Source organism: Enoplosus armatus, chromosome 9 (genome assembly GCF_043641665.1).
Source record: "Enoplosus armatus isolate fEnoArm2 chromosome 9, fEnoArm2.hap1, whole genome shotgun sequence".
NCBI classification, from domain to species: domain Eukaryota; kingdom Metazoa; phylum Chordata; class Actinopteri; order Centrarchiformes; family Enoplosidae; genus Enoplosus; species Enoplosus armatus.
This window is the reverse complement of record NC_092188.1, coordinates 20,035,763-20,179,941: the sequence shown is the minus strand read 5'-3', so window position 1 is coordinate 20,179,941 and position 144,179 is coordinate 20,035,763. Positions and strand designations below refer to the sequence as shown.

Here is a 144,179-nt window from a genome sequence, read left to right as displayed (position 1 = left end):
TATGGTTTTTCAGTAGAAATCACACATCAACTTCTAGTATCGTTACTGATTTCCTACATTTGGCAGAATTCCTTTCATTACTTGGCGGAGAGACTGACATGTAACAACAGCGGGACTTTGCATTTGGGTCCATGCCCTCAACCTGGAAAGTAGAGAGCGTTATCTCTGCCTCCTCTGTGGTGGATTTGCATCCCCCCCCAACTGTCAGGTCATGTCCATGCTGGAACTTTTTTCCAGCCACAAGAAGCTAAACGAGACTGAGAGTCTACAGCCGTGCTAGCAGCTCTATGAGGCTGTATTTGAACACAGTGGAGCTAACATCATCATGCTGACTCACTTGTTACAGTGACAATGGTGATATGCAAATGAATGAATTTGATTTAGCAGGTTTAATGTTAACATGTTAACCATCTCAGTTTAGTGTAATAGCATGTTAACATTTGCTTTTTGGCACTGAACACAAAGCACAGCTGAGGCTAATGGAAATGCAAGTTTGGCAGGAATTTGGTCATAAAGTGTATTACAATTTTGGCCTGATGAAAAGCGCTGTAAAAGTTGAGGGATCAAAATATTGAGATATTTTCCTCGGACTGACCGATGGGTCAACATTGCCATCGAGAGCCTTGCTGCTAGCGTTGCTAAAAGTTAAAGACTAAGAACAACATGTGTCACCTGAAACACACGACACAACTTTAAGAAACTTATATAGATATAAAGATATAAAATATGATGACGGTTAGACATGATCTACATCACTGCCAGTAAAATCAGTTGAACTTTAGCACTTTATTTTCCTTCTCCCACTGCAGTGAGCTGTTCTTTTGCTGGAAGCCACTCTGGCCACTACTACTACAAACACAAAGTGCTGAATTCACATTGAGGTCAGCCATACACAGACGTCAGTGCCAGGTGAAACGCTCATGGAAAATAGGCCGTTGGTAGAAAATCTGTGGATTTGGCGAGTGTGTATGTCTGTATACAGTTGCATGACATTTTAGGACATTTCCCTAACTACGGTGCAGCCAAATGGTGCCCTTTCAGAACCGAAGCTGCCTGTTATCCACCATACTGGAAAATCTCTGTAATGGAGATTTTCTGTTACTGCATTTCCGTTAAATACACTAACTGAAAGGAAGCAGCACATTAAACTCACGCAGGGTGGGTCTCTGTGTAGCACTTGTGTGGTCAGAAAATGCCTAGCTTTGTTTTTTTGGTCATTTTATTTTTATACTTTTTTGCGTTTTCATGTGTGTCAGCATCCTGCTGCCTGGGATAGATCAGCACTGACACACAGCTCAGGCCAGAGGTCACTCTGGGGCAGGGCTTGATAAGCGCGACTATGCTGGGATTCCTTTCGAGCCTTTTATGGGAGAGAGAGAGAGGCTCCGGAGGGATGCTCCCCCAATCTGTCGGCCTTCCTGTCAAATACTCAACAATTGTGCAGAACAGAAGCTGCTGAATCTCTGGTGTTTTATGACTGTTAGTGTGCGAGCCTGGGAACGTGAGAGAGACAGAGACAGAAAAGAAGTAAATAAAAGGAAGGAATAGAGAATGTTTGCAAGAGCGAGAAAGTGAGGTTGGAAGCAAAGGTGTGCACACAAGTGATGAATATGCAATGAGATACATGAAATGCAGAGACGCCATGTCACTAAACCTGATTTTATTCAATTTGAGTTCATATTAATAACTCCCAAGTGGAAATTTGGAATTTTGGAGACCTGAGGACTTTTCCTCAGGAGTTTCTGCTGATTGGAAGAGAATAATCAAATAAAGTAATACCTTTTGGTAATATTTTTATAGTCATCCCCGTGGGTAATATTAACATTCCACACACCAAGTTATTTGCTGAGATCTAGGAACAGCATAATGACTAAAAAGAAATCAAATGGGGCAAGAAACACGCGCTTGATGAGCAAACCTTAACTGAACTTGAGGAGGAAGGAAAGGCTAACAGTAAAATGATTACCTAAACTGTCTCTTGAAAACATAAACTTATATCCCGGGTCAACTTTGACCTACTGTGCTTGCTGTAGTTCGGCATACAGGGTTTTTTTCCTGTGCAATATTATTATTATTACCAATGTTTTGGCAAAGTGGTTTAGATAACACTGGGGAACACAATTTTTGTTGAGTTAGGTCTGACAGCTGTTTTTAACTAATCTTTGGGTGCGGAATCCAAAACTGATCTCAGTTTTTCTCTATCACGTCAAGTTTTTGAACTATAGGATCCCCGTTTTCTTAAAAAATATGAAAAATACTGTACTTAACAGATATGTGTGTGATAGTACTGACCTATTGGGAGCTGCACACACCTCTCACCGCACTGTCTCAATTGTGACTGCACAAACAAGTTGCCACGTAGCTGTAGATGAGTCCAATCGTAATCAGCTGGCAAGTCTTACTACAGCTAATCAGTGGAATTTTGCTTATCTGGAGGGTAAGCTGTGGAGAAAAAACTTGACGTGCTAGAAAAAAACTGACTGCAATTTTGGAATCAGCGTGCCAATTTTAGTTTTAATCAGCATAAAAATCTAACTCGACAGAATTTTTTTTTCAAATTGTTCCCCAGTGTAATCTGACCTGACGAAGCGTGACAGATACCTTGTAGGGCGAGACGCTGCATCAATTACACAATTTGGGAGCTTGAAAATTTCAGTGTGCTGACAGCCTTTCTTTTTCTTCTGCGTGCTGTTTTTTTGTCCTGTACCTGTATCCCGCTGGGGTTAAATGTGCACACTCTCCTCTGTCTTTGCTTTTAGTTCTTGCTACGTACAATATTTCTATAACAATAGAATATGATGGACAAAACTAAAACAACGTAGGCCCAAGTTGTGATAAACTGGACTACTAAAGCCAACCGTCGTCCTAACCAGCATGTTCCTGATATCACAACAGCTCAGAGGATTTCTTGGCATCGAAGCTCTGATTGAAGAACTATTTGCAGACTGATTTCAGACTGTTGTCTTTCTGTCAAGGATGTACAGAAAAGCAGTACACCCACGGTTAAACCCATTTAAACTCATGCTCCTGCCTGACTGCATGACATTGCTGAGTCAGACAGATGTGTGTCTGCTGTCTCACGGCGTAATGCTGCGCAGCAGTCCTGTAGCTGACGATGTACGCCACCGACTGCACCGATGATCCTATTTAATCTGACATCGTGTTTGCGTTTAAACCGGAAAAGAACTGCTTAACTAGCAGATTGAGTGGCAGCTGTCGGTTCATCATGCCGTCATGCATCACATCGGAGCACCAAACCTTTCAGGCTGCAGACTTGTGCCTCGAGCCTCACTGCTGCTCTTTTCACACAATCCAGGAGCCCTGTGGTATTTAAGCGTTGAGTGTTTCTCCCTGATTTTTACAAGGGCAGAAACACATGGCTTTGTGGCTTGAGAGGGGGAAAAAAAAGAGTGTGGAAAACACATTGTGTGGAAAATACTGAGGTTCTCACACCTGGGTTGTGTCTGACACAAAGACTCTCTGTGTCTCCGCTGCTTTGTACTGCAGGGCAGGGCTGGGACGCTTTATTAAGTCGAGTGCTGGTCCAGGACTGTAGCTTGAAGGCTCCAATGAGCTATGAAAAAGTTAACGGGGAAAACAAAAACATCCTGAAGTACTACAGCTTAACACACACATTCACTCACACACACACACATGCCGCAACATACTACTGTAGATGGAGAGGGCTTTAAAGCAGAGGCGTCACCACCTCCAAAGCTCGGAGAACATTCCTTCCCCCTCATTTCCCAACCCTCCCCTCTCAAATGATCTTTAAAACTGGACTGAGGTGCCTGAATGTGTGTGCATGAACACAGTTGTGTATGTGTTTGTGAGAGTAATTGGAGGGAGGGATGATGCGGGATTGTCAACCTAAAGGCAAAGAAATGCCTGTGTATTTCCCAAAATGTGGAACTATTCCTTTAATAGAGTCCATGCATACATTTTTTGTTGAGTCCTTGCTGTGATGTACACAGAAAGACGGTGCAGTGGAATGCCTTTAACCTAGTCACCACACAATGACAGGTGTTTGGCCTTTTCCTGAGACTGCCCCTGTAGTTTGGAATTAGGGACTGAAAAGGCATGTTTGATCCTAAACAAAAGCTGTTTTGACAACTTTTTGTGTTCAAATTGACCTTGAATGTAGTTCCGTTCCATGTCCTTATTTTGGAAACGGTGATGCAGAGTATGTACAGTATGCCAGTCACATTTTTTTAACAGGAGGCCCTGAATCCACCTTGCTGGCCAATTTTAATAGACGGTTTGAAATAAAAGCAGACAATTAAGGAGAAAAATCTGTGAAAGCTGACCGTGTGTGAGCTGTTTGACACACTCTCTCAGTAATTGAAGTACCATCTGTTCCACTGTGGCTCGAATTAATAGAAATCTCTGTCCACTGTGAAGGAGCGCTCTGTTGAGGGAAGACAAGAACGTTTTGATAACGGGAGTAATTTTATTCACATTGAATACTGTCCAGATTCTGGAAGCCGGGCAAGTGGAAACATTTCTGCTTCATTGCCAACGGGACTTAAATAGACTTGAGGGTTATTAAATTCAAAGTGAGTAATAATGGAAATACCCCTTCGCGCATGATCTGACGCGTGGTGATGTGTATTACCAGGTAATGATGTGTGTGCGCGAGAGTGACGGACCTATTTCTTAGCCGGCCCTGTCATTTCCTGACACTGAAAGGCAATGGGTTTATTGCTGGTCGGTGGTATTCAGGGCAACTGGTGCCGGCCGGTGTGACAGCCACCACACAGGCCAGGAATGTCACAGCAGGTCACCCCACACAGCTGACATCGGATTGGGAATGTGCCCCACGTGTGCACACGCAAACACACTGACATTCTACATAAAGCTTCTCACTACTCACACACACACCCTTGGGGACTACAGACATGCCATGAGGAATAACTTGTTACATTCTGCTCTGTTAGCAGATCACTTAATCTCTTCTGGTCTGAGGAGACTGAAGACGGGGGAGTAAAGCTTGTTAGCAGCTCCAAATACCTTTCCCAGACATATTCTCCTCGGCTTTGACAGAAGATGCGGTTAGTTAAAAACTACCCTAAATGGTGTGTGGCAGGCTCCACGGTTTCACCAAAAAGGGTTACACAAACTGTTACATAAAAGGCATGATTTGTTTCATAGATAAAGCAGCTTCCGAGATGACAGGCCGCTGTGAAACCAGGCAGGGCCTCTGGTGCGTTCGTGTGTCCATTGACCGCCGGGTCTCTGAGGGGTGTGCCTGTTCTCCCTCTTATCGACATCCCTGGAAAAAAAAACTATCTGTTGTTTGTTTTCTTATCTCAAAGTTCAAATCACAGCTAATTCTGGCCTTCCTGTAGCACTGCAGCTGCACTTTGACACAGTCGAACTCTGATGTGTCGGGATAATGCAGCATGGCCGGGCTCCAGTTTTCTCTCCTGCAACCTTTCATCTGGTCAAGGTTGTGTTTTGAAATGTTTGAAAAGTGCTTTTGCGTGGAGTGAAACCAGTGTGCAATATTTTACCCTTCTCTCAGTAAGTTGTTACAGCTGTTATCACTGTTAAGGCAGGACTAACACACCTGATGTGTAGCAGGACCGTAGAAGCTTACCATTGGGGGGGTTGGAATGCCATGACCTCGGTACACGTCATTCATCTTTGGCCTTTACGTTGATTCCGTGAATTCACAGCTAAAGGCCAGGACTGATGGTAATGCATATGATATGACAGGACATTTACTCACTCAGTTGACGTGTACTGTGCTGGGCAACGTTGCACCGCTGAACTACAATAATTGTAGTACAACTCTACAGTGTATCACATTTAGGCAAATGTTTTATGGGAAGACAAAAGAATATACACAGATGATTCAGACCAAATGAAGGGACAGCCCTACTACTGAGTCTAGGCCAAGGGACAATTGAAAGGGCCATCATTCTCCTCTAGTCTTGAGTCTAGACTAAGAGAAAGAAAGCCCTGAGGTCTGCTGTGTTGCTCTATAGCGACTAAAGGATCTGAAATGTAGTTAACTATTTTGTGGGAATTATAGTAGGAGGCAGTCGAGTGTTGGAATAGAGACGCATAGACACATTGGTGTCAATTTTGGGAAAGCTGAAAGGTCTCTGGAAGAATTGATGTCAATCTGTCAGACATGTGGGACAAGTCCCACCACCCATCCTGGGAGCTGAGCATAGCGGCCAGTAGCCAGAGTGGCGCCTCCGGCAGAAAATGCCCGTCACGCATATCCGAGACAGAAAAAGATGATGAGGCACCCAGAGAGTGTGGGAGAGAGGGAAGACAGGAAGTAGAGACACACAGAGCTGAAATGAAACCGATATTATAAGCAGATATTAAGAGGAAGAAAAAGCAGTGTATGAAGAAGTCTTCCTCTCACTTTGCCTGTACCAGGCATGCGGTTGATTTCACGCTCAGCAGCAGTTTGTTTAGATGGAGGGACTTGTGTAAGGTGAGATGGGAGGCCTGTTGTCACGGTGGGCCTCAGGACTCTGCTGGGGAGGTTTTATGTTTGGCCTCCAAAATTGTCTCCACCAATTCAATGACACAATACCTTGACACAGTATGAATCGTACTCATAATACATACAGCTTACAGAATGTATATACTGGAGTCAATTAATCAATTAGTGCATTGACAGAAAATGTATCTCCAACTATTTTGATGATCAATTAATCATTAAAATCTTTTTTTTTAAGCAAAATCCACTGGTTCCAGTCTGTCAAATGGGATTTTTTATCTGGTTTCCTTTGTCCTCTATGGTAGTAATTGTTTGGTCAATTAAAAGCCAAAAAGTGACGCCTTCAGAAGTTGTTGTCTGACAAACGTTATGATCATATATGACAAAGAAAAGCAGCAAATCTTCACACTTGAGAGCAAAAATGACACATACATAATGAATCGATCATCAAAATAGTTGGAGATTACAAGTCGTGTGAAGGTGTAAACCTGGGCTAATCGCGATGGGTCTTTTGAAAATCGAGGAAATAATAGTAGAATAATCGCTGTAGTATGTACCCTTTGGTTAAACTTGCATATTGTTACTCTGCCAATGTATCTGGTAATATTGCTTTTAAGTTTAAAGTTTTAAATAGTTAAAGATTTGATAAAAAGATATTGCTGTAAGAATTGAATTGAATTGAATGAGGAATGGAACACAATCACACATTGCTGTATTTATCCTCATGAGGCACCTCTCATTGGGGTCTCTTCCCAGAAACAGTATGACAAGTTTCAAGCTAATTGTGACATCTCCCCTGTTCCCTGCCAACAACAACAACAAAACAACAAAGCACCAGTGTCGTGCTCCACCAATAAACCTGGTTTGAATGGTGACGAGAGCCCACAGCAGTGTCACACTTTTCCATCCAGCTGTTGGATTTGTTTTACACACCCACCGCCCCCCCCCCACACACACCGCCCCCCCCCACACACCCACACACCCACACTCACACACACACACACACACACACACACACACACACACTCACTGCCAGCTCCATGTACTTTCCCTTAAGGCCCAGAGGGAGGCATCGCTTGGCAAAGACCGTGCTTCCAGCTTACAGGTCCCTGGAGGTTTCCCCCTCTCCCTGTAGAAGCACAGCAGGCTTACTGAGTAGCTGATGAAAGGAAGTGTATTCCATTTATTAAGTATGCATATTACTAAGTGTACCATCCATAATAGATGAATTTTCCTCTTATCAGCGTTTATCCATTCTGACATTTATCAGTACTTTTGAGAGTGCAGCTATTTAAATAAGACTTTATTAAGCATTCAGTTTTTGTATTATTGCTTATGATCTTTTTTCACTTCTATGTTCTAGTACCACGAGGATCATAATATTTTGTTTGCTGTCAACTCTTCTTACTTCTCTGTATGCCTGTTGAGCTTATTTGGGCTTTACAGGGTAAGCACAGCCCCTAGTGGATCATTGTCCTCATAACAACAGACCTGACAATCACAAAAAGCAGAGGAATGGACTTTTAAGGGAAACCTTAGAGGATAAAAAGCTTTGGACTGATTTCCCGGACATCAAGAATAGTAGCTGAAATGGATGATTATTATATTCCATTTCATAGCAGGTACCTGAGGTTAGTTTTGGGGATTCTAAGATCATCTTTTAATCAAAGTGTGGATTAGCTTCCTCTCTCACAGTAGCTGACGGGTGAGTCTAAATAAAGCTGAAATGACAGCATCTCTCCAGTGATGGTCTTGGTCCAGCTCCAACCTACTGATTCTGAGTTAAAGCTGATGAATCAGAGCGTGGGTGGGGGACCTTTTGCTCCCTGTCCACTGCAGAAAACTCTTAACTGGCACCCTCTCATTCTCCCCTCTTCAAATAGGATTTGACTTGGAGCAGAACAATCCAGTGTCCGCCTCTCTGTGGTCATTTATCCAAATCTCAAAACGGGAGGCTCTTTTATAGGGAGCGACCTCACACAACTTGAAGGCCCCCTTGGGACCTGGCCTTAGGTCTTCAGGGGTGGAGCACGGGAGGAAACTTGCAGGGGTCATTTGCCGTCTCAGTTCCCAGAATACCTCACCGGTCTTGCGTATATCAGTATGGTAGGAAAACCAACTCCCTGTCAAGGTTTTAACAGCTGCGTGATGTTTGCCTGTCAACATGGAGGCATTCTTTTTCAGCTTTGTATCCACACACAACAAATGGAACGGCAAAATCCAACAGAAAAATAATGATTTGATAAACGATGAGATGTTTTAAGTGAATTCAGTGCAAGCTGAAACAACAATGTAAACTCGGTTTGTCTAACAAAATGATAAATCATTACTCAAGCTGTGGATTCCCTGACTTCTCACTGATATGACTTCTCTGCCTCCAGTAATTCTTTCCCTTCCCAGTATACACCACACCCCTGATTGACAGGCCGTGATCTGTTGTATTCAGTCCATTGGCTTAACTATTTTATCACTGGCTGTCACAGAGGCGGTCTGTCTCGGTGGCGAGGCTGGTCTGCCGCTGACTGCTGCCCGCAGCTCTAAGCCGGTACATTGGGCCAGAGATTTGAGTGGCTGGGTGACCTCAGACAGAAGGAATGTTTTGTCTGGATGTCCACAGCAGGGCTACCAGTCTGATGCAGACAGAGCAGAGGGGCTGAGAGCCAGCAGCACAGTGAAACACTCCCGGGTGAAGAGTATCAAACCCAAGGGTCAGTTTAGTAGTTTTATGCGAAACAATAATACCTTACAAAGAAAGAAACGGACGAAATGGTACCTTTTGCAAATGTTGCATTGCTAGTTCCAAAACCTTTAGCAAGCCGTCCTTTTCCAGTTTGTCTCCTTTCACACACACTCTCTCCTGCTTTTGTTGCTAAGAAACACAAGTCATGCAAGCAGTTGTTTACAGGGATCAGCTGTGAATTTTCAACAGCACTGGTGGAGGGTAGCAAACAAGGCTAGTAAGCGTGTTACTATGGTAGCAACTACTATTTTATGTTTCAGCCATATATAACAGCTGTACCTGTGCTTGAAATATAATGCTTTCGCTTGTTTCATAAAGAAAAATACTGTTTCTATCTTGAACTCTTTAAGACAGAAACATGGCGACCGGCTAAGATCAAAGAAGAGAACATATGAGTATATACAAGAGAAGCACAAGTTTTACTGCTACATAGCACAAAATGACCTACGTGTCTACGTGACAACTGACAACACGTTTTTTAAAAGAATCAACATTGATCATTTTCATGCTCCATGATGTGAAGTCTTTAAATATTTGTTATTGCCAGTAATTAGAACCATTGTATGTTCTGTATGCCTTCATAAACTGTTTAAAACAGCAGAATAATGATTGTATGTATCAGGTGAACATGATTCCATTTTCGGTTAGTTGAACAGAAAGTTCATTTTTGACCCTTGGAAATGTTTGGGAAAAAAAGAAGAAAAATCGAATTCCCAAACTCAAGTTCTACTTAGTATATTTTCTGTGCAGCGCCTCATAATCTTCATAACCAACAACCACATTTGCTGTTTCTCAACAAAATGCATTGCAGAGACGACCTTTTTCTTGATAAATGTAGCTCGTGATGTCAAATAACTCTGAAAACCCCTCACACATGCTTAGCTCTGTTTTCTCTGACGCTGCTGAAAAAGGTAAGAAAGTGAAGGACAGGCAGGAGTCTAGCAGGAGGAGTAATCTAGCCGGCTTCCACTGTTGGTAAGAGGTTGAAGGGAGATTCCCATAGCAAGCCTTAACAAATAAACCTCAGCAATTTACAGGCTGCCCGGCTGCTAATAAACTCTTGTGTAGATTGGCAGGATCCTGCTATAAGTCTGCAGTGGACTTGCAGACTGCACAGAAGCAAATAACTCCAGCTCAGCCGGGGCTAGCATGACAAAAACCCTGCTCCTCATAACTCTCATTCCTCCCCAAGACCCAGTTATAAAACACTGTTAGTGGCTGAAGGATTCCCTGCAACCTTGGGCAGCTGAGGAGTTAGTGTTTGACATTGTAAGCTATGTTTGTTGCAGTTTGTAACCATATGACCATCTGCAGGCCTATGGTTTGTTTTACATTTCTGTAAAACATTTTAAAGGATAACAGAGGACAGCGTCTGCACAGTCCAAATGTCAAGCGCAGGGTAGAAGTGAATTAGGGGGTTAGGAAAAACATGTTGTATACCGAGCCATATGTCGCCATGTTAGAATGAGGTAGTAGACAATATTTCTCAATATCTTCTCAATATCTTCTTCATGCTTTTGACACATTATGTACTAAATCTGCAACACATACAGACAATCTGGAGAAATATGACCAGAATCTGCAACCAAACCCCCCTCTGGCTCTACATCAGACACAGCTTACTTACAGGTTTTTATTGCATCCAGCAATTCAGTCCCACTATTAGATTTCCATTCTCCTCCTCTAACCGAGGAATTTACTCCTGTAATTAGAGGCATTATCTGTGACTGATTATCCAGCTGCAGGCAATGTATTAATGCGCGTGATGTTGGCAAATCTGCTTCGGCACAACAGAATCAGTTAATTACTAAACAAATGAACATGAGTCATATCGGCAAGTAAAGCGCACAAACACACATATTGCTGATTTCCTGAGAGTCATTTTCCCCTCCCGGGTGACTCCGTGCTTAAAAGATAAAATTAGTTAAATGTCAGCGTTTCTGTGGTTCGTCTCAGCTGTTTTGTTGCTCTTCCTTGTTTAATTTTCAGTAGGATTGTGGACGAGTTTAGCCCTCGTTACTTCTTTCTTCCAAGAACGGCCGTGACGTCAAGTCCTGCTGGTCAGGCAGCTAAAGAAGCAATAGTTTTGGGTTGCTGTTTTAGCATTCAGGAGCATACAACGTGTGATCCTGCAGATGCATGCGGGACGACTGCGTTAAAACAGTCATCAGTTCATATGTCCATTTATCTTTGACATGATCATTTAGATTTTATTCATTGATCAAAATTGTAAGTAGTTTTCATAGGTTTTGCTTGATTTCAGTATTGTTTATTCTTCAGTTAATGTTCTTTGCATAGTTTTCGTTGATGAAATGAACACTGTGTCTACATAATGTGTGATTTAGCCATTTGGCAGAAGAAAAAACAACAAATTAATTCACAATGATCAGTCTACGTAGAAAGCATTTGTACCGTCTATTGTTAAAAACCAATTAGGTACAAACTCCCTTGGTTGTATTGTCTGGCCGTCCTTAATGGAACATGTCACAGTGACAATAGTCGGGCATGGAAAGAGAGAGACGGGCAGGGGTCCAGAGGGCTACTGATGTCGGCCAAAGCAAGCAGTCTCACGCTGAAACACACACAGCTGGGCCCATCCGTAAGCTTGCATGCCTCTGTGTGTGTGTGTGTGTGTGTGTGTGTGTGTCATTCTGTTGTGTAAGTCTGGTATTGAAACAAATTCTCAAGATGTATTCAGAGACGACAGCCACTTCAAAACACACTCTGAAAAACACACACACATGATTGAATTCTCCTTGACTGTGCAGAACAGCTAGACTTCCATTTCCCCTGCTGCCAAAAATGTGTCAGTGATTTCCTCCAGACGTCCTTTATTATGTACAAGAGGCCGTGCGAGAGCTGAATCAAATAATAGCTCGGCAACAAGGCCGCCTGCTGTCTGAAGCTGAGGCGGAGGGTAACCGATTATTAGGGGATGGATTGATTTTGCCATGATTTATTTATTTAGGTTTTCATTTGGTCCATGCTGATCCACTTCCTGTGGCTTTGACCGCAGCCTGTGCTACTGGGTACGAGCAGGGCTTCCCCTGCGATGATGGAGCTTCTCAGTACAGATGAAGTAGCTTATAGACTGAGGACAGTTTGGGATTTGTTCACATCAGGCGCAGATTGTTTGTTGACAGAGCCAAGTTTCTCATTGGAGTTTCATCAAAAGCAGCAGATTTTAGGAAATAATTAATGCTTTCAGTACATTGCGTTTGGGGTCTAGTAACCGCAGTAGATTTGTGTTTCAGCCATCAAGCCACAGATAAAATAATTTTGTCCCAGGGTGGTGATGTGGGGTTCTACATTTTCTCCTTGAGCACAATGAATTGGCAGATAACAGCTGGTTTGAACAGTATCACTTTTTGTTGTGGCTATGTCCCCCATGAGCCCTAACCTTAAGTTGAGGAAGCACATTGTTACCTGCAGTTACGAAATTGTGCAACCAGTTGTTATTCCCCTTGGTCCTGGATTGTATTACAATAGGCAAACAACAGCTATGTTTACATGGGTATGGTACTTTAGGGTTTTTATTAGCTCTTTATTGAACATGCATGTCTGAAATGCCTGAGGGGGTAACTTTTATATTAAAGCTGCTGCTTGTTTCCTCAGTTGTATTTGAAGATTTGTTTTCCCATTTCCCATTTTTTTACAAATCCAGTGGGTACAGTAACTAGTAAAAAAAACTGTCTTGAGGCCCTCTGCGAAGGTGGGTGTGCACTTTGGTACACAATGAAAAGTATAAATGCAGTTAATGCAGCTTTAAAGATGAATCTGCTAAATCATTTAAGCAGCTTCTTTCCTGATGAATATTGATGCATAAAATTTAAGTCGTGTTTTATTGAACATTTACAGTAATACTGTAACAAGATTGTATGTGCATTATATTGTAATTAATTTCCCTTTAATACTTTGATGTTTCTGTTCTCTGAATCCAAAATATTAATCTTACCATGATGTCACCCAAGGCTGTGGATTTCTCATGCAAATGTTGAATATGTTTTTCTGTGCTCATATCAGTTACTGTCACAGACAAACCCTTGTTGCTAACAGTAATGTGGTAAGATGCTCACAACCGGCAAATGTGTAATTAGCGCTAAGCTAGTTCGGTTAGGAATTAGAGAGAGAGAGAGAGTTGTTGTATCTCCCCATATGTTTGTGGTCTGTCTGTGTAAGCAGCACGCTCATCCTGGGAATTACTACAGGGATCTGGGTGTGGCGCTGGGATTCTGTTTCCCTGCATGAAAACACACACACACACACACACACACACACACACACACACACACAGAGAGACACTACATTATCTTTTACTCAATGAATTAACAGAACTTGCTTCCACCCTCAGCTTCCTATGTATCTGTATCCTCTACAGACTCCTTCCTAATGTCATCCTTATAGGGTGGAGTGATTGATAGGTAATCTACTCTATATCCTGATTGGCTGGTTTGTGGCCAAGCAGGTAGCTTGTTGGATTTGGTGATTGGCTGGGTAGTGACTGACTGAAAAGCCAGTTTTAGGAGAAAGAGGACATGGCGGAAGAAGGGGAGGGGACAAGGGAGGAGCCCTGCACTGTGCAGATGCCTACACACACACAACATGTTTGTATGTGTGTGTGTGTGAGACTGTAAGTGAGTGTGTGTGCACATGGTGTATCACAGGAACCAAAACAGAGCGGCGTCCCCAGTCAGCAGACCTGCAGTGGCAGAGAGTGCAGGAAAGACTGAAACTTCAGACACAGGATTCTGCTTAGACAGGGCGTCACTTCTGTCATCACTGCAGCTGAACAGGGAGGAGGCAAAACTATTGGAGCTTCATCATTTACAACATTCATTATCATCATTCTTCACAAGGAGGCCAAAAAGTGACTATGGACAAGGCAAGGTCTATCCAGAGTGAGATCACTTCTCTCAAAGGTATTTCCACGTTCTGATTTTCAGAATCATAGATTTGGGTGCTTGACTATGCGTGACATGAAATTAACAGGCCTAACAGCGAAGAATGAAGGGGACATTTTATTGTGTCTCTATAGGAAGGCAGACAGGGAGGGGTGTCCGACACGGGCATTGTTTGAAAACCAGCGGAAGCTCAGAATATCCCCCCAGCTCAGACGCTTTCAACTCAGCTTTCACAATGATATTTCGAAATGAAAAACGAAATCTAGGTGGATAGCGGCTGAGGATAAAAGTAGGGGATGAGCTCCTTTTGCTTGTGTTAGACTGGTGTGCTTGATTTCTGCCTACTACCACTGTGCTGTTGACACAGAAAAAGTGTGTCACCGTATCCCAGCCTGTGCAAACAGACAAATACTGAAGGAGTAAAGCATGCTGGCGTTTGAGTGATGTGACATACACTCAGACCTCACATTTGCAACTCAAAGCCACCATGCAAAATTTGAATATCCTCTTGCCTTACATGAAATTAAGCTTAATGGATATGCAGCTCTGCTATCACTCATCTTTATCTGTGTGTGTGTGTGTGTGTGTGTGTGTGTGTGTGTGTGTTAAAGGCAAGGAGATATGTAGCACAAGTTTTTTTGATTTTCACATAAAACCATGAATGGAAAGACTGACTGACAACAAAGATTTTTGTCAGGAAACATCGTTGTTTTTTGCATCCGTAGCCCTCATTTGTTTTTTTTTTTCTTGTTTCATTACTTTGCACGTCCCTATGGTTACGCCTTTTCAACATGTGACCTGTCAGGTTTTACATCTCGGAACAAGTTATGCGCACATGTTACTCCAGTTTCTGTTCTCTAACAGGAGAATGCTAAGAATTTGGTCTCTACTATAACTGTGAATGGCCTTTTGCTTTGTTGCACTGATGATGATGAGGAAGGTGATGACCAAAAAGAAAAGATGGAGTTGATAGTGACGGCAGTGTTAGTTGAGGTTGGTGTAACCTGTATGAGCTGATATAGGAGTATTGCTTGGCCTCCTTCAAACAAGCAGTCGTACTGTATGTGCATACATACCTTGATTACACAAGCAGACGAATGGGCAAAGCAATTGAAGTCATGTTTATTTGTGCGGAACACTATACAATGCATCAAAGCGCTTTGCAGCAACAGTTCCCAGGCCAGCCCAAGTTCCCTATGAAGACCCTTCTGTGGCATCTGAGGCCAAAGAAAAACAGAATCGAACTTCAGGAGAGGCAGTTTAAGCTGAAATTCTTACCTTCTTGGACAGCTGGGTGTGCAATAGGAGCTGTGGGTGGCAAACAACAATCAATAGGATTATGGCCTAAGCCCAACATTTGTGTAATAAATTCAATACCAGACTTCCAAATTAAGTCTCAAAATAGATCCAAAGCAAGAGGAAATGTGATCTGATGACGCCATGATGCCACTCCCCAGCTCCAAGGGGTGGGGGGTGGTGGTGGTGGTGATGGTGGAGGTTGCCAGGGTAAAATAATGGTGGAGGATTGAAGGTGGTCATATTGATCTCCTGTTGATAAATGAATGCCGTGCTGACTTAACACATAACACACAGACCCCATCCTTCACCCAACCACTTGTTTTTCCTAGGAAGTGTGCTCAGGCATGTTCTGTGATATTGAATCCCAGAATGAATTCACTCGAAGAAGCCAGACAGTATTTATGATGAAAACGTCAGAGAGATGTGCATTAAGCAAGCTTCTTGGGTCTCTGGTTCATCAGCGTCCCAGAATAAATCTTTATGTAATTACAGCTGTGTCACTGTCTGACACTTTCTTTCTGTAGACGGTGTGTGTGAGTCTTCACACAGTCGCACTAATAGGAAGCCGTTTATTGGATCTCACCACAGTGCAAAAGTTGGCCCTCGAGTGATTTCAGCAGAGAGCACCTCAGCGCGTGATGCTCATACATCAGGTCTTTTAATCTGCACTGTCAAGATACTGAACGTAGTGTGATATCGCTGTCGCTCTTCATGTACTGTATCATTAGATGATGCACAGAAGGAGGGAATGATTCCAGGGAGCTGCCAGATGCACAGTGTGTGTAACTAATGGGATCTCTCCGGTAGCCTCCCTCTCTCTGTGTCTCATCCTCGGATCGATTTCGGTCTCAGTTGCACTTCCTGAGGGGAGATATGTGTCCATATAAAATCCATGTGGACTTTCCGTGTTTTAACCTCATGACAGATATCAACCGACAGCCACTGTATGCATTAGGATGGGAGCTATAGCATCCTGTTGTCACCCTGCACCCGATCTATGGCAGATATGGTTTAACAGCAGGCTCATGTAGGAGGGAGGTGAAATTCATCTGTATTCGTCTTCCTTCTATCTGTTCTGCCATGGGCCTTGATCTATTATTTGTCTCTGAAAGGGTCTGATCTTGTAAGCATAGGTGATGAATTGAATTCCATAATACATGTGATTATGTAACCATTAAAGGTCAAGGTAAACTGAGTGCTTAAGGGCCCAGTTAGTTTGGAACAAACTGCTTGGGTCACAGAACTCTGATGATTTTCCTTCTTTGTCTTTCTTTTAGTTTCAGGGAATATATTTAAAGCACAATATAGTCTGGATGGCATCACTGTTTGTTGTAAATATATCCTTCATGACAGATTCAAGGAGTCTTACAACAGAGAACAAACGTGATACTCATTATACTCAATGTGTGACAAACAGCAACATATAGTTCAATTGTGAATAATAGGCATCATTATTTAAAACCTAAATACGGTATATTTACTGCCCATCAGTCCTTTGAGAAGTGCGACACAGTAAAGTGAGGAACAGGGTGAGGCCCTTACATGTGTGCGACCTCCCCTCCAGTATTGCCTGAAGGAAATAACTTTTATCATGCTGGAAATGTTCTTCGGATTGTAAATGTGTTTGTATTGCATTCCAGCATGTTTGGGAAGAAAACAACAAAAAGGATATTAAATCAGACTTCTGTTTGAACGTCTGAATAGCAGCCTGCTAAAACACTGCAAAGCTCACGACATTTGTTCTGAGATGAAGTATTTATTTTACTACGCTCCTGCTTCAGTGACAGACTGAACATCATATGGAGGGATTACAAAGAACCCCCCCCCCCCCACTTCCTTTATACGTTGTTAAAGGCAATATTATCTTTTCAGTATCTGTCATTCAGCATACTTACATACACACTAATCAGAGTTGGAGGGAATTCCCTGACCTGTTTGTAGGTATTCTGGGAGTTCAGACCCCTGCCTCCCTTCCTGTCTCCCTTCCCCTGTTTCTGCGCCACGGCCAAAGAATTTCAGCCACTGACCTGCCTGTCAGATAGTATCCCCATTTCTGACTTTCAGTGTTACACTTACGTAGACTTTGTTTCCTTCTGTCACGCTTTACTGCACCTCTGTTTCCTGACCAGAACAGTCTGTGGCAAAGGTGGCATTCTGTACTGTTTGTCATGTCTAAACAGAGGGTAGGTACAGCAGGGCAAGTAAGGCTCCCATGGTGTCATAGTGTGATGAGTAAGTGTCACTGGGAAGTTTTCCAGCCTTCCTCTGGTTGTTTACCTTAAACCTCTACGAGAGATTTGTCGCATCATTCTGAAATTGCTACAGATGTTTCTCTGCATTTCAGTACACAAGGTGTTATCAATGGTCTTTTAAGAGATGATTTTCCCATAATCACATGGTTGTTCCCTCAGCGTTTACAGGTCTGCGTGAACTTCCCTTTTGAAGTGGCCGTCCGTGCTGCCGTCATGGTGCATTCATGTGAGCGATGAGCAGTGCCAGTAACGAACTGGCTGCTCCCATTATCACCAGTTTGCTGATTACAGAGAACACTATTTGCATTCAGGACAGTTTCAGGCCTGTGTTTATTGTCAGACATGAGGAGGCGCCACAGCATGGGGGTGATGATGAATGTATGCTCATTTGACAGCAGAGTGAGAGGTGGTACGTCCTCTGTGTGTGTGTGTGTTTACCTTGCACTCTGGCACTTTATAGTGTCGTGACCAGTGAGCGTATATGTGGCAGGCAGACAAAGATGTGTACAGCATTAGTGTCAATGTCTGATGTGCGCACAGCGTCCTATGCTTACCTTCCATGTTTGTCATCTGAATGGTGAGAATTATACCCTTTGATTTTCTCACCCTGTAACCCTGTTGGAGAATAACCAACTAAAAAACGTACTGATCAAGAGATTTAGTAATATCTCAGACCACATGTAGAAGTATTGCTAAGCTCTCAAAACTAAGGCCACATTTAGGAGGAGAGGTCTTTTACCCTTTTGCCTTCTTGTGTGTCCAAAATAGTTGTACAGTTCAATTTGTCAGGAAAGGCTCTGCTCTTTGAGGAAGCTCTCAAAACATCTGAGGAGCAACAAGGATCCTGCTGGTAGAGCTAATCTAGATGGCCATGCTGTACACCTGTACAAATACGATTTGGACATTACTAGTCAGCTGGTAGTCAAGCAGCTATTGAAGCATAACTTCAGTTAACTTCAACACTTTGCTCCATATCATGAACTGTCGTTCAGCATTATATGTGCTGGCTGAACAGTGCCCTCCTCCTGTTGTGTGCTGTACAGCAATCTACTAAATCTGAACCGGTAACACAAAGCTGCAGGGTAGAGGACTGTAGATGCTGCCAGTTGGCTCACAAATGTTCTTGTACATTTACAGTAATTGTAAATGTTTCTGAATGACTGCAGTGATAATTAAATTATGGTACTGTAGATTACTAACTAGCTGTTAGAAGCTAGTTAGTTTTACAGCCAGTAGTCTCTCTAGTACTCTGTGAATGACTTAATTTCCAGATACTGCTGTGGAATCTGCTGTTTGACTCACTCTCTTTACTAGCTATTGTTTTCTTGTAAGTGCTGCTATATTGGATCCATGTCTCACTTCTTGGGTCTTGCTGATAGAACTGAAGAAACCGAGAGCACAAAGAAAGGACGGAAAAGTTGCAAGAGGCTTTTGAAGACTCAGGAAGTTGAAGCTGCTTCAATGGAGACTGTTGATATGACATCCAACTTGTTACTTACCCTGTCACTAATGTGCTGGTGGCAGAAGTGCTTTTACTAGGTAAAAGTAGCATTACCACAGTGTAGAAATGCTATTTTGCAAGTAAAAGTCTTGCATTCAAAATGTTACTTGAGTAAAAGTATAAAAAATATTAGCATCAAAGCATACTTAAAGTACCAAAAGTATAGCAGCTGGTAAAAGTGGGGTTCATTTGAAGTACTTTATATATACTGCTGGATAATTTAATCTATAACAATACGTGAATATCTATTTGTTTGTTATATTTTATATTAATAATCTGAATCTTCCAAGTAACTAGGAACTAAAGCTTTAAAATACATGTAGTGGATTTAAAATAAATGTAGTGGAGTAGAAGTATATAGTAGCCTAAAATGGAAATACTAAGTAAAGTACAAGTACTTCAAAGTGGTACCTCCTTTCCTCTTTATTAAGACTCCAGTGCCACACGGTAACTCATTTGTTAAAACACTTCCACCACCGCTCATTTGTGTTGAAATGGATATGTTTGCTTGTTCAGTATTATAGTAGCCTGGATAAAATCATTGTAGTCCAACTCGGCTGCAGCTCTAAAGGAAGACATGACGTTACTCCGACCACAAACATTTAGTCTTTGATCGGAGACACCCAGCTGCCAAAAATGCCAAAAAAGGCAACAAACTGACAGAAGCTGCCTGTCAGAGGAATGGAATGAGACCCAGGTTAATTAAAGCTCAGATGAGAATAAGATAAGAATTTTGGGAGGACAGTTCATGCTTTTCTACAGTTTGGCCAAGATTTACTGGTTTTGGCATGCACTGAAGGCAGCAGGCCCCTTGAACTTGAAGTGTGAAGATAAGCCATTATACAGGTCGGGTGTGTGCTTTCCTCCATTATGCATCTATGCCTGTGTTTGATTTGCCCACAGAGACTGAGGACCAAACAGCGGCTTCTTAAACTAGATAAATTGTGACAGGAAGTGACTCATGTCTGTCTATTTATTTGATTACTTTATCAAAAATGATGCCTGATCAACAAATGACGATGATGAAGTATGATAGGCCCCATTTCCGACAGCAAGCAAGTGACTCATATGTTAAGACTGGCAGCTCCCTACAATTTAACTCACTGATTATCAAATGCAAGAATGCAAAGTTGAATGTCCTTGTGAACAATCATCTGCTCATCCCTTGATAAGAAATATATCTTTTGAACTCTGATCATTTTGATTTTCAGTATATTGGATTGTTTGCCAGCTAAAAACTAACTCTGCGGCAACGGTGTGGGTCGCAATGATTCATAGCATTTACATATTAGCACTCATCCATTTTCTTCTCGCAGTTTTCTTGTACTAAATGATTTGCAACAGTCTGACTGAGAAGAGGAAAAACAATGTCAGTGTTCGCTTTATATGTAAATTCGAAGGACTTTTGCTCCTGGCTGGTAGCACCTTTGAGGATTTCAAGAGATTAAATATAAAGGCAACAAGTAGAGCCCGTTCCTCCCTTTGTGTTGCAATGATACAAAAAGGCATCAATTCATCGTCAGTGTATGATGCAGTTGAAGGGGTTAGAGTGTAATAATATTCAGCAGTGAATTTATAATAGGGCACATTTTTAACTATTCTAACTTACTTCCAACTTACTCTTGAGTGTTTCAATTTCCTTTTGACATGATTTAGCATTCATGCTCGCAAACAGTTGACCAACAGACACAGAGCAACATTAGCATTCATTCGAAGTCGTGTTTCTGGCTACTTGATGGGTCTGAGTCCAACATTCACTCTTCTTTACAGAAAGTTTGACCTAGTAGATATTTACAAGTCTTCAGTGGAAATACCACACTCAGAACAGGCACGGGAGTGAAGTCTGATTATTATCCAACTGCAGGTCAGTTGGCTTCTGTGTGGTCTGTTCTGTGTGGGCTGTTTTAGAAGAACACAGGACATAGGACAATGGGTTGTGTGACTCTAGTTATTGTTGACTTGTGGAATAGTTCTTCCATCCTTTCCTCCTATTTTTCCTTACAATCAACCACATGGGAATGCCATCAAATTCCTCGACTGTTTATTATGTGTCAGACTTTCTCTAGCATGTTGCAGCTGTGGCGCAACAGCACTGTGTCCTGAATCTCTCCCGTCAAGCAGTATACAATACATTCTGATGTATTATTATTCTCACTTCTGTAACCTGGCACATCAGCACCGTCTGCCACAGGCTCTCGCATCTGGTTTCACACCCTTGTCCACGATCCCTTAAGCAATTGGCACACAATTCAGGACATTCCTGTGACATAGCTACCCCTGCATCCCTGCTAAGAAATGCATCATGGGTAGTTTCCCCTCTCTGTTCAGCTATATTTGGTGATAGTGAGACCCAGGGGAAAGACCTTACAGTATAGTTAGGCTACAGTTCCACTGCTGTGATTTCACTTGGTGTCTCCCTCATCATCGTCAGCAGTCCTGCCTGAACTGTTCACTTCCTCATATTGACTGCTTTTGCTCAAGAGGTGAAACCTGTGCATGTGTCTGTTTGTGAGCTTGTAGCTTTTGGTCCTGAGTGGGGGATGTCATTAGAGTGGGTGGTGTGGATGATTGTTTTTATGAATTATGGTTTTCAAGCACAGAATCAGTGAGCCTACTGCTAGCTGAAGAAGCGCGATCCAAGCAAATAAAAATAAAACCAAAACAATGAGCCAAGTTGGGTGATAATTCTCTGTGGGTTTGTCACTATGAATGTTACCTATGAATGGGGACAGAGCGGGTTCCATTAATCCCAGGGTCGACACTTTGATACCCAGCTCCTCGTGTCTGTGAGTCAAAGTGTCCTTGAGCAAGACACTGAACCCCAAGTTGTTCCCTGGTCAGGACAGCTCTGCTGCCATCGGTGAAATATCCATGCATACAATATGCAAGATACAATGAAACAATAATAAGTAAACATCTCTATATATATATGACTGGCTGTTAAATCATCTGAGATGATGGCTTTTTATGCTGTAGGTGTGCTGCGCTGTTGATTTCCCTCAAGGAACAGGACTCAGCGTTTAACAAATGGACTTTTGGCTTCCAGAGGAGGATTAGTGGGCTGATCGGACTCGGAGACTCAGAGAAGACTTACAGAACAAAGAAAGGCGTCATCATCTTAGGACTAAACTTTCAAGTGCAGTTAATGAAGAACTACCACTTAAATAGCTGCTATTCGAATAGAGAGGGGGAAATGAGATACCTCACCTGATTGATATCCAAACAAACCTGCCTTCCCTCCTCTTTAATGGAGTAATTATTAGGAGTTTAAAGCCATGGTAGTCACTTGTTACTGAGGCTTTATCCTTTGCAGTTCTCTCCCCTGGGTCCGCTTGATATCTACAGGTTGGGTTAATGTGTGTGGTGCTATGCCGCAATTTAAGAATAAGTGTTAATCATTAACCCCGTGCACAGAACACATTCAGTTAAACGCCTGCATGACGAGACAGCTTTTAAACCACATCGCCATTTACTGTAGCTGCTATTTATACCACATGCAGGATATAATTCACTGTGCATGTTTAAGTGGCTGTAATGCCTCTACCTGCACCAGCTTTAACATGGCTAGCCTGATGGATTTTAGTAGACCTAGTTAGATGGCCTGATTGCCTACATATACTATATATAACTTTGACACTCTTTCACCTCACTGACACACACACACACACACCCTCTCTTTACAGTATATTTTACAACACATATACGCTTGTTCCTCTTTGACTGCAGAAGTGTTGGCACAAAGCCATGTCAGACTACAGTATGTGGCACCGGTCCAGTGCATTGCAATGCTGCAGCCCGTTGTGTCTGTAACACTCTATAATGCTGTTGTCTGTCTCTGTCTGATTGTCCCATAGTCTTTTTTTTTTTGTCTGCAGAGCAAGAGACTGTTGACACGCCATCAAGATACATTAGATGGTGAAAATGTCTTTTGCCCTACTCAAAGCTGCATAGAAACCTTCCATTTAGCGTCATAAATACCCTGATGTGACTGTAATTATTGAATCAGACATCTCATCTGTTATTCCAGCAGGAACTTGGAGTGCTTTTGCCAGATTTAATTTGATCCTTTCACTCATGTTCTTTGTTCCCTTTCAACTTTACACCCTTGTTTGCCTTTGTTGCTGCTCTGAAATTTTAGCTCTTTTTCAAACACTTCAGCTCTATACACACACTCACACATACACACTCAGAGGTATTATTATGGAGGGCGGCTCTGACCTGTGAAGGAGGAGGTGGAAGAGGAGGGGGGGGGGACTCCCATTCTGTTGATCTACACAGCGTGACGTGTTTGAAAGAGAGAGCGGAGAAAGAACATAGATAGTGAGAGAAAGTCAAAGATCCGGCGTGACACACTGAGATCAAAAAGGAGAGAGGGAGGTAGTTTGAAGGTTCCGCTTTTTTGGGGGCAAAGTTGCTGCAGTAAGTCTTGAAGTTCCAGAGTTCTTCTGTAAATGTTCAGCATGGAGTCCTTCTACTCGAGCAAAGGTAAGCCACGCTGCTGTGTATACTGTTAGTGAACAGAGCTGCAGCTGAATGGAGAGAAAGGAGACAGGTAACGAAGCCAGGAGGTAAAGTGATACAGGTGGAGAGCAGACGGAGAGAGAGTTTCTGGGCTGAGGGTGGGACTGCACATGGGTCAGACTATAAAGCAGAAGCAAACACATAACAGGTGTCTGTCTGAATGTAAGATTACCTGTAGGGTTGGACAATATGACAATGAAGGGACGCTTTCCCTTAAGTGTTTCTGGTATTGAACCAGGTAATGTTGCAAATGAGCTGGACTGCTTTACGTCAACATCGGATTAACAGGGTTTTTGCATCAGTGTGGTGCAGAATCTTGTTTTGTCAGGTATTTATATTACTGAATTAGCCTGAAAGTATACATTGTTTCTTGATTGAATTTCCAGAAAATGTACTCAAGTATATTTCGATTTACAGTATATCCATATCATAACATAGAATGACGCAAACTGGGATAGATTTTACACAGAAACAGAAATAAAAATACAATGCATATCATAATAATGAATAATTGTTGAGTAATTGTAAAAGTAATGTATTTAAATTATTATATATATTATTATTATTGATTTGCTGCTTGTCTCTGTTTTATACCATTAGAAATGGAATACCTTGGCGTTTTAGACTATTGATTGGACAAAACCAGAATGGCTCAGGGTCACTAGGTAATGCCGTGAGAGAAGCATGGAAATACCAAGGGTCTCCCATAATGAAGGCTGTAAGGCTGAAACCAGTTGGCATTTTGAACCAATATTCCTTTTCTCCAGTGTTTCTTCTCTGTCTTCTGTGTTTGTCACTGGATCAGTGTGTCATCCATATTTTGTAGCCTATTTGCTTTTCTTGTCTGTGCTTGCAGGGAACACAGGACAGCATGCTTTAACGCTGGTAATGATTGTTTGGAACATGGTGTAGGGGACTACAGGTTTAATGTCCTCATACCAATCCTCAAAACATATCATTTTCCTAGAATAGTCAGGGGCTTGTTTTGTTTTAAGGTGTATGAACACTTAACACACTTTTTTCACACACATAAGCATTATCAGAAGGCAGTTGATCACAGCTTTTGATAGAAATAATCAAATATGGCCATGACTACATTGCAACAGTCCTACTGATAAAAAACTGAACGAAGCACTTACGTACACGTAAGCACGTACAGTCCTACTATCACAGGTATTGTTAGACACACAGATACTGATGTGCTTGCATGGGGAACCCTGTAGAACTCTGTAGAACCCTGAAGACTGTATCGCTGAGAGTTGGGACCATGTAGGTTTTTGGGGTGCAACTGCCTCACATAGGGTGTTGGAGTATTACAGAAATGTAAAGTGGATAGCATTGAACATTATGTGATGTGATTCAGTATTTTGGGGTTGGTAGCATGAGCCACTATGGCTGAACAGAAGAAATGAGAGCATCAAGTACAGAAAATTCATCAACAAAACAATGTCATAATACTTAACTCACGGTTTGACACACTTATAAGCGACCTTCTGTAATTGCAGTGTTAAAACAGCACGGACATAACCACTTGATATTTCTATGCAATGAGAAGGGACAGCATTAACCTCTGATCTCATAAAGCTGCATCAAAGATGGATTAAATCTTTCGAGGTGTAACTCAGTAGTGAATGGATGCTGACTGTGGCCGTGGAGTCCAACAGAGATTTACCGTCTTCAGTAGTGGCTCCCTAATTTGCCAGTTTATGTCCCCGTTTCAGCAGCCTGAGCAGTAAATTACCCTCTGTGTGCTCTGCTGAGTGTGATGTGTCCGTGCTGCTGACTCTCAGTCCAGAGCCAACAGAGAGGGGATTTTTCTCTCACTCAAAGGCCTTTTGCTGTCACACTCTCTGGGATTACCGAGGGAAAAGTTCCCACTGAGCTTCCATCGGGCCACAGCACGATTCAAAGACCTCCCACAGAGTGAGATGAAGTAGTGCACTGTTGTGTCTCTGTCTGAGTGTTTGGCTGGTGGAGGTTTGTCTGTCTGGCCAGTGACCAGTGTTCTCAACAAAGCAGCAGAATGGAGAGAAAAAGCCAAGGGCAGATTTCTGGGGCTGTATTCACTGGTGGGAATGTGTGTTAGGTTGTTGTTGTTGGACAGGGGTAGATTGCAGTCTCCATCCCCTAGTGGGGAAGCAAAGAGTCTATTGCAGTGGAACCAAAACAGGAGCTATGGACCCCTGAGGGTCGCTATATAAAATCTCACTGTAATTGACCAAAAATGACAAACTGATTAGTCTTTATAATAACCCTGGTGATGTCATCAGGGTTATTTTTCCTGATGATGTTATCAGGATTATCTTGAGTTAGGCTTGGAACTTCAAACAAATATCTATTAGAAAACCTGAGTTCTTCATCTGGGGCATTGAGTTTGAAGGGAATAATTAACGCGGGAAGATTTCTTGAAAGACTCTACTGAGTTGCATCATAGGAACTGTAGGATACAGCTTTTCTGAAGCTCGACTCTTGGGACTAAAAGTCAGGATATCTTGGCCTCTCCTTCTTTGATTTTAACAATCGGTCTCTTGCAAGTCCTCCAGTGTTGTGCTAAATTGCTAGAGTTCCCCTATAACCACTTACTGGCTTTTGCTAGAGCTTTTAACCACCTCATCTCACAGTCTTCATCAGCAAATGGAGCTTGCTCAGTGAACAAACGAACTAATCAAACTCTATCCGCTGATGAAGACTATGAGATGTGGTTGAATGCATCAGAAAAGTGGACCTTATTTTAAGATGAATCTGTCAAGCTATTTTCGAGGACAAGACAAAACTTCTATGCTCTACTTGTCTTGTTTTATGCATATTAGTAGGTCATTCTTCCAGTTATGATAACATTGTAGTACCAAGTAAATTGCTGAGAACTAGAAACCTGGTGACGTCTCTAAACAAATGTCGAGTGGGGCAATAAACACAAGCAGTCAGACAGTCATACAGGATTTAATCAATTGCCCAAGTTAGCCAAACAAAACAAAGGCAGGCGGTAGAATTATTACCCAGACTGTTTGTAGTAAACATCCATAACAGTTTATAGACTGCAGTCCTGGTTCAACTTTGACCCACTGTACTTGCCATAGTTCAGTGCACTCAGGGTTTTCCTGTTCTCCTGTTTTATCGACATTGCGGGTGCATTTATTTTTGGTTTCATCTCTAAATAAAGTGGTTTGGATAATCTGGCTAAACTGTTGGTTTGTTCACAACCTCTCTGATCATCACATTTTCTGCCTCGTCAGATTTTAGAGTAGAGATGCCCCCATAATGGATAGAAATCACTGCCAAATCAAACAGTCAATCAAACAAAACTGTTTGTGTTTTAATCACTGGGATGGAATATTGCTACGGTGAGCCCATGGGTTGATGTAGACTGATTTGGGGAGGAGTAGTCAGCCTTTGAATTTCTACATGTGCTGCTTAGCGAAAGCGTCCTGTACCAGTCCCAGATTTACTCTAAAAATGAAAGTGGCCATAGAAAATATGTTAATTTCCATGAATGTCATTTTCCCTTTGACACTAGCTGGATGCCATTCCATGACAAATATATGGAGATAGCCTTTCTCTTAATAAAATAATGCTTCCATGGGCCATGATGTTGTCCTTGATACACATATTTTGAATATGTCACTATCCGGCAGCAGACTGTCCATCCAGGAAATGTGAACATGGGATGTTCCAGAGGAGAGTCTGACTGCTCTCTCAGGGTGCTTCCTCTCACATCCTGTTGTTCTGCATTGGATATGTATGTGACGAGTTCACAAGCTGAAAACGTGACGTGTGATTCTGTCAGCAGTTGTTATCACATGTCCGTTATTCATTAGAGCGACACCACTTTGTCTTTTCTGCAACAAATGGCAGGCAAGCATTTTCAAAAGGCAAGGGAACTTCTGAAACTTTGTTACCTAGAAATGATGTGACAAGATGTCAATATGCTAAATTTGGAGATACTGAAGAGCCATTGTTAGTGTCCAGCTTTCTCCTGGTTGAGGCCTCCCTCAGTGCTGTCTGTTTCTGTTTGTCACTTCCTGTGAGCCAGTTTCCTGCCATAAACACTGCTTCACAGAATTGAATGTTATCATATATACCATGCATCTAAGGTTTGTCATATTAATTAGAATGGGACTAGATGACTAGTCAATTAATCGATTAGTCGATCGACAGAAATTTAATCTGCAGCAATTGTGACTATTCATTGTTTAAGTCAGTTTCCAGCATCTCCAATGTGAAGAAATGGTGGTTTCCTAGTCTTCTATGATGGTGAATTCAACGAGTAATCGGAAGATATCACCGTGGGCTCTGGGAAACTGTGATCGAGATGTTCAGCATCTTCTCACTTTCTTTAGACCAAATGAATCGATAAGTCGAAAAAATAATTGGCTGGTTAATTGATAATGAAAATGATTGCTAGTTGCAACCCTACATTTCACCATGTATAACTGAAAATTATTTTATATTTTCACATAAAATGGGTCTAGTGTAGTTTTATGTATCTATATTTATACTGTATTTCTTTCGTGTTCTTATCTTTTATTGATTATTTTCTCCTATTGGTCATATGGTATATCTGCAATAAAGCAGTAAGGTAGTTGGATTCATGTTTATTGGGGTGTAAAGCCCTGAAAAGGAGACATAACCATTAAAAATGAGCAGCAGAATGTGAAGCATTTGTCGTTGCAGGACAAAAATAATGTACATCCATAAAAGCTTGAAACCTGCCCACTAAAAGATTATTATCCTCACCATAACCTAATCATTCACATGATGTAAAATATTCACCATAAACACTTCAGCAGTGACAGTCAGCTGTTGAAAACCATACCAGGTCCGTTTTTAGAGCGGGATACTTCCCGGATCACCGATGTCATAAGGCGATGATTTAACACAGTGTTGGTTACTCATAAGAAACAGTAGCAGGCCTGTTGGTAGGTAGCCGGTATTCGTATACAACTCACATACACAGGAAACTATATGGTGCTTATGTGGGGCATGTCCCACACAGTAGCAGGCGATGTGGGTGGTAAGTGTTGGGGGCAGAGTGGAATGACCCCAGTGGAAAGGACAGCTGTAAAATCTGAGCCTTTAATCCGAAATAGTCGCCTCACTGAGGAGGTTCGGGACAATTTTTAAGCTAACGGTTTTAGCCTGTTTTTCTGGAGCTTGAACATGTTGTTTGCTGTGTTGAACTTGTAGGTATTCTTTCTTATTGAGTATTGTTAGAAAATGTGTATCTCGGCGATGCTGTCATAAAGAAAAGCAAAGATAGCGACTAATAGAATTGAGTTAGATACCATATACCACACCAGGCGGTGAATACTCAGGACCAAGGCTACTTTTACACATGGAGCCAGCCTGTGCTTGATAAGTGATGACACTGAGAACTTTTATATTAATTATTTTATAGACCATATATGAGTATGGAAGATGTGGTGGCAAGGCTTTTGAAATGGTGACACCCCTCCCAGTAGCAATTCTCTGCCATTATGCTTAGCAACATCAGACCTGTTTTTGTTCTTTTTGTCCAGTAGATGGTGATATTAGCCAGTGAACTGCAGTGAACAGTTTTTTTGCCTGCTGGACGTGTTACTCACATCGAATGATTCTTTCTTTTGCTAAATTCTCTGTGCAACAGGATTTACAAGTTCAAGGTCTCTGAGATAAACGTAACCTGAAGGTTCAAGCATGATAATGAATTCGTAACTCAACTCTTTGTTGGGCGGCCATTAAAACCAGAGTGTTCCAGCATGTGGGGAAAAATGGCACCCATTTGACTCAAGTGTCAGAGGCCATAGTCATTCTTGCTGTGCTCTGCTAATGCAACACACTCGGAAGGCCAGTTTCTGCTGATTACAGTTGAACTGATGTGTCTCTAAGAGATGACCATCTTTATATTTTACCCAATGTTATGAGTGTTTTCTAATGTAGCTTATATTTGTATTCACCACAGCTCTGACTATACTAATACTTTGTCTCTCTGTCTGTTTTTCAGGTGAGTGCCCCCTCTTCTCTTGTGTCTGTTGTCGGAGGATGATCCAGAACACCTGAACCAATAAGTACTCTGATTAATAGTTTTGTTTATGATGACTGACACTTGTGGGGTTTGTTCCTGGGCTGACTCTATGATGCAGTTTTCTAATGTGTTTAGAAAACAGACGGATGGACTCACATCTGTGCTGATTAACAAACTCATACACTCACTTCGGAGCAGGTTTTATGCTGTCTTAAAAGACTCACAGTTCTCATGATTCAGTAGGGTTGGGTCAAGACCTGCTCTCACAGGCCATCATTTTCCTCTGAAGTACATCTGGAATGTTTTACTCCCAGTAAGATAAACCAGCGGAGTTGGCTGTAACACCTGGGTGTAGCCTGGCCCCCATAACAGAGCAGGTCACTTCACTGTTTTGCTTTAGGTGTAGTAGCAACTCATGGTGAGTCGCGGAAAGGATGACCAGGGGCTGGCCCGTTTGGTGAACGTATGGAAGTATCACTATGTCACCGAGACTCTGTTGAGGGTCTGCTTATGTCGATATCTGCTTTACAGTAAATGTTGAGTAAAAAAGGGGAGAAATAGCATCAAATGCTGAAATGAACGTGTGATTGAAGGGTGGGGTGGGGGCAAACAATGCTACTTCAGTTAATCTGGACTTTACTCATAAAACAAAAATGCCAAGAACGTGTGTGTGTGGGTGTGCTGTTGGCCAATGTCAATACAGTCTCTTAACTTGTGTTCCCGCACATCAGAACTTCTTACTGGAGGTGTTTGTACAAGCGGGATATCTCTCTGCTCTAGCTTTTTCGCATGAGCTCCAGTGCACACCAGTTCACATTTCATCACCTGAGGGTGAGTAATTACTCTTACTGGGGCCTGGTCACACCTCACATGGGTGCTCTGGCAGCCTTACAAAGCAAGGTAGATCATTAAAGGTGATCTAACTGGTTTGCTTCTCCCCTCAAAGGACATGCCGCAATTAAACTAATTTGATACTCTATTATATCTTATCCCCCTGCAGTACTCGTGCTTCAGGGAAATGTTCACTGGCAAGCTCCGGTTTTACCACAAGAGTGTACTGTTCATACACTATTTGGCTGTGCAACAGTATATATGTGCAGGCAACACAGCTTTTATCAGTGCATTCATTGATGGATTCTTTAAAAGCTCATAGTGTGGTTTTGTTTCCAAGACTGTACCATGAGAGGAGGTTGCAAAAACACAAGGCAATTCTCAGAGTCGCCAGGGGAGTAACCTGATAGGCTGTTGGCTGTAGTTACTCCGCTGTTTTGTCCCCACGTGAGCCACACGCCCTCAAGGACAAACTGTTAATACACTCTGACTTTTACTTCTGTGGGCTATCATATAGGAGTTCTTTTAGGCCTTTTTTTGTGCCAGTAGCAGTAAATGACTCCACTGTATTGTTCAGCGTTGGAGCAGCTCCTGCTCACTGGTTTTTATTACAGTTTGGAAAGGGAAGCTGCCCATTGTTTGGACTGTTATTCTCTCTTTGAGGCAGGGGTTTTAGTTGTAGGTGTCACAGTGGAAAACAGGATGTGGAGCCAATCCAGCCACGTTGATAACAACAAGCAAAATGCCATCTCCTGCAGCAGTGAGGACACTTGAATTGTGGGTGTGGGTTGTGACCCGGTCCATGAATAGCCTATGTTAAATAAGATTAGCTGAATAGTTTACATTTACAAATTGAAAACAAAAAGTCAAATCGAAACTCACTGGTGTGGCTTAGTGTAGGTGTTTATTGTTGCTTCCAGTGTATTGTACTTCCAACGTGCACCTTAGCAGTTAACACTTGATATTTTATTAATTCCTGAGCAGTGTGGCTCTGGGTGTGGTGCATTATTTCTCTTGGAGCCTTTCCAAATGTTCCTCACAGACAAAGCTATGTGAAAAAAACAGAACAATAACCTTATGGGTATAATTAGAACTTAATATAAGGGACCAATGTAATTCATTCTTATATCTCACTCCACCCACTGGGTGAAGCTCTGTACCTGCATAATAATAAAGGATCTATTGTTGTTAGAATCAGTATCATGCCTTATAAGTTATTTTTGTGACATTGGTGCTAGGCTGTGAGTTGCATGAAAGGACACGTTGGGTACATTTTGTAGTGTTTTTTTTATTCCCCTGTAATTATACTCAGACAACCAAAGCATTCCTGAAGTTCATGGAGTACACAAGTGTAAGAAAGAGCGAAGAAAAAACTTGCCCAGGGAATTGGTTCATCCAGACCAGACCGTGTGTGGAGGCTGACTGACTTCATACCTGTCTGTTATAATGCTGGGGTGGCTCTCTGTCCTCGCCTCTCAGTACTGGAATGACAGGATTTCAGGAAGTGTAAGCTTGCTTTTCTGCCTCAGATAAAAAAACACTCCACAAGGGTGCTTTGAGGCAGAGTCTCAGCAACATGAAATTGAAATGTCCCCTTGTCCTTTCCCGCCGTGGCCGTGGTAATTCTTTCCTACATGATGGAGTTACAAGAGCCCTCTTGTGGGTGGTTCAGCTCAGTGAAAGCACGTTAATGAAAGTTACAGAGATAATAATAATGGTGAGTCACCGCTGTCTGAAACTGGACTGAACGCTGTGGGAGAAAGGGCCTTTTCTTTCCTCAGCCAAACACACTAAGTAAGTTTACTGCAAGTCTTTCTTTTGTGAAAGGAGCAGCTCCTGCTCTGCTCTGAGGAAAGAAAGAATGCAACGGATTCATTCTCTCCAGATGGAGAGGTTTTGTGGGAGTTGAGGACAATAAATCACCTGTCTGTGTGTCTGTACGCATTTGTGGGAGCATATGTGTGTGTGTGAAGAGGCACCTGTATTGTGTTTGCCAGTATTTTTATTAGAGGCTGATCGTCAGGATGCCTAACTAAAAATAAAGCTCAGCCTCTTCAGGTTACAATGCAAATCCGCACATTGTGGCAGCCAGTCAGGAAGGCCAGAGTCCGGATCCTGTGTCAAGTTGTGTTGTTTGACAGCTGGTTGCCCGTGGCAGCAGCAGCAAGCCCACGTTTTCCCCAGTACCTCAACCGTGGACGGCACATGGTATTTGCCTAACCTGTGGGCTGCGTTGCTACGGCAGCAAAGCCCCGCAAGGCCACACCCATATGTGGTTAGCAGACTCTGACTCATGGTGCAAAAATTCAAATTACTTTTTATTCTTTTATTCTTAAAATGTGACTTTGTCATATTGTTTAGGACATGTTTTCATATTCTCTCGGATATTTCCTCTATTGCTGCTTTTTCATACAAACCAAGTTTAAAGAAGGAATGAATGAGCCTGCCCACTCATAGCATTAGTCGGTGTCTGTGTGTGGCGCAAACAGGCTGGTCCCTGTTGGCACTGCCAGACCTGGTGCTCCTGGTGCTCCGCCATTTTATACCCTCCTCACCAACCAGACTGGAGCTCCATTTTGTGCAGGTCAACTCTCATTTAAACATGATTGAAACTGGTACTTAAAGGATAGGTACACAATTTTTCAAGTTTGTCTTCATACAAGATTCACACATCTGTATGTACATTGAGGGAGGATTTTTGATCTCTGTAATAATTCCTGGCCATGAAAAAATTATTTTCAAGTGTGCAAAGATCATATGAGTCTGAGTTAGCCCAATGAAGTGAGTATCCAAAGTTACAGTTCCTCTTTTTGATTCCTGAAGAGTGCTTCCTTGCTGAGCCTTGGTGGAGCGATAGTGACACAAAGAGGGAATTTAGAACTAAAAAGAAAGTAACTTTGCGAGATACCCACTTGATTTGCCTAACTCAGACTGCCCCTCATTTGCTTCAGCTCAACTTGCTGCATGCATTTTTGCACAGGATGAGGACTGTGGATTCTGTCCCTCGTCTCAGTATGGACAGTAGGAATTATTCCCAGCAACTCTTTCAATGTACATATGGTCACGCAAGTATTGTGTTGAGAATGACTGTGAACCTATCCTTTAAGGCATTTGCGTGTGTGAACTAATGATTCTATTTTAAACCATCCTCACGTCATTATATTGTCATGTATGTCAAGACTCCTTTAGTCAAGGATCAAGGAAGGGGCCACAGTGTCATTCTGACAGGATTATATTTTGACAGGTTCAGTGCCCCACAAATTAGTCTGAACAAAGTGCTGCAGTGTCATGCCTGTTCAGTCCAGTCTTAACATTATCTCTTTGACGTACCCTTCAGGTTGCTGCACTTGTTGGCAACAAGCCAGAACTGATAAGAACTCAACTGGATTAGCCGTTGCCTGTGATCTCACAGCTCTTGAAATATGGTTACACCAGTTGCACATTGAAAAGAAACTTACATTGGAGCTCTACATTGTGGGACTGTTCACTTTTGACGCTTGAAGTCTCCAGTTAAAAGATTAACTCACTAGACTTACAAAAACCTTACACCTTTTAAAGGGACAAAGCTTTTCCTGTACTGTAAAATACAGTAGACCTAACTTACACCTCCAGTTTAATAATGTCTTCATTTACTGTTGCAATAATTCACAATAAATTAAACTGATGCAAAGTGACTGCAATGCAACAATTCATTTATTATTTTGAACTGTGATTTTAAATAGAGGAACAAAGGAATAATGAAGCTGAGTCATCGTCTCAGTCTGAAGCCGTGACTTCGGCTGGAGGGGCCAGAGCAGGTAGAGAAGAGGACACAGCAGGTCGTTCCACATCAGTGGCAGCCATTTTTGTTGTTTACAAAAATGCCTCAACATCACTTAAACCCATCCCATATGAGGTGAACGTTGTGATTGGCCCGATCTGAATCTGTCTGAACGGGAGGGGGGCCAGACGCATCTGACGAGAGCAAATAAAACTTGAGCTTGCAGATTTGTCTGGCTAATAAAGGTGTTGACTTATGTCCAAATGTATGGCCTATGGTCCTCAACAGTAGACTACTTTAGTAGTGTTCATTGCTGGAAGTCATTTTGATTTCTTGCATTGTTATCTTTATAAAATGGTCAGCTCATAGGACTTTGTATCATAATGCTAGTATTCTAAGTCCTTAAACCAAGGAATAAAAATGTAAGAGAGAAAGAGTTGTTGGGTTTCCTTTGGATGCCTTGGTGGTGCCTTTTGCAGACTGGCTCTTAGTTCTTTGTTTTCTGTCTTTTTATATCTAGTTTTATTGTCCTCCCCTTTTTCCTGTGTCCACCCTTCATCTTAGTCTCTGGGCCTGTACTTTGTGAAGTTTCTCGAACAAGGCGTCCAGTGTAGTATCACCCAGTTAGCTGTTGCTGGAATAAAGTGTGGGCGCCTTCAGATGTATGGGACATGGAGCAGGGTATCCGGGGCAGCAGAGAGGATGTGTCCAGCCTGGCAAGGCCCTCAGATTTATAGTGTAGATGTTCCTCTGCATTTATGGGCCAGAGATGAAAAGATTCCCTTGTTCTTTTCTCACAAACACCCTCCCTGCCCTGAATGTACCCCTCCACTCCCATTCCTTCTCTCTTTTAGACTCGTCTTGCATGCCATGTTGTTCCGCTGGACAGGCAGTGGGTCTCACAGGGGTGAAAAGAAGGAGTAGCAGTGTGGTTTTGACTGGGTGGTGAAAACAGAGAGAAGGTGTTTTTGTAGGAGCCACTGAGGCCTTTGTATGATATGTCAGATCAAAGCAGCATGGACAGGGGAGATCCCCTTGGAGATCGGTTCTGGCTCAGCCCGAAGAAAGGTAAGTGGCAAACCTAGACTGGTTATGATACAATACTGGAAAAAGAGGCAGGATGCAGTGATTGGTGGTAAGATGAAAGTTTATGTCATGAAAGAGGTGTGGCCACATACAGACACCAACTCATTTTTCACATTATGGAATCCGGATAGTTAAATAGGGAGTTGAGCGTGTCTTGGATCCGTCTTGTGTAACAATAGTTAAGCCTTTTCTAGCTCTTAAATGGTGTAATACATCTCTTGCATGCTGATTCTGATCCCTGGCTGTAGTTTAGCTGAGCTGGCATACAGCTCTCACAGGAGGAAGAATAAGAGAGTCGAGGGCTGGTTCAAATTTTCTGTCCAGATCTCACTGCTGGAACTTGTTTACAACACAAAGACTTTTTGTAGTCACTGGCTGTCTTGCAGAATTTACCACCAAAAGCTGATTTTTATTGCTCTAGTCAGAATGGCAAGAGCTATATTCTGCTTTTGTAACTGCAGGAGCAACATATATACAACTTTCTTAAAGTGCTGGATAATAAATGTAAAATGTTGGAGTAAAAATACTTTGGCATCCTCTGCATCAATCATCAGGAACATTACCCATTATTATCCATGGTCGATGCTGTTCCTAGTGCTACACATGGCGAATCTGTCACATTACTGCTGCTCCTGCTTACAGTCCGCCCTCGTTTACCCCCTCATGGGTGGGCTTCTGTCCAAGTCTGGGAGGCTGTAGGGGGCGTTGTAAGGTTGGACACTAAAGACCCCACCACTAACACATGACAGACAGCTTGTTGGAGAGAGAGAGAGTAAGACAAATGAAAGGAACTTGGCAGTCTTTTTGGGTGCTCCTGCTTATTTTTGGTCAGTAAGGAGGGCGAAGGGAGGCGTAATCTGTGACTTAATTTCTTTCCACTCTGGAAAAGGAGAAGTCTGTGTGATCCGTGACTCGTGGAGTTGAGAACACAAGCAAGGCCCGTCATTTTTACCTCAAGCACACATCAGTTTATAGATTTTCCATGTGCATTTATGTGTATACTGGTGAGACAAAAGCCAAGGGTTGGCTTTCCCCCTGCTTACACAGTAAGCTATTGTGACGTCAGTACAGTTTTATATTGCTTTCCCACAAAAATGACTCTGCTGAAATTTTCTTTCCCTTTAACACAGTAACACACACTTTATTTTATAAAACAAAGATGATCTTGCTCCACAGTTGCTTTTAACAAGCCTTATGTAACTCCCAAGATATTTATGGGGCAAGACAACTTTGGGTTTGCAAAGCAACAAGAACAGTTCTTATACTGTGGTGATTGATTTCAGAACATTACTTACATTACATTACTTCTATTGTTCTTGCCCCTCAGCTCTGAACAGAGCAAATATTTTCACTCCTCCTACCCCAAATTGCCCCCTTGTTTTGACCTCAGTTATCCAAGAACAGTTGATTATTTCTTTTTGCAGTGGTGTGAGGAATGCCAAAGACACCTCTCAGTCTCCTTTCTTGCTCACCAGCTCCTAACACACAGTGCTTCTTTGTCTGAAGCCATTCTGTGGTTTAACACACTTCTGTGGGTTTGTGTTTGGTAGGACAGTATATAGAGTTGTTTTTCTACTGGCTAGTCCCTCAAACTATCTCTAGTCCCTTTGGCTAGGCATGGGACACACAGTTCCCTTCAAGCCATCCCCATAACCCCACTAGATCATCCCAATTACACCCAGAATGGCCAGGGACCAGTCAGTGCCGGGGGTTAATCCTTGCAGCTTCATCCGTCTTGCATTTCAAAGGCTACGTTCTCTTCCTGTACAAGCACTAATTGACACCGTTGTTCATGCGGTCACATACAAATATCAGTCAAGGATGTCTTTGGGATTGTATGAGGGTGGCATGAAGGCCTCACATGCAGTCAGTCAGTATGTCACAATTGTCAAGTCAACAAGTCAAGTTTATATATAGCCCAAAACCACAACCTTGTCCCAGAGGGCTCTACAGTCTGTACAATATGCAGCACCCTATATCTTTAGGCCCTGGACAACTATACGTATGACATTATTATGTGAAAATATGAAAGAAATATGAAAAATCTTTTGGATTTGGCCTTTTTAAACTACACCCACATTTAAGAATCTGTGGTGTCACACTATTCCACTGATCAACAGGTGACAGTAACACGTCAAGATATGCCCAATAAAGGCAGAGAAGAAGAAGACTGCAAGCTTGCAGACATGGATGTAAACAATGTTGTATTTAGAATACTTAAAAACTCAACTTGTTGAAATTTTACTATTTCAGTTAAGATACATTTTCTAAAGGTGCTTTTCATATTTTGTTCAAGTATGACAAGTAAGTCGTCCGGTCTAACTATTGTCTTTACTCCTCTAGACCACAACCTGTAAATGATAGTGATGTCAGTGAAAATATATGCATAATTGTTTTTATGTTAAAAGCAAAGTAACAAAAAGTGAATCCTCCTTGAAACCTTTCTTCAAAGAAATATTTTTAAACTATTCATTTACTGTATGTTTTTTATTGCCAGTTAAATCTAATTAATCACTTTTCTAATTTGTTAAAGCATCAATTCATTAATCAATTAAAATGTACTACTGGGAAAGCCTATAATCACTGTGGTGACAACCCCTGCCTCCATATAAAGCTGCTTACAACCAATCACTAACTTTAGCAGATTCCTGGGTTGGGGGTGTTTGCGCTCTAACATATGTCAGCTCTGTCAGGGGGCACAGCTGTCCCCGACTGAGGGGTCACTCGCCTAACTATACTCGGCCAGGAGACAAACTCCTCAAACGAAAATGGGCTTATCGTCCAGATAAAAAAAGAGCCCTTGTGCATTGCAAACTGATTCGTCATGACTACAAAACTGCAAGTCATGATTTGGTGTACACTGAGGGCCACAGTTAGCTGTTGAAATCGCTTTCTGTGTCTGTTTTTTCCAACTCATATGCTTTCACAACAGGTGCCTTACTTTTTAATTTTTTTTCAGGGCAGCATCGTCGCATGTAGCGCTTTATGGTATTATGCAAGAATTAGCTCCACTTATTACTGCTCAGCTGGAAAGCTTCAGTGACAGATGACAGATACTTGTTGTGTTTGTCCCTGCTTCAAAACCTGCTGCTAAATCCAACCCCACTGTACATCTAAATGGCTTCATAGTAATGTATCAAGCTAACTTGTACATTAGAACACGTTCAGACATTTGTTCTTTCTTTTCAACATCACTCTAACTTCTTGTAATATAAGCACATGGGGACATTAGTGAGTAAGAAAGGCTCTGTTGACCTTTGCTTTCCCTGGAAGTGGCTGGAGTGGCTTGGATCTGATATCGGAATGGAGGACACGTGTGCAGGACCAATAGACCCCCGGAGCAGCAGGCCTTTACAGTGGGCCAGTCGCCAGCCACCATGACTTGGTGGTGACAAGTCTATTCTGGGACTTGTGGGGTCTGAAACATTGAAGCAGAAATGGACTCCTAACCAGGAAACTATTCAGATACTCATCCCCAAAGTCTTATTACTCCTTTCTCTACTTCAATCAATCACATCATGCTTCCATTTGCGGCTGTCTGCTGCTGCACTATCTGTTTATATGCTGAATAAAATTAGACGCCATTAGTTCTATAGTGAGTTTATGTCCCATTCCCCTCTGAGAATCTATTTTTGATCATGTATTAAGTTGCTAATGCCACCTACAAACCTGCTCACAGCTATTGTAACCACCAGGTCACTGTGAAAAGCAGCAGCAGCACACCATGCTCATAGCCAGGGTTTTTCAGGCCCGGTGATACAGTATTTCTCTTGAAGCAGGCATATTTAATATTTGGATGGCCAAAGAGACTGGGCCTCAAGCCAGAATAAGGGTCACTGTGGGAAGTTTGGAGGTTCACTGAACACTTTGTGCATAAACAGTGCATGAAATCACACTGATATGCTGCCCAGAGAGCACGGCACCATGCATGGTGATGCAGATTCCCCCAAATGAGATAGCTCTAGGCTTCAATTTTAACTTACTTTGAACACAAAGTTGACTGGTGTATCATTGGGGCTGATTTGTCTTGTTTTTCCTGCTGATACCTTATTATTATATCCCCTTTTACATTACCTATTAATTGCCAACTAGACATACAGCAGTGTGCCACAAAATACCAAATGGGTTGAGTAATAAAATGCTTCATGTGAAACTTAAATGCTCTTACTTAAACCCAAGCTTGCACATTCACACATGCACATAGACAGCCACCAGCATCACCTCTGTTGCAATATCAGGCAAACTGCAGCATGTCAATGATAAAACATTTCTTCGTAATACAGAGGAATGCCTTTTTTGTATAATGAACCTGAGAATTCCTTTGTTCCTCCACTGAAAACCCCTCCCAGCCTTCAGTCTGAATAAGTATCCTTCCCTGCGCCACTAAAGATAATATAATATGAAGGTTGTTTTAGAGCACACCTGGTATAGGTGGAGTACATACATGGCCTAGGGCATCACCTCCTAGTCTGACTAGATAGATGTCAAAAAAACTGTTGTGACAGGAATTGTTTTCAGTGCAGCATTAGTAAAGACATTAATGAGGCTCACTACTGTACTGCCAAAAACTCTGTCCGCTGTCACTGAATGACTTATTTAATGTAACATAGCTGCGCTCATTTTAATGTGTTCATATTTAATGTTTGTCTCCACATACTGTATCTAAGACTGTAATTTTGCCATCACCATTTTTTGATTTTCTTGATTGCTGTTGAAAGCTTGACGAGTGCTAATAGTTTCTTTCAGATCACAGTGTCTTTGCAAATAGTGGTCTGATAAATGACAGTGTAGTCCAGCTGTCCAGAGCGACAGATTTATGGCTTGCTGCTCCACTGCAGCCCTGAAAGCGGATATGTGGCTTACTCAGAACTGGCTCACTTCATTTGACTGTTGCCATGGCAAATAAAATGAAAACAGTTTCCCGCCAGTGTTTGGATGTGTAATAGTGTGTTGTGGTTTCATACAGCAGGGGCAAGGCATCATTTCATCGGCACTATAATTTCGCAACTAGATCACTTTGTTCCAGCACAGTACCGTCCACTTACTTTACTCTTCGGTATATCCTTTTCTTTTCAGTGGGATGAGGGAACATGTACTCTGCTCTATCCAACAATGGTCAGGTTTCCTTCCAGTTTGGTTTTCACTGGACACTGGCCATGAGAGGACACTCACTGACACAGACAGACGAATGGGAGACAGATGTACAGAAGAGAGAAGTGATCTAGGGAAAGAAATCTGATATCATGTTCGTGGGAGTGCTGAAAAGGTTAGCTATAATGTGCAGTCCTTTATATAGTTGTGCAAGACGGAATCTTGGTTCCCAGCTAAATCGAGGCATGAAGCCCCTAATGTTAGCGCTCTGAAGCAGCAGCACAACTTTAGGGTGCTTTACAGGCTGTTGCATCACTTTAATGGGCTCCAATGGGAAACACTGATTAGTCTATGTAGTTTCCTTCACTTGGTGACTTGGTGACCTTCCAAACAAACACAGGTGTCAATAGAATTTAACTTAATATTAGTTCTGTCAAAATTGGCATGGGTCGTATCAAACTACCAGTGTGTGAATTAAACTGCCACGACACTTTTTTCTTTTCATATCCTGTCCTGCAAAATCTTTGCAAAATGTCTATGTCTATTTAGGGACACCAAAATATATTACTGTTACTAGCTCTTGCTTTATACATTCAAAGGTCGTGTGACATGAGATCCAGAAACCACACCTTGTGTGTGGAGTAAAAGCTCCTCAGTGATACCTGATCGGGAAAAGTGTAAAACTTACACTTGATAACCTACACGGATACCCAGCAAGTCACTCCAAGGCAGGATAGATGTTTGCCAACTGGTCGACTCTCTTTCTTCTCCAATAATCTGTGTGTATGACACGCCAAAGGGTGTGTATCAGTCGTCGTGTGTGTTTAGAGGTGTGTGTGTGTGTGCGTGTGTGTGTGTGTGTGTATTCATTATATAGGAGGTGTGTGCTTTCGTGTGAGGGTGGGCGGCGCCTTAAAAGTCACAGAGCTACAGAACATGTGCTCAAACACACTTCATAGCTCCATTCATTCGACTTTGTTCTTTCTTTATTTCTATCAGTTTATTGCAGATGCTTTTTTTCTTTGCTTCCTACTTCCTGCTGTACTATTTACTTTAGTGAGAAATTTTTTCCATGCCATTTTTTCCCCCCTAAGAAATAGAGAGAGAAGGTAGGAGGAGCCAGACTGAGAAGTGTGCCTCACTCTCTCTCTCTCACACTCTCTCACACACACACTCCCTCTCTTCCATTCTGTCATTGCCATCTCGGCAGAACGGAGACTGTTCATTCCCAGCCACGCTGTATGTAGGGGGGGACAGCACGCTTTTGACTTTGTTTAAGTCAGATTTCACAGAGGAATATTCTTTTTCTTCGCAATATCCAAAGGATCAGCAAGAACAAGAGGACAATAAAGTAAGACAAAAGATTACAAGAATTTCTTCTCTCTTTTTTTATTGAATTGAGAATCACGTGACAGCCGGTTTTGCCACTGGATTCTTTCACAACAAGTCGTGAGATTGTCTTACTTATCTTCCTTTCATGTTGTTATTTTCAGTTTTATTTTGAGAGAGTATACTGACATAAAGCACAATGGTTGCTGGAATGCTGATGCCCCTGCGCGACCTGAGGGCCATCTATGAGGTTCTGTTTCGAGATGGTGTCATGGTGGCCAAGAAGGACAAGAGGCCTCAGACCAAGCACCCTGAGATAGAAGGTGTGAGCAACCTACAAGTAATTCGTGCCATGGGGTCTCTCAAGTCTAGGGGCTGTGTTAAGGAGACATTTGCCTGGAGACATTTCTACTGGTACCTGACCAATGAGGGCATTGTTTACCTGCGCGACTTCCTCCACCTGCCCCCTGAAATTGTTCCTGCCTCCCTGCAGAGGGTTAGGAAGCCAGCTGCGACCCTGGCCATTGCCCACCGGGCTGCACGGGTCCAATCTGTGGAAGGTCCTACATCTTATGTTCCTAAGCCAGGACGCAGGGGTGAAGCTGAGAGCCAAGAGTCTCTGGCCGAGCGTCAAGGCTACCGCCATAAGATGATGGATCCAGGAGAAAGAGAGAGATACTCTGATAGGACCCCCAGGTTTAGGGGTCGTCCGCTGGCTACAGAACCAGTCAGGCCAAAAGCATCTTGGGAAGTGGAGGACCACCCTCAGCCGCAGTTTAAGAAGGGGAACAATTTCAGAGGTGAAGCAGTCACAATGGAGGAGAGCAGGGTAAAAAGAGTCTCTCGTCAGCAGCCCGAAGTGAGCAGTGAGAAGTCAACATCATCACAGGAGAGAAGAGTGTCTGAAGTCGAAAAGGAGAAGGTGCCTATTGCTGTCCAGGTTCAGAAAACAGCTTTAAAACAGGATGTGTCACAGACCACTCTGACATCAGTGTCCTCCAAAGCAGCCCTACCATTAGCTGTGGCTGCTGTCGCTGAGGCTACAGGTGCTGCAACATCAAAGATTCCAGCTGAACCTTCTGCTCCCAAAACAAATAAGGAGAAGCTTAAGATCGCTGATGAAAAAGCTTCCATGAAGCTTTGTGAAAAGGTAACAAGCAATTCAGCTACAACAGCACTTCCTGGTAGAGAGAGCAAAGAGGAGAAGACAAAAAAGGGAATTGTGGATCCAATTAAATCTTCAGAGGTCAAGGCTACATCTGAAACGGCAGCTGATAGAGTAAAGCCCCAAGCGGTTATTACAATGGCTGCTGCTCAGGAAACCACCAGTCACCTTACTGCCACTGCCACTGTTGCCCCTGCCATCACAAAGCCTGTCAATAAGGATGTCAAGGAAGAGAAGACAACAACGGTGATTGTGGATCCAGTAAAATCTGCAGAGGTCAAGGCTAAATCTGAAATGGCAACTGATAAAGTGAAGGCCCAAGCAGTTATTGCAATGACTGCTGCTCAGGAAACCCCCAAACTCCTAACTGGCACTACCACTGCTACCACTGTCATCACAAAACCTGTCAATAAAGATGTCAAGGAAGAGAAGCTTGAGAGATCAAAGGTTAATGAGGAATCAATTAAACCTGCAGAAGTGAAGACCCCAGTTGAATCTAAAATAGATCATGAGAAGGCCAAGAAAACTGCCAAAGTAACTGCCACTCAGACCACCAAACCCCCAACTGACAGCACCACCAGCGAGCCGGTATTGTCCACTGATGCGGTAAAGGAGATCTCTAAAGTTAAAGTGACTCAGGAGCCCATTGGTGCTGAAGTGACTTCAATGAATCTCTCAGCAAAGCCCAAAACTGATGAACTGCCCCAGAAAACTGTGGCTGAGACCTCAATACTTGAAGTTAAAACTACCATTAGAACAACGACTCTCTCAGCACCTATGGCCAGCGCTGAAGATGCAAAACCTGTCAAGAGGAAAGCTACAGTAACAGAGATTATTAAAAAACAGGAGAAAACTGATGTAAAGGCGATTCCTTGTGTCAAAAATGATGAAAAAATTGTGCCAGACAAGGCCCTTAAAGTCTCAGCACAGGGCCCTGCATTAGAGCAAGACTCCTCTTCACCTCAGCTCAGTCAAAATGCTGCCACCATGGAGGTGGTTATGGAAACCAAACAAGTGGTTGAGGGAAGCTCCAAATCTAAAAGGAAGAAAAAGAAATCCCCAGGTGAGATACCCAAGAGTATCAATGACGAGGAACTACGTGATTCAAAGTTGGAGAGGGAAAAAAAATGTATTGACAAGCCTTCTGAGGTGTTGACTGAAAATACCCTCCAACCCACACCAGTGATTACCTCAGAGCCTTTGGCCGTGTGTACCAGCGTAAAGACTGAGGGGGCATCACCTGGAGAGGAAAATAAGACTCAGGCTGAAATAGATATTGATGGGGGGGGGATAAAGGAAGTCCCTCAACAAACTGATGAGAAGCCAATAATGGAAGTCCCTAAACAAACTGTGGACCAGACAATTTCTGAAGTAGCATCACTACCATTAGATCAGATCCCAGCAGTGCCCCCAGTGGAGCCTCCAGGTTACGCACCAGTCAAAGAGAAGGTTGAGGGAAGCAGTGTCGGCAAAACAACACAGGGACCATTATGCTCCAAGGACAAGTTAGACGTGAAATTGCCCCACATGGAGCCAGTGAAATCTGAGGAAATGATTGTCACTAAAGTGGAAAGAGTGACAGTGCAGAAAATAACTCAAGTGGAGCTCATACAAGCAAGCCCTAAACCTGAAGAGAAAAGCAACGCACCACTGTCAGAATCTCAGAAACCCACCGTTGAGAATAAATCCCCAATAAGCACAGGGAAAGCTGCAGAGGAATCTTCAAAGGGCAAGAAGAAAGGGAAAGCGAAGAAGCAGGCTCAGGCAACAGCATCAAACACCATAAACACAGAGCCTGTCATTTTGCCAGAAGCAGAAGCATCGCCGTCCACTAACATTACATCATTGCCCAAGGCCACAGTTAAAGACAGCCCTGTCACGGCCTCTGAACTGACAGAGGAGAGTGTTTCTCCAAAGATGACTCCTGAAAGAATGTGCAGTGAGGAAACCAGGCAGGCAGCAGCTGTGCTCTCTGAGGCCCCAGCAGACAAAGGGGAGGTGGAGCCAGCGCTGCTCTTTGCAGAAAAAATCAAGCGGGAGGTTCCGAAACCAAAAACATCCTCCACTGCGAGGGAAGCACACGCAGCCGGAGAATTAGCGTCAGCAGCACCAGCAGAGGCAGCTGTAGCTCAGGCACAGGCCAACCCCCTCAACAAGCGAGAGGAGCCTCCCAGAGTTGCACAACATTCAGCCAGTCAGGCAGCAGAGCGCAGCACAGAGAAAAAGCTCTCTGTTTCTGAGGCCTTAAAGCAGAAGGAAGAGAAGAAGAGGGACTTGGGCGAGGACACACCCTCTGCCACTGCCACACCCGCAGCTACCCAGCCTGTCCAGCCTCACCTAGGGGACACCTGTGAGTCCGTAAGCCCAGACACAGACGAGGCCGCCATGAAGAGGAAAATTGTAGTGGTTGAAGAGATAGTTGAGGTGAAGCAGGTTTGTAGTCCTCAGGAAAGTGGTGAGCAGTCACTTCCTCCACCTGTGCAACCTGAGGTGGAAGGAGAGGAACTGGACCTGGATGTTCTGGAAGCAATCGCCATAGAGCGGGCACTTTTGTCAGGGGGGGCGGGGGCCAGGGTGCATGGAGCTTCACCTGAGGAAGACTGGGACCACTCACTGGAAGAGCCGGAGGAGAAGACGTGGCCTAACTTCATTGAAGGTCTGTTGACATGTTTGCCAATTAACCTACTTCCTGCCTTGTCCTACTCTCTCTGTGCATGTGATGTAATTGCTCTCGCATCTAGGTTTCCACCTTTCTTTGAAGTGTGGGAGGTCTTAGGCAGGGTATTTGATGATGGCTCTATTGTTGCTCCTCCACATTGTCATGTACTTAAAGTATTTCATTCTCCAAAGAGCATTCCCAGACTGTCATCGTCTGCCTCTGACTTCTCTTCCAAAGTATTATTTAGGATGATTTGATTACAGTTTATGGCTTAAAGTTACATCTTACAGAGGCTAGCCTCTATTTTGTGAACTTTGACTAGAGGCAGTCTCTCTTTAGGAATACTTTCAGTGAGCTGGTGAGAGGAGTCCATTGAGATGTGGCTGTGATTTAATTATGTGTGTGTTAAAATAGATGAAGTATCAGTAACACTGACAGAGAACACCCTGTACAGTATTCAAGACACTGTCAGATTTCACACAGGCATTATGACAGGGACTCCTCCTCCACACATAATCACAGGTGAAAGTTATATTTAAGAATTATGTCTAAAACTATACTTCAGCATTAAGTACCAAGTAAATCTCACCTGTAATTTAAACTGTTTACATGCAGAGCACGTGGCTGTGGCAATTATCAATCCAATCAACAAATCAAGCCCCAAAATCACACTTTTTTTGGGTGGGGAATTCCAGTTCTATTTGGTAATAAATTGAGCTCTGCATATGTTTCAATGAAAACAGTAATCTCCAGAGCCATCTCTGAGTGTTTGCCAAATGAGATTATGCAGACCTGCAGTCATTCCAACAAGGTGGGGCTGTTTGCTGAGATTCAGCCTCGCCTGTTCCCTGTAGAGATAGTTGTCCGTGAGTTAAAGCCAGACTGACTAAGAGAGGGAGGTGTGGTGCTTTTGGGAGCATTTATCCTCTTTGCTCTAGTAAGACTGTGTTCTTGGCACTGTTTAATGTTCTGTGGTTGTTTTCTTGGTTCTCTTTTCAGCCAGTCTTGTATAGGAGATAAGCATGCCTCTTGCATGCCATTATGTAATGGTATGCGTAGGATATTGGAGTTATGTAGACAATGTGATAACAGAAGGGTATGCTGGCCTCCTTTGCTGGATCTGGAAAATAACAGAAAGTCCAGGAAAAGGTGCCCTTTGATGCTGTGGTGGGTTCTGCTGAAGTGAAACTCGCAGTGCTCATCTTAAATCATTCTGAAGCATGTTCATGTGACTAGTATTTAATAATATTGTGCCTAATATTTCATAACTTTCAAAAGTGAAATAATATGTTATTTTGACTATTGTGTGCATTTTTGTAAGAGGGTGTATAGCAAGGACTTCTCATGGGCGTTGTCTATGTGGGTGTGAGCAACGGACAAAGAGTCAGGAAGTTGGAATAGCTTGCTCACGGCTCTCTGGGTGTGTTTGTTTGGTTCCACACGTGACACCCGATCTGGATTCAATTAGCAGCCTGGTCGCTTTATTCAATCTGTGGTACTCATCAGGAAAATAAGTCCCTTTTTCATTTTGATAAAAACTCACATGCACAGTTAACAGCATATGCAACTCATCATAAACAGAACTTAATACTTTGCAGTGCACAGTGAACTCTGCTTAGCTCTGATAACTGGATTTGTGAACATTTACAAGGATCTCACTTTGACTTTTTAATTGTGGAGTTCTGTCTGTCTGTGTAACGCTATCGGATATGGACACAGCAGTGTCAGTCTGGCAGATGACCACACTGTCTGGTGACCCACTGCTGACATCTGCTGTCCATTAACAACCATTGACAATGGTGGTGTTTTGATGAAAGTCCAAGTAACGCATATTTCACATCATATACTGTAGTGCACAAACCTTGCTTTCTCTTTGGTTATCAAGCTTCACATTTGCTGGATTGTGCTCTGTTGCCAAAGCAGGTTCCTTTCACCTCAGATATGATGAATGGTGTTAGATAGTACAGTGGTTCACAGAGATAAAATTTTTAGTGCTGTGATCCTACTGAGTGTGGTATTCTTGGTATGATAGCTAATGAAATAGCTGTCAGCAGACTCAGTTACACCCCGGGATGTAGTTGCAGTTAGGTATGTCTACTTTTGTCCTCCTACCATTCTGTTTCTCTTTCATTGCATCAGTGGAAACCAGGAAGAAGGAAAGCATTTGAAAAACTGACTTACGCCACAAAAATGTTCATTTCAAAACAAGGGCTCCTTAAGCTGGTTTAGATTTCAAGGGAACATTGCGTGTGGCACTTTGGATTTCTGTTGAATGGAAGGTGCTTGAACAAAAGCTGCGCAGTGAGCACTTTGGTATGAAATGGACATTCTTGGGAGGCTGTTTAAAGTGTGCCCACACATGGCACCAGGGGCAATTAGACTAAATCACATCCCAGACATGTCAGTGAGGTCCTCCAGGTTTTCTACTCGGAAATCTTTCCCGATGCATACTTGTGTGATTGGTTAAATGAAGAGCTGCAGTGTGCTGCAGCTCTGTGTCTTTCATTATGGCGGCACATCATTTTGATGTCATGACTCACCCAGACCATTCTCAAATCTGAGAGCTCGAATTATGAGCCTGACCTTTTTTGAGCAGAGAAAGGGAAAAAAAATGGGGGACATAATGAATGTTCAATCTCATGCTATCTATCAATAGCCTGTGTTTGTGTGAGCTGGCAGCTGAAGTGGAATCTGCTGCTGCTGCTGCTGCTGACCACCAGCAGTGTTTTGCTCAAAACCAAGTCAATGACCTTAGCTGCTTTGCTGCCGTGCCTATCTTTTACTGCTGACTCCTCTTGTGGAATCATTTCTGATATTTTATTGGACTCATCATAAGCGTCAGAACATATCGGCCTACATTTCATAAATTCAGACACAAGCACACCAAGCAAACATTTTGACAATGAAGAGATGTTGATACAACTGTGCCAGTGCTGAAAATACAGTCAGAATGAAACCTGAGACTGTGACTGTAGTCCTCCAAAGCTGCTGTATCATTTCTGTAAAATTGTAAATTTAAATATAAAACGGGCAAAAGCAAATAATGAAAAGTGTGCACGAATGACGCAGTGTAATAAGCAAACAGAACATAATCCTCTCCGCATGATGTGTGATCTTTCAGCACATGCGTTTGAGTTACCACTTTGAACTACCGCACACACTGGCAAGCACAACATGCTTGATATCAGATTGAATAGCAGTCTGTTGCAACATAATGACTAGAGACTGGACAGTGACGCAGAATCAGAAATCTGTTTGTAGCAATATAACACTTAACTGACTGTAGGCCAAACCCTGGAAACAGAGAGATCGATAACATGTGGAATATATTGAGGGTTTGGCCAAGATGGTTATGCCGTTAGTCATTTCCCCGGGTACGTGTTGGGCCTTATTACAGGGGCTGACGAACTCATCTTGCAGTTTGGGAGTCTTCTGCTCATGTTCAGTATTCCGGGTGTTTTTAGCCAAGTGTTTAGTGACCCTCATGCTTTGACCCTTACTTTAAGCAGCGTTTTCTCAAGAGAGACCTCACCATCAGCTTAGTCAAGATTAATTGTTTAGCTGAGCGAGAGCAATGTTTACAAAATGGAGCCTCTGCGCTATATGGGGGTAAATCGAGACAAGAGGTATTCCCCTCTGGACAGAAGTTTAGAATACCTCTCGGCTATGTGTCCTAACATGAATGAGGCTGAGCCGCCTGTTAAGTTCAGGAGTTCGTGAAGGCACATGAGGATGTTCGTGGAGGAATTTCCTGCGATCCTCTGTAAAGCCCCTACACGGTTTCTCAGTATAGCTGCCTTCATTTCGCGCCGGGCCATCCATCTATAGTGTTTCATGATAGAAGACAATCCCAGCTCTACTCTCCAGACACTGGGTGGAATTGCTTTTAGCATTACGGGGAAATGGAACCAGTTGTCGACACTACAATTGACAAAGCCATATGCATATATTAGAAGCGACTATATTTAGAGAATGTTGTGTGCATTGTTGCGATCCCAAAAGCAACAGGGGATGAACATGAAGAGCTCGGGCCAAGCTAAACTATCTGTCCATCACCAAACTCTGTGTCTGATTTGGTAAATATCCCATCAGTCTTAGCTCTCAGTTTTCATATTTACTGGCTTTGTCGCTATTTCTGTCCACTTAATGTAACTGCCAGTGCTTTCTCCCATTATGATGCCAAATGTATCCAGTTTAACCCATCTCATTTACAGTGTAAATATCAGACATTGAGTAAACACAATTATAAGTGACGCATCATGAGGGGAACTGAACGCTGAAATGCACCAAAAATCACTTTGGTGCTGATTTTCTCACTTCTACTATTAGAGTTGTGTTTTCTACAACTGTATCACTTACCATCACATACTGTATTGTGTTTTTATCGTCACTTAGTAAACCATGTACTGTATGGCATCAATGCTTCTTGTGGTGTGATGAGTTTACTTTTCTATGTGCAGACAATATTATGTCCAAATGATGACTCCAGCATAATTTAATCATGTTGTGCCCCAGATGGCTCTCACATGAGATCTGTTTTCTGGCTGAGAGCTGTGATTTCATATCACAGAATAAACCTGCCATCATCAAAGAGAGGAGCAGGAATATATAGAGAGAGGGAGGGAGGGTCTGCTTGTGTTTGTAGGGGGTGTCTCTAGGGGGCGAGTGTAGCCAAGTGTCCCGCTAAAGCTCTTCCATCAGTTTCTAACTGTGACACTGTGTGATCATCTGGCTCTGGTGGATATTTATAACCCCCAGTCAGCTCCAGCCCTCTCCCCCTGACTATCCACCCCTCTGAGCCCCTCGCCCCTCGCCCCTGCCCCCTTCCCCAGGCTTGGCGTGTCGTCCCTCCTCCCCTGGCCACGGGAGAGCAGGCTGACGGATCCAAGCAGCAGGCACAGCCTGTCAAAATTCAACACAAGGGAGAAACAAGGCAGTTCCGAGCAAACAAACAGGAGCCTCTCCTGTCTTCTTCGTTCCCCGTCTGTCCAGCTCTCTTTTTCTTCGCCCTCGTCCTCCTCCTCTTAGATGAAGATCATACCTGGTAGGTCCACAGAGTGGGGTTGCTGTGGCGTGACTGTGTCTGTGTCTAACTGCGTCTGTCCGTCTGGCTGCTGACTGTCGGTGTGTTTTTGGCAAACGCGCCGTGTGAAGTCTTGTTGTGTTCCCGATCAGTGCACATACTCACAGGCAACACAGAGACACGCACGTTCACATTCAATGAAGAGCAACCTTCAGCTACTGCTGCACAGATTGTATTCCATTTTTAAACCTGTCCACAATGTGACTGACCTGACTTATGAGTGTGGTTGGCTGCCTTATATATTTTCCTTTATTTGATGGTATGTAGATAGAAGTGGGTGAGGGCAGGGGTTGAGGTGGGCAATGTCACCCCCCGGCCCCCCGCTCACCCTTTAGGAGGTGTCATTCCTGTCAATCTGACATCTGATGGATGTCAACAAGCACTTCATAGGGTGTGAGTGTATTTTATTCAAAACCTTCTGTCTGTGTGTTTGAGAGAGACAGCCGTGTGTGTCTGAATGAAATGTGTTTGTTGTTGTGTCAAAATAAAGATAGGGCTTTTAAAATGTGTAGTTTTTATTACCTTTTTATCTAGTTAAGTTTTTTCTGTAATACAAATTTACATTTGCTCCTTTGAGATATTCAATAGTAATACTTTATAAGGGTGTTTTAATAAATACCTCCTGAGTCCTTTCATTTTAGATAGATAGACTGTATCAAACAAAGAAAAGAAAGCTGGACTCACTTAAGGGAGTTAATGCCTGTCATTGCTTCATTGGGTTTGACCCTATTCCCTAGAAATTAGTTATCAGCCAAGGATGCAGATAGCAAGCCCCTCCGTCATGATAAGATGAAGTAGTTGATGCAGTAAGCCTGAATGAATCACAGAGGAGCAGTAACAACACCTGCTTTCCTCCTGCTAAATTGTGGCAATTAAATGCGTTAGACTTACAGTATAGAACCATTAGGATCAGTTGAGTCAGTTAGGCAAGTGTCTGAAAACAGCTGAACAACCAGGAGACGCACACCAGAAGAAGACTTTCAGTTATAGCTTCAGGGTGTGGAAAACAGCAGGAATTCCTGCTCAAGTCGTCCTTTTTTTAAAATGTCCCTGCCACACCCACACCGCCCCTCTCCCCGCTCACCCCCCTCCCTCCCAGTGAAGGCCCACCTGTCGCCACAGCCCCAGCACGTCCCCTCATCCCCTTCTATCTTATCTCTATCTATCTCAACAAATGTCTGCAAGCCCCCCAGGACCCGCTCTCCCCACCCTGGTGGTTTTGGGACACTTAGTCACCCTGATTATATTCTGGCGCTTGAGAAAACACAAGAGGCAAGGTAAGGGAGCTGCAGGTTGCAGGATATTGAAACAGTGGTTCTGTAAAGGTTAAAAAGTCTCAAAGTTGCTGGATGCTAGAGGAGTGTTTGCTCTATCTCTCCCTCTCTCCGTCTAACTGGTGTTAGACTCTCTAAATGCTGGTGCTAATACAGTGTGAAATTCTAGGTGGCAAAGGATATTATTGCATATGTATCAACTTGTGTTTCTTTATTATTCTAGATGCTTTGATCCGTACAGGTACTTTTACTAACCCTACTTGCTCACACACAGCTTCACGTGTGGTATGTTTACTCTGTGCATTAGTCACGTTCATGTGTAACCTTGAAACCTGTCAGCCGTTGTCCACTGTGCCACCAGGCCTTTCCGTGCCAGTTGCACAAAGTGTCTGTTCCTACTTGCAGCTGCAGAGGGATTAGCCCTTGTTAGGCTCAGACAGCGTGGGAGGCCTTCTATTTGGCTCTTGTTGCAGTGGCCCCCGAGTCTGGCATGTCACCAGTCCTGGCTCCCCCCGAGCTGAACTTAGCTGATTGCCTTTTTGTTGTACTGCAGAGCGGCTGATGAGTGCTGTTGTAACAATGCCTTACCCGGTCCCTCCCAAACCTGTCTAGTCAAGTTTGGTTATGGATCAAAGGTCTGTCTGTGTGTGTGTGGGTGTGGGTGTGTACGTGTGTTCTAGTCTCTCTTCAGTAAGATGAATCGCTTTAGTACACCTGCCAGGTTGGGGGCACTGCCAGTCCCCAAACTGGCTGCCAGCCTTTGAACCAACAGACAGCCTTTCCAAATGACATGAATCCAAATGCTTGTTCAATGGCAACACTTTGATGACTTTATCTTGGATTTACCGCCTAGACATATTCAATTTGTATGTGCAGAACACCCAACAGACTGTACCCTCTGATACTGCAGATAAACAATAAGCTGTTTGATCCTATGGCTTCACATTAGTCTCTGTTTGCTACAGAGTTTGGTGTATTACTCACCAGGTCTGCCTGTCGGTCGGTCCACTGCCTTGGTTTTGACTGAAATATCTCAACAGCTATTGGATGTATTGCCATGAAATCTTGAACAGACATTGATAGTCCTCAGAGGATGAAGCCTACTGACTTTGGTGATTTAATCAGCCTTAGCCGTGGTTAGTGCTAATCAGCAAATGCTGGCATGCTAACACAAACAGTTTGATGACGTTGATGTACGTTGTAATTTTTGGATTGCATCCACATGGTTAAAATGCCCTTATTGTAAGTCACTTTGAATAAAAGCGTCAGCTAAATAAATGTGTTGCTGAAGCATCAGCCTGTTAGCATTGCCATTGTGAGCATGTTGGAACGCTGACGTTAGAATTGATTTAAGTACAGTCTCACAAATCAAAAGAGCCGGGTGTCAGCTGGGTAGAGAAAATGTTAAATCTTATCTAATCTAAGATAGTTGTAATTGCAACGAAGCCGACTGTGGTAATGGGCTAAGTATGAGGAAATGTGGCTAGTTTATGTACATAGTTTATGTGTAACTCAGCTTCCATCTTCTATTGGGATATGGTGGAAACAAAAGCACAATTATTTTTGATGTAAATAGACATTTGGGAGTCTGTATGTTAATGGTGAAGGCAATAATATGTTCAGCACTGACAGAGGATGGGAAGATATTACTATAGATGCATTTTCATCTGGCTGAAATGAGACAAAGGCAACTTTTACAATCAAGGATACATTGTGCCATCTAATAATGTCAACACAATCTAACATTTTTCCTGAAATGTCAAAATTGAATTTCCTTCATATACTAAAGACACATCACTCTAATCTGTGATAGCTAATTGACATTATACATTCACTATTGTTTACTTGACCCTGACATTATAATGTTCTATGCCTGAGATAAAGAGTTCAATGCAGCTGCTGTCCCTGGTGATCTGTGATCTTCTATCTAGGCCTGCCATGGGGCTTTCTGGTCTTAGCTGTCCCCTTTTTTCACTGGCATCCATTCTGCATGATGACAGCTCTGCCCCGTATCCACTCTCTAGCTCCTCAGCTTGAGCTATCACCTATTACAGCAGTGAGTTGCTTCGGCTTCTAAGGTGCGCCACGCTGTGCCGTGCGTGCAGAGGTGGGAACACGGATATTAACACACTCCTCCGACCATGTTGGAATGAGGTCAGCTGAAAGGTCATGAGGAAGGGGGGGGGCGTGGCTGAGCTAGACTCTAAATACTCTGTGTCAAACACAAGAAGCATCGCTCAGCATTCTCTCGCCAAACTTTGACCTTTCATCTGTGTTTGTTTTCCCTTTCTCAGACTGCAATTGGCACGTCAACCCCCGGGGGCCCAGGAGGATATACCAAAGCAGATTTTCTTAAACTCAAACTCACACTTTTCAATTCAGGTTTTCCAACGACACCACATCTGACTTGACATTCATATTGAGTGAGGGACATTTAAGAGCTCTGGGTTTTTCCCAGGCTGTTAATGGGACGTTAAATTGCTTTGCATAAGAGGTTGGAATTGTCATAGGCGGTATTCTCAGGCATAACAGGTTGAACAGGTGACTCTTTTAGCTAAAGAGAGCTCACACGTCATCTCTTATCCAGGAGCCGAGAGTTTGGAATGTGTCAAGTCATTTTTTACAATGCTGGTAAAGTATAACATCCTCTTTGACATGCTAAGGCCCCAAGTGCCATTTAATCACATACAATGCCAAACAAATGCTCCTTTAGAGATGAATGTGAGGCACACACAGAGCTGTGTGGGCCCCGGTGGTTGAGTTCTGGCTCTGGCTTTGGCCTGGTTTATGGAAAAGCCAGCATTCTTCCTGGAAACAGCCACAACTCCTACTCTGGAGCAATCCAGCTACCGCTTACTGTACACCAGTGTGTGTGTGTGTGTGTGTGTGTGTGTGTGTGTGTGTGTTTTTTCCAGGACTCATGAGTGTATATAAAACAGCCTGGATGGCCTACACCACTGTGACTGCCACTGGTGAACCAGTGGGCATGAGTCATAACATAAACAGTGAACCTATGTCTCAGGGGCTCATGGAGATCCAAAAGGGATTTGGATACAGTTCTTAGGTCCTCTGGGAATAGTAAACGAACCCTGTTGAGACAGAAAGACACATGGCGCACATACGGAACAAGCAGCTCTGGGACCATGGAAACACATCCGGTCCTGTGCTGGGAGTTTACTTATACCCCTCGTGACCTCCATCAGGGATTTCTCAGCACTCCTTGGTCCATGTAGTACACAGTGACATCAGCATGTTTACCTATAGATGCTAATGTTCTTGTGCAAGTGCCACTTTTTGACTATGACCTTTGTACACAGTTATAGTAATTCAAGTTCTGCAGAAATCAGTTCTTAGTCAAACAAACAAAATGTGACTTCTGTGATGTCATTTTTCATGACTCATTTTTTTCTTTCAGACTGTGTCTCAGTCCAGTTTTCCTTTCTTTAGAGGGCCAGTCTGTCAGTTCTGTTCAGTTAGTGCCATCGCAAAACCAAAATACGGACTTAATACTAATACAGTATCGGTACAAAAATACACATATTTAGATTTAAAGCAATAATCTGATATCTTGAGAAATAAGCTTTCTACTTTCTTGCTGAGAGTTAAAGCAATAGAGATTGATATCGCTCTCATATCCGGTGGTTTTTATGCCACACTCTACCCATGGATAAAGGGATGTTTTTTTCAAAATGTATGTTTACTTTGGGTCAAAATGAGTGATGTTTGCTGTAAAAAGACTCCAAGCAGGTCATTGAAAAATGCTGCTCTGTGGGTGATTGTGGTCAGTGCAACATGTGAGGAGATCAGAAAGCATCCTGTATAGTCCTGGGTCAGAAGCCAGCGTCCTGTAAGAAGAGAACACAGCATATTTAGATCACCTTCCCTTTTAAATGTGACCTAGGAACAGCTCAGCTGTGCCCTGTTGTAAATTGTCACTTCCTAAAGTTGACTGGCGACACTAGGTGCGTGTATCAGCCTGCAGTGTAGACTGCTCCTTTGACCAGACATAAAATCATTGCTTGTTGAGCGTAACACAGTCAGGGTTTATTGTTTGTGGTTTTATTGCCTTCAAACCTATCGTTCCTCATGCAAGCTTTGGAGCTGAGAAGATGTTATGATTTTTAGATTGGGTCTAATAATCGTAATATCATAAGGCACTTGTCTCTGTTGCTTCAAGGCTGCATTAAAACTGCCAACAAGCAGTCACAAAAACAAACACACCCAGAGGCTCTCAAACACCTCCCCTTTATACAGCGTGTGCCAAAACTGACATCTAAACAGTGACTGGACAAATGTCGAATACAGGTGCAGTAGACAGATACATATATTATATCGGGGAAGTGAAGTTCTGAAGAAGAACCCATTTTTAGTTCATATAATACACTCTTGAGATTCCCCCCCAAAAAGAGAGTCTGGTTTAGATTGTATAATAGTTAGTTTTGAACATCACTGGATCACTGGAATGTTGTTGGTTAATCCACAGCCGGGCTGGAAAGAAATGTAACTGCTGAGAATAAATAAGAATTCATTTGTAACACTCTCACTGTGGATGGTTGGTCTAGGGACGTGATACAACCGTAACTGTATGTACAAACAACATGAGGCAAGATGAGGACATGAAAACAATGTTGAATTACTTGTCTGTTGTCTTTCGTATTGTCCATAAACGAGGGGGGCAGGGCCAAATATCCTGCTTTCATCTGTCAGAAAGTACTTCCTGTTTCTTTTTTAAGTCTCCTTACACCAGCTGGCAACGTGTGTGTGTGTCACCGGGGGGGTGGGGTGGGGAGGGCGGGTGGTCTTACGTCGAGGCCCATAATGCCTGCACTATGGAATTGTGAGCGAGGAAATTATCTGCATGAGATGAGCTCATATGGAGAGAGGATCAGATATTTGTACAGTAAGATGTGTTGTGCAGGTGAGTGGAGAGACCTGACATGCTGGGTGGAGAGGAGTTGGTTTGTTGATCTGTAGTGTTGTCAGCATGGTGAGACCACATGGTTGTTACTACCAGAGCCATGCACAGAGGGACTGAACTGAGGTTAAAAGTTTTTGGGTGAATCTACTTAACGGTATTCTAGTATTTCAGTAAATGTATTATAAAGTGAAGAGTTATTTTTTAGTTATGTCCCATTCACATATTTTATGTGATATAATAATAATAATAATAATAATAATAATAATAATAATGGTATTTCCTGTATTTAAATGCATTTATATTAACCTTATAACAGTATGGTGAAATTATTTATTCATAATTATTGTGGTCTCACAAAAGAATTAGAAACACTCGGTAAATCGCTGTATTATTAATGCACTGCTAGAAATAATCAAGCAAATAATCGATTCACACCCCGCTGTGGGTTTCACGATGGTGGTAACGGGCCGACAAAGGCAGTGAAGAAGAAGCAAGCAAGCAAACATGGTTGTAAACTATGAAGGATTTGAAATATTGGGCTTTGCACATGTTTTAATGAGGAAGGAAATGCGCTCAAGAATACAATCATTGCTTTTTGGTAAGAAAGAATGTGAACTTGTTCCTCTACAAGAAAACTCCACAGGGCCTCTTTAACCAGAGCACCCGGAGTAAACTCACGCCACCACAGTGTTGGCTAAAGGGTGGCTCTGAGAGCCCACCCCACCCCACATTCTGCTCCACGACAGACGGCGAATGAATGAATGGGTTAGATGGACAGAGGTGATGCTGGCTTCTCAGTGCACAAAGTTATAACAATGGGTTGAATTCAGTTTTCTGAATATGCACAGCTGTATAAAGTAAATCAAAAGGAATACTCTCTTTTGTCAGAAGTCATGTTTGAGGTGAAAATTAAAGCCACAGAACTTTGGAGCATTTTGTAATACAAAGAGATGCACAGAGATTTGCCTCCGGCTGCTGCTGCTGCCATAAATCCCACAACAAAATCAAACATAAGTCAAGTGTCTCACGCAATGCATACGTTATGACCCTCAACAAGCACCTTGGGGGAGGCACCATACCTAAGGGCAATGTCTTTCTAAAGTCAAGTTTCAAGGTGTGGAAACATGTCTGAAGATAATAAAACATATGTGTAGTGTCAAATAAAAGAAGTGCAGTCCTTTAGATTGGAAAAAGAAGTTATAGGTCTGTTGTTCAATGTATAGAAGACTGTAGTTTAAAGCAAAACCTCATAATATCGTCATGTTGTAAATAAGTAACTACAATACACATAAAGTGGTTGTTATGGTCTTCTCTTGGCAGCATTATCTTTATTATAGTGTCAGGTTTTATCACAGTCTAATCGAGTATGACTGATCATGCTAACCACATTATGTGATCTTACTTGAGTGATAGGACATCTTTTTTAAGCTATGATAGTATCAGTGGGATAGTCCTGTTTGTCTTTGGTTGATGGTTCTTTTTCTGAGGAACCTTTTTCCATTGCCCAGAGTGTTGTTTAAATTGTTTTAGTATTTAATCTATGTTTGGGCATATTTTTATTTTCAGTCATTGTAATATTCCCATTAAATCCCTGTAGAAAAGTTCTGCATTTTGATGTCAGATTTCCATAGCATGCTTACAGTTTTATTGGGGGAAAACTATTCATTTTCCTTTTTAGATTTCCTGTTTTATTCATTATATAAAAAAAATGTCAGTTCTTGTCTGGAAATCTTTTTTTCATAATCAGAAGTTTTATAGTTGCAGACTACTGGGGTAGAAGTTGGCCGCAGTTGTGCTCTGGCGCCATCTAGTGGTAACAAAAATATGTTGCCTTCTCTGCCAGTGGGAGAGAGCAGTGCATTGGGTGGAGGAGGATGGTGTTTCCCTTTCCACGTCAAGTCGGTCAGTTATGGGAGACTCCTCCGTCTCCGTGTCTAAAAATACAGCCATGAGTAAGAGTCAGTCACGGCTACCACTGCACATGGTTCTGTGTGTTTCTAGCTGTTGTCATAGAAATATCGCTCACCTTCCCCTTTTTCCACATTTACTTTGGTGTTTGGAAACTGTCATGGTTAAGATGGCATATGGAAATACCAAATGTCATAATAATGGATGAATAGAACACAAGGGAAACGGGGAACCTACAATATCTGCTCTCAGTTTAATAATAAGGGCTGATATTCCTGAAAGTATCTTATAACAGTCTGAGAAAATACATTTGTCTCTGTGCAGTTTGTCAGTTATAAAGGTTGGAAGCATTTTGTGTACTTTTATTAATTTGTTTCTTCTTTTTTTTTATGGTATTTAAAATAATAATCCACAACATTTCCTTAAAGAAAATTTATATTTTTTTGCAGTGCATTATCACTGATTAATTGATTCACACTATTTGGTTTAGAGCTGAAACATTTAGTTGATTAATTCATTAGAAAATTAATTTACAGCTATTATAGTTTAATCGTAACTTTTTCATAAATGCCAAACATTACCTTCTTGCAGCTTCTCAATTGTCAGGATGTGGTTTATTTTATATGAAAGTGAAGTGAATAAGGACCTTGTTTGCCATTTTCTTGCCACCCCACTAATACTGCCCTAATTATGTGCTTACTTGCACTTTATTTTGGCAGTTAATTTTGTTACAACTTCTGCTCTAACTCAAAGGGAAAACAATACACCATGGAGTTTACTCTGTTTAATTAGTCACTTGATTTACAGACCTTTGGCACATTAAGTTGACTTTTACATGGGTTGTTTTATGTCTACGTCTCAGTAACAGCACTTTCACAGAGGTAACATATTTCAGCGCTCTCACCTGCAGAGGGAGGCACATGATGTTTTAATCTTCGGTGCCATTGAAACTGCAGCTGTCTCAGCTATTTCTTCCATTGCCCCGTTGCATTTGAATCCACCAAATTAAACATTAGCAACTGACACAATCCCAGATGTGTGGCTTTCCACAGAGGCTTCCGAAGCTCAGCACTGAGCTATTTTAAAACTCAGCTGCCGAGGCTAATCCAGCGGCTTGTTGAGTCTGAGTTAAATCGGGTTCGCAGCTTCATCATTGGATCTAATTCTGACAACATTATCTAAAGTCTGCTGTCAGGTTGGAGGTCCTTGTGGATAATAACTGGCCAGAGCATCATGGCACAGTTATGACACCCCCTGTAGTTAGAATGAACGTTTAGAAACTCTTTTGTGTCATCTGGATGGGCATATATCTAAATAAATGATCTAAATTGAAAGCAGTAAAAGTATCCAAATGTCAAATATATGGTTATTTCCCTTTACACAACAGGATTATAATAATAAGTGTATCTTACCTGATTTATTAAACACAGTTAAAGGCTAATTTAACACAATTATATTTAATAACATAGCCTCAGCGCTCTCACTCTCTCATTAGCTTTACTTGACTGAAAAACAGGCCGCCCCTGACCGTGTGTTTCCAGGCAGGATGTGTTTTGTTTTTGGCTTTTCTTTCTGTGTTTTAGTTTTAACATTGACTTTTAAATGGAATCATCCATTTTGGTCATATTAAAAAAATAAAAAAATAAAGGCTTTAAAAATGTTGTGGTGTGTGCCACATGCCACAGTGTTTGAGTCATGAACTGATCATCGCAGCTTGATTAAGACTGCTTTTGATCTTTACAAATCCTTACCTACAAAAGGACAATCGAGTTGCCGAGGATCGCTCTCTGCATGGCATGGGGTTGTTTTCTTTTTTTTTTTGCTCAACTGGCTTTGTATACAAAGCAGAGTAAAAATACAATCTGGCGTGCGCTGTGACTCAAGTGGCTGCTGCCTTGCCCGGCCTCCTCTTCCTCCTCTTTACTGAACAACGCTGAGGCGAGGTGATAATCCAGGGTGTGTTGAGACTCCTGCTTTTATCAACATTCCTTTTCCTGTGGGGTGTGGTGGCCAGATATTGCAGTAAACGCTTACACTTTCACCTGAATTGACCATGGGTTAAAGCTGGTGAAAGGGAGGGATCAGAAAAACGGGAGCGGGAGGTAGAGAAGAGAGGTAACCTAACATGGGAGAGCTCTGCAGCTTTTTCATCCTCCACAATGAAAGGTCTTGTCTAACCTCCCTAACCCTAATCCCAGTTAAGAGTTTTCAAAAACCATAATGACCCATTCTTAGAATTCTTTTGTCCTCTAATGTGTTTTGCTTTGTTTGGGAATAGAGTCCCTGCTGCTTAAATACATGTTGTTCCAGCCCTAAATGGCTGCAAGCCCAACCATGTGTTTGTCAGTATCCCTTAGAGTCATGTACTTTATAAACAGATGTATGGGCAACATAGTGTCCTGCTCAGCTTCATGTAGATGTGGTTTTATTGAAACAGATTGATATTAAAGGATAGAGTTAATGCTCATTGATTGTAGCTTTTGTTTCTGCTGACTTCATATTCTCTGCCTATGAAAGAGCAGATGAATGTGTTCAACTGGATTTCTTCTGCTGTACCTTTCCTGCAGTAATAGCAATAAACCAGTTGTTGGAAACCCTGTCATAGGCAGGAATGATTGTGAAGGTAGTTCTACACATGGGATTTTAGCATCAAGCGATTACTTTAGTCATTTGCATGATATCTAAAAACATTTCTTTTTGGCAAGCAAACAAAAAAAATGGAGAAAGCAAAAGGGTTTGTGGGAAATGCGGTTTTCATAACCCCAAGCTCTGGTGTGGGAGAGAACCAACCCATGAAGTCAGTGGTCAGATTTGTTTGCGATAATTATACCAAACCATTTTCACAATGATACAGTATATGGTTTGGTAACAAGGCTCCAGCCACGCTAACGGCTCTGTAAGGCTGTGTTTAGGCACAGCAGTGGTTTTGAGCTAAATGCTAACGCAAGGATGCTAACCTGCTCACAATAGGAATGCTAACCTGCTGAGGTTTAGCAAGTATAATGTTGGCCATGTTCAGCACCTTAGTTTAGCATGTTAGCATGCTAACATTTGCTAGTTAGCAGTAAACAAAGGGAATGCCTTAATGTGCAGGTATTAAACAAAAGTATTGGACGAACTGAAGTCACCCAAACCCAACCTTGGCATCAGGTTGGGTTTTGAGTCCATTTTATCGAAGTCGGAATGTCTGCGGTGCAATGCAAGATCAGTGTGGGAAGAGGAAGACCAACTTCCCTGTCACTTCCATCATCAAAAAAAAGATCAAACCTCAAACTTGTCATTTAGAAAGAAAATACTTTCTCCTCTTATTTTCACCAGCTCTCTCTAGCTGTTCGTATAAAAAGCCCATATGCTCCATCTGGTTTTGATGAAGCCCGATGAGGGAGCAGAGTAATAAGCATGTTGAGACCGTAATGATACGTCTCCTTTTTGGTGGAAAGATCTCATGACTAAGATGTTCCACACTTTCTGCATCCTCGCCTGTTCCCATGTGGGTCCCCTGCTAGTGTTTCCCATGAGGTTTCGAAATCCAGCCCAAGTACTGTAGGTACATGTTCTACTGCCAGAGCGTCACCGAGTTCTCAGTTAACCACCTACTGTTGCTTCTGCATCTCAGACAACCTGGAAAACCATTAGTATTCTGTTCGATTTAATTACTGTCTATTCTATTCTGCTCTGCATATCATTAATGACAAACTTTTTAGATCTTATAGACCGTTTGCTGTTCTCATTCATTAAAGTTGATATTGATATATTACAACTACTTGAATCAAATTACTGCATGTGTATTTTCAGGCTGTGTGAATAAAAGCATTTTCCAATGAAATCCCGTCAGTCCTTCACAGCAAATTCTGTATTCGGTATGATTCCTTTCCTTTTTCCCTTTTAATTGCCTGCCCACATACCACTCCTTAATTCCTCAGCTTGCCTAGACATTGTATGGAACTACAAAGGTGTGTCTCCAAATTTGCTAACGTGGCTCGAAATGAGTCAACACACGGACACACACACACACACACACACACACACACACACACACACACACACAAACACACTTATACTTACACATTAAGTACCTTCGTGTTCATACAGGTCGCGTTCAATACCCAGCACTCTGGATGAAAAAAAGAAAAGTTTTTGATTCCTGACAAAATGATGTCAGTCAGGGTGGGGAAATGGGATACATACCCACCTTAGGGCTAGAGGGGCAGGATTTAGCAGAGGTAGGACCCACCCTGCCCTCCAGCTTAGCTGTCAGCACATGCTAGTGTTCGTGTAAATGAGCCCCAAACTATTTTGATAAACTCTGAATAACTACAGGACTCAGCTGGAGTGCTGGAAAGAAACTTTAAAGCAAGAATACATAACCTTTAAAATAAGACGAACACAATCTTCATTTTTAGAAAAGAAAAGTTAAATTTATAAGCAATAAAGTTGCTCAATTCAATACTCTCAGTGGTTTTGCTGCGACAGCCTCTTTTGGTCAGGTATGACTACCTTATGGGGGCTAACTTTAGCTAATATTAGCAAAGTTGACATAGATGTTGCTGTGTATCTGACATTAGCCAGTCACTTTACCGTCTTTTTCACTTGTGCTACTGTTCCGCTACATTTTAGCATTTGTCATTATTTAGTTATTGTAACTTGTTGCCACAAGTGCCTCTGTTTAGCAAAAGATACATAGGATTGCTTTAACTGCTTTAATTTGGCTGATCAAACTGCCAAAAATTCCTGTCATTTGGATTTAATGACTGATTGGACAGTCCAAAGTGCTTTTTTATTGCAGATGAATCTGTCATATAACTTTAAAAACAACAATAACAACTTTGTATCCAGGGTGTGATTCTAGAAATATGCTTAGAATTTTCCAATTAAGAAAACCCAGAGCAAAAATCTTGAACAATGTTCAAGTGATGGCTGTTTCATTACACTTTCTGTCCTAAACATTCTGTCAGCCTGCACCTCCTCTAGCAAAACCCTCTGGTTAACAGGAAGTGATGCATTTCATGTTCTCTAATTTGTTTGGACTAAATCCCACAGGGCAGGAAACGTGCAGTCAGGCTAAGAAACAACGGTGACTGTGACTAAACAGCCGAAGAGAGGAGCTCTGGCTGCAGCACCTAAAACTGCATCAACTTCATCAAGTAAAAGGCAAAACTTAGATACAGACCTGGCAGAAATCCAAACAGTGAAAAAGTATATTTTCAACACAGTCACAGTCATCAGTCAGTCTTTAAACGCACACACCATTCATACTCAAACACAGCTACATAAGCTGCTCTATTTCACAGTAAATCAGTGATCAGTTCAGGGTGTGGTCATTCATCACTGTCTGGAATCCATAGCAGCCCTTCCCAAAACTATCTCATCCCCCATGTCTTCTCCTTTTTTCTTCACAGTGAGTAACTCCTGACGTGATATGTCTGAGGAATGCTCTAAATAAGTAATGATTAACCATGAGATGAGTGTTTTATGAGCGTGTGACTGAGAAGACTGAAAACTTTTGACCTTTTTAGGCTCTTGTTGGACATCTTTTGTATATTGTTCATTAAAGTTCTATTTGGTGCAATATAGTCTATAAAGAAATGATCAGCAGAGACCTTTATGATTTTTTATGATCCCCAGTGACTCAGCTTGTGTGTGTCTTTTCTTGCGCAAACCAAGCGATTAGGTGAGAGTACATGCAGGTTACACCTCGCCCTTCTGCGCCTCTCCCTCTTCTTCAACCCGCCTCAGTGAAACACGGCACACTGCAAGAGGAAGGGGTGTGTTCAGGGCCCTGCCCACCATGTCCTCTACGCACACACACTATCGCCACTAAATACACACTTGCACATCACACACAAGGACGGGCCCAGACTTCATAGCCCACAGGCACCATTCGCTATGGAAGGAGGAAAGTGAGCGGGAGAAAAGGGAAAAGGGAGAGAGAGAAAAAAAACAAAAACATAAGGAGGAAAAAAGAAGGGCAGAGCCGAACTCAATAAGGGAGTGAGGAGGTTGAGAGGCAAGAAGGGGAGAGAAATCATAGGTTTGTGAAGTGCTGAGTGGATTGTGACCACGGGACTACATACTCTGGGACAAGCCGAAGGCCAGAGGGACAGATAGAAGCAAGAGAAGCAGAAGTTGCCATCAAGGGGAAAACCGCCAAGGATATTTCATCATTAGGATTAATTATTCTGCGTGCTGACAAACGGTGACAATGACCTCTCCGCAGCAGAGGTACAGGAATATCTCCTCTGGCAGCATGGGCAGAGAGAGGGTGCCCTCTGACGAGGGCTATTACCAGGGGATGCTGAAGGCTATGGACGGCAGGAAAGGTACCAGTATGGTGGCAGTTAATGGAAAATACCTTAATTGCAAGCGTTGACGTTGATCGATTTGTTCCCATAGTGTGAGAAGCCGCTGGGCGAGAACTAAATGTTTTTTCCAGGAAGAGGTGAGAGGAGTATGTGATTTCAATTTCAGCGTTGGACGATGTTCAGGTTCTAGGCTTTTCTGTCTGTAAGAGCTTGAACAGGTTTATGTGGTGAGGCTTGATTGCTTAGCGTGTTGTATAAAGCATCAGTAAGCTCATCTGTCAGACTCCAGAGGGAGTTGGTGGTGGCGTCTTCAGTGTGGTCACAGGCAAGTCTGAATGTCGTAACATAATCTGCAGCAGTATAACATTATATTTAAAATGACACACAGTTCTCCTGATTGGACTGTATTGTCCAGGGATTCTCCACATTGTGACTTAAAGGAGGATACTCCCCTTTTCTAATGCATCAGCAGCTTGCTCACTTCGTATTGGTCAGCAAAGCCCATTCACAACTTTTGTCGTGTAGCATGCATGTGTTTTGGGGTGAGTGAGTCAATGTAGCTACAGTCTGTTGCCTGCTGCCTTTAGTTGTACTGTAGCCAGGATGAATGATGTGTCACATTTTCAGCAGTTTCCTCTTTTTCCCCTGAAAGTCTTTAAACATGTAGCATTTTTACAGGTCTTCAAATGAAATCTTAAAGAAAATGATGCATAATACAATTGATTATTCAATAAATGCTCTGTTTTACAATGCAGCAATATACAGGAGTTGACTTCAACAACACACTTTGAATCTGCCATTGTCATTGTGTGTTTGCTTTTCTCTTGTGTCACACACACACACACAATGCTGACACCACCGTGAAGAACTGTTGACCAGTGGTGGACACAGTATTCAGATCTTTTACTTAAGTGAAAGTAACAATTAAACAATGTAAAAACACTCAAAAGTCCTGCATTCCAAATCTCACTCAGGTAAATAAGCATTATCCCCTAAATTAACCTAAAGTATCAAAAGTAAAAGTACTAAGGAAAATTACCTTGAGAATTTTATATTATTATTGATTATATTATTAGATTCATTTTACTAATGCATTAATGTGTACTGTAAGTATTTGGTTATTTTGGAGCTAATTTTAACTAGACTGTTAGATCATCGTATTTTACAAGTTAATCATGTCTGTCAGTCTCAGTCTGCAAAGTACTGAAGTTTGGACTATGAACTCCCACCTCACTGAAACCTGTTTGTGTCTGGTGACATCCGATACTTGACATTTGATAGTTCACTCAGCCCCTATCCACTCGCATACCCTTCACTTGTAAAGAGCAATGACTCCACAAAGAGTCGTGGTGGTTGAAACATTATTAGGTAACGTGGCGTGAACGGAATGCAGAGAACCAACAGGTCAAGGTGCAACTCCTCCGGGAAACAAGCTTTGTCTACGGCAACCTCTCATCACGCTTCCACTCTGGGTGAAATCTTGCCCTCTTGGCAGGAAGTAGAGCCACGGAGGTCACATAGTAAAGCTTAGTCCCCCATTGGTTTGAATGATAAATGGGGAGGTTAAAGGTCTATGGTGTCTGTATGAGGTTTCCATGGCAACATTAGTTCCACAACACATTTGCAGAAGTCGCTGCTGACACCCTAACATAACAAATGTAGCCTCTGGGCGTCTGTTTTGTTTTGGCACTGAATCACGGCCCTTTGCTTTTCATTGCTGGGTGTGTCACTACAGTTAGATCACTCCCTTAAAACTGATAAGACAGACATTCTGGCATTATGTGAATGGAATTAATTGCTGTTGTATGAGTCAGAAGAAAAAAACATGAGCCAAGACATTTCTAAACCCAAGCCGGTCGGTGCCTTCTGTTATCAAAGCACCACGATGGCATTCAAACTGCTCTGTGAACCACAACCTTTTTAGATCATGTGGGTTCCCATCAGAGAGCTGGAGACAGATGTATCCCTCCACTGTGTCCTTAATAAATGCTGCAGTGACACACCTTGTGTTTTTTGCCTGAACTAGGAACATAACGCTAAGTGGGTGTATGCAGGTTTGTAGTCTTAGTGGGTGTGTTCCTCGCCAGGATCGTGTTGTTTCTTGTTGGTAAAATTCTCTCTAATAGTTATGCCATGTCTTGCGGTAATCTCGCAGGGTGTCTTCACACTTCAAGAACATTTAGCCTTTAGATCCTTCTTTTTTGTTTGGAATGTTTCTGTCCAAGAGCACAGCTGCCAGCGGTGTCACAGACAGAGACGTGACCTTGCAAAAACATTGTTTGTTAGACAATAGGGGCGCATCTGCCGACAATGAGTATGCTCTGATGCGGTCTGACTCAGGCGCAGGCGTGCACAGTCAAGAGGCATTTTCCACCCACTGATAAATGTGTTTGTCCTGCAGAAATCCAGCAAGTCTGGTATCTTGGGGATTTCCTCTCCTTCCTCTTTGTTTACTGCTTTTATGAAAAAGAAACTGCTATATGTAGATACATCAATGATATGGTGTGATTTTCAACTTGTTTTTAAATGTCTAACTTTCCCTTTTCATACGTGTCTGATGTTTAACTGTGGTTTCTCTCTTTCGCAGATGAACGAGATCGAGTACAGAAAAAGACCTTCACAAAATGGGTCAACAAGCACCTGATGAAGGTAAGGGACTTTCTCATTGTACTGGAAAAACACATGAATGCTCACATTCCTGCTCATACATGCCTACATATAAATCTTCACATGAACAAGGTGCACTTGTGCCAAATAAATGGAACTTCATCAAAAAAAATCTTAAATATCACTTTCTCTGAACCTCTATGAACATGTGGTTGACTGCTTTCTTACATATCAAAGGGTAAAATTCCATGTTTGTGGTCCAGGCCTAAATAATACAAGTGGCAGACAGCAGATGTTCTCTCAGGGTTAGGGTTAGGGTTAGTGAGTCATTGTGCTGATTTGCCTTCAGCCACAGGCTGCTATTGTTGAGTGTTTAATAAATGTTACAACTCAGATGTTGAGAGATCATCGATCTTCACCATTGGAATGAAATCCATGTAATATAATTACAGGTGCTTGGTTCATATTTGTGGTGGCAAGAATTTGGATGTAGTGTTAATGTTTTACTACTACTGATGGGGATCATGTCTATATAAGGTAGTTGATGTTTGCAGGAGGTTTTATGAGATAAAGTTTAAAGTTTAAACACCTCTAACAGAATGTCATCCACTTCATACATGCAAGCTGCAGCAAAAGAATCAGATGACAACAGAGTCAGATGTCTGATTCCCAGAATGAAATGTTCTGTGATGGATTATTTTGAGTGACAGGCCATCATTATCTAAAATGTAATCCATCCCTCACCTGTACTTTGTAAGTGGCTCTGTGCCCCCCACACACACTCTCATAAACACACATTAGCTAGTGAGTTAACGTCTCTCACTCGGCCTCTAACATCACGCCGTGATAGGGAGGCTTACCAGAAGTCCAGTCTGTCAGCGGCCGAGAGACTGTGTAAACCATCCATCAGCACTCGTCCACTCTCACCTACCTCACTCTCTATTCTCAAAGTACGGCCTGAAAGCCCTCCAATGCATCACACATTCAGGGAGGTAAACAGGTCAGGATGGGGGTGAAGTCAAACAGGCTGTTCTCCTCCTCACTCCGGAGTTCCTCATTAGGAGTGAAAAATTAGCCCCCGTAACACAATACCCCTCCCACGGAGCAGTAAAAATATTCCTGCTTGCGCCACCTTTCTTCCAGGAAACTCCCATTAGCGGCAGTACATTTACAGCCTTATGACATTAAGTGCTTCCACATTATTTGAATGTTCACTCCACAGACACTGGGCCTTTCATTTTTTTTTTTTTTTAGAAATGGAACAAGAGGGGAAAAATAGCACAAAGAGAGTGTTTTCCTTTCCATGAATGTGCAGTGCTAACGTATTCTGCTACCACAGCATGAGAACATACTGTAGTTGCTCCCTCTTGTTTCTCTTAAGTGTTCGCTGTGAATTTTGGAGGGTGACTCACAGACATCTGGACTCACTTAGCTCCTTCTGAAAAGGCAAACTCTGGTCTCGGCCCAGAGCGCGCGGTGGTTAAGGCCAACGGTAGCGCATGTGCTGCACAGACTCCTGGGCCTGGGTGGCTACCTGCGTTCACGCCCGGCCGGAACTTAAAGGCATGCATTGATGCTTAGGACGTTTTATTGTTGTTGTCATTATATTGTATAAGAGTAACCCATGTAATACAAAAGCAGAAGAGTGGGTTTTTTTTCTCAAAAGTTTCACACCTTCACAGTCCCAGGTCGCAGTGGAAACTGCAGAGGAAAATTTCTTAATTACCCAAAAATCTACATTTTTATCAAAATCTGAACTCTGAAAATATTATCAAGTAACGAGAAAGAACATCACCTCCACCTATTGTCAGCTATTTCAAATCTCAAAAAAGGCACATGTTTGGTAGGGAAAGTGTTAACTCTGTGGCCGAATGTGCAAGACTGCTCCTCTAAGGTTAAACTGATGTTAAACTGTTTAATGGCTTAATGGTTGGTTTGACAGGAGCAGACTATAGGTTGGGCGCAGCCATGGAAAGCTGTAAAGGGACCATTGAGTGGTTTCCCCTGCTCAGTAAATCTTTTTTCTTCTGGAACGTCACACCAGCTGCAGAAAGCAGAAATCAGTTTCCTAGCAGATTCCTACACACTACATTAGATTAGATTAAAAACTGCAATTGTCGCAGATGGACTTCAGATTATACCTGGCTGTTCGTGAAAAGAATCACCTCGAGAGTTGGGGAAAAATTGCACGAGGCGACGTAAACACTTTGGGAAACCCGAGGCACGTCAAGGGTTTTGTTTCCACGGTCATAATGTGGAGGGACCAGGATGTGCTGCTGTCAGCCATGTGTGCTGATGATTTCCACCTTGAAAAGTTTACAAAGCAGCTCTTTTTTGACTCTGAGAGGGCAATTTGTAGAATAACACTCACCTTTCAACAGCAGAGCCTCAGAGACCGCAGCCTCTTCAGTACAAAGTAATTGAGGGGTGGCGATAGAGTGCACACAAAGGAGACAGACTACTGGATAATCACTAAATTCATCATTTGAGCAAAGGAAATAAACAATCATCCGTCATATGTTTGATTAGGATGTTAAAGGTTTTACATAAAACTCAAGAATACTGTAGGCTAGTACACTATGCAATTTTATCACTCTACACGACACACTGTCTCAAGACGTGTTCACATGTGTAGACAGTGAACCCTAGTGGCCGCAGTGTTACCTCCTCTGCACTCAGATCCACACTGTCAGGGTTGTCCTCGCTCTGCAGGCAGGTAGGAGCACATCTAAGGCTGAATAACTGTGTTGAAATTCTTGCCAACATAAATCAGACACTGTTGTAACTTGCACAGGAAATTAGCTTTCATTCCATTTTAGGGCCGAGGCCTCCTTCACACACATGACCAAACACTGAATTTTGACATAGAACGAGAAAAAGTTGTATCTTTCTGTCTCATATGCCATCGTGTTCATCATCAAAATTTCCATTTCATCCCAACCATTGCTCATGTTCAGTCATTTCTGCTCTCATCCTCTTCTCTCCGTTCTTTCCGTTTCTCCATCACTCATCCATCTGTTCTCATTCCCCCGTCTTTCATCCCTCTTCACCCAGCATTGGAGGGCCGAGGTAGGTACCAGCACGTTGGAGCAGGACTGTACTGAATGCAACTCTCTCCTCCTGCCCAATCTTCTGTTTTTCTGGCACCATCACTACCTCTCCCCTCACCTGTCTCACTTGCTCCACTTACAGCCTGGTTGCAATTATACCACACATCAGTTATATAACCAGTGAATGCAGCTTTGAGTGTTGATTATTAGTAATCATGATTCATGAAATATCTTTGTCGAGTTTGTCTTTTAGTTGATTTTATGCTCACCAGCACACCTTTTTTTTTTTACCTCACTGACCTGGTTTTTATGTTCATCTATCACTTGTCAGTGACAGCTGCCATTTGGCATTTGGAGTAGGAGTCAGGCTTGGCTGCTCTCGGCTATGCATTCCTGACCTGTGTAGAATTGTACTGGTGAAGAAGAACGCTCTGAGCACTGGAGAAAACGTATATATAACACAGCTGGGTAACAGTTTTAGAATCAGTATGAAATGCTTCTAAGATGTTTAAATTCGGTTCATTTTTGTCGTCATACTTGACACCTCATTAGGTGTCACCAGGGTTTGCAATTTTATTGCAAAGTTGCAAAAACTGCACCACGTCCTGTTGTCAGTAGTTTTAGTAAAGTTGTTTAGTAATGTCACATTGTGGCAACAGCTTTTGTAAAAGAACCAGTATGGTGATTGGATGCAAGACAATCTAAAATGGATTACTAATACTGAAGTGAGCTGACTTTGTGTTCTGCTTTAGCCAGTACTAAAACAAACGTACCAGCTGTTAGTCGTGTTGCAGATTTGCAGTTCTCCTCAATGAAGATGGACAGTTAGTGTAATTCATGGCACTTGCATCTTGAATCCTTGTGACATGTGCTTCCCCTTTCATCCCGGCAGACACAGCGTCATGTGACAGACCTGTATGAAGACCTTCGAGATGGACATAACCTGATCTCGCTGTTGGAGGTCCTCTCCGGGGAAACACTGGTGAGTATTGCCGCCATGTCTGATTTTTTTACCTCGGCGAGGAGCAACAAATACGCCAAAGCTCTGCATCTTTTCACCTCAACCGTCCTCCATCCTCCGAACCAAAACCTAATCCTGACTAATTACATGAAAGGTATTTATTTTAAATCAACCTGGAATATCATCCCGGTGGCAACAAATTATAACCAATCGCAGCCAAGTTGTCAGTCAAAGGCTTAACCTGAGCTGAACTCTGCTAAACAAAGACTTATTCACTGACTCTGGCAGCTCTTGGGTCTGCTCCCTTTCTCTCTATCTCAGCTATCTGACTAACCATCTTTTTTTTTTTGTTGTTGTTGGATTTTTACTTTATTTGAATGTGACTTCTCATGCACTCTTTCTATGACTGTAACTAAAATCTCAAGGCTTACACACCAGACTCATTTCACAGCCAGCGGCGGGGTGCTGGGTTTTACACCCGGGGGTTCAGATCTGCTGCTGTAGTTCATGGCTCCCTCCACCAGCTCCAGCTCTGCTCATCTTCTGAACGCCTCCATAGCCTTAACACATTAACTCCACTTTGGCCTGTGTGTGTGTGTGTGTGTGTGTGTGTGTGTGTGTGTGTGTGTGTGTGTGTGAACTATGCTCCTATCTGATCTACGGTTCCCTTTAACCTTCACCTCTGTGTGTGCTGATCTTTGCTGTCTGGCCTTCGCCTGCTCTCTTTGCACTGCTCTTGCTGGGGGCTAGCCGAGGGAGAGAGACGTGGTCAGGAGCGCTCGGTTGGTGAGTGGGTCGATAACTTTCAGTAGTTTTATTTTTTTAATTATTATTATCCATCCGCGCTTTCCCAGTGTTTTGGCTGTGCATGGTATTCAGACCGCCGTGGTGTTTTGTTGCCTTTTTCCTTTCTCTCATTGACAGGCTTGCTTTAAGCATGTAGCTGCAGGAGATAAACAAAAATACTCAGTCACCAATAGGTGCTGCTGACACTTGCAGGACCCATTGATGAACTATAGACAGCTTTTAGCGCAAGCAGTGCTTTGTTTTGCAAAGCAATATGAGCTTTCAAAAATATCAGTTTGTGTTTGTTTAGGAGCTTTTTTCTTTTTTTAATCATTATTTTCCAGCCATTATATTGTATATGTTAGCATTAAGCATTAATCAACTTTAAGCATTATGCAACATGAGCTAATCTCAGTGTGTTGTCTGATGACTTAAATAATACATATTTATATATACATAAATCAGCCAATGCAAATTTCGTGCTGTAATTAGTATTCTAAAGGGTTTATTATTCCTATCACATTCCCTTTTTTCCCATGTGTGGGATAATGGTGAACAGGACTGAGCCAAAGAAAACAGTCACATTTTGAAACATACAACAAGTATCTCCATGGGAATACTGTACATCAGAATGCTTAAGATATCCAAGATTCACCAGTTATTCCCACGTTTATTCTTTCCTTTAAATGTCTTTCCGTCTGATTTTCCTCCCTTTTTTTTTCTCCATTTTGTTTGAATGCTTTCTGTTCTCCTTTACCGTGAGTGTACCAAAAGGATCGTCTGTCATGTAGCTAAACACCTCTTTATCTCTTTTCTCTCCTTCTCAGCCCAGAGAGAAAGGACGCATGCGATTCCACAAACTGCAGAATGTACAGATAGCACTGGACTTCCTCAAACACCGGCAGGTATGGCACAGAAAAGGATTCCTTGAAAACCTGGAAAACTTGACCAAACCATGGCAATGCCTTGTCATTGTGTCTGTGTTTTCAGGTGGTGCTGCAGTCATTAAACTAAAAATGAATTGCTATACTTTGTCTTCTCAGGTCAAGCTGGTGAACATCAGAAACGATGACATAGCAGATGGGAACCCCAAGCTGACCCTGGGATTAATATGGACCATCATCCTCCACTTCCAGGTCTCCTCCTCTGTCAGTGTTGTGGTCCATTATATTATCGCTATATACCTTTGTCTCTGGGACCTGTCAGCTGTGGTTTCCCATCTCCCTGGAACCAATCAGAATGGACTCTGCTACTCAAAATGAGATATTAAGTATACAGTGTGCAGTCGCTAATTTATGAACGGTATAAAGAAATAACACACCATCAGGGCGTGTAAGTATGAGTCACTCTCTCCCTGACTCCCAAGAGGAGGGTGTGTCGGGCCGAGTGTACAACTTGTTGTCATGCTACACCCCCAGTCACATCCCATGTATCCCGGCCTTTTCCTGTGTACGCCAAGAGCTGCCAGGCAGAAATCCCTGGGTATCAGCCCAATAGGCAGGACCACTCCCTCTAATATCAGATGACTCAGGTTCAGGTTGCAAAAAGCAGAAGCTTAGCATGGGAAATAAAGGAGACTTTGGTGTTGAGAGAGTGGTTTTGGTGAGGTGATCTGGTGAAGGTGCCATTGTGCCCCGGAGATACATGCATTGTTCCCAGCAGAGTCTTTATACTTTTATAGAATAGAGGGTAAAATAGCTGGGCTGTGGTTGCTGATGAGTCAGAGAAAAGAAGATTTAATGAGCTCTGAAGTAAAAAGCAATCTATTAAAATAGTTACTCTAGTACTTACATAATCAAATCATCCAATATTCTATTTAGCGTATACACTTTTTATCAAAGCAGGTACACCATTGGGACGTGATTCCTCATATAAGAATATTTTCAGATTTGCAGGGTAGCGCTATGAGAGGAGGACATTCTGAATCACACATATACATTTATACACACCCAAAATGGAAAATCCGAACCCTATGACTCATTTTTCCAGCCCCCTAATTCCCCAAGTGAAAAGTTATCTTGATGCCACAGCGGGTTTTTCCCCAGACTAGACCAGACAGAAATCCTGCTGCATCCTGTGACACAAGTCAGAAACGATAACACTTCAGTCTACTGATGTCCTGGTAAATATATAACATGCTAATCAACCAGGAAAGATATTAAGTCAAGGGATGGTTAAAGGTGTTAAATGATCTAATAAACCATGGGTATCCAGTGGTTTCGTTCAAATTGCATCTTTTGGTTTCCACTAATGACTAATTTCCTTCATATCTCTTCAATTAACATATTCTACACATCAGCCACCTTCCTAACATTTTATATATATACATATATATATATTCTCTCAGATCTCAGATATTCAGATCAACGGCCAGTCAGAGGACATGACAGCCAAGGAGAAGCTGCTGTTCTGGTCCCAGAGGATGACGGACGGCTACCAGGGCCTCCGCTGCGATAACTTCACCACCAGCTGGAGGGACGGCAAGCTCTTCAACGCTGTCATACACAAACACCAGTGAGTGCTGAATTTCTTGCTGGTTAATTATGTGATTGTAAATTGATAACGGGACTACAAACATTAACACTGGTATGCTAGTCATCATACAAGCTCTGCTGTTATAGAACCATATAGCAGAGTGCATAAAGACAAACACTATACTGTATAACGTGCCCATGCTCTCAAAATAACGATTACTTATTGAGCTGATAGCTCAATATTCACCTTACAATGTCAAATATGAACAATTTAGAAAAATGCAGGGGCTATATATGTGCTTCTGTAGTACGAACAGTGATGCTGGGTCTTGTCATGACACATCACCATCCATGAAGGTTGCTGAATTTTGAGTGAACTGGAGCAGGAGTGGGACCTTGGCACGCTTTCAAATGTCAAATTACACTTCATACTTTAATGCCAGTTTAAACCTGCTCTGTAATTAAATCCTGCTGTCAGTACTGACGGGATGTATCTATTCCTGAGATAATTTTAGACATGATAACCATGTCATGGCTTTTTTTGATGGTATCATATCTGATTTATTTTAATGGATAGACAATTAGCAGAGTCATATAGATTTAATAGTGCAGAGCCTCCAAATAGTTGCACTTCATTTATGCAGTCTTGTCTCTTTAATGAGGTTTTAAAATCTGATATTTTTGCTTCACTCTATCCATAACAAATGTCTTCTTTTGACACATTTTCTATTTACTTGTCTCATGCTGCTGTATTAAAGCCTCTCCATGAATCTTTCAGGCCTTTAGGCTAGGAATACCAGTGACGGGCGTTGGTCATGAGTAATACCCTACCACCTTAAGATGATAATTCCTCTATTAAATATGATTATCTTGTTTAACTATCGGGAACTCAGCATTAAAAAGCAAAATCTGAACTCCTTGCGGTTGAACACTAAATATGTCAATTTCCCTAAAGTTGTTGTGTGTATTTATAGTAGAATTAGTGGTTAAGGATTGCTTTGTATAGCAGCATCCTGGGAAATGAATGTGCGTTTATTTCTCAGGAAGATTTGTCAATACAGTTTGCCATTGGTTGGTTTCCTTTTTAGTTGCCTTTAACAAAGGGATTCATGCCGAGTCCAGTGAGCAAACAGAAGAGAAGATGAATTAGATGAGAGAAAGTCTACTTTCTCTTTAGAGCCATTATGTATTGAAAGACAGGGAAGCCTGCAGGGGCAAGTTTTCTTGAAGTTGAGCGTGTACCTGCAACTTTTATTCTCTTTTTTGGACACACCTGAGGCTGGATTAGTGTTGCCTTTCATAAAGGTGAGGGGTGTGGTGTGTGGGCGTAGCTGCAGCACTCTGTGGCTGCTACATGAAAACTGTGGCGTTACTTCGTGCCTAGACATAATTGAGAGTATCCTAGTGCAGAATATGCGTTCATCCAGGGACTTCAAGATTGTCCAAGGTTTACAAGACTACAGTTGAATTTAGGTTTCATGTTGAAAGGCCTTGATGAAGGAGCAGTGACATAGCTGTACCACTAGGAGGCTTTTTCATCTCAGCAAAGCCTGCAGAAGGATTAAGAGGATCTTCACCTGATGATGAACACCTGACACAATGCGTAGGATGGATTTACATGCAAACCATCAAGCCATAAAAAGATTGAATGAATGAAGCTGTAAACCACTGAAGCATAACTTTTTTTTTTTACTTGCCACTTGGACAAGGAGCTTCTGGCAGACTTTAAGATGCTCGGTGGAAGGAAGAAGTCTAAGCTTAAGAAACGAAGCCTAGGCTTCATCGGTGGTAGGTCTGGGTCTGCCAGTGATGTGGACAATCGCGTGCTCATGTTGTGTGAGGATATCCCATCCGAGGGATCCTCCTGGGACTCAGGCCGAGGTTCCCATAGCTCAGGGGCCCGCTCTAGCAGCGATGATCTGGGCCACGGATGGAGTTCCCGTAGCTTCGTGGGAAGAGAGGATGGACCGAGCATGAGCAGCTCCTCTAGGCCGACACAGCAGTACTCGGTTAGAGAAATACGCCATGTGGAGTCTTCTCCTGTTTATGGACAGAATGCGGGCCACTCCACTCTACGCATCAGAGAGCTGTATGAATCTGCCCATACTTGCTTACTAAATATCATAATCAGTACTGCAGGGATATGCACTGCACATTTGAATGTCTGGATTTAGTAATGTTTAAAGCTGCTATAGTTTATGATACTGTGATTGAAAGTTCTGTAATAGTCAAGTATGTGTGCATGACAGACGAGGCTCTGTGATGCATTCAATCACGCTGTTCTGCAATCTGAAGACGTGAACTTTTGTGCGTTCTGGGAGTCAAGATGTGGTTGGCTGCCAACTCAAAATGTGTCAGCTTTATGTTAGCTGCTCTATAAATTACATTCCACCTACAGATGCTCTGACATCTGCCAAAGGGAGTCAAACACCCACAGGACAAAAAAAAGGCAGGTGCTCGCACAGGTTTGTCAGAAAGTGAACAGGTGGGCTTTTTAACAGCATATAGCCATTGGCAGAATGTGTGCTGCTCATATATTTTGTGTCATACCATATAAGTGAGCTGACTTATACAGACTGCGTTAATTCTGTATATCTGTATATCTTGATCCCGTTTGCCAAGTTCTAATTTTGATTTCTGAAGCTGAAAATTCCGGGAATACAACACTAATTGTAGCTTTACAATCGCCCTGTTAAAGAGCCAACATGGACCCACTTACATATTGTTATCAAATAGATAATGGCTGGTGTTCAATATGGGTACTTTTTATGGAACTCAAAATGTACGTCCTTACACTGCAGATCATAGTCAGTCATACTGCTAAACTCTCATGACATGTTTCACTAGACCACCCCAGAAGATTACTACAACTTACCCCTTTTGCCTGGACGCTGTTGGTGATCAATTGTTCATTTTTGTGTCCCCCTAGTCCCAGACTCATCGACATGGGCAAAGTGTACCGACAGACCAACCTAGAGAACCTGGAACAGGCCTTCAGTGTGGCGGAGAGAGACCTGGGAGTGACGCGCCTGCTGGACCCTGAGGGTAAGGCCAAATTTTAATCTGAAACACCAGACTTGCTCATTGATACTGATAATAGTTATATTCATTCATCAGCATTTTTTTAGTGGGTTATGCTGCAATATTTCTACAATTTTCTGTCTATATTAATTTGCAACATGAAATAATGAGATGCTCATGCTTTCAGATGTCGACGTCCCACACCCTGATGAGAAGTCCATCATCACTTACGTATCATCCCTGTATGATGTCATGCCTCGGGTTGACGTGCACGATGGCGGCAGAGCTAATGTGAGCAGAGCTTGTTTCATACCATGCGTCTCGGTTGATGCACAACTCCAAAATGTTTTAAAAAGGCTATAGACAAATGGGCCTCAGGGAAACACAAGTGTTTGCTCTAATTTGATTTGATTGAATGTTTGATCAGATTTAATCAACACTGAAGAGGCTTGTGACTCTTTCAAACTCTTGCTTGTAAATGAGCTTTTTGTTGACAGTGTTTTCCAACGCTTCCAGAAGTTCAAAGAGAAATAGAAGTCTTGTGAAACCAAGTATCGCAGGAAATTAGCAACCTGTGGTGTTTACAACGCAGAAGCCAAAGGGATAGGCTTGTTTGTATTGTCACCCATCATCTGTTCACATAAAACAAACTGTATAGTAGTAACTAATGCTATGCTGGAACATTTAATGTCCTGTTGCATTTCGAACCAAGTCGTCATTTTAAACACTGAATTTGGGAGAAGTGTAGAAATATGCCTCTGTCTGTCTGTCTCCCACCATTGCCTCCCTTCTCCCACTGTCTCCTCCACCACTGCCCCCTTCATCAACCCCTACTCCACTCTCTGCCTCCTTGTCCACTCACACAAGACCTGGATTGTTGGTACCTAATCGAGTTTAGTGTGATGTGTGTGACTGGCGGAACATGGAGACGCAGGAGAAAAAGAGCCCTACTGTCTGTTGTTGTTAAACTCCCAGCTATCTTTTCTGCTGTGTTGGCTGCAGGAGCTGGAGCTGCGCTGGCAGGAGTACTACGAGCTGGTGACTCTTCTGCTCCAGTGGATCCGCCACCATGTCATGGTCTTCGAGGAGAGGAAGTTCCCTGCTAGCTATGAGGAGATAGAGGTGAGATGATATGTTGATATTGCGCCTCTAGGCCAGAGATTTGTCTTTGTTGCGGGTTTGCAGTTAAGCAGCACTGAAGAGCACAAATATTTTTTTTTAAAAATGGTGTCACGTAATGCTCTCTAAGAAAAAGTTCTGTTTTTATTTAAAGAAGACCACTCAAGTATTGTCAAAAAGAGATTGTCCATTGTTGGATCAAAGAACATGCTTAGATAATGTCTAGCTGTGGGCAGATAGAGGCAACTGTATTCACAGACATTGTTGTACTGTAGGTGGGGCAGTGTCGGTGCTGAGAAAATGCAGCCAAAAGGCAGATAATTGTAAACCTAGTCCTCAGATGAACCACTGCTGTGCCACTCCCAGTCAGTGCAGAACAAAAGCTTAGCGTGACTTTAATGTTTTTCTTAACTCTCTTTGAAGTCAAATTATCAGCAGCACAGCATCATCAAAAGTAGCGGTTTGGGTGTTATAAGTATATATATATAAGTATAGTTAGACATTTTTCTTCAATAATATAGGCAGTGAAGTTATTTGACTCATTATAAGGTCAACTCAATTTAAACCAGTTATGGTAATGAACGAATAATACAATAGAAGCTAGCACCCCACTGTATGCAGACTATTAGAACTGTAGCGTGTAACGTGTTACCTTAATGTACTTATCCTATTTAGGGAATTAGGATTTCAAATTCATTTAACTGACCCAAGTGCATATTTCCCTAAGACAGCAGCATAATGATGGGTCAATTACTCAAGTACAGTCAAGGTTGTTCTGTAGAGGCTGATGCTGATTTATTTCATCAGTCATTATGTCTTGGAACGAAAATAGATTTCAACTTAAGACATAAATTAAATGACAAAACAATAAAATATGAACTTTCTTTTTGTGTATTTTGTCCTCAGCTTCTTTGGCGCCAGTTCTTGAAGTTCAAAGAGACAGAGCTGCCAGTGAAAGAATCCGACAAGAGCCGGTCCAAACACATCTACCAGTCCTTTGAGGCAAGCTAACCCTTATTTTCCATTCTTTTGTATTTTACTGTATCCTGTGCTATTGAGAGATGACTGAACGCCTTCTACTCCCGTCTGTGCACAGAGTGCCGTGCATGCCGGTCAGGTGAAGGTCCCTCCAGGCTACCATCCCATTGATGTGGAGAAAGAATGGGGTCGACTCCATGTGGCCATCCTGGAAAGAGAACGGCTGCTCAGGATAGAGTTTGAGAGGTAAGGACAGGACATGCCATAATATTTTTTTTTTTTCTGAATGAAATTTTTATCGTACGTTTTCCAATCAAGGGGTGTAGTGGTAACAAGACAGAACAGTACAGAAATTAACAAATCAGGCCCCACATCCAGCTTGTTGCTTCTTCATCAAGCAACTATGAGCAGTGTTTTACCATTATAGATTTTTAGTTGCAGACTTATTGCATAATGTTCCTGCTTTGGTAGAAGATAATGTTAGTCAATAACATTCTGGTGTGTTTTGGCTAAGTATCAAAATGAGAGAGATGTGGTCCTCATAATAGGACACATAAAAAGATAGAATTGGGTCTGATGAAATAGGATGAGACGTTTTAAATGTCCTATGTATTTAGAATAGCGTTGCATCATGCCTGGAAAATGGGATGGTTTTGTGTCACGAGGTTGTCCGGTCATCTTGCAGTCTGATAGCCTTGTTTATGGTTCTGACGTGTGGAATGACTGAATGAGCAGACTGGATGTCTTTGTCAGAAAACGGAGACATTTTTGTCTCAGTCTGTGCTGCTGCGTGGAAAAGTATTGTCCTAAGATACAATGGGAGTGTGAGAAGAACCGACTTTCTTTCAGCTGGTGCTGTAATCTTTGAGTTGAGGAATGGCTTTTGTGAGTGACCCTCATAAATTGGAGTATTTGCTGCAACACAGATGGCCGTAAGTTGTGATCTTTGGCGTCTGTCAGTCTTAATGCAATGTGGTTGTCTAACACAGGTTTTTAGTCCTAGAAATGTCAAGGAGGGAGTTGGTAGTTTGGACGTTTTGGGACAGGGATTATCACTATTGCATGTATTTTATTGATCTAAATTTGTCTTTACTGATCTTGTCTTATCCAGACTCGAGAGGCTCCAGAGGATTTACAGTAAAGTCCAGATGGAGTCGGGGATGGGTGATGACCAACTCAGCCGCCTGGAGACCCTGCTGCAGACGGTGAGTCCTGTTCAGGTCTAACATTAGAAATGGTATGTGTTCACAAAGAAGAAAGAATCCAAAAGAAAAGTTTTTAAATACTAAATGTATCTCATTTATCTCTATGTAGTGCAAAGTTACAGAAAAGTGAAAAAAAGAAATTCATAGGAATCTCAAGTATCCTTCAGGCAGAGAAAGGCCTGATGTTTAAGTGTCAATCGCTGTCACAAGCCTTTATTGTCCTTTCTAATGTGGGTGGCATTTGAAACGAAAATGAAAATGGATGTTTTTATTGGCTTTCATCCCTTTCAGGACATTCGTCTGCTGAATGCAGGGAAACGAGCTCAGCACACAGTAGAAGTGGAGAGGGAGCTGGACAAGGCAGACAACATGATTCGCCTGCTCTTCAATGATGTGCAGATACTCAAGGACGGGCGCCACCCTCAGGCTGAACAGATGTACCGCAGGTAGGCGCTACGTGCTTTGCATTCAAGTGAACTTTTAACATAATACGCCCTGTTACAGAATGGTTCAAAAACACAGTTCTGAATACAAAAAAAAGCAGTAGTATAAGTTTATAAGGAGACTATCGATTTTGTCTCTCATCTCCACAGGGTTTACCGCCTCCATGAGCGCCTGGTGAACTTGCGCAGTGATTACAACCTTCGTCTGAAGTCTGCTGGGACCGCTGTCCAGGAACCCCTGATGCAGACCACCCAGCAAACCATCCAGCATACCACCATAAAGGCGCGGCCTCAGTTGGATGATGTGACCCTTCACTATGTCAAAGACCTGCTGGCCTGGGTAGAGGAGAACCAGCTTCGCATTGATGAAGCTGAGTGGGGCTCTGATCTGCCCTCTGTGGAGTCCCAGCTGGGCAGCCACAGAGGCCTGCACAAAACTGTGGAGGACTTCCGATCCAAGATCGAACGGTCCAGGGCCGACGAGGTAGTACCCTTATCAGGACCACTGGAAAAGGATTCCATACTGTCCGACATTTGTGCTGTTGATTTTAAAAGTAACCTCTGTTGCATCTTTTGTATTCTTTAGAGCCAGCTATCTCCTGTCAGCAAGGGCACGTACAGAGAATACCTGGGTAAACTGGACCTTCAGTACGGCAAACTACTGGTGAATATTTTCAGATTTCAAACATTTTTCAGTGGCTAATATTTCGATTTTCTTTAGATTCTCTGCACAGCATGTAAAGGCTTTAAGTTATAGGTATATGAGTCCTGATTTTTTTAATCAACTGTTGATTTATTTTTCCTTTCAGAACTCTTCCAAGTCCCGCCTGAGGAACTTGGATTCACTCCACACATTCGTCAGCGCTGCCACTAAGGAACTGATGTGGTTAAATGAAAAAGAAGAGGAGGAGGTCAACTTTGACTGGAGTGACCGGAACACCAACATGACGGCTAAGAAAGACAACTACTCGGTGTGTTTTAGAGTCTGTGGTCACATGCTTTAAATGTTTTTTTCCAATTCCAATCCTTTAGATTTTGTAAAAGATGTTTAGATTAATGAATTAATTATTTGAATTCTTCAGGGTCTCATGCGAGAGCTGGAGCTGAGGGAGAAGAAGGTCAATGATATCCAGGCCATGGGAGACAAACTTGTCAAGGATGGACATCCTGGCAAGAAGACAGTCGAGGTGATGACTCTAGTAAATCCAACTGGACGGTATAAAAGCTACTGAGTGAGGCCACTACTAATGCACTGTCATCGTGTCTTCTCTGTGTCTTGCAGTCCTTCACAGCTGCCCTGCAGACTCAGTGGAGTTGGATCCTCCAGCTGTGCTGCTGTATTGAGGCTCACCTCAAAGAAAACACAGCCTACTACCAGGTACAAATTTCTGTGCAATTCCAATAACCCTGCCATAAACATACATCAATGTTCGTAGAGCCAAAGACTAAAGTTTTCTGTCCCCCTTGATGTCTTTTTCCTGCAGTTCTTCGCCGATGTGAAAGAGGCTCAGGACAAGATGAAGAAAATGCAAGAGAACATGAAAAAGAAATACAGCTGCGATCGATCCACCACAGCCACACGCCTGGAGGATCTGCTGCAGGATGCTGTGGTGAGTGATGGCTCCTTACGTTGATATATAAAATTGTCCCACTGCTTATATTTAATGTGTACCATTTAGAAAACTGGAAATCATTTTTATTCTAATCTTGTTTGTATTTATTTATTGTTCAACAGGAGGAGAAAGAACAGCTCAATGAATTCAAGACCCTTGTGACCGGCCTAAACAAGAGAGCCAAGTCCATCATCCAGCTGAAACCACGCAACCCCACCACCTCCATCAAAGGCAAACTGCCCATTCAGGCTGTCTGTGACTTTAAGCAACAGGAGGTGAGAACACCTGCTCACCGGTCCACAGGGATTTGTAGTGGTCCCTCTTGCCACAGAACCTCAGCATTCCCTCTTTAATGTGTGTATTTATCAATCGTGGATTGTGTTTCAGATCACTGTCCATAAAGGAGACGAGTGTGCGCTCCTCAACAACTCTCAGCCCTTCAAGTGGAAGGTCCTGAACCGCAATGGACACGAGGCGGTGGTGCCCTCTGTCTGCTTCATTGTGCCTCCAGTCAACAAGGAGGCCACGGACAGTGTGTCCAGGTGAGAACACAGTAAAACAAAACAAAATGAGTGTGACACCTGTGTGTATAAACTGGGTAATGTAGCCTCACTCTGGGTATTGAACTCCACTGTAGATCTTAGCTTTTCTAAAACAGTGACATGAAATAATGACAAAGAATTTACAGATGTTATTTGCAGTGGTAGATGTAACCACATTTTCTAAAATCCTAAGGCAGCAGGATTTATGGGAAATGTGGTTCTTTTTTTTTGGAAATATGTAATGCCTCAGATAACCTTTAACTGGTAACTGGCAATTTCCTGCACTGTGTTTAATGGTAAGGTGTAATCTCTGAAGTACTGTCTGTTTCTTAATTCTTGCACTATCTGCGCACCTCTCCTACTCCAGTCTGGATGCAGGTCATCAGCAGATGGTGTCTATGTGGCAGAGGCTCCATATAGACATGAAGAGCTTGCTGTCATGGCAGTACCTGATGAGAGACTTCACACAGATACGCTCCTGGAACATCACCATGGTGACTATTAACACCTCACCTTACTGTATTTATTATAAAATGAGACCAAAGTAGTAGCTTAAATTAGCTGTAGGAAGCTAAAGGAAGCTAAATAAATCAATCAAGGTTTGGGGAGGAGAGGGAAAGACACTAAAGTCTCTTATATTAAGAGCAGGCTATGCATGGAAGAGTTTTATTGTGTTTAGTGTTTGGAATCAAATTCAATTACTGCAGGATCATTTGCTGGCGCTCGAAAGAGTGTACTGGCCATGATTAAAAGAACGAGGAAACTGTTTATCTGTTTTCTTTGAGCTTTAATGATTCTTTATATATCAGTTCATGAAATAAACCTGACCCCAAACATAAATACATCATTAAATCAAATTATTGCACCAAGCTCAGTGCACATTACGTGGAATTCCATTGTAGTCCTGCCTCCTAATCCCTCCCCCATTTTTCTCCACCTTGTGCAGCTAAAGACCATGAAACCAGAGGAATATAGGCTGATGATGAGGAACCTGGAGCTCCACTACCAGGACTACATGCGTGACAGCCAGGACTCGCAGCTCTTTGGCCCTGATGACCGCATGCAGATCGAGGAGGACTACACTAAGTCGACCCAGCATTTCGACGGCCTGCTTCGCTCCATGGAGAAAGGTAACTTTTTTTTTTCTCCAAATAACATTATTTTCTGATTATTCGTTGATATATAAAGGGAATATACAATAAGTGTATAGAAAGTTTACAGTATATAATTGTCATTCACCTTTCAGGACTAATGGTTGTTAGTCTCAAAGGTGAGTGATGTCAAGCCAGTCAAAGCTACAGCTCACCAAGCTAGTGTGTGTACATGCTTTGAAGCCTTGGATGAGACGCTCTTAGAGTAGAGTCTTGAGTGACTGCATGTTGTTTTGGTTCCCAAGTTGTTTTTCTTTTTTGCAGCTCTGCACAAAGTAGAATCTATATTTTGTAGGTTAAGCTACACTATGTTGTGCTTTTTGTCATGCAGCCATATCACCTAATAGTGTGACTACTACTACTAGGTAGAAAATACTTGCTATATACTGTACGCTATGACTGTAGTGTACGGAGCTGCGTGTGTTTGTGAACCAACACATGAAGAGCTGCATGTGATCATGCTTAAGTGCACTCCAAATATGTGGTAGCTGTTGCAAAAAAAGAAGTGCTTTGAGAATGTGAAACACTTAGAAAGATATCCCTTAAGTAGTTCCACATCAACAATTCCAAATTATAAACATGGCCTAACATACTGTGCCATATACACAAAAGTCTTATCTAAGCTGTGTGATGTTAGTATTTCTACATTCTTGGCCCCAAAAATCTATCGCACCTTTTGGCTAAATGAATTGTTTATCGAATACTGCTGTATTAACCAAATGCATGTGCCGCTACACAGGTCAACAGGATGAGTCTCTGTGTAAGAACTACATCTCCGAGCTCAAGGACCTGCGTGTGCACATAGAGAAATGTGAAGCTGGGACTGTGGCTCGCATACGCAGACCTATGGAGAAGGAGCCTCTGAAAGAATGTGTTCAGAAGACAGCAGAGCAGAAGGTACTCAACAACTTAACGCTGTCATGTGTTGAAATAGCAATGGGACAACAACAACAAAACAACATTACCATATAAATTAGACATTAGCAGACCGAGACCGAGACTGCTACTACCGGCCTCTACTTCATGCTATACAGTCTGCCTCTAGGCTTGAATCCGCTGCCTGCTGCCTGGAGGATTATCTCAAGGGCTAATTTACATTATTCCTGTCAGCTTTCTTATGAGGATGAAGTTGGGACTAATAGTAAATATCCTTTGCAAGAGGAAAATGGAAATGTTAATTCAGAGAAATACAAAATGCTCTGCATATCGCCATTACATAATGTGGTCATTGTGTACAGCATTTGTATTTAATGACTCTCATGGCATACATCTGATACATATGACAACATCTTTAGAAGGCAAAACATCTGCAACATGGTTCTTAGCAGCCTCCTAGACTTAGAGGCAAAACAAATCACTCCACAGAGAATAAACAAGAAAAGATAAGCCGGGGTAAATAAACGAGAGGAGAATTTATGATAAGATAATTAGATAACTCTGTAATTTAATAAAAATTCTTTATGCCTTTTAATCACATCGTGCCAGAATACATGCAGTATGGTGGACAGTTAAGGACAGTGATTGGTGGACTGGTAAATTGGTGGAAAGAAGAAAGAGGACTAGAATTTCTCTCTGTCCTAAACCACTGTAAAAATGGAGAGAGAGCCGCAATCAGTGTTGGTTTGAAGTGTGAAAATGCAGCAGAGAATTGCATTGAGATTGAGATGTTTGTATGCAGTTGTATGAAGCTGCAGAGATTGTAGGCCTGCTGGCTACTGCAGCTGCTCTGGTCCCTGCTGATCTCAGAATGTGTGCAGTGCAGCTGGCCAATCCTTGCACAGAGAAACCCAGCATCATTTAAATTTTAAAGGTGCCTTATAGCACATTTTTGCAATTTGCTCCTCATAACAGGCTGGTTGTGATTTTTTGTTTTTTTTTGTCCATGTTTAACCTCAGTCAAGTTTTGACTCTTTACATGTTGCTGACTCTCATTGTCTTCTTCTGTTGCACAGAAAGTCCAGGTGGAGCTTGAGGGCCTCAAGAAGGACCTTAATAAGGTCTCTACAAAGACACAAGAGGTCTTGGCCTCCCCTCAGCAGTCTGCCTCATGTCCTATGCTGCGCTCCGAGCTTGACCTCACTGTGCAGAAGATGGATCATGTCCACATGCTCTCCTCCGTTTATCTCAACAAGTGAGTCTCCCGGGCCACTCTTGAGAGTTTAGAGAAAATGTTTTCTAATAGCCCCACACCTTGCTACTTATTTACCTACTGTTTTTTTGCCCCAGGCTGAAGACTGTGGAGATGGTCATTCGTAATACACAGGGTGCTGAGGGTATTCTCAAGCAGTATGAGGAATGTCTCCACGAGGTTCACACCGTGCCCAGTGATGTCAAGGAAGTAGAGACTTATAGAACAAAGCTTAAGGTAAACAGCATATGAGTCGGGGGTCAGAAATACAACATCTGTTAGAGGAGAACTTGCTTGATTGTATATGAGTGATTTTATATTTGCATACAAAAAAATACAAATCATCCTCTCAGCCAATTGGGAACTGTTCCTTTTAAGTAGTTCAGCCTAGTCTTAACTGATGATCACTGCTGACTTGCCCTTTCTTTTTGTATGCATGCTGCAGAAAATGCGAGCTGAGGCTGAGGGTGAACAGCCAGTGTTTGATTCTCTGGAAGAAGAGCTGAAGAAGGCCTCTGCAGTGAGTGACAAGATGTCGCGTGTGCACAGCGAGCGTGATGTGGAGCTGGACTACTACCGCCAGCACCTGTCTGGTCTCCAGGATCGCTGGAAGGCTGTTTTCTCACAGATTGACCTTCGCCAGAGAGAGCTGGAGCAGCTTGGCCGCCAGCTAGGCTACTATCGTGAGAGCTATGATTGGCTGATGCGCTGGATTGGCGACGCCAAGCAAAGGCAGGAGAAGATCCAGGCTGTGCCCATCACTGACAGCAAATCTCTGAAAGAACAGCTGACCCAGGAGAAGGTATATTGTGTGCCGCTTGATATTACCAGCATTATTTTAATTGTTTTCACATGAAACCCGTGAGCTCAACTCTTAAACTCTTAAAACAGAAACTGCTGGAGGAGATTGAGCAGAACAAAGACAAAGTTGATGAGTGCCAAACATATGCTAAAGCGTACATCGGTGCTATCAAGGTGGGCATTAAACAACACTAGTTTACATTAATTCCGGTAAATATTGTAATTTGGAGCATTTAGAGAAAGTATCTGTGGCATAACTGAGGTATGGAGTTTTCTTTTCAAATAGGACTATGAACTCCAGCTGGTCGCCTACAAAGCTCAGGTGGAGCCTCTTGCTTCTCCCTTGAAGAAAACCAAACTGGATTCTTCTTCTGACAACATCATTCAGGAGGTATGTTTCTTAGAACCTAATGTGGATACAGTTTCTAGAAAAAAGTGAATATTTTGATGAAGGACAACTTAGCCATTAACTGATTTCACTGTGAAAGAATGAAGCTGAAAGTTACGCATTTCTAAGAGTTGTTTGTTTCTCCCTGTACCAGTATGTAACACTGAGGACCCGCTACAGTGAGCTGATGACTCTGACTAGTCAGTACATCAAGTTCATCACTGACACGCAGCATCGCTTGGAGAACGAGGAGGTGCGTGACAACTGGCTGAGGATCCCAAACAAACTAAATTCTAACATTAACCTAACCAACCAAATAATCAACCAACCAACCAACAAACGAGATTGGCCGCCGACCACCATGCATGCTTTTCTCCGTGTGTCTCACACACACACACACACACACACATTACATTAATGTAAAGGTGACAAATAGTTCCTTTGCACTGGTTACGCTTGAAACATTGGCAGACTGTAGCTGATCTATTAGCGAGAGAAGAACCGATTCTCTGGAGCATATTGCTTTCAGTAGTGATCATCAAGACAAAGGACGAGTAAAACAGTGAAAAAAACAATAATAAGTAAATCAAATGAACAAATATGATGCATGAGGTTTGAGTGTGTTTACATTGAAAGTGAATTCAGTATTTAAATAGATTATTTATTTGGAAGCTTGAGACCACAATTTTCAATGTCAGTCGAAAACTAGAGTGAATAAATACAGTACACTGTGTGTTTGGATTAGCTACTCCATCTCCATTCATTGTGTGTATTGTGCCATCGTAGATTCAGAGTGAGGGGTTCTTTCTTTCACTACAATTTTTTTTCTTTCTTATCCCTCTGGCCTCTTTATTTCCTGAGCTTAAAGTTAAGACTCTACAGTTCAGCCTGGTTATCATGGTCTTCAGCTCCTCTTTTTCTTCCAAATTAACACAAGTTTAAGGTTTTACATTATTTTCTAACCCTAATGTTTTGTTTCTTTGCTTCTCTTAACTGCTTGCCAGTACTTTGCCATGATGAATGCTTAACTTGTTTGAGCATTAAAGAGGTAAATTATTCAGTGTTTCAAGTACCTTCTGTACTCTCCTGTATAATCTCCATTCCTTCTGTCATCTGTGTCTCTCTCAAACTGCATTTTGGCTTTCTATGGCGTATTTATTTTCTCGCTTTCACTGCAGCCTTTTATAGAATTACAGTAACTATCCACACTGTCTTAGAGTCACTATCATCCTTAATTACCCTTTGTACTCGATATTCTTTTTAACATACTTTACAGTGCTTCTTACACTTCATAAACTGGTTTACAGTGACATCATCTGAACCTGTTATCCTTGACTTGCCTTTCTTTTCCATTCCATTTTGTGGCAAATAGTGATTTAAAGAACCCCCAGTGCACAGGATGAGATGAAAGCCAGTCTAAGTGTATGCTGTGAATAATATTCTAACATGAAGCATTTAGTCTTTATTAAAAAAAAAAAAAAATGAAGTGTAAACAAATGTTTCAACACTTTGCACACAGGCAATCCACAGACAAATAAGATAGACATGAAACAATTTTATATATATATATTTATTTGTACAACTGCCTATTTACATAACTCAAACACATTTATATCAAACATATCAATATTTGAATAGTGATTATAAAATAAATATGTTTGGGAGATACATGGAAATAGAACATTGAAATAATATTTCAACAAATTATGTTCAGTTTGATAAGAATTGAAGCTACAGATACTATAATGCAGTGCTTGAAAGTTAGAGCTACAGCTACAGTTGCATGCCATATGATTTTCTTGCAGTGTCGTGAAGTGATATTTTGTTTCCATACATTAATAGATACATACCCATCATCCATTTTTTCCTGAATTGTCTTGTCATGAATTATTTTAATTGCATCGTGAATTTAACATTTTGATGAATGTGCATCTAATTTGCATCGAGTGATCTTTGACTTGACCTTTGAGCTAACTTTAATATTAACATTGCCTGGGTAATACAGTGCATTACGTTGCTCTTATTCCAGTGTGATTAGGCTGTGATTACTATAGTAATTACAATTTTAATCCACACTGTTTTTGAGCTGGTTAATGTAAAGTGTTACCTTTAACATGTCATGCTTGATTATAATCCTTTCTTTACCATTTGCTTCCACTAATGTAGAAAGCTGCCGAGAAACTCAAAGCGGAAGAGCAGAAAAAAATGGCCAAGATGCAGGCTGAGTTAGACAAACAGAAGCAGTTAGCTGAAGCTCACGCAAAGGCCATTGCCAAAGCTGAGAAAGAGGCTCAAGAGCTGAAGCTCAGAATGCAGGAAGAAGTAAGCAAGAGAGAAATTGCTGCTGTAGATGCAGAAAAGCAAAAGCACAACATCCAGCTGGAACTGCACGAGCTCAAAAACCTTTCAGAGCAGCAGATCCAGGACAAGAGTCAACAGGTGGATGAGGCTCTTCAAAGCAGGGTCAAGATTGAGGAGGAAATTCGCATCATTAGGATCCAACTTGAGGCAACGGTAAAACAAAAGTCTACCGCAGAATCTGAGCTCAAGCAACTTCGTGAAAGAGCAGCTGAAGCTGAGAAACTCAGAAAGGCCGCCCACGAAGAAGCTGAGAAGCTCCGCAAACAAGTCAATGAAGAGACCCAGAAGAAGCGCACAGCAGAGGAGGAACTCAACCGCAAATCCGAGGCAGAGAAGGAAGCTTCTAGGCAAAAGCAAAAAGCTCTGGGTGACCTCGAAAACCTCAAGATGCAGGCCGAGGAGGCTGAAAGGCAAGTGAAGCAAGCAGAGATAGAAAAGGAGAGACAAATCAAGGTTGCTCAAGTGGCAGCCCAAAAGAGTGCTGCGGCTGAGCTCCAGAGCAAACACATCTCCTTTGTGGAAAAGACCTCAAAGTTGGAAGAATCACTCAAACAAGAGCATGGCGCGGTACTTCAGCTGCAACAAGAAGCAGCATTGCTCAAGAAACAACAGGAGGATGCGGAAACAGCCAGAGAAGAGGCAGAAAAAGAGCTTGAGAAATGGAGGCAAAAAGCTAACGAGGCCCTTCGTCTAAGACTCCAGGCTGAGGAAGAAGCTCACAAAAAGACCCTCACTCAAGAAGAAGCTGAGAGACAAAAGGAGGAGGCTGAGCGTGAGGCTAAAAAGAGAGCCAAAGCTGAAGATTCAGCCCTGAAGCAGAAAGAAATAGCTGAGAAAGAACTTGAGAGGCAGAGGAAGGTAGCTGAGAGCACAGCTCAGCAGAAACTCACTGCAGAACATGAGCTGATTCGACTTAGGGCAGACTTTGACAACGCAGAACAGCAGAGATCCCTCCTTGAGGACGAACTTTACCGGCTGAAGAATGAAGTCGTTGCAGCTCAACAACAAAGGAAACAGCTGGAGGATGAACTGGCCAAAGTGAGGAGTGAAATGGATATACTCATTCAGCTTAAGTCCAAGGCAGAAAAGGAGACCATGTCCAACACAGAGAAGAGCAAACAACTTCTTGAGGCTGAAGCCAGCAAGATGAGGGACCTGGCTGAGGAAGCAAGCAAACTTAGAGCCATTTCAGAGGAGGCCAAGCATCAGAGACAAGTTGCTGAGGAAGAAGCAGCTCGTCAGAGAGCAGAGGCTGAAAGGATTCTCAAAGAGAAGCTGGCTGCAATCAGCGAGGCCACTCGTTTAAAAACAGAGGCTGAAATTGCCCTGAAAGAGAAGGAGGCAGAAAACGAAAGACTGCGGCGGCAAGCTGAGGATGAGTCTTACCAGAGGAAAGCTCTTGAAGACCAGGCCAACCAGCACAAGCAAGATATTGACGAAAAGATAGTCCAACTCAAAAAATCATCTGAGGCTGAAATGGAAAGACAAAAGGCAATAGTGGATGACACGCTCAAGCAGCGGCGAGTTGTCGAAGAAGAAATCCGAATTCTTAAGCTCAACTTTGAAAAGGCTTCATCTGGAAAACTTGATCTAGAGCTAGAACTGAACAAACTGAAAAACATTGCTGAGGAAACTCAACAAAGCAAACTAAGAGCAGAGGAAGAGGCAGAGAAACTAAGGAAGCTTGCCCTTGAGGAGGAGAAGAGGAGGAGGGAAGCAGAGGAAAAGGTTAAGAAGATTGCTGCTGCAGAGCAAGAGGCAGCCAGACAACGCAAAGCAGCCCAAGACGAGCTTGATCGTCTGAGAAAGAAAGCAGAAGAAGCCAGAAAGCAGAAAGACGAGGCCGACAAAGAAGCAGAAAAGCAGATTGTTGCAGCCCAACAAGCAGCTCTGAAATGCAGTACAGCTGAGCAGCAAGTCCAAAGTGTCCTTGCTCAACAGAAGGAAGATACCATTACGCAGAAGAAGCTTAAGGAAGAATATGAGAAATCCAAGAAGCTTGCCAAAGAGGCAGAGGCTGCTAAGGACAAGGCAGAAAGGGAGGCAGCTCTCCTTCGTCAACAAGCAGAGGAAGCAGAACGACAAAAGGCAGCTGCTGAGAAAGAAGCTGCAAACCAAGCCAAAGCTCAGGAGGATGCTGAGAGGTTGAGGAAGGAGGCTGAATTTGAAGCTGCTAAACGAGCACAAGCAGAAGCTGCAGCACTCAAGCAGAAGCAACAAGCTGATGCTGAAATGGCAAAGCACAAAAAACTGGCAGAGCAAACATTAAAACAGAAGTTCCAAGTAGAGCAAGAGCTCACAAAGGTTAAACTTAAGCTTGATGAAACTGATAAACAGAAGTCTGTCCTGGATGAAGAGCTGCAGCGCTTGAAGGATGAGGTTGATGATGCTGTCAAACAAAGGGCAGAGGTGGAGGAGGAGCTGTTCAAAGTCAAGGTTCAGATGGAGGAACTACTCAAGCTGAAAATCAGAATTGAGGAGGAAAATCAACGCCTCATCAAGAAAGATAAAGATAACACACAAAAGTTCCTTGCCAAGGAGGCTGACAATATGAAAAAGCTTGCAGGGGATGCTGCTAGACTTAGTGTAGAAGCCCAAGAGGCTGCACGCTTTAGACAGATTGCAGAAGAAGACCTCAATCAGCAACGAGCTCTTGCAGAGAAAATGCTCAAAGAGAAAATGCAGGCCATAGCAGAGGCATCTAGACTTAGAGCTGAGGCAGAGATGCTCCAAAAGCAGAAGGACTTGGCCCAGGAGCAGGCACAAAAGCTGATGGAGGATAAACAACGAATGCAACAGCGTCTGGAGGAGGAAACAGAGGAATACCAGAAGTCACTAGACGCAGAAAGGAAAAGGCAATTGGAGATCAAAACTGAGGCCGAAACCCTCAAACTTCAAGTTTCTCAGCTCAGTGAAGCCCAGGCCAAAGCTGAAGAAGAGGCTAAAAAATTCAAAAAACAAGCTGATATGATTGCTACCCGCCTTCATGAGACTGAAATAGCCACCAAAGAAAAAATGACTGTAGTGGAAAAACTGGAAGTCGCAAGACTGAATACCAGCAAAGAGGCTGACGATTTACGCAAAGCTATTGCAGACCTAGAGAACGAGAAGGCTAGACTGAAAAAGGAGGCTGAAGAACTTCAAAATAAGTCTAAAGAGGTATTGTGTCAAAAATGGCATAGCAGAGCAGCTTATGTCATTGTTAACTCTATCTGAAAACTAAAACACTTCTTTCTTAAAATTTCCTCTATTCCTTTCTCTGATTATACTAATCATGAAACCATATCTTTGATTTTAAGTATGATTTTGATTTCATTTTTTTTCACAGTGCACTGTGCTCATGCAAATCACATCCTGAATGTCCCCTCATATCCTGGAATGTTTCTTAATTTTTGAGACATGCTTTATATTTCTTTCAGTTTGGAAACTCAGTTGCAACAGCTTGAAACAATTCAATTGATATTCCTTTAGCAATTTAATCAAAAAATTCGACTTAAGAGTGACTCAACAACTAGAGATAGCCTAGCATTACAGCAGATGCACCCACAGATTTACCAGAATTCCTAACCTCGAAGATTTATGCCAATGCTCAGTGAGTTTTAAAGGAATGTTCCACTGCTTTTATAATGGACGGCAGCAAAATCTTGTATGTTACCTGTATTTGCAGGATAAAAAACATTCAAACACATCCATCAGTCAATCTCCCATTTGTCACAATGCCCAGTAGTCATAGTAAGTATTAAGTATTTGTCAGGCAAGCACAACTCTGCCAGCAACATTAACATGCTAAAATATTTGCCAGAGATGTCACCATACCTATTGAGCCTGTCCGCCCTCCATCTGACATATCCATGACATGCACTAGTGTGCATCAATTGACACAAAAGGTATGCAACAGCCCTTACTTCCTCTCTGACAAGCGCACTTTGGCTTCACCCACAACCCCACCCCTAGGTTTTCTATAGTATATACCATGCACTGAATTGGGAGCATTGTTGGTATGATCGTTATTCTTACTATTAGAATAAACAGAGGTAAAGTTGAAAACAGTGGAGTATTCCAACAACTAACAATATTAATGGGCACCTTCCTAGAATTCATGCAAAGTGTTTATCATTTAGATCTGAGGGTATTATCCTCTTAAACTAAGTATTATACGATGTGTCTTCCTAAATTCTGTCCCCTCTCATTTAAAATAAGAAATATATTAGGTGTGTATGTTGTAACACCTTAGAGTGTAACTAACACATGAAAGTTTCTTCACTGTTGCAACACATGAAATAATACAAAAAACTGTACTATCCTAAGAAATGAGAGCCTGAAACATAGCATTATGGAAAACAGCATTCACGATAGTGGGCAATAGATTATGACAAATTAATTGTTACCACAATTTAGCAGAATGTGTTATAACTGCATTGTTAGTTTATAAAAGCTTTCATATTTATATAAAAAGTATAGACTTTGTGAAATCTAGTTCATCATAATCCCGACTGACCGCGTCAGTGATTTTTTGCAACTGGATTGTAACACCTGCAGGCATAGTGCCCTAATTTTTACAAATGTTCAGGGTCCTTTGTAATTCTATTTCAGTCCAGTGTGACTGCTAAATAAGCAGAGCTACTAAGAGCTTCTTACGAATAACAATGTATTATTTATTAATAATGTATTATTAATACATCAATGTATTATTAATATAATGCAAGCAGTAGTGGTAGTAAATTACCTGGAGCATAGTCATTTTAATATTACTTTTGTAATCAATATATTTTTTTAGAGCAAAGAGATTAAGTTGTGTGTAGCATTACATGTACGTTATACACATGATGAGTCGAAGGTGATTAATAATTCCAAGAGGGTAATAATTGTGTCCCTGCAGACAATGTTCTGTTCAATTTCTCTTAGGCAGAACAATATCAATCAAAATATGTTAAAAATGGGATGAGGTTCATGCAATCATCTGTCGTGTGACAGTTCTGTTAAGTCAATTACATTTGTGCCTTACATTTAGTTTTCATGATTAGTTGAGGAACATCATTCTCATGGTTCATGGTTGTTCTGGACTGGAAAAAATTATACCAATGTGATGATTTTTTTATCCTGAATCTTAAAACACAATGCTAGAGAAAGAAAATAAAATTTGCACTATCCTCTAAAAGAAACCGCAGAAAAGCACACATATAACTTAATTTAAGTTTTTTTAAGATTAAGATTTTATCTCCATATGCATAAGCAGAGTGCATTGTACTAATTGTATCCATTACAAATCAAATGAACAATTTAGATACATAACATAACATTGTTGCATAAACAAAGAATATATGTACCTCACCTATATGCCTAACTAACATGTGTTTTCTATATTTTTTCGTTCAATCAGATGGCTGATACACAGCAGAAACAAATTGAGCATGAGAAGACGGTGCTCCAGCAGACATTCCTGACAGAAAAGGAGATGCTGTTGAAGAAGGAGAAGCTAATTGAAGATGAGAAAAGGAGGCTGGAGAGCCAGTTTGAAGAGGAGGTCAAAAAGGCCAAAGCTCTCAAAGATGAACAGGAACACCAGAGACAGCAGATGGAGGAGGAGAAAAAGAAACTCCAGGCTAACATGGATGCAGCCCTCAACAAACAAAAAGAGGCTGAGAAAGAGATGCTTAACAAGCAAAAAGAAATGCAGGAACTGGAGAAGAAGAGACTAGAGCAGGAAAGGATTCTTGCAGAAGAGAACCAGAAATTGCGCGAGAAGCTGCAGCAGCTTGAGGAAGCACAGAAAGACTCTGACAAAGAGCTCATCCATGCAACAATGGTTGAAACAACAAAGAATGTTTACAATGGCCAAAATGCTGGTGAAGTGGTAGACAGTGTGGAGAAGAAACCAGATCCCTTGGCTTTTGACGGCATCCGTGATAAGGTACCTGCAAGCAGACTTCATGACCTTGGTCTTTTACCCAAGAAAGAGTTTGACAAGCTGAAAAATGGCAAAACCACTGTGCAAGTGCTTGGTGAGACTGAAAATCTGAAGAAAACTCTTAAAGGAAAGAACTGCATTGCTGGAGTTTTGACACCGTCCAATCAAAAAATGTCCATCTATCAAGCATCAAAAGAGAAGAAGATTACTCCAGGCACAGCCATGGTCCTTCTTGAAGCCCAGGCAGCCACAGGTTACATTATAGACCCTATTAAGAACCAGAGACTTTCTGTTAATGAGGCTGTCAAGGAAGGCTTGATTGGCCCTGAACTGCACAACAAAATGCTTTCAGCTGAGAGGGCAGTTATTGGCTACAAAGATCCATACACTGGTGGGAAGATCTCTGTCTTTGAAGCTATGAAGAAGGGCCTGATGGAACATGATCATGCCATCAGAGTCCTAGAGGCTCAGCTTGCAACTGGTGGCATCATTGACCCTATCAACAGTCACCGTGTACCCAATGAAATAGCCTATAAACAGGGACAATATGACATTGAAATGAACAAGATTATGGAGAACCCTTCAGATGACACCAAGGGATACTTTGACCCCAGCACTCAGGAACCTTTGACATATTCTGAGCTAATGGCAAGATGCACCACTGACCCTGACACTAGTCTGCTACTCTTGCCAATCACAGACAAAGCTGCTCAGTGCTCAAGTATGTACACAGAGGAGGAGACCAAGGATGTGTTCAGCAAAACAAGTGTGTCTGTGCCATTTGGAAGATTCAAAGGAAAGACTGTCACCATTTGGGAAATAATCAATTCTGAGTACTTTACTGAGGACCAGAAGAAGGATCTTCTCCGTCAATACAAGACAGGCAAAATCACAATTGAAAAAATCATTAAAATTGTGATTACTGTGGCAGAGGAGAAAGAGAAAAAGAAAGAAATTACTTTTGATGGTCTGAGAGCACCTGTCCCTGCCACTGAGCTCCTGGAATCCAAAATCATTGATAAAGATCTGTACAACAAATTGCACAAGGGTAATAAGACAGTCAAAGAGGTGTCTGAAATGGAATCTGTCCACAAAGCACTGAAGGGTACAAACTGCATTGCAGGTGTAGTAATTGATTCATCCAAGGAGACAATGTCCTTCTATCAAGCTATGAAGAAAGACATGATGAGGGCAGGGCCTGCCTTGAATATGCTTGAAGCCCAAGCAGGAACAGGCTACGTGGTTGACCCAGTTCATAATCAGAAGTATACTGTTGATGAAGCTGTCAAAGCAGGTGTTATTGGTCCTGAGTTGCATGAAAAACTCTTGTCTGCAGAGCGAGCTGTTACAGGTTACAAAGATCCTTACACTGGAAAAACTGTATCTCTGTTCCAGGCAATGAAAAAAGATCTCATACCTAAAGAACAAGGAATCCGACTGCTTGATGCCCAAATGATCACCGGTGGCATTATTGATCCAGTAAAGAGCCATCACATTCCTCATGATGTGGCCTGTAAGAGAAATTACTTTGATGACGAAATGAAGCAGATTCTCAGCAGTCCCACTGATGAAACTAAATGCTTCTTTGACCCCAACACAAAAGAAAATGTCACTTACTCACAGCTCTTCAAGAGATGTGTCACTGACAAGAAAACTGGTCTCCAGCTTCTGCCTCTTTCTGATGAAGCAATCAATGCAAAGGAAGAGCTAACATACACTGAAGAGCAGACAAAAGAGGCTATGACTCAGGCAACTGTGGAGCTTGACTCAGGACCATTTAAGGGCAGGAAGATGACCATCTGGGAAATCATCAACTCTGAATATCTCACTGAGGAACAAAGACTTGACCTACTCAGACAGTTTAGGTCAGGAAAGGTTACAATTGAAAAGATAATCAAGATTGTTATCACAATTGTAGATGAGAAAGAGGCCAAGAAACAAGAACAGTCCAGCTTCAAGGGACTGAGAGCTCCTGTCCCTGCAGCGTCTCTCTATGATTCCAAAATCATTGACAAACCAACCTTTGACCTCATTCAACAAGGCAAAACAAAACCTAAACAAGTCAGTGACAATCCCAGTGTCAGTAAATACCTCCAGGGCTCTGAAAGCATTGCTGGCATCTACCTGGAGCCAATAAAAGAGAAAATAAGCATTTATCAGGCTATGAAGAAAAAGCTCCTCAGGCACAACACAGCTCTTTCACTTCTTGAGGCCCAGGCTGCCACTGGATTCATTGTAGATCCAGTGAGGAACGAATGTGTGTCAGTAGATGAGGCAGTGAAGTCAGGCCTTGTTGGTCCAGAGCTCCATGAAAAACTCCTCTCTGCAGAAAAAGCTGTCACTGGCTATAAAGATCCATTCACAGGCAACAAAATCTCCCTCTTTGAAGCAATGCAAAAAGATCTCATCCTGAAAGAACATGCCATGCCACTGTTGGAAGCACAGATGGTTAGTGGAGGAATCATCGACCCTGTAAACAGCCACCGTGTCCCAACTGATGTTGCATATCAGAAGAACATTTTCAGTAAAGAAATTGCCAAGACCCTATCTGAACCATCTGATGATAACAAGGCTTTCTCAGATCCAGAAACTGATGAGAATGTTACCTATAAACAGCTTAAAGATAAGTGCCAAAGAGATCCAGAGACAGGCCTGTACATTCTCCCACTTTCCAAGCCTCAGTCTCCAACTGTTGTGGAGAAGACATACCTCTACACAGAGGAACAAACACAGAATGATCTGACAGACACCCAAATTGACATTCCAATCGAGGGCCTTGCTAATCAATCAATGAACCTCTGGGATATCATGAACTCAAATTTGCTCCCAGAGCAGGAGAGGCAGAAGCTCATGGATGAATATCGCTCTGGTAAAATCACTAAAGAGCGGATGATCATCATTATTATTGAGATCATGGAGCAGAGAGAGGTCATCAGAAATGATAGTCCACTTTCATATAAGACTATTAGGAGACGGATAACTATTGAGGAGCTCTACAATGCCCGCATCATTGACATGGAGACATACAACCTCCTTAAACAGGGCAAGAGGGACATCCGTGACATAATGGAGATAACCAGTGTAAAACAGTATCTCTATGGCACAGGCTGTGTTGCTGGAGTCACAACTGATGCAAGCTCCAAGATAAGCATATACCAAGCAATGAAGAGAGGCTTTATTAAACCAGAAATAGCCCTCAGTCTTCTAGAAGCACAAGCTGCGACAGGATTCATTGTTGATCCAGTTAAAAATGAAACCCTCACGGTTGACGAAGCTGTTCGTAAGGGTGTTGTGGGCCCTGAGATCCATGATAAACTTCTTTCAGCTGAGAGAGCAGTCACAGGATACAAAGATCCATACAGTGGGAAAATCATCTCTCTTTTCCAGGCCATGAAAAAGGATCTTGTTCCAGAGGATTATGCTCTGAAAATGTTAGAGGCACAAACTGCCACTGGTGGTATTATTGATCCTGAATTCCAGTTCCACCTGCCAGCAGACATTAGTTTGCAAAGAGGTTATATCAACAAGGAAACCAACGAGAGGCTGACTGACGATGTTAAAGGATTTATTGACCCTGTCACTGAAGAAAACCTGTCATATGCACAGCTGCTCAAGAGATGCAAGTTAGATGGTGGTTTGCGCCTACTCTCCCTGGGAGACAAGAGGCTGATGTTCAAGGGTCTGAGGAAACAGATCACAATGGAGGAGCTGCTCCGTTCACAAATTATTGACCAGCAGACTGTCACTCAACTGAATGAAGGTCTTATTTCAGTGGAGGAGGTTAGCAATAAACTATCAAGGTACCTTGAGGGCACAAGCTGTATTGCTGGTGTGTTTTTGGAGTCCACAAAGGAACGTCTATCAATTTACCAGGCCATGAAGAAGAACATGATTAGGCCAGGCACTGCATTTGAACTGCTTGAGGCCCAGGCATCCACAGGGTATGTCATTGATCCAATCAAAAACCTCAAACTGACTGTCAATGAAGCAGTGAGAATGGGAATTGTAGGACCCGAATTCAAAGACAAGCTCCTCTCTGCTGAGCGTGCAGTGACAGGATATAGAGATCCTTATTCCGGCAAGACTATCTCCCTGTTCCAGGCCATGAAAAAGGGGCTCATCCTGAAAGATCATGGTATCCGTCTCCTGGAAGCCCAGATTGCCACTGGTGGAATCATTGACCCAGAGGAAAGTCACCGTCTGCCAGTTGAGGTGGCCTACAAACGTGGCTTCTTTGATGAGGAAATGAATGAGATCCTGACAGATCCATCTGATGACACCAAAGGCTTCTTTGATCCTAACACTGAGGAAAACCTAACCTACCTCCAGCTCATGGAGAGGTGCATCACTGATCCCGACACTGGCCTGGTGCTCCTGCTACTGAAAGAAAAGAAGCGGGAAAGGAAGACCTCCTCTAAATCCTCAGTTCGTAAACGCAGAGTTGTCATCGTAGACCCAGAGACAGGCAAAGAAATGACTGTGTACGAGGCCTACAGGAAGGGGCTCATTGACCACCAAACCTACCTGGAGCTTGCTGAGCAGGAGTGTGAATGGGAAGAGATCACAATGACCTCCTCTGATGGTACTGTCAAATCCATTATCATTGACAGGAGGTCAGGGAGACAGTATGATGTTGACGATGCTCTTTCACGTGGCCTCATTGACCAGAAGGCTCTTGATACATACCGAGCTGGAAACCTGTCCATCACAGAATTTGCTGACATGCTTTCTGGAAACATGGGAGGCTTCCGCTCTCGCTCATCCTCCTTTGGTTCCACCACTGGTTCCACCTACTCCTCTCCTATGAGCCCCATACCCTCCATTAAACCACCTGCAGTCATATGGAATGACCCAACAGAAGAGACTGGCCCCATAGCTGGAATCTTAGACATAGACACACTGGAGAAGGTGTCTATCACTGAGGCCATGCACAGAAACCTGGTAGACAGCATCACAGGCCAAAGATTGTTGGAGGCCCAATCCTGCACAGGAGGGATAATTGACCCCACAACCGGGGAGAGATTCTCAGTCACTGATGCTACAGAAAAAGGCCTTGTGGATAAAGTCATGGTTGATCGCCTCAACCTGGCTCAAAAAGCATTCAATGGATTTGAAGACCCCAGAACTAAAGTAAAGATGTCGGCCTCCCAGGCTCTAAAGAAGGGCTGGTTGTATTATGAGGCTGGGCAGCGTTTTCTTGAGGTCCAATATCTGACTGGTGGACTTATTGAGCCTGATGTCGAGGGCAGAGTGCCACTAGATGAATCCATCAAGAAGGGCACAATCGATGCCCGTACTGCCCAGAAACTGAGAGATGTCGGTTCTTATTCTAAATATCTAACTTGTCCAAAAACCAAACTGAAAATCTCCTTTAAAGATGCCATGGACAAAAGCATGGTCGAGGAAGGATCTAGCCTAAGGCTTCTGGAGGCTTCCTCACAGTCCAGCAAAGGCCTCTACAGTCCCTACAATGTCAGTAACCCTGGATCTGCCTATGGCTCCCGAACTGGCTCAAGGACCGGATCCCGAACAGGCTCCAGGAGAGGCAGCATTGATGCTGGCTCTGGCTTCAGCATGAACTTCTCATCCTCCTCCTTCACATCCTCTTCAACTGGCTACAGCCGCAGATTCTGATTAGCTAGTTATGTTTCTAACAACTTATGACTAAGAACCAACAATACTAATGCACTTTGCATTTCTCATAAGAAAAAATAGTAACAGTAACAAAGAAAATATGATTTATTTATTTTGCCCTGCATGTGGTCACATCAAGAATTGCCGAGGCTATTGATTTTTTTTCATATATAACAGATGCCTAAACATGTGCCTCATATATTGAGACATAAACAAGCAATGCTAGATATACAAAATATTATTTTTCCTTCGTACTGATTACCAAGTCAGTTAATACTTTTCAAAGCAAAGCATGACATTTCTGCTGTTTTTTAAGTGAATTTATAGTTTTCATTTTACACTTTCTGAAACTAATATATACTGTATGTATGTCAAACAGAAATATTTTTCCAGTATTCCTTGTTTCCTTTTGAAATTCAAAAATATTTGTCTATTTTTTATCTTTTTCGACAGTACTACTTAATGAGATACTGGATGTCAACTTAGTTCTAATGTTTTTAACAGACAAAGATACATAGATGCCTTCAAATTTCTGAATGTTTGTATAGCGTATGGACAGATTTTGTTTTTATGCCAACTAAATAATATACAGATAGTAAGAATACACCCGTGAGACACTACAAAATGGAGACACTACAGGAATACACACCGCTGAAAAGAAGTGCCAGAATTAAAATTATGTTTATTTCTGTTCTGAAACCAGTTTCACATCTGCCATTACTTTGTACTTATGCCCATTTATATTCAGTGGACTTTTGCATCCTTGGACTTCATTACCCCATTGTTTTACACACTCCAAGTTTTGGATTCTTTATATTCACCATCAATCAAGTGTTCCTGGTAAATCCCAAGATGATGTCAGACTTGATCCTGCTCCCATACAGACCTGCCTCCCATTATTTTGGCTCTTGTGAGTTGAAATGAGTTTTTTTGTTTTAGTGTCTGTTTTCTTCAGTTGATTTTGATGACATCACAGATGTGCCATTATGCCATTTATTCCCTATCCCACACACTGCCATGGTGATAACACAAGTGAACTATCTCTATTCAAAATTCTCTGAATGACAGTTTTTCATCCTGTTGTTTTTGACAGCTGCCTCAGTCCCTCAGTATTCAACATATGGGCACAGATACTCAATTGGCCAGAGCATACGATCCCCTCTACTTGGATGGATTTGTGAGTCCATGTCATCCTCACGCAGTTACACAGGTACAGTATATAAATGTTTTTGAAAACATGATATAATTTTCATTTAATTTGCAAAAGATGAAGCTAAGTTTCATCAACATTTATTTTGCTGCATGTTCTATGCATGGTTTGTTTTATTTTGATTTCAATTCATAGTTTTTTTTGTTTTGTTTTTAGATCTGCCATTGAGTATGTCCTTTCTTCCATTGCACATCACATTTGAAGAAAGCTGAGGCTGAGTCAACCTGACACCATCTTGGGATGCCTTTCTAGGAACACTCTTCATTCATGACCTTTTTTCAGATATTTATTACTTGAATGCTAATAGTGATATTTATGTTGTCATATTTTGATTATTTTTGAGAACACCCCCAAAGCATACACACATCTGCATATTTATTCTTTTAATTGAATTGGGATTAGCTGTAATGGTAGAAATGCACATCTTCAGTTAGCTGGTCCTAAGTCCACTGAGTATATTTTTGTATCGTCTCTCTCTGTAAATTCAGTTCAACCAAAGTGCTAATAAGATACATTTGGAGAATTGACATATTTGATACAGCACCACATTGCATGAATGTATGTATTATATCAAACTCATTTCAGTTGATATTTTGCCACAGATTTCCTTTGCAAACTGAAAAACAGCTTGAAGCTTTATTTTGCTTAGAGTTATTTTTCCACTGCAAATATTTCTGTTATGTATCTCTAAAGTGTTTTACCTTTGTAAATCTTTTTATTTTGTTTTCATCAAGTTTTTGATATATTATGAATTTCCCTTGCATGTTTTACTAACTTTACAAATGATATTTGGGAAAAATGTTAGTGTAAAATAAAAACAACTACAGATGTAATTGTGCTGATTTTAATTTTAGCAATATATAAATTCACAAACTAACTGGTTCATTTTGCTTATGGGGCAGATTTTGCTTTGAATGATATGGTGAGTGGATTCTGTTATATGTTCTGAACATAACACTATGTTGTAAATAAATATGCTCTGAAGAGGCCCCCTTGTCATTCATACACCAAAGCCTATGCATCTGAAGCTGTTTCTAAAGTAGAATATGTATTTCTGTGCTTCTGTTACATTAGAACACTAATGACACACTAGAAAATCAAACATAAGGTACTTCAGATAATGCCTATTTTCCATCTCTACATTTTAAAATGCAAAAATATTAACAGCACAACAACTAGTTATTTATGTTAATATGAGAAATATGCAAGGAAAAGTAATACCTTAATGTCTTGCACATTGTGTGTTTGAAGCATAATGTGAATATTGTTAACATGTCGCAGAGGAACAGTAATACCATGTTTTTTCCAATGTTTACCTTCTTTACCACTTCACAGAAAGTAGATTTGATCAAGTAGAGTGTGATAACTAGTGCTTACAAGACAATATTCCCTGCAAAATGTTGATATAATGTTGTTAAATCAACTTTGTAGCTTCCCAGTGGCGTGAATCTTCCCCCTGGAAAAAGCAGTAGTTGACCACATGAGGGCAGTGTTAGACTGACCTACACTCATCCCTAAGAAAGCATGTGAATCACCTGACACACAGCTACTTGGTCCAACACCTGCTCTCCCAGTGATCATATTATGAACCCACTGAGGTCTCTGTTTACTATGAAGATAAGGTATTTGTCAGATTAATGAGGGTCTGAGTAGCTACATAATACCTGTTTTAGCTCCCCACAAAAGGGCACGTTTTGAGTTTTTCCCCCAAAAAATGTGTTCTGAGGGTGTAAAAGACCATTTAGACCATTATTGAAAAATCTCTCCATTGGACATCACTGGTATGTGGATTTACACCCAATTCCCTCATATCAAACATAAACAGATTTTGCTTTATGTGCCAACATTAGCCTCTGGGTTTGATGGAGGAGCCAGCCAACAGACGCAACGGGGCATTCACCTCCCAGAATTCTTCACTCAGCTCCCTTGACTACTCTGAGCTGACCATTTCCCTCCCAGCTCTCCCTGCATCAGAGGCTGGAGGCGGGGAGGTAAGACCTCTGAGAAGAAAGTGTAAAAACATCATCATAATTTCCTGTATACAGTAATGAACTGCTGTGTTGAACAGTGTTGTCTCGAGCAACTGGAAGTGCTATAAAGTAAGCAAAACACAGGAACTGGTGCAAGGATCATTTTGTTTTTCTTTTGTTTTTAAATGGTCTCTTGCAGGATAAAGGCGGTAGTTTGTTTGGATCACCAACACCTACATCACAGGATCAGAGATATGGGTACGCTCACGTCTAAGATTGTCATTTATCCTCTGAACAGATTGCCACAATAATACTTAACTGTCCTTGATTAACTGACAAATGTGACGTTTGTGCAAGCTGAATAGTCAACCTTTAAGAAATCCTACTAAATGAGGAGTTTCAGATTATGTCCAATATAAGCACGAATGATTCATCACACATGCAGATGCTTTTGAATTTAACTTCTTTCATGATTAAAGCAAATATTGTAATCCAAATGAGACCTGCTTGATTGAAAGTGGCCACCAACAGTCAGATTTAAAAAAAAAAATAAAACAAAACCCACAGCCTGGCCTGTGACGACAGTTGCTCAATTGTATCAGCTTTGTAGACTGGTGCGTCTGCATTTGCCAACAGCACAAAGGCAGAGCTATGAATTGTGAAGTGAGCACACAGTGTAAAACTTCTAATTGAAACATACTGGGACAAGAAGACTAAAGGTTCCAGACCAACAGACAGACAGAGAGAGCAGATGCCTCCTAATGAGATAATTTGTTAAGCCCTGGCTATAGTATCCTTTGATAAGAATAATACTTCTTGATGGCTTTGTTTTACCTCTTCCTGCTGTAGTACAGGTCATGACTTGTGTCTGTTTTCCCAGTTTTCTGCTTCCTGACATCACAGTCAGAGAGTCCTACAGTTATTCCACAAATACACTGTTTCACCATGACTGCAATGTGAATAATAACGCAGCGCTTTAGACTGCTCATGATATGACACAAGAAACAATATTACAGGAAAAAAAACAATAAGATAGATATTACTCCATTTATATAACTCCATATAAACAAAGGAATAATAAGGTGGATTTGTTGTATTCCATTTCTGTTTGTGTTTAAGATATTTGATTGTAAAACATGATCAATATAACTTACACTTTGCATTGCTCCTCTCTGTTTTAGGAGGGACGAGGAGGACTTGAGTCAATGGCAGTGTGAGTTTAGGGGTCAAATCAGAGCACTGAGAGAGTGGCTGAAGAGCATGGAGATGAGGCTGCCCCCTCTGGACCCCAGGGTTAGTTGGGTTCACTGTCTGTCTGCCTTCTGTTCTCTTTCTACCTTTCACTCTTTTTCTGTTTCACCATATCCCATGTTAAAGTTGTCATCATATTTGGTTAAAAAAAAAAAAGCTCTGTAGTTTCTATTGTATACTCGTTATTATTCTAACTTCCTGTACAAAACTTCTCATGCAAAAGGTAGTTTTACACACTCTCATCACACTGGGAGACAATACAACCACATTGCATTATCTTCAAGTAACAGGACTCACTACTTAGCACAGCGTTGCTTTAAGCTGAATGCTAACATCAGCATGCTAACATGATAACAGGCGTCATGTTTACTGTGTTCACCATCTTAGTTTAGCGTGTTAGCATGCAGACTTTGCTAATTAGCATTAAGCACAATGTACAGCTGAGGTTGATGGGAACGTCATTAGTTTTCCAGGTATTTCGTTATGAACCAAAGTATTGGAAACATTTTATTTTGACTCGAAGATGGTAGGCTACTAGAAGAAAGGTTTATCCTGTGCAGAACATAAATGTCTCGACAAAATTTCATGGCAATATTGCTGTTGAAACACTCACTCAAAACTGCACCTGTCAACCTCATGGTGGCGCTATTTGAAAAGTCCGGGGATCACCAAAATCCTTTAGGCTTACATTGCCATCCTAGTATGGCTACAGAGCCCAGAAGGATTATAATAAAATACAAGGTTTTCAAGGCCTTTAAGTGTTTCTAGAAGATACAAGGACTCCACTTGAAAATGGTTTAAATCTCAGTGTTATATAAAATGAACGGGTAGTTCATTTATAAGGGAGGAATCTAAACATGACTCCAAATGAAGTCAGTGAGGTGTTTTCAACCTCATTCATATAATCCATTGTCTCTATGGTGCAGGGCAAGTTATTTTATAGTAAATAGTATGTTTTATCTTAGATATTGTACCTGTGATGGAATTACTGCATCTATGAATATGCTTTTTAACCATAATATTCAAATTGTAGTTTACATTGTTCTGATGTTTTTCTCACATCATTTCTGTTTCCATTCAGTTTTCCCATCCAAGCATCCTGTAATTTTACCATTACCTACTGCAACATGTTCCTTTCCCTATGAGGAGCAATGCAGATTGATCTTATCTCATTTTAACAGCAGTAAAACTGGCACCTGTAAAGAATATCTGAGAATATGTTGGTAAGAGAGCAAAGAAAAACAAGAAAGAGGAGGAAAATGAACTAATGAGTCATGCTAGTCAGTATCCTAACACTTAAGTTAATTGAGCATTACGGAAAAGAGGAAAGGGATTGCGGAGGTTTTTGTGGAGTCCGACATACTCAGACGGATACCAAGGTGGTCCTCCTCCACTCCTGCAGGGAGGCTTCTTTAGGCCACAGGGGGACAGAGGGGCTGGGGAATCCGGCTCCATTGTGCCTGGCTTGGACAGCCAGGCTCGAGAAGTGCTTGGCAGTGGAGGCCCTCTGCACACATGAGCGCACACACTGAAAAGACATTAGAGTCAGATGGGAGGAAGAGGCAAGGGGGCAGAAAAAAAGAAAAGCAGGATCTTTAGAGTAAGAGCACTCAGATCTGGCTATTGAAGCATTTATTGAACACCAACTGTAGATTTTGTCATACAACCGTTAATACCAATATTTGAGCAAAGATTTGTCAGTGGAAACTGCAGCCAGAAATTGTGTTACCCATTGGCTTAAATTTATCTGGGCAATTTTGGGCAGCGCTATGTTCAATGACAAGCTTGAATGGCAAAGAAAGAACTTTGATCAAAATAGTAGCAAATATTTATGTATTTGTAGTCACGGCAGGTCAGCAGGTTTGCTAACAAGCTAACCTTAACACTAGCATTGCTAATGTCAGTTACCTTTCCCCCCCCTTGTCTCGTTTCCAATCTATCCAATTGATCATTAAACCTGTTGTGCTTAGCTTACTCCCATCAGGTCTAACTCAACCAATTAGATTACGGCAATCTCTAAATCAGCTCTGCCTGTCAGAAATGTTTGCGTTACTGGTTTTGCAGTAATACTGCTAATTCGTACAATGGAACAATGAAACATAACTTTATGTCTTATCTTGTGGGGCACTGTACATTGACTCCGAAAGAAATGATTCAGCCTTTACATAAGAAACATTTTCATTGAGCTTAATCTATTGTACGGCCGTTCTAGCACAAGAAGTTAACATGATACAGCACCGTGGTGCAGCAAGATGGTGGGGTAATAATTTATTTGAATATCCTCAGTGAAGGGTGACGGGCGCCATGAATCAATTACACAAAAGGAACAAGAGTGTTTGATGTTTTTATTGTTATAGTAAAAATTGGTTTTGGTTGATTTAGTTATATGGTCCATTGGAGTAAATGTGTTCTTTTGTCCCAACTGAATGTTTGAGCCATTAATTGATTGTATGGTTAAAAAGGGGCCCAGAGACAAAATGCATTTGAAAAATCTCTGCTTGAACCTGTCTGACCTTTGAAGAAACTTGTCAGGAAGAGTTTTTACAATAATATTCTTCAACAGAGGATGTTTTCCTCAGTTTAAAATTCTTTTTGCGTGTTACACTTTTGTCTCCGTTTGAATAAAGCCACTGTTTCCCTGGGGACTGACGTGTAAGATGCACAGGCATGTCTTATCACGTCATGAAAGCTCGAACGCTTTGGAGAGCTTTAGTCTGACCCCCAATGAGAGTGTGTAAAATAAGGGGGTGTCTTTTTTTATCTTTACCATGCCTTTATCATACTGCATCCGACCACAGACCTTTGTCATGCTAATGCTGTTAGTCTGCTGCACTGCTGGTTTCAGTCTGGGCCTGGGGGACTCGTTAGTTAGCAGCATGAATGAGGACATCCCTCAGCAGCCCCCCATATACAGACCCTTCAACAATACACAGGAGAGAGACACACACCTGCTCCTTAACACAAGGCATGCACCGGCACATCTTAAACAGTTTTTTCCCATAAACACCGGGACACATATGAGCCTCAAATTGGAGGTTGTCGAGCATGAAAATAATAAGCATTCAAAATGGAAATACCATTCAATTTGGGAATACATACCTTATGGACCAGGAAAGCATGAATATGAAAGATATTATTAATAGACCAAGAACTCAAACTTTAATAAGCTTATAGTAACAAAAGGTTGAAATACAGTAAATCAGATCAGGCCTGAATAATACAAACACTATTTATTTAATATGATATCACAGTAGCGATTCCACAAGGTAGCTGCTCTGGAGCTTTCGATCGTATCACATGATCTTCCTCAGCATATGGAGTTGCCCAGATGTCATGGAATTGTAGATGATCCTCTGAGCACTGTAAGGATTTATTTAAAGAAGGACGATCTAAAGCTCCAAAACAGCTACTTAACAGATTTTGTAGTGAGAATTTGTCAATTGCTATTTTTCTGTCCAAACATGAACTTTTGAATCTCAATGTTTATAGAGAAAATAACCAAACAGGAATATTTCTTTTCATGTGACAATAGTTGTGAACATGATATCGTAAATAGTGAATACAGGATGCCTTTTGATGGCAAGTTTAACTTTCTTTTTACACTGGGTCAGAACATCATGTCACTGACAAGTCAAAATGACATCTCTTCACTTTGACAGTCAGGTTCGGGTCAAAAGTTCTTCTTTCTGCTTCCCTGCCCCCCGCTGATGAGACCCTTCTGGATAAAAGGCTCTCTGTGTCTTAAAGGTCTCTGGTTTCCCCGGGCCTGTGGCAGATGCTGCATCCCAAATAAGCCCTGTACACACAACTTACAAACAGGCCCAGGAAGAGGGGTGAGAGATCACAGCCTATTATCCTCTCTGCTCTGTTTCTGACAGTTAGCAAACAAGCATCCCTTCTATCTGACGCCGTCATAACCTTTAGGCTTGTTTTCGTTGCTGTGAATCACCTACAAGACAAGTGAATGATGAAGTATACTTAGATGACGGTAAAGTAAACTCAAATTCAGATGAAATGTTACCTCCCATTCACTGTTTTTCTTCTGCTCGGCGTGCCAAATTGTTTTTCTTCTTATAGCTCTTTAGGTAATCTCTCCCATAGGAGTTTTTTTGATTCACACACTTTATCAGGGTTAATGGCAATGTGGGGCCTCTTCCTTTGTTGCCCGTGCCTTCCTGTGCCCAATGGAAAATGTGAACTTATGGCTGTAAATCCTCTCTTCCTGGGAGCAGTTGAATCAAATGCGGAGCTGACGATGAGTTCAAGTCCTCTATTCCAGAGTGTTAGCTAAGTCTCACCCATGACTGCAATTTCCAGCATCCAGGCAGCCCAGCAGGGCCCGGCAACCCAGTAGGGAAGCCCATCAGCCTTTCATCCACTTTTCTTGGAAGCAACCTCTTTTGGTGATAAATGACAGTGTGCGTGCTGAATGGTGCTTCTGGTTTGACCCTTAAAGGGACCCCCTCTTTTTTTCATGTCTCATGAAGGGGGCTAATTACCATGCTCTGTAGAGGAGCCATTGAGGTCTTATTTAATTTGAAGGCCGCAGAGAGGTTGAGATAGCAGAGGAGGAGGAAAACAAGCCCGTAAAATTAATCTTTTTTTCTCTGGTTCTTTGGCACAAGGGATCTGTGATCAAATTTAGGCTCCCATTGGATGCTAATTTGGAATCACATTTATTTGGAAACTCACTTCATTTTGTCCCCTAACCAGTGTGCACTCCATTATCGCATGCATTTTGGAAGGACGATGAGGGCTGCTGACGGAAAGATGAGCTTTCTTTCTTGCTGACCAGTAGCAGCTTATTGTGTCACTGCATAGCTCAGCGTGCCAGTTGCTCTTCAACCACATCAGCTCTTGTCTTTTTAAGAACTGTGTGCACCTACTGTGAAATGGAGAGAAGAGATTTTTTGGCAAAATCATTTAATTAGTACAGAGGGGGCTAGAGGGTGCTGAAAGCCGGGATCAGGTGTCATGGTTTTACAACAATGTCTTCCTGGCAAAGTGGTGTCTCATCACTGCCAGCTCCTTTCAGATAAAGAATGGGGGGTCGGGGAATGTGGGCCTTACTTGCTCATTAAACAGCTAAAGACATTAGCTCTTCGAGTGACCCAGAGAAACAGCCATCTGAGAGTTTATGCATTTTTTTTTTTACAGCTAAACTGTCTGAGCTTTGTCTTGCCAGCTAAAGGCCTTCATAATGTAAGATTTCCTGGTTATTGTACATCTGTACATCTCCAAGACTGTGAGATACAGGATACCTTTTGGGGTATAATCAAGGAGAGCCCGGGAACTCTTGCATCAGCTCTGGAGTACTCAGGGGTTAAATAACTTGACCCTACAGGGGTCATTCTATTCAATTTAGTCTCTCCCTCTCTCATCGGCCACAGTGACAAGCATTTTCAGTTTTCTTTTCTCTCCGCCTCTGTTTCTTATCACCATTTGCATAAATTGAGGGTGGAGGAGAGTGGGGGGGGGGGGGGGGGTCAGAAATTGGGCAGTAATGTAGTGAAAACCTGAAGCAACTTCAAAGCAGAATTAACAATTAACAACAATTTTTACCTCCACCTTTAGTTCTCATTCATTGATGTTTCAAAAGCTATTGAATGAATAGCTATGTGGACAATAACACGAGGGGCTATTTTACATGACTAGAACTGCACTAGGAAACATTTTTATGCAAGAATGTAGTTATGTTATCAGTTGCAAAGTGAGGCAGTTGTCAAAATTGTCCCACCCCAGTTAACTTACATCCCACAGATTTTAGCAGTTTTCTCAAATTATCAAATTAATCAATCAGGCGCTGTGTGTGACAACTGGCAGGAAATTTAACTTTCACTAATCATAGCTGGGACTCATCATATCCAACTTCAACAGACAAAGAAATTTTTAATTTTGTTTTGTCATATTCTATTCTAGTGATGGCAATGTCGGGTCGTCGGTCCACCACCTTGGTCCAGACTGAAATATCTAAACATGGATTACCATGAAACTTTGTTCAGACATTTATGTCAGGATGAACCCTACTGACCTTGGTGATCCTCTGACATTTACTTTAGGCCACCATGAGATTTACATGTTTGGTTTTGAGTGAAATACTTTGACATGTCTCGGGTGGATTGCTGTTCCCAGAGAAAGAATTGTTATGACTTTGGACCTAATTTGGCCTAAATTTGAAATTTTTTAAACATTTATCTTTGGTTGAACTACACATACTGTAGTTCATACTGTAGTTCAACCAAAGAGACAAATCCAGCATGAAGCTCCTGCAGAATGTACTGGACGTGGTCCAAACCGAGTAAATCAGGACTCTGCACACATCTCATGCTGAATAAACTAAGTTTGCATTGACAGGTTCAAAGACACTTTACACTCACATGTAACACAGAAGGCTCTTTACACTGGTATTGATTATATGATATTTTATGAGGTCATATATGTAGCTACTCCCACAGTGGAACGCAAGCAGAAAGGACATTCTTTCCTACTCATAGAAGATATTTTAATTTCTGGCTGAGAGATTAAATACAGGTAAATGATATCTTTAATGTAAATATATATATATATATATATATATATATATATATATATATATAATGTGAATTAGATGTGATTGTTTATTGAAAAAGACAATGGTATTTGTATTTGTATTCCTGCGTTCTCCTTTAACTAATCCTAACACTCCAATGAGTGACCTTGTGGATTTAGGAGGTTTGTGCGGGTGTGTGTGTGTGTGTGTGTGTGTGTGTGTACGTTTATTGGCGAGACATAGTGAGAGAGGGAGAGTGTGTGTGTGTGTATTGTACATGCATGCACGCATTTGGTGGATCAGTCGATTGGTTGATTATTTGGTTGGCTGGAGAAAGACAGAATGAGAGGAATACAGAGTGCAGGATTTGGGGCGTGAACGCTCCCGACAGTCACCTGTATGAAAGCTTCTGTTAGGCTTTAGTGCACCTGCACACTACGCCATTTCAAGAGAGATATTTGTGGCGTATTGAAACTAGTGTTAATCCCATATCTCATGTCTAAATAAACACATTAAATATATATTTCACAGAAAAAGCTCATGTGGTTTGGTTCAAACGCAAGAAAATGTGAGTAAATCCTGCAGTAATGGTGTTTGCATACAGTATGCTTGGTGTTCTGCAAATATTGTGACTTATTGAAATGGGGAATGATAGAATTTCACCATAGGGGTCCTTCCTTTGCTTTCCCATGCCAAAAGCAGAGAAAAGACTATTATCTTCACATCGCTCTCTATTTTTTTTGTGTGGTGTGTTTGCTTACAGCCTCTTTGTTTATGGGCCAGGGTTGCAATGGCTGGAAGTGAGTTGAAAAGTAATCTGAGATGTTTTACAGTAATTAGTCGTCTTTGTTGCTGCTGTGGAGACTGCTGCACTGACTCTGAATGGAGAAGGGGGGGCTGCAAGGGGGTTGGGGGTGAATGTGTGAGTGGGTGGGTAGCAGGGTGGGTGTGGGTCCCTTCTTTTGTAGCCTGCACTTCTCTCCCTCGCCATCCAGAGAGGGAATGGGCTGAGGCAGCTGTCACTTAACATGTGAATGTTCTGAGGGCGGCCCAGGGGTCTTTAGAAAACTCTCCTTTTTTAGCACCCCCCCCCCACCCCACCCATCCCATTTTTCAAGCCGAAGCAACATGGAGTTTCTGAGCCACAGTCAGACCCAGAGGAGGGGCTTTGTTGGATGAGAAGGGGGGAGAGAGTGAGAGAAGAAATCCTGGGGAAGGTAAAGGAGGCATTTCGCCGCCTAGCTGCCTGGTACATGAGCATCCTGAGCAGCAGCAGCAGCAGCGCCTTGTCGTTATGTGGAACTGGCACAATCTGACCTCCATGTGAAAACTGCTCTTGGCCGGGAACTGTGGGAGTTCAACTGAGCCGTTGGAATACATTGTCTCCATCTGGGCGCGCTATCCCATCGGCGGCGTTAACAAGGAAGGAATTCCTCTATCACAGCTCCCACAACAAAGAAGAAAGGGAGAGGAGCAGAGCTGGTGGGAGGAGAAGTGAAGTGAGGGGAGGGGAGGGGTGCACTGTGAGGGGAGAGGAGGACATTGTTTGCCTGTGACTGTGGGCAACGGAAAAGCATGAGTTATCAGGGCATGTGTGAGTGTGTTTAGAAAGTGTGTTTGTATGTGGGCATGTGTGAATGAGTGGACTTGATTGAGTGTGCGTTGGAGGGAGTATGCGTGTGTGTGTTTGTGTGTGTGTACGTGGAGACTTCAGTTTGGGATGTTGGAGCTGGGAGGCCGTTCAAAGGATGCTCAAACAAAGCTGGATTTTTTTCTTTTCCTTTCTCTCCTTTCTGAATGGTGATTGAGGACTGGCTGGATTCCTTTACTCATGCTGTTTGGCTCAACTGCGCTTTCAGGGTAAGTGTGGTTTCACGTAAGCTTCAAACCGCCAAAAACTGCCAGTAACCCAGGATTGGCTCAGAGAGAGAGTTTGGTTTTTGGACTTTTGCTGGTTAACGATTGAGAGAGCCATGTGACAGTGAATGAGTTGTGACTGGGGGGATTTTCTTCACTTATTCTTACCAAGTGAATAAGACAAGTGCAGCAGGCAATGAAATATCCTCATAGAGCCAACATCAGTGTGAATGGATCATTCTGATGTAAGTATGTTTTATTTAGTTCAACAGTTTGTTCTTTGTAAACAGCCTCTCAGCTGCCTGAATTTCGTGAAAGGATTTCAGTTTCATTCCACATTTTTAACATACCTCAGTAGGCATGGTCATTTAGCCAAAGCCATGCTTGCATTTGATTCCATACAGTAGCTTTGAGTTGCGTGTTTAGAGGGCTGTCTTTGAGATGAACGTGTGACCTTGTGCAAAGATCCACCCGAAATTGTTATGAGTCTCATGGGTGAATGCACAGCTGCCATCCTTGATTAGGGACCACTACCATGATTACTACTTCAGGACCCCCCTTAGCAAAGGCAGACACACAGCAGTGACACAACATTAAGGGGCTCTACTGTTGTGATTGATGATTATTGTTCTGCTGCTAATTACAAACCCACCCTTACAATGCTTCTTGAATCATGTAAATGGGTCAATTGATGCAATACATAAGAGAAACACAAGATATTTTGCATAATATTGTGTGAGGTGTTGCTCAAAATACTTGAATATATACAGTATATACACACATACACATGTCTCCCATATTGACATTTAGATAAGAATTAAAAGGAAATAGGGAGTATTTGCTTTCATCCAAACAATAATATTAGGATTTTTATTCGTATGTCTTTATCCATACCATGGAGAAGCCCCTACACCATGGTTGTAATCAAATTCATCAGGAAATGGACTCCGGTCATGTATCATAAATCACTGTTGAGAGCAGAGAAGGGGCTGGGCTGAATTAAGGGCCATTTCAAAATAGGTTAAGTGATGGGATGGTTAGGTCATCCGCAATATGAGTGAAATGGTGGAGTGGTTCTCCAGTTCCCTGGTTCTCCTTCTTGTCTCATCATGCTAGAAAGTGAAGAGGTGCATATCAGATGAGGGCTTGAGGCATTTTAGGAGTGTTTTCCTGGTTGATTGTGGAATAATGTAGGTGATTGTTATATTCTTATGAGGGCTGAAAACTGCCTATAATATGTTTTTAAAAAAAGTATGTTGTATATCAGTGTCTGAGTAGCCCAGTCTAGTAGACATAATAAAATAATATATTGGCGTAGTAGCATCTCCCTGGTAGTGCACCATATGTGCTCTAATAAGACTACTCAGCATATCCTCACACACATTGCTGTGAGATCACTGTACAGAGCAACCGTGTAATTTAGCAAACGGCCACACATGCGGCGCAGTAACCAGACACGACACACCCTCTCTCTTGAATTGTTAACCCATGTGAACACGGCCACAGGCACTCTCTCTGCCCTCCTCTGGAGACCGCTGGGCAGTGATCTGAGCTAACTGGGTAATCATTGATCTTGAGGCTGGGGCTTTGTCTGGGCACCACTCTCTGATCTGACTGTGTGCTCCCCTGTGGATCCCTCGACTGCATCATCTGCTCTGCAGAGACATGCGTCATGTAGGTAATTACTAGCCTAATGCACATGGAGGCATCATATCAAACTAGGTAATTTTTAGACTCTCATTTAGTTAAAAGGCTGTGATATGTCTTAAGGATAATTCGTTTCTTATTTGGGAGACGCACAAATGAGATATTAATTTAAATATGGGGTGGATAGGGGGCACCCTGGTAGCTTACCTGGTGGAGCTGTCTCATTATCGAATAAGGGCAAAAATGTCGGAAAATAAAAAGATATGGGGTGGATATTGACAGTAGCACAATGTGAAGTCCTTGGTCTTTGTGTCTAACCTCTGCCAAAGATAAGACAGCTGCATATTCAGCATAATTTTGTCTGCCTACAGCATGACTGTAACATGTAACTGTACCCATACAGCACTATAAATCCACCTCCTCAGCATTTTTAAGCTAGAAAAAATCCGTCTCAGTAGTTTGAGGAGCCCAACATCCCAATTTCCCCTTTGTTGACCCATATTGGCCCCCCCACAGATCTTTAGTCACCAAGCATGACCTGAGGTGACCTGTATAATTCTGAAAGCACCAGCCCAACACCACCTCAGAGGGAGGACCGGGCCTCGACAGGAACCCTCCCTGTGATCTCCTGATGGGCCCACCTCAGCTCCTCTAGACCAACATAATTACATTCACCTTTCACCCTTCTGTCAAAACAATGAAGGCACCGAGCTGAAGGGGAAGCAGACGGGCTCTCACAGTTTGAAATTGTCACTGCCAATGAGAGTCTTGTGTCTTGTGATTTTGGTTAAACAAGATGTTGATGAGATCACTGTTTGAAAATTGTCATTGAGTGATGTGGTAGTGGTGTGCTGCAAGCTCCACTTGGTGATCATTGTGGGAAAGGATTTATTTTTTTGCTTTTTTCCCATAAAAAAACAATTTTATACTGCACACTAAGCCCCCCCCCCACCACCACTACCACACACAGGCTCCTATGCCACTCTGTGTTCCTACCCCCTCCTCTTATTGTCACCCCAGAGAAATGAGGCAATGTCTGCGTTTTTATGGCTGTCATATTTGATCAGATCCTTAGCGGGTTTCCCAGGATCGGTCCAGGCCGAGTGAGAGAAAGAGCTGGCTGTTTGCCACCGGTTCCCCCGTGCCAGGCTCAACAGTGGGATCCGCGACAAGCCTGTCACATTGATTTCTAAGCCCAGAATATTTCAGTTGGTGATGTGAGATAGATGGGGAGCATGTGTGTATGTGGTCTAAAAGGAAGACAAAGGGACAGGGAATATCCAGGCCAAGTGTAGTTCCCTCTGCTCTTTCAGTGCCAAGAAAAGGGCAAAGTTGGCACTGAAATTTAGCAAATAAAAGATGTGGGAGATGAATTTAATTTTGTCTCATAGGAGTTTGAATATGTAAACTGTGGCAAGCTGTTCTCAGTGACTTTAACGCAGGAAAGTTGTGCAAAGAAAGAAGAGCAGTGGTGTATTTTTTTTGTTGATTTACACAATGAGCACTTATTCACTGCCTTATGACCCAGAGCCCCCTTGTCTTATTTTAGGTAGCTGAAGGATCTTCCGCATGCATGGCCGAGGGGCCTTACCTGCCCTATTACCTCACTAGCCTCTGGGCTGAAGGATTATGGGTAACCTCATCAGCCGGCCCAGCTGTCTGGGCCAGAAGTCCAAGCATGTGAGGTCAGACGAGGACTTCCTGAAGGAGTGCTACCAACGACGTAGAGAGTGGCAGCCCCCAGAGCAACATGGGGAGGCCAAACCAGAAGTGGCCATCAAAGAGAAAGCAAGGGAGGATGCAAACAAGGAAAGAGAGGTGGAGAGCGACAAGGAGGCACAGGAAATTGATCATAAGAGAGAGGAGGGGGCTCATACTCCCATTTCGGACAAACTCCTCCGCAGCTCTCCTGCCTCCACTATCAGGAGCACCAGTACCCTGGATAATGCCTGGCACGGCAGCCCTTCTCCGATAAAAACGTCCAGAAACGGGACACTTACAAGGAGAACAGTGCCTCCAGAATTTGCCAGATCCCCCTTGGCTCACCCGGATAAGGGTGCTGCAGAGAGGAGGGCCAGCTTCCAGAGGAGAGACTCCAGAGAAGGAAGCCCCTGGTCCTGGAAGACTTTGGCATCACGAGAGGTTACAGAAGTGACGGAGGTGACCGAGACGATCGTAACCGAAATTGTGGAAGTCACAGAGTACCCGACCGGAGATAAGGGAGGGGACCCTATAGTCACCAGAACTGTTAGAGTCCTGAATGGTGTCGCCGAGGAACTTGCTGAGGTTCATAAAAAAACTTTCAAACATGACAAATCTCATCTGTCTTCCATGTCATTCTGTTCTCTTCTCATCTGAACTTAAAGATTCTCACCTAGACTCTCTTTAAAAACAATATTTTGTCTCTTTGACATCGTGGTTGGTCTTTTTAAAACAGTGATTTTATGAATTGAAACAACATGTGGACTGTTTTTATTTTTCAGCTCCAGAGTGATGGACACTCAAGCTCAGACCAGGATTCTAGCCTGGATAGATGGAGGGTATGTTTTTACCCTTAACTCTTTTCTCCTTGTGTTGCAGCAGTAAAACTGGTCATGGTTCGCTTCTTCATCATGTACCTACAATATCTTCATTCATTCATCCTTCTGCTGATACTTTGTTATGGTCTTTCTCAAGGGAACGAGGTCTGCCTTGTCACTACGGGATGTGTCAACAGATTCAGAGGCATTTCTGCAAAACTTGGAAGCTTTGCTCACATGGGTCTGTGAGATAGAGGAGCTCACAGCCAATCAGAAACCCCCATCCTCAGAGGTCAAAGTGGTGAAAGCACAACTCCAAGAACAAAAGGTCTGTTATCACCAGCATCCCATCATCACCTCATTTCTCGTACCAAAAAACATCTTTGAAGTTCTATAGTAGAGGGAATCCACCTGAAAGGTTTATCTATGGAGAAGGTGTGCCGAGGTCATGGAAAATGCTCAACTGCTTCCTTTATAATATAAATTCAGCTCTATTCAGTGGTGAATGGGTGGCGTTCATAGCCACTATGAGCCTCAGTAAGTCCTTTGTAAGCATTTCCTGGGGGGATGAAAAAAGCAGGGAAGTCTCTCACCTTTCAGCTGTAATCACACCCATTGTGAGCTCTTTGGATGAGGTGAAACCTGCCTGGCTCTTAACAATGTGCACTTGACACACGAGACATGGCTTTCTCCAAACTGACACAAAGGCAGAAAAACACAAGAATGGGGCTTTGATAAATGTTAATTCTTACTGCAAGCCATTTCCCTGACATTAAACCTCAAATATAATATTACATTTTTTGATTTAATGCAAAAGGGGTATCTGTGAGAGGCTTTGAAATATTTATCAACTGTCCTCCCTGTCTTTCTATAAATAGGGTTAAAATATTATTGACTCCTCCATCTACAATAAACCTTTTCGATTTCATGAAGTATGGCTTCATCTGTTTTTTTACAGCTCTTGCAGCGCCTCCTGACAGACCGAAGGCGTAGTATGGACTCTATGATGCTGGAGGGCCCTCGCCTGGTGGAGGCCCACCCTGGAGAGGAGGGCGAGCAGGCAAAGGTCAAGCTCTCCACTCTCAAACAGAAGTGGGAGTCCTTGCAGCTGGAGGCAGAACAAAGGTCAGCTACTTTTACTGGCAATACCACACTTGCATTTGGCAAGGCTCACTGCATGACACAAATCTTACTCTAGGTAGTTAACAATAAGTGAACATTTTGTTGTTGGCAGGAGAGCGAGCCTGGAGCTCATCCTGCCCAGGGCCCAGGTCTTCCAGGAAGGAGTAGACAGCTTGCAGCAATGGCTCATATCTGTGGAACAGGCCCTAGCTGAACTACGAAATGCAGAGAGAGTGATGCTGCATGTCTCAGAGGCCACAGATAGGGCCAAGGTTGGAAATCTGTCACGTATGGTTCAACTGCATGTTCAGTGTAGTGTGCATTGTGAGTACAGAAATGTTGACATGTTTTCATTTTGTTTTAGGCTGTTGTTGAAGAGATTCAAGTCAAAACTGCTGAACTAGGGAAAATACAAAAGTCAGGACATGATCTGATCGAAGCAATTTCAGGTAATGTTTACTACAAGAGGTAAAAACTACTAATACTAATGTTTTATTCCTGCCAGTAGAAACAGCAGACGGTTTCACTGTGAAATGTCCAAATCTACCGATAATATTAATACATACTCCTGCAGATGGTTGTGTGGAATCTGAGCAAAATGTCAAAACAGTATAACCAATCCAGATAAATGGTTTCCGACAGTTATCTGGTATAGTATTGAATCAATTCTATTGACCAATACTAAAATAAATTTGACAGTCAGTAAAAGCGCATCCTATCCATCTTAAAAAACTGACTGCTGATTTGCCCGATGTTTGTGATTTGCCCTTTGCTCCAGAGGAGGAAGCCCAGCAGGTACAGGAGAAGATGGATGCTCTGCGTATCCGCTGCTCTGTGCTGAATCTGAGCAGTCTGGACGTGCTGCAGAGGCTGGAACAGGCCCTGGAGGCCTCCAGCCGCTGCACCTCCAGCCAGGAGGACCTCCACCTGTGGCTGGGCCGCATTGAGAGGGAGCTTCTGGGAGCAGCAGGAGCACAGACACATGCTGGAGACGCAGTACTTTGTGCCGCTGAGAGACAGAGGGTAATGTTCCCACATGGATGCTTTAGCAATAATGGCAACTATTTTCAATGCAAAGTAGCTAAAGCCTGCTTGAAAAGTCGCTAGATTACATCATGCGCTATTGTTTATATTTGTGACGTCATTGCGTACATGTACACAAGATTTTTTTAAATTAAAAAGATGTAATCAAGCTGAACAGCTGGCTCTAACTAGCTTTATCATTAGCTATTATAATTTTTGAAGTTGCTATCATCTCATCAATATGCATCTAAATCTACCTCTAATTTCAAAACCAACACTGCGCTTTAGTACATGGCACTTGTACGTTCATCAATTTGCTTTGAGAACAAAAGTTTATAACAATTGTTAGATTTTTGCAGCTTTTGACTGGAATCTGGCCAATTTTGTGCTACTATGTAGCTTAGCATTACATAGCATAGCCTAGCAAAACAATGTTTAATTTCCTGGCAACAATTCTGAATAGCACACCTTAGTTTAGTTTGTGGAAGCTAACATTAAGTTTTAGTACCAGTTTAAAAACGTAGCTATTAGTTTGCTAGCTTCAAATGTGTCAGCCTCTTCACCTGGACAAACTTACTCTTTTGCTTTAATAGCCAGCTACTGTGCAAATTTTTCTATAACATATAACATATTTGTTATTGTGCATGTGCCATTGCTGTTTTTGTACACTACAAATTTCATCCATTCATGCCAAGTGGTGTTAGATTTAAGAATAATCATCATGTTTCTGCTATTAATGCTGTGCTAACACGCAGTGTATTCTTCTCAGCTGGAACAGGCAGTGGTGAAGGAGATGGCATGGTTCAAAGACACAGCGCTGAGTCTTGAAAAGCTGAAAACCATTCATCTGGATCCAGAACTCATAGCAGAACAACTCTATGAGCAGAAGGTCAGGACATCATACACATATAACTGTAATACATGTTTGGTAAGTGAGTTAAATTTAATGTAGGCTATTATCTCCTGAATAGATTTTGGCAGTGGAGATTCTCCAACACAGGTTCAACATTGAGAAGATGGTGAAGATTGCTGAAATCCTGCAGACATACAGTGATGAAGGAGAAACAGGCGATTTGCAGGTATTCTCCAAATTTCTTTCCATAATGGCCATTTTACCGATAATGTAAACAAACATACTTTTAAAAAGCTGTTTCAATTTCTAATTCCTTTTTTTTACTGTCACCTCTCCTTGCAGACCCCATTAGAGGCCTTACAGGAACAATGCAACACCACCTCAGCCACCAATTCCCATGTGGTCCTGCAGCTTGAGCATGCTCAGTCGCTTCTTCTCCAGTTCTCAGAGGGCCTTGGGGAGGTTTCACCCTGGCTTGAGGAAACTCAAACCCTGATTTGCCAGCTGTCCCTGAGCACAATTAGCTATGAGGCATTTCGGGAACAACAGGACCTCTTACAGGTACAAGAAACCTGCCTCTCCACATTAGAGTGCCAGCTCTAAAAAAAAAGCATCCCTTTTTGTACAGTTCAACAAAGAATTCCTTTTATACCTCACAGTCTACCACCATTTTCTTCTGTAAATGAGCTGTTCTGTCAAACTACAGTTCATTAATGTAATCTACTTCCTGACAGGGTTACTTTTCCACCAGTGTACTATAATGGCATATCAGTTTTGTCAGGTATGCCATGAAAAGTGAGACAATGTGATTTTCTTTTTTCAACCTTCCGAACTCCATTTTAGGGATCAAACTCAATTTCTTTCTGAAAAAAAAAAAGTTCTCCACATTGTTTTTAAACCTTTCTTCATCTCTTATCTGCTAAGGGCTTGAGGGAGTCTATAGCAGAGCACAGACCCTTGATAGCACGGTTATGCTCTCTGGCAAAACGCTTGTCAGAACTAAACCCCATTCATGGGGATGAGTTCTGTCGAAAGGCTACAGAGGCCGAGGAGCAGCATCGAGCCATCAGAGACCGGGTCAGAGAGACTGCTAATCTGCTTGAGGAGTCCTTGCCTCGGTTCACGCAGGTAAGAATGTATGGATAATGCAGTAAACTTTCTAAAAAACTTTATAATCTATCACAAATACACACAACTTGATATCTTTTCTCATTCCCATAGCTGAATGAGAGGATGAACCTTATCAGAGAGAGCCTTGACCGCCTGCGCAGTCGCATACAGACTCCCAGCTCTCTTCAAGGCCTGACACCGAGGATCCAGGAGCAGCTGCAGGACAACAAGCACACCCTGTCTGAGCTGTCCAAGCTGGAGCTGGGCCTTGGCAGTGTCAAGACACAGGCCGATGAGCTGCTGGCTAACACGCAGGCAGCTGGTGATGGATCCGTCGGCACAGGTAATGTGATCTCGTTTGTATACAGATCAGATATGATACTGTCCCAGTACACATGGGGCTACGAGGAGCAATGCTATTTACGATTCTGAGCAATATCCCCGTTATACCCTTGTGATCTTAGCAATCCAGGAGCGAGTGTCCAGCCTGTCCCAGCTGTGGGATGAGACGCATGCTCAGGCCCAGGAGAGGGAAAGCTGGCTGCTCAGACTCTTGGATCTCGCCTTGAAGTTCTGGAGTGATGTCAGCGATGTCACGGTTGCTCTCAACGATGCTCAGCAGGCAGTTTTGGATCTCAATGCCAGTCGGACAGACTCTGAAACAATCCGCCAGAGCCTTGAGACCATGCAGGTTTGTCTGGAAGCTCTTTAAAGGAATCATGCATATGAAACCCACATTGTTATATATTAGAGACAATACATAACCTTTTTCCATACTTTCAACTTCTAGACTGTCAGGGAGGATATTGACAGTTTACAGGGAGATCTGGACACCCTTGGCATTTTGGGAATGGACCTGATGTCATCTTGTGGGGACACAGACAAACCAGATGTCACAAAGAGCTTAGATGAAGTAAGACATACATTTAAATAAAATCCTTTTGAACTCATCATGTTGTGTTGACTAACTTGTCTTTTTGCTGCCTTAAAGCTCTATTGCACGTGGAACAACTTGAGCAAACTGTGGAACGAATGTCACAAAAAGCTGGAGGAGTCCTTGCAGATGGCACTGCATTATCAAGACACGATGCAGGTGTGTGTCTACATACAGCGTATACATGTATTATGTGTATATATATACCCATATACTACACATATTTCTTGGTCAGTATCATAACCATATAAAACTGGCCACCACTGCCCCACTCGAGCAGTGTTATGGCATCCGTCCACAGACAAAGCTAGTCTTTTATTCTGTTGCAACAGCAAAGTTCAGACTCTCACTCCCTGTAGCTTTACTTATGAGTGAGATTGTGTGGCCAAATTAGGGCAAATTAGTTTAATAGTGCAAACTGTGAGAGACAGTATGAAAAGAGAACTATGTGAAATGTATCCAACTGTATACCAATACGGTTACATGTTGAGAACAAAACGTCTTCGATATTAAAATCACACAACGGGTCAAGAATTCAGGGCTGAGTGCTTGTACACTACATCTTTTATTGTGCTTTAATACACACTCTGTCATTGTTTTGCTAATAGGGTCTTTTTGAGTGGTTAAAGTCAGCTGAGCTGAGGTCAACTGAAGAGTTCATGGTTGGGACTGACCTGGAATCAGTCAAGGATCAGCTATGTGATCTCAAGGTGAGTTCCTACGCTGAAGTACACTCATAACTAGAAATAGTATGTTGTAGTAAATGTAGTTAAGTATGTTGCTCTCATATTATACAAAGACTGCTTTTGGATATGTGTGTTGTATTTTATGATAACATAAAACATATCAGACGATAGCTAAAGTAATGCGAGTCCTAACATATGTTCTGTATTTATTCTTTCCTTCAGGAATTTAAGCGAGAACTTTACCAGAAGAAAATAGAGATAGAGAGCCAGAACCATCGCTTCGTGTGCCGGCTGTCTCCAGGCTCGGAGCGTCCAGGCTCCGTCTCACCGCTGTGTGACTTCAGACAGCGCTGGGACAGCCTGGAGTCGGAGACTGTCGGCAGACAGGTGAGAATATGCAAGCAAATTTCATTACGTAATATTTATGTTAGCCACTATAATCCACTATATACACAATGTCATTTAGTGTTATTTATTACGATTTGATGTTAATTCAACAGTAGAAACTACATTTAGCAGGAAAAAGAGTTAAACATTTTTACTTTTTTGTGTTGCCACCAGCATCAACTGGAGTGTGCACTGCTGGGTCTGGGTCAGTTCCAAAACACACTGGATGAGCTGCACACATGGCTTTCCCGGACCGCTGAACAACTGCAGGGAAGCCAACCAATCAGCATCGATCTGCAGGCCTGCGAAATAGAGCTGGCCAAACACAAGGTTGGTGGTTGCCTGAATACTATAATATATAGGGACTAACATTTCAAAATAAGCCCTTCATTATACAGCTGCGCTGTCATAGGTAGGCTTTGAGTGTAACAGAGCTCTTTCAGACTTTGAAGGTCTCAGAAAACAGTGAACCTCTCATAGAGCAGTGGGTTTATCTGCTAGATAACACTGAACACTTAGCCTTGAATGAATAACAGACTTCAGTCTCCTCAAAGTGTTCACCACATTGTATGCTTTTTTTATACTTTAACAATACACACTGCTTGGATTGTCTGACAACAGTACATGTCTTCGTCTGAACTGCCAGACAAAACTAAGAACAGAAACCACTTCACCTCCAAGCAATACAAGTGAATTACACAGACACAGATACCATGCGGAATCTCTAACCTCTGATGCTTCCTCCTTCTCCAAAGGTATTGCGTAATGATGTCATGTCCCATGTTCGCACGATGGAGTCCCTGAACCAGGCAGGCAGGGGGCTGCTGGAGGTCGGGTCCGTGGACAGCCCGCATGGTCTGCAGTCTCGGCTGGAGCAGCTCAATGAAAGCTGGGAGTTTGTCCGCTGCGAGACTGAGCGCAGGCAGCTGGAGTTGGAGAACAGACTGAGTCAGGTGAAGAGAGAAAAAAAAAAATTGATCCATTATTTAAGTCACAAAGTAGTACAGAAAATATGTTAACTGTACATATAGTACATTGTTACACACTATATTAGGATGCAGCATTTACATAGTTATACTGCATTTTATGATCATTATCAGTACATGTCATGGTGCCCTCTTGTGGTCATTGTATAGGCTAGCATATAAGCTTGCGTGCCCAAATTTAATGGTAGCTTTTATTGTCATAAAGGAAGGCAAAGTTTAAAAAGACATCATTTAAATCTTATCTTTCATATCTACAAATACATTTAATAACCTAATAATATTTTGTCAGCTGGCAGTCACTGTTGTTGATGAAACTTTTGCCATAACTAAAGTTGTGCGACACCCACATCACCAAAGGAGATTCTGCAATTCATTCTGTTGTTTTTTGCTGCAGGTACAAGATGTTACGATGGAGATTCAGGATCTTCTGCAGTGGCTGGAGAGCACAGACCTGAGACTGTCCTCCTCTAAGACCATGTGGAGTATGCCAGACTCTGCTAGTGAAAGACTTAGTGCACACTTGGTAAAATGGACCAGTCAAAATAAGACAGAGATACACAAGAAATCAAATATTTGTAACCTAGTAAAGCAGTATATACTGATTGTCTTTCTTCTCACCCCTAAAAAGGAGTTGTGCAATGAGATGGAGTCAAAGCTCCACGCCTACACAGATGTGAAGAATGCCATCCACAGGATGCTGGAGAGCAGCAACATTGTCCGGGGATCAAGCACCGAACACAGCCTTTCTATCCTTGAACAGAAATGGGCGTCAGTCTACAGCAAAGTGCAGGAGCGAAAGGTTGTTTAACTCTTCATAGTCATTAGTCATCCTGTTGATTCATCATTAATTTAGTGCATTATTCTTATATCTGAGTGTCATGCCGTTCCCACAGGCAAAGCTTACAGAAGGATTGAGTCTGGCCAAGGAGTTCCACAGTAACGTCCAGGAGCTTCTCACCAAGATGAGCAAGTGTGAAGAGTCTATTGGGCTTCTTCCTGCTCCCAGCTTCGTTCTGGACACAGTTTGTAGCCAGCTGCAGGATCACAGAGTAGGTCTTTTTACACCTGCAGTAGTCTCTGTCAGCTTCAGATCCAGAGTTACACATACGTGTTCATTTTTGGTTCATGAAACACTTTTATTTGTACAGGCGCTGGTGAATGAGGTGAACAGTTATGGCGAGAAGAAGACCAAAGTGCAGCACACTGCCTGTAGACTAACAGAGCTGAGCAGGAAGGAAGACTGTGATGTGGTTCATAACCTAATCATGACCGTCCAGGATCGCTACAAAAAGCTACAGCAGCGAGCGTCAGAGAGAGGCAGAATGCTGGAGGAGGTCAAAAAGAATGCCAAACAGGTATACCACTATATCAATATAAATGGACGACCTTCTCCATGTACTTTAGGTGTGACTTAGAGGAACCTTTGTATGATATCTGTCTTTATTTCTCATATTTCAGTTTAATGAATCATGGCGCCTGCTAGTGGACTGGATGACAGAAGTAGAACAGACGTTAGACACGCATAAAGAGATCGCTGTGTCCCACGAGGAGATTAAACAACAGCTGACCGAACAGAAGGTGCAGCAGACATCACAACGAATACAACTTGGTTCTGTTCTGTATGTTTATCAGTGCCTCCGCTGATCACTTATTTTTCTAATTAGGAGTTCCAGAAGCTGATGAGGTCAAAGAGGCCCATGTACGAAGCCACGTCGAAGAACGGACGTAACCTTCATGAAAGAGCTCGGACCAGCCACGACAGACAGCATCTGGAAAATCTCCTGGCTGAACTCAAAGACACATGGGACACCATCAGTGGCAAGTCCATGGAGAGGTATGATACAGTTGATGGTAGACATTTGAATGCATCCATAAGTATTTAAAAAATCCTGATCTTGAAAATGTACCTAATGTGCTGGCTCACGTCTCTCAGACAACACAAGCTGGAGGAAGCTCTGCTGTTCTCTGGAAGATTCACTGATGCTCTCCAGGCACTGAATGACTGGCTGTATAGAGCGGAGCCCCAACTAGCTGAGGATGTCCCTGTTGGTGGAGACAAAGACATGGTACACAACCTGATAGACAAACACAAGGTACGCCTATCATGCATTTTAATGTGTGGCCTTAATGATATAATATATAGAAACACAGGATTCATCCTAATTCGTGTAGAATGTTTGGGTATCTGTGAAAGTAGCTTTAATGCCTTGGTAATGATTGGTAAACTCTCTCTCTCTTAGGCCTTCCAAAAGGAGTTGGGGAAGCGTGCCGGGTGCATTAGGACCCTTAAGCGCTCTGTGAGGGATCTGACCAGGAGCAGCACAGCCGACGCTCACTGGCTGCAGGAGCAGATGGATGAACTGGAGGTCCGCTGGGAGGCTGTGTGCAAACTGTCAGTCAGCAAGCAGGACAGACTGGAGGCTGCACTTCAGCAGGTAGTTCTCACAAATAATAATTGAGCTTTTAAATTCTGATTCTTTAATATTACTACGTTCACAGGGGTTGAGCTGTGTCTTAATAAAAACTGTCTTTTGACTTCTTCTCTGGTGCAGTAAAGTTACAGTGCAACAATGGAGGACTTGCACACAGAGAACAAAAAAGAGATTCAGACTGGAGTCTGGATTTTAAATATTCGATACATTACAGAAAGTGCAAGAGTGCAAACATTTCAGTCCATGATGGACTGAGGCATGCATGACAAGTAATGGGTTACTCTGCAGGTGCTCCGAGTCAGTGATCGAGAGCTTGATTAAATACACATGAAGCCAATTGCCAGCAGGTCAAGTCATTACAAACACATTAGAAGAATATAGTTCTCATACACGTACTGATATAAATACATATGGATGTTAGCTTGGAGTGGGAATGGGATCCACTGGTATAGAAAGACAATAAGATGTCACAGAAAACAGGTCATATCTAATTCTTATTTTAAACCACTGGGGTTCAGCGTTTTAAGGTAAAAGATGTATCTACATTCCCATTGGAGTAAAATTTGATCCACATTGCCACCATGGCGATTAGGAATCATCATGTCAATGTCACAGAAAGCCAAATCCAAAATAGACTGATTGCCGTCTGAAAAGTGTCTTGAAACAGCTGATTTAGGATCAGCACTTTTATGTTCATTAATCTAAGTTGTCTCCTTATTTTTCATACATATTGGATGCCATATTTGGTACATGCAAGATGATAGAGGACATTACTAGAGCTGCATGTTTTCAAGTTTTTTATTTTGTGCTATTAACCTTTTTACGATTCGAGCATCCATCACATTGTCCAACCGTCCCTGGTGTGTGGATTTTATTCGTATGTCCGCATGTACGAGTGTATCCCGAACATTCATTAATGCTCTAGAAAAAGAGAAAAGTGGAAGAGAGTTAAAGATCTCTTTGCCAATGTCATCAACAGATGTTGATGTGAACAAGTCTGGAGATCATATTTAGAACCAATATATATATCAATATATCTTTTCCAGAACACAATGGATTGCAAAAATGTATCATTATAGTACACAAATTGGTTGGGTGAAGCTTGCGTCCATAGCAGTGCCATGTGTCTGGAGAAAGAAATCTTTACCATGAAGACAATTGTTTTTTGAGAAAAAACTCACAGATGAGGATCTTGGTATAAAGGCTAGCTACATCGATAGTGGCCAGGAGAAGATCACCACGTTGGGTGTCGCTTCAGAAAGTTGAGTAATGAAGTCACCGGTGTCTTTTAAATATGAAGCTTTTCCACTAACGGTCTAATGAGATAATCAATAACATTAGATAACGATTCAGAAAGAGAACCAATACTCGCTATAATAGGGCAATATTTTGGGGACCCTTCTGTAGTCTTGTGTACTTTAGGTAGATCATAGATAACTGGTTTAATAGGAAAATCATTATTCAGGTACTTATATTCAGACTGACTCACTTGACCAGAGGACAAACTTTGCTTTAGAAAATGATCAATTTGCCCTTTAAAAGAGACTGTAGGATCACAGTGCAGTTTATTTATTTTATAGAAATGACCATCAGATAACTGTCTTCTTATTTTGTCATCATACATTTTACTGGCTATCACAGCTATACCGCCCCCTTTATCAGCAGGTTTCGCAGTGACATTAGGGTTTTTAGACAAGGAAGATAAAGCGGCCCAGGTGTCTACAAAAGTTCTTCTTCATCGCTTTCAACTAACTTCACAAAATGTTTCAATACTGGCACAATTGACCTTGAGGACAAAATGTACTTTTGTGTTTAAACTGAACATTTGTTGTTTTCACAACACTCTCAGCATTTACAGGTGAGCTAGTTCCCCTCTTGTGAAATATTAACTTGATGGAGCGAAGTAATTTAAAGAGTTCTGCCTTAACTTGAAAGGTATTAGTAACAGGTGCAGGCACAAAAGGAAGTCCTTTGTTGAGGATGGATTAAATAAACAATATATGACCTGTTTTCTATGACTCTATCTCATTATTTCTCTGAAATAGTGGATCCCCTTCCTAGTGTATAAGCTAATATCTGTATGTATTAAATCAGTACGTGTATGAGAACGATATTCCTCTAATGTGTTTGCAATGACTTGACCTTCTGACAGTTGGCTCCATGTATGTTCAATCAAGCCCAAGGTCATTGACAAGGTGCACCTGCAGAGTAACCCATATATAGGGCTACTCAACATGCATGCCTAATTTTGCACTGAGAAAGTCTCACACAGAGTGAGACGTTTGCACTCTTTGTCACTGTCTGTACATCCCTGTGATGTATCAAATAGAAACGTTTCAAATCCAGAATCTCTTTTTTTCTTCTCTGTGTCAGAGTCCTCCCTTGCTGCATTGATACTTGTGTATACTGAAGCTGTCAATATGCAATGAATTGTGCTGACAGTTGCTTTAGATTTTCCCATTTTCCTACAAAACTGACAAGTAGTTGTGTTTCGCTCAGTCTCTTGTTAGGCTGGAAAGTCTTAACTAGTAAATCATGACAAACTACAAGTCTCCTTATGTGAAGGTAGCTGTGGTCATGAGCAAAAATATATCATATCAGGAATGGATAGAAGTTGATTGGTTGAGTGATATCTGGCCATTAATAAAAGCTGATAAGTAGGGCCCACCTTTACTCTCATCTTAATCTTTGTCTTTGTTCTCTTTAGGCTGAAAAGTTTGATGGCCTTGTTCACTCTTTCATGGAACGCCTCACTGAGGCAGAGAGGATATTGAAATATGGGGTGATACCAGAGGAGGAGGAAGGTTTGCTGGCTTTCCGCAAACAACACGAGGTCAGTATAACTTTCACAGTCCCTATAGGGAGATACCCTTTTCCCCCCATCTTGTCTGCTTCCGGGGAGGTCAAAGGTCAGGGTCTGCTACAGAACAACAAGTTGATGCCGATAAGGATTCAGTATCATCAAGGGTAGTTAAGCAGGGTGGTTATTTGCAGTTTGAACCCATTCAACCAGCTGAAGGACGGATACTCTGACCATTAGTTCGTACCTTGTTGTTTAACAATGAACCACATGTAAGAAATGAATTTTATTATTATATAAATAAAATATAATTTTATTTTAATGTCGAGCTAATGGCTCATCCTACATGAGAATATGTGTTTTACTGGATACAACGCTGAATAAATCCCTTTTCTGCCCCCCTAAAGGAATCAATGGGTGCCTTGCAGGCTCAGGCGGTGGAGTTACAGAACATACAGTGTCTGGGTGAGGAGATCCTGGCCTCCTGTCACCCAGACTCCATAATCACCCTAAAATCTTGGATCAGTGTCACCAAGACCCGCTATGAGGAGGTGAGTGGTTTCGTGCCTGCATGGAAAGCAATAGCGAGTTTTCCTTTCCCAATGGATTAAATCCATGATAAATAACTCTATATTTAGGACACCGTTAGTTGCTATCATTCAGGTAACTGGAAATGTTTTGAAGACAGAGGCATACTGGTTCAACACCTGTGGACCAGAGTCAACATTTGCGAGCATCTGAATGGAACTAGCGTAACTTCCTCCCTCTCCTTGTTTTCTGGATCAGGTTCAGACCTGGGCTCAGCAGCAGGGCCAGAAGATCCAGGCCAGCCTGGTAGCACTGGAGGCAGAGAGAGAAGAAGTCCAGAGGCTACTGGACTGGATCTCCTCAGCACAGGAAGCCCTCAGCCTCAGAGACCAAGAGCCACTGCCTGAAACCACAGAGCAGAACCAAGAACTGATTGAGCAACACACGGTACAATTAGTCTCTGTTCTCTGAGCTACCTGCTAAACCATCTCACTGTCTTCTCTGTCAAATAGAGACTACCTTTCCACTCCATTACATATTGGCGAACGGTCAGGATGTGTAGATACTGCCGCCCACCAAAAAGCACACGAAATATTCATGTTTTAAGTTTACGTTTGAACGTGAACACAGTTGTGATACTGTAGCTCTCAGGTCATCAGCTAGTTTTATTAATATGCTGATCTTTTATGGTACATTATAGTTTTTTCTAAAGTTAGGATACTTGAAATTAATATTTTCCCAGTACTGAGGAATGTAAACAAAACGACAACTTTGGAACACCCAAACGGCAAACATTTTTTTGGTTTTCCAGGTTGCTAATGGGGACTTTGCACCATAAACAGCAGCTTTTTTTTCACTGCATTGTGGGACAAATACATACACACACTCAAATATAAAACAGATGTGCTTTCTATCACATCCTACAATTTCATTATAACATACTTTACCCTGGTTATGATACAACCAGACAATTGACCACTCACAGAACATTAACATTTGCTGTGCCGTGTTATCACTGATCCTCTCTGCAGGTATTCATGGAGGAGTTGAGTAAAAAGTTTCCAGAGGTTGAACATGCCACAAAGTCCTGCAAACACAAGAGCATTTCTAAACAGCAAGTTTCCCCCAGCAAACGGCCTCTCACAAGTAAGCCACCATGAAAACGCTATCGTTTACTTTAAAAGGTCATTATTGTAATATAAGCATCGACAGCTTGATGACTGTCTGACTGAAAACGATGTGTAAAGCAAAGCAAGGAAATTAGTTAAGCTGATTCCACACGATTGCATGTGGCTGTTTTTCCGTTCAGAGAGGAGGAGCACTCTGAAGCTGCAGCCTGCTGTGCCGGTTCCCCTGGAGCACCTCGAACCCCAGACCCCAGAGCTCCGCCAGCTGGTCAGTCAGTGGCAGAAACTCTGGCTCCTGGCTGTGGCGAGACAAAGCCGCCTGGAGCAACACCAGCAGACTCTCAAAGAGGTTCTCGTACTTTTTTAAAATGTACACATTTGAACAGGTTACGGTGCCGTTAGAGCTGTCCAACATAGTAGAAAAGTTTCTCCAAACTTAATTTAATGTGATAACCAACAAAGATATATTTTCGCATTTCTGGACAGATGGAAGAATTTGCAAACTTTGACTTCAACATTTGGCGAAAGCGTTACATACAGTGGATTAGTCATTTGAAGTCGCGGATCTTGGACGTGTTCCGCAGCATCGACCGGGACCAGGATGGCCGCATCAGCCAGAAGGAGTTAATTGATTATGTCCTTGCCTCCAGTAAGACCCACTTGCCATGTATCACTCATTTTGATCAATGACTGTTGAAATGTATGACCATATCTTTCTTGTCGTTTCCCATGTTTACTTTTTTTAATTAAAGTATGCAATGCCATATTGATGTGATTAAAATCCCCTTCCTCCTCTACTGTAGAATTTCCCACCAACTCTCTGGAGATGAACGCAGTGGCAAACATCTTCGACATGAACAGCGATGGCTTCATTGACTACTACGAGTTCGTGAGTGCGCTTCACCCAAGCAGAGACCCCTACAGGAAAACACTGGATGCAGATCAAATAAACGAAGAGGTGTGAATAGATTGTGCATAAGAAAACCCCGCACAAATGTAGTTTGACTCATTCGAGTGGTTTCATTGCTGTGACACTTGCTGTTACGCTGACCGAGACACTACCTCATTGCTCTGCCCTCCTCAGGTGAGTCGACAGGTATCGCAGTGTAACTGTCCCAAGAGGTTCCAAGTGGAGCAAATAAGTGCCAATAGATACAGGGTGAGTCATTCTTATGATTGAAAAATATTAAAGCATCTATATAGGCTTCAAAAACGGACTTGCAATATGATTTTTTTTTTGTCTGCTGCAGTTTGGAGATTCCCAACAGTTGCGGATGGTTCGTATCCTGCGCAGCACGTTGATGGTCAGGGTGGGAGGAGGCTGGACTGCTCTGGATGAGTTCCTGGTCAAGAATGACCCCTGCAGAGGTCAGTACACTACTCCTCACTTCTAATGATTCCTGTAAACTATATATGCTATTATTCACTGTAATGCGGCAAGTCTTCAGCTCCTGGTATGGCTAAAAGTTATGTATGCAGCGTGAATCCAAACATTCTCCATGCAACAAACCATCCAACTTGAATTTCAGGTTCTATTTTTTCTTTTTAGCTGTGCTATTCCACAGTGTAGTTGTAGCTAATGTCAGGTATTGTTTTTAAATGATTAAGCATGCATGCATCTATAAACACTAGTCAAACCAATCAGTGTGCTCCACTAAATACATGTTTCTGGTAAAGTTCAGATTTTTTATTTATTTGAATGTAGATATTTTCTATACTGACTAATATAGGCAATCTTGCTTTAATTATTTATGTATACAGTGCCTACAGGCTGTTATTAGAGGTGTGGCTACTATAAATCACATGTTTTCTTTTTTACGGCATTCTGTTAAACTCCCCTGCTGTGTCACCGACAGTGAAAGGCAGGACCAACCTGAAGATCAAGGAGAAATACTTGTCTCCTGCAGGAAGCACCTCTAAGGGTTTGACTGTCAGCAGGTCTAACTCAAGCCTCAGCCTCTACAGCAGTGCGTCCGCCCCCACCAGCCCCATGACACGCAAGGCAAGACCACACTTTTGTTAATGGAAATCTATTTATGTAGGTGCTACATGTGGTGTTTTACATTTTTTGCCACTGTCCCTTTTTTAGTTAAGTAATATCTTTGCATACATATACAAAGCAGTTACAAGTAAGACACATCTTCCAGTTCCACAGTCAAAATGCAGAATCTTATGCTGTATAAAATGAATACTGAGTGATACCAGGGCAGTAGCAACATCATTTAAACTGAGGGTTCTTGAATGTGCTTTGGAGAAACGTAAAATACAGCATGCAGCAACTTTACATGAGCACTGTAAGATATTTTACCATCGAGACATGTTATTCTAATTAATGTTACATGTCTTGCTTTAGGCATTGCTCCGCAGAAGTTTCTCAGGAGACCGCTGCATCCGCCCCAGGAGCTCCATCGCTGCTTTGGGGTCTGATCTACAGTTTGTCACAACAGGAGAGGACAACTCTCCCTCGCCATCAGGTCAGACAGTCACCTCCACCTTATTTTTAAGGGAAATCATCTAAATCATAAACATCTCATTTGAGATGGTGAGTTAACCCTTTACCCTGTCTGTTTAGACGAAGCTGAGAGGTTACCCACATGATTACCTCTGCCCCTGAGAACCACGTGTGTGCTGCAGTGCTAACACAGCCTTGGGGCCCCCGAAACAAAGTGATAAGTAACGTGATGGAGGGGCCTAACAACCATGCATCAGTCACATCTGGAAAGCAGACACTGACAGCAAAGTACAGCGAAGGTCCCCAGAAGTGATGCTAAAGGCTCTTAAACTTTGAGAAATCTCCGTGAAGGCCAGGAGGTCAGTCCAGATGCAAGACTAAGACAAGATTTACTTTGTCCCCTGCTGCATTTCATACAGCAGCACTTTTATCGCGTAGAGAGTAGGTATTGAAAAGTTCTGCATGGATGCTTATTGCATGATAGCCAGAGCCTTGCTTAAATCAGATTTTGTTCTGTTTTTTCCAGCTTGTTGTTTTTTTTTTTTTTTTTGGGTTGTAAAGATGAGCGAAGTCGGACAGCGCCAGAACCTGAGAATAATGTTCTGTCATGGGCAGTAATGTGGTGTAACTGATTTGTACATGGTATGTAAAGGCTGTCCGACAGCCCAAACTAGCGTCCAAAAAAACACATATATACCAAAACCATAAGTATGTGAAGGGTACAGTATGCTGTCCTTCAACTTTGTGATATATTTGTTTCATTCCATGAAGATGACATTGTTGGCAGGGCCACACTGTTTTTTGTCTTTTACCTTTTTTTTGACACCATGTTTTCAAATAATTGTGTATTTTTTATTGTTCTTTATTGTAAGGATGTTTTAAACACTGGAGATTGCGTAACGAACAATGCACTGAAGTATGACAGGTCATTGTTGATTTGTAGAGATTATTTTCTCAGGATTGTTTTTTGCCTTTTTGGATGTGTGTATCTCTATGGAACATTACTGTGAACGTGTAGATGTTTTTGTTTTCTTTATAACATTGTACTTCCTGGGAAAGTTTTGTTTAGCACATTGTTTTTCATAAAAATGCACTTTTCTGCGTCCAGCTACCATAGATATGTTGTTTTGCTGAGTGGGTAATTTGACAGTTATGTGTAAGAGAATGATTTTTTCATGAGAATGCACTGGAGGTGAAATGTCTGGTTGAACAGTTCAGTGAAATCTACCTTTTTAGTTTCCTTGTTTTCCCTTTCCAGCCTCTTTTACCAAAAGCAGTAAATTTTTAATTTTCTGTATTTCTGCCATGATGATTTTTTTTTCGGACTTCCAATCCAGTCAGAAATTCTCGCAACTGTCTTGATTTTATTATTCTATGTTCAAAGGTGTTTAAGAAACATGTAAGACACTACATCAAGGTTTACTCCTGAAGATACCAATATGCATATTTTAAGCAAAAAATACTGAAATACATTTTCCCTTAGAGAGACGCAGCTCTTTACTGGCTTTTACTGTGGTTCCTTTATAGAGCAGTTAATACTTCACAATATCTTATCAACAGTGTAAAGTTACTGTATTTGTATGTGTGCGTTTGTACTAGATCTACCTGAGATTGAAGACTGTAGCTTATGTACCTAATTGCATTTGGTCTATGCAGTTGTCAAAATGAATTTTTTTTAAAGTCAAATGTTTTTACATGACAAAGTAACTTTTTCCTCTTGGCCTCAATGTGTTGATGTTGGAGAAGGTTGACATTTTACTGTACTGTAAAAAATCTAATAGGCAGATTTCACTTCTATTGCTATGCACCCTACTCTTTCTGTACTGTAAATGTTTCTATACCCAGCACTCAGTCTGATGTCTAATCTAGGGAAACTGTAGATGAATGTCACTAATAATTTTACGTCCACTTGTATAAAAAAAACTTTTTGTAATAAAAATGAAAATATTTGCCATGATCATTACCTCTTTATATTTTTATTTCTTCACTTTCTTCACTCATCTGTTTGTTTTTCAAAAAATAGAAAGCATATTTTACTTGCATACCAACACAGATATCTATACAAGGTGAGAAAAAAAGGCCTAGAAAAAAGAGAATAAAAAGGTAAACATTAAAATTGCAAGTAATAAATTTAATTTGAATTGGGAGGTGATCATTATCTTATTAATATTATACAGGGCTGCATGCACATGTGTTATTTTGCCAGAAATCAAAGACAGAAGACAAATGATCACACTGAAATAGACTTCCTGCAGATGGACAAACCAAATTAGAGTTTATTTAAGACACAGTACGTTCATTTGTTGGCCACCTGGTGAATGTACTATGCACTCTCCTTTAGCTCCGGTTTTGGTCTCTACCAACTCCTGAGAAAAATATGTGGCTCTTTAGCTGCTAAATGCTCCACTGTGTTCTGCATAAAGCCAAGTGCATATTCGGATGATGATTCTCTTTAGCTTCGTCACTACGAGCGGCCCCTTTCACATTTTTTTCACATTGTCATTTGATACATTGTTGATATAGACATATCAATTGTAACTGCTTTAAAGTTGGTTCGCTGTAGTTGCTAGTGTTTCCAGTCACCTGATGATTATTCTCTGTCCTTTTAGATCTGCTTTCAGTTTCCACCAACTCCTGAGGGAAATATCTGGCGCTTTAGCTGCTAAATGCTCCACTGTGTTACCCAGCTAGTCATTAACTGTGTCTGTCTGCTGTTTGGTGCTGAGCAGGTATTGTGCAGTGGGTTTAGCAGAGCTTTTTTGTTAAACAGCTGCCTGCTGCTGCTGGAAATGATGCTATGAGAGCAGTGAGACTAAACCAAAACAAAGAGCCAAAAGAAGCGATGAAGCTCTTCAGGGATGAGGGGAACTGCAGAGTCAGGTAATAATTCTCTGAGGGTTCATCACTACAGGCGACCCCTTTCACATTAACATTTGATCCTTTTGTTATTAGAAAGATACTGATAACAGCGGCTTTAACCACTAACTAACAAAACAAAATGAATGTTTCTGCTATGTTGAGAAGGGATAGATTATATATAAATGTGAGTCTGTCACATACGACATTACGTTACACATTCTGACAAATGAGCATCCAAATATTAAGTTAGAAGAAAGCGTCTCCGGTCACCATAACAACAGAGTATGGACAAAGGTCAGGTGTACATAGTCTTGTGTTTTGGTATCTTATGTACTGATAAATTCTCAATGGCAGAAATTCCATCTGTGGCTCCCCAGCTCAAGCTGCCCTCCTGTTGATGTCTAACAAGTGAATCTTTCAGACTCGCCTGCTCTGTACACGCAGTACCAAAAACACAGACATATTTGTTTAAACAGTGAGCCCAGCAGTTTTGAGAAAGAAAGCAAAGTATTGTACTTCTACACAAATATCCTCCATGGACCCAGGTCACAGGAGTGCCCTGTACAGTCCTGAGGTTTAATCAAAACAACACTGTCCTGTGACTGGACATCAGTGTCTTTTGCTCACAAATGTGCACACTTAGGATGATGGGATATGTTTGAGTGTAGCAGATCAACTAGGTCTTGCAATCAGCAGATATCATCGGAACTGAACAGCAGACATGTCTTTGGTGATTTGGATCTTCTCACCGTGGGACATATTGTACATTATTGTTACACGTGCTTTTCTGACTGGGCTGTGGCATGCTGCACACAGACAACACACATACTGTTTACTGTATGTTATTCACATTATACACATTGTGTGTGTCTGTGTATAATATACAAATGGATAACAAATTACAGAAGAAAGTTGTGTTGGGTCACATCAGTAAGCCAGAACAGCTTCTATACTCTTTGGCATATATTCTCCAAGTCTGTGGGAGGGATGAAGGAGGGATGAACACCATGATGATTTGTAGCGACCATTCCCTTTAAAGGTACGATAAATGTAGTCTTCCACTCAATGAATATTCCCGCACTCAGCCCGGAAAGAAGAACTCTAATCACTCTATGAATTCTGCAGTTTTTGAGTTTCAACTGTGCAAACTCAATGAAAATGAAACGGGAAACTCATGCTTGAATTCATCAGTCATACTGGCCTCAATTGAAGTGAATGGGAGAGGAAACAAACGGCCTTCTGTCACAGTTGCAGCTCAACTGATCTCACACAAACACATTTGATGGATAACTTTGCTAAATATGGTGCGTAACTTAAAACATTACAAGGGAAAACAACAAAACGGAATGAGAGCAATAATCTTTTTGTGTACCAATTAATGATATTTTAGGGGACAGAACAGAGATTTACTACAGTCCACAGTTTAAATATGTTAGTAACGCAGCAGTTGCCTTAATCCCACATCCTGGAAAGCTCAAATGATTTTTATTTACTGTATCAAAACTAATTTGCTTTACTGTCACAACCCTAAAAAGAACTGTTGTTGTTATTATTCAGGAAGGGAACATTTAGTACCAGTCCGTGGGTACAAGGGCACTCGAATTAAATACCATAAAGTTAGTGCTCAACAGGGGTCATTCATCTGGGCTGGAATTTGTGCTGAACAAAGCCAGGCTGACCCGACCAAACACCCACTCAGAAAGCACAGAAAACTGTCCAAAGTCATCTTCTGGTTGGCTAAACTGCCCGCGCTTGCCCCCTACAAAAATGGGGAGAACCTTCATGTTGATGTAGTAGACTCATCAGATTCAGTTTGTTCCTTTTCCCCTCTACTTTCTTGCCAACATTTTCTCAGCTCCCTTTCCTCCATCCATCCTCTATTCCTTCTTTCCTCCTTCTGTCCTCATTCCCTTCTTCCACCCACCTCTGCTGCTGAGGACTGTTGCTTCCCAAACTGGACCCCAGGCTCAGCCCTCTGCAGTCACATGACGCAGATCCAGAGATCAAGAGTTGTAAAGTACAAAGCGCTCGTCTCAATGTGCACACATACACCACAGACAGAAACATCAGAAGGCCACTGTGCTGTTACGCATCTGAACCGCTTAACCCCCGGCACACTTTCCACTGTGCTTGTTTTACCCCTCACCAGGACTGACTGTGCACTTCCATTCCCACGAGCAGGTAGGTGGTATCATGTCTAATTTAGAATGATGAATAGAGGTCATTTAAAATGCTGAAAGGAGTTCAGACAGTTCATGGTGTTTTGTGTTCAGTTGTGTAATCTTATAATGAAAATGGTCTAATTTAGAGTTTGGTTGTAACAAAAACGTATTTTTGTTACAACCAAAGATTGGGCAGGTTTTCTACTGCACTGTTTGTCCTTATTGTCCTTAGCAACCGTCCTCATCTCACCCGACTCTATGAGATTTGTACTGTATCAGTATTCAACACTGTGTAATATGTTTTTTTGATGCCACTTTAATCTTCTAGGATTCTAGGATACAAACAGGCATAATTTGACATTCTAAAGAAGTTTTATGTCACTTTAACTTAGATCATTTGAGTTTAATTGATTTAAAAGTGTGTAATTGCAATATTAGAGAGACAATGTGACCTCAGTGTTAATGCCCAATAGTCACTATTTTTCAATATGTATATAAGAAAGAATCTTTTGATGCAGAAATGAGCCTTTTATTGTGCTCTGTAGCAGTCTGCTATCTAACATGATTCCTCCTACTTTCTCAACCTTGTCCAGGCCGCTCTCATTCCTCCTATTTGTAGATGACAACCTTGAAAAAAGGTACTGCTTTGACTGTCTGTGGACAATGTTATCACAGATTCAAGTGAGCTTGCAGAGGAGCATTCTGGTTTATTTTCTTGAGAGCGCTCTAGATTTCTGCCGTCTCCTTAAGTCGGTGCCGTTTGCTAACATCAGGAAATATTTCAAAAATGAAAATTTGGTGATAGGGTGATGAATAGGGCTAGATGAAAAGGTAAAGGATCACCAACTGGTTACAGTCCAACCTGAGGGGGACGTGAATGTGTGCACCAAATATAGTGGTAATTCATCCAAAAGTTGTCAGCACTTTTCTCTCAAAACCAAATGTTGTCAACCTAAAAGCATGAGAGGAAAAGTCAGCGGAATCACCAAACTCTGTGGATTCGTCCTTTAAGGAGCACGAATGTATGTACCAAATTTCATGGAAGCCATCCAAACATTTTTGAGATATTTCTGTCTGGACCAAAGCAGTGGGCCAACCGACTGACCAACCTCCAATCATCCTGCACTGCAGCATCTGCTTCTCTGGTGGTGGATTGTTGGTCCTCCTCCAGGCTGGGCTCCTCACTTACATACTTGCTGTCGTGGACTTCGGTAATGAAAGCATCCTGGCTTGCTGTGATGGCAGGACGTTCACCAGCAGCAGTTAGGGTGGCTTTTTCCGTATGAGACAGAGGAGACCTCAGCTTTCGTGGCCGAGACAACCATTTCACTGAGCTGCTTGGAGGGTGTATTGAAGGAGGTGCTTAGAGGAGACAACCACAAGCCCTGCAGAACTTTTGGAACCATCACCACTTCCTTTGGGTTGAAGAGTTTAGGGCGAATGTAAGGCTACTGGGGTACTTCTGAGCAACGCTGATTTTAGGATCTCTGTAGGTTGCAATCCTTTAAATGAAGTTTAAAAACCTGTTAGAATACCACTGAGACACGACAACCACCGTACTTTACCAGAAAATAACTGTGTGTCAAAGGAGGAGTGTTGGCCTATTGTTAAAACAAACATCATACTGTATGTTGTGAGTGTTTTCCTTCAAGCTGATTTAAATAACAAATCTAAACTGCAATGTCATGAGTGTGCTGTTGAACCTGGCAGACTGGTCTTTAAGTAATTGTGAAAGATGATTGTGAACCTAGATGAAATAACTGAGGCAGAGAAACAGAGGGAAAGTCTGTGTGGTATTTCCGGTATCTAGTATATAACTTCACTGAGTGTGAAACCAAACGCTGGTTCACTCCTCTCTCTCTCTCTCTCACACTGCATCCTGTGTGTTTAAAGGAGGGCAGACCACAAGGTCGTATGCTGGTTGGGGGAGGGAAAAGGAAGAGGAGGAGCTATTCTCACTGAGACCTCCCCCTTCACTGTCTTTCCTCCTATTGCTGAGCACAGAGAGCACATGGCTGTCTGATTTTAAAACCACCCTCCAATAGACGGACGACCAAAGTGTCATGGTGGTGCAGGACATGTGCGCCTGTGCAGTCCCTCCCCTGTCAAGTGCACCAGAGAGACACGGAAGCAGCAAGCCTGTGGATACTGAGTGTGCGTGTGGAGGAGAAAAAGGGGAGGGAATGCATACACACACACACACACACACACACACACACACACTTGCGGGTGATGTAACTGATCACAATGGAGTGACGGTTTTTGAACAGAAAGAGGGAAGAAGAGAGCAGTCTCTTCCTGGCTATGTTTTGAACAAGGTAAGGTGATATATTGTGATACCTACTAGAACTGTGAGTGTGTGTGCGTATGAAGGAATGAAGGATTATAGGATTTCCTGATTATCCTAGAACCTCACGGCTCAAGCCTTTGTCCACATGCTTCCCTTACAATGTGAAGGTACGAAAATGAATCAGGATGATTGTACAGTTTTAGAAGCAGGAACAGGAAGTTGGATCATGTTTACCTCCCATAGTCAGCAATACTTCTTTCTGAATATTACCAATAAATGTGATTTATTTTTATATTCTGAGTTTGGTGTAAGTTACTTATTTTATTTTTATTTCATTTGCATTCATTGTTTTGGTAAAACATTTCCATTAAAAGTTTGGAGTTCCTGTGTTCCTTCCAAGTGGGGTCTTGAAACAGTCAGACACTGAAACACATCTTTGACACTGTCCAATTAAAAGATATCAGGAAACCTTTTTTGTTTCAGTAACATTATATATAACAATATGCTAACATGTCGGAATAGTATAAAGAGCAATACATATAGAGCAAGTCCTTCACAATGACAGTGGTGACGTAGTTTTATGACACAGCTCCACAATCATTCCCCTCTAATGTGTGTGTTTATGTCACAGCCACATGGTGCTTTTTATGGGAGCAGTGTGTCAGTATGTGAAAGGTCAGGCATCACCTGCCAAGTAGCACATGAGAGAGGGATGGAATAAGAGACGAGGGAGGCTGGGAAGGTCAATCCCAGCCACATGGTCAGATGCTTTTGTATTCAGTAACAAATATGTGACATTATGCTATGCTATGCTTATTTACTGAATTTATTTACAAACATCATCCCCAAGACACCTTTAGGGTTGGCAGTATTGTAACATTTTTATTATTCATATCATATTGGATGGATTGCTGTGAAATTTGGTACAGACATTCCCCTCAGGGTGACTTAATGAACTTTGGTGATCCTGTAACATCTTATCAAGTGCCATCATTATGTCAAAGCATTACTTCCAACACTTTGGTTTATGACTAAACACCTGCAAAACTATAATAACATTCCCATCAGCCTCAGCTGTACTTGTGTTTAGTGCTAGCGAGCAACATTAGCGTGCTAACACGCTAAACTATAATGGTGAACATGGTAAGTATTACAATAACAAATGAGAACCAGCATTTCATCATTGTCACT

At 42.1% G+C, this 144,179-nt stretch overlaps 2 protein-coding genes and 1 long non-coding RNA gene across 3 annotated transcripts; all 3 read left to right on the top strand.

Moving 5' to 3' along the window:
• The first annotated feature begins 65,029 nt into the window (after positions 1 to 65,029).
• Positions 65,030 to 102,397, top strand: plecb (plectin b). Its single transcript, XM_070911544.1, has 32 exons — positions 65,030 to 65,102; positions 67,672 to 67,733; positions 71,634 to 71,723; positions 73,316 to 73,393; positions 73,532 to 73,624; positions 74,836 to 75,002; positions 77,892 to 78,007; positions 78,171 to 78,274; positions 78,986 to 79,105; positions 80,009 to 80,104; positions 80,199 to 80,326; positions 81,192 to 81,285; positions 81,577 to 81,731; positions 81,879 to 82,212; positions 82,315 to 82,392; positions 82,538 to 82,699; positions 82,811 to 82,915; positions 83,011 to 83,106; positions 83,213 to 83,338; positions 83,464 to 83,616; positions 83,729 to 83,883; positions 84,251 to 84,377; positions 84,830 to 85,013; positions 85,774 to 85,931; positions 86,987 to 87,165; positions 87,261 to 87,399; positions 87,608 to 87,964; positions 88,054 to 88,137; positions 88,250 to 88,354; positions 88,506 to 88,604; positions 90,518 to 93,871; positions 96,093 to 102,397. The coding sequence occupies exons 1-32, from the start codon at positions 65,030 to 65,032 to the stop codon at positions 102,252 to 102,254; spliced, it is 13,533 nt and encodes a 4,510-aa protein (XP_070767645.1). The 3' UTR covers positions 102,255 to 102,397.
• Positions 102,398 to 102,610: 213 nt separating this feature from the next.
• LOC139289884 (uncharacterized) lies at positions 102,611 to 104,452 on the top strand. The gene is made up of 3 exons (XR_011597517.1): positions 102,611 to 103,164; positions 103,348 to 103,464; positions 103,621 to 104,452. It is a non-coding gene; the product is annotated as an uncharacterized lncRNA (long non-coding RNA).
• A 15,779-nt stretch (positions 104,453 to 120,231) lies between these two features.
• On the top strand, positions 120,232 to 135,823 carry macf1b (microtubule actin crosslinking factor 1b). Its single transcript, XM_070911906.1, has 34 exons — positions 120,232 to 120,362; positions 120,472 to 120,647; positions 121,138 to 121,382; positions 122,152 to 122,271; positions 122,354 to 122,461; positions 122,578 to 122,796; positions 123,160 to 123,363; positions 123,457 to 123,688; positions 123,810 to 124,036; positions 124,136 to 124,258; positions 124,888 to 124,989; positions 125,188 to 125,352; positions 125,527 to 125,682; positions 126,108 to 126,305; positions 126,733 to 126,861; positions 126,967 to 127,137; positions 127,232 to 127,387; positions 127,487 to 127,693; positions 127,797 to 127,916; positions 128,003 to 128,172; positions 128,272 to 128,431; positions 128,579 to 128,773; positions 131,478 to 131,603; positions 131,978 to 132,121; positions 132,357 to 132,545; positions 133,130 to 133,244; positions 133,408 to 133,574; positions 133,712 to 133,874; positions 134,029 to 134,183; positions 134,310 to 134,384; positions 134,476 to 134,593; positions 135,082 to 135,227; positions 135,579 to 135,699; positions 135,798 to 135,823. Exons 1-34 carry the CDS (start codon positions 120,232 to 120,234, stop codon positions 135,821 to 135,823), a joined length of 5,259 nt encoding a protein of 1,752 aa, XP_070768007.1.
• Positions 135,824 to 144,179: the final 8,356 nt, after the last annotated feature.

Excerpts from the sequence above, each read along its gene's own strand:
- plecb (XM_070911544.1), top strand. The coding sequence starts at position 65,030 with ATGGGCAGAGAGAGGGTGCCCTCTGACGAGGGCTATTACCAGGGGATG. Across the intron at positions 65,103-67,671 it reads GGCTATGGACGGCAGGAAAG|ATGAACGAGATCGAGTACAG; the intron begins GTACCAGTATGG and ends TCTCTTTCGCAG. Across the intron at positions 87,400-87,607 it reads CTTATAGAACAAAGCTTAAG|AAAATGCGAGCTGAGGCTGA; the intron begins GTAAACAGCATA and ends TGCATGCTGCAG.
- macf1b (XM_070911906.1), top strand. The coding sequence starts at position 120,232 with ATGGACTCTATGATGCTGGAGGGCCCTCGCCTGGTGGAGGCCCACCCT. Across the intron at positions 127,138-127,231 it reads GCAAAGTGCAGGAGCGAAAG|GCAAAGCTTACAGAAGGATT; the intron begins GTTGTTTAACTC and ends CCGTTCCCACAG. Across the intron at positions 128,774-131,477 it reads TGGAGGCTGCACTTCAGCAG|GCTGAAAAGTTTGATGGCCT; the intron begins GTAGTTCTCACA and ends TGTTCTCTTTAG.